The sequence below is a fragment of the Eleutherodactylus coqui genome, chromosome 1 (genome assembly GCF_035609145.1).
Source record: "Eleutherodactylus coqui strain aEleCoq1 chromosome 1, aEleCoq1.hap1, whole genome shotgun sequence".
Taxonomy (NCBI): domain Eukaryota; kingdom Metazoa; phylum Chordata; class Amphibia; order Anura; family Eleutherodactylidae; genus Eleutherodactylus; species Eleutherodactylus coqui.
In genome coordinates, this window is record NC_089837.1 from 290143104 (window position 1) to 290287282 (window position 144179).

At 44.8% G+C, this 144179-nt stretch overlaps 1 protein-coding gene across 1 annotated transcript; it reads left to right on the top strand.

Annotated features, from left to right (window-relative positions):
- Nucleotides 1-37706: 37706 nt before the first annotated feature.
- Nucleotides 37707-90752, top strand: SLC9A1 (solute carrier family 9 member A1). Its single transcript, XM_066572865.1, has 12 exons — nt 37707-38365; nt 60634-61094; nt 63122-63372; nt 63491-63708; nt 68755-68948; nt 69921-70010; nt 73068-73138; nt 74749-74922; nt 75107-75221; nt 75353-75454; nt 81829-81901; nt 89338-90752. The coding sequence occupies exons 1-12, from the start codon at nt 38047-38049 to the stop codon at nt 89613-89615; spliced, it is 2346 nt and encodes a 781-aa protein (XP_066428962.1). The 5' UTR covers nt 37707-38046; the 3' UTR covers nt 89616-90752.
- The last annotated feature ends 53427 nt before the right edge of the window (nt 90753-144179 follow it).

Here is a 144179-nt window from a genome sequence, read left to right on the forward strand (position 1 = left end):
TTTTAGGGATTCAATTTTTATTCTGTACAAATGAACAATGGGGCCTTGAATTTATTCAGTTCTGCCCTGAAATCCAACAGGTGTTCCCTGCATTACAGGCCTAACCATGTGTCCTATAAGTAGATTAGGGCCACAAGGGGTATGTTTTTGAACACGGGACAAAAGGGGGTATCCATTTTTGGGGTGAAGGTCTTCATTCCTATGTAAACTGTACAAAAAAAACAGTTTTTAAATTGACAAAATTGGCAAAAAAATGAAAAACATAATATTTTCCTTCTGCTTTGCTTAGATTTATTCAAAAACTGTGGGGTCAAAATACACAGTACACCCCTAGATACATTCATTAAGGGGTCTAGTTTTTAAAATGGTGTCATTTAAGGGGGTTCTTTATCGTTTTAGACGGTCAATGGCTCTACAAGTGGGCAATGGGGCCTGGAATTTATTCCGTTGTACCCTGAAATCCAACGGGTGCTCCTTCCATTATAGGCCTAGCCATGTGTCCTTTAAGTAGATTAGGGCCTCAAGGGGTATGGTTCTGAACACGGGACAAACAGGGGTATCCATTTTGGGGTGAAATTCTTCATTCCTATGTACACTGTACAAAAAAAACAGTTTTTAAATTGATACAAATGCCATGAAATGCCATGAAAATTGTAATTTTTTTCCTTCTGCTTTGCTTAGATTTATTCAAAAATTGTAGGGTAAAAATACACAGTACACCCCTAGATTAATTCGTTAAGGGGTCTAGTTTTTAAAATGGGGTCATTTGTTGGGGTTCTCTGTCGTTTTGGCCGCTGAGGGCTCTACAAGTGGGCAATGGGGCCTAAATCACCTTCATGCTAAATTTCTGTTCTGAAAGCCACCGACTACTTCTTTCATTTTGGGCCCCGTTGTGCATCCAGACAAAAGATTAGGGCCACAATGGGTATGTCTCTGAACACGGGACAAACAGGGGTATCCATTTCGGGGTGCAAGTCTTCATTCATATGTGTGCTGTACCAAAAAAGCAGTTTTTAAAACGACAGAATTGCCAAAAAAACGAAAATCACATTTTTTTCCTTTTGCTTTGCTTGAATTCATTCAAAAACTGTGGGGTCAAAATGGGCAGTACACCCCTAGATAAATTCGTTAAGGGGTCTAGTTTTCAAAATGGGGTCACTTGTGGGGGTTCTCTTTGGTTTTGGCCGCTCAAGAGCTCTACAAAAGTGCTATGGGGCCTAAAACGCCTTCAAGGAAAATTTATGTTCTGAAAGCCACCGACTACTCCTTTCATTTTGGGCCCCGTTGTGCATCCACACATAAGATTAGGGCCACAATGGGTATGTTTCTGAACATGGGAGAAACGGGGGTATCCATTTTGGGGTGTAAATCCTCATTTTCATGGGCACTATAGGAAAAAAATATGTCTTTAAAATGACATATTTGCAAAACTATGAAATTTTATTTTTTCTCCTCTAAATTGAATTAATTCCTGAAAAAAACTGGTAGGGTCAAAATACTCATGACACCCCTCAGTGAATACATTAAGGGGTGTAGTTTTTTAAATGGGGTCATTTGGGAGGGTATCTATTATTCTGACACTCATGAGCCTTTGCAAACTTGGCTTGGTGCAGGAAAACAAAGTGTTCCTCAAAATGCTGAAAAGTAATGTTAAATTTGTACGTCCTATAAATGGTTAAAAAAAACACAAAAGTTTTTCAAGTGTGCATTCAGAATAAAGTAAACAGATGGAAATATATATCTTATCAAAAATTTGTACAATATGTTTGGACATATTTGAGATATTACAGTTAAAAATTTGAAAAAATGACAATTTTTTAAAATTTTTTCCAATATTGGTACTTTTAATAAATATACACAAATTATATCGGTCTCTTTTTACAACCAAAATGAAGTACAACATGTGGCGAAAAAACAATGTCAGAACCACTTGGATATGTAAAGCCTTTACGGAGTTATGCTACGTTGAACGACGCATGTCAGATTTCCAAAATTTGGCTCCGTCACTAAGGCGCAAACAGGCTTTGTCACTAAGGGGTTAAAGCCAGTCTCTTTCTCTCTTTATTGAAGGAGGGACATTTGCATTTTTTGCAGCAAACTGCAGAATTAGTGATCTTTCAACAGTGGAAACCTTCCCAAATTTCAACAGTAACAGAATGGTTGAATACTTTCTTGGACATCTTTAGAATGCAGGCTCCCACTGAATTCTGGCTTCCAGCAGTATTACCTGGCACCTGATGGCGATATCCGCACGCTATGGTACGCAGCAAGTGCCATTGACCTCGGGGGACCGTGAACCACGAGAATCCAGGCCCTCTGGACGCTTTCTTGGGGCACAACTCCGGGAGAAAACTAGCTCTAGCGGGCTCCAAGATGGTGCCGCTGCTCACTGCAGGGGGAGGAGCTTCGGCGTCTCCACTCCTAGACCGGCTACGACGGCTCCTACATCTACCGCCCCACACCGGAAAATGAACCAGGGGGCACCAGACCTACAGGAAAACCGGAGCTCTCCACCGCTGCGCCAGAGAGGCTATAAGTAACGGAGAGGGCTCCCATGACAGGCCCCGCCCACTCCGGCCGACATGAAACCCGGGAAGAAGGCACCCGGCTCAGGCCCCTCTAAGGCAGTTTCACGCCTACCCCAGAAGGCTCACACCTCTGGAACAGCCTCACAAGAGGATCCCCTCTCTCCCCAACCCACTGAACCTCACCAAGAGTACACTAGGCACAAAACTCCAGTGAGTGACTCTAGCTGCCTCCAGATGGAGGAGAGGGGAAATAACATTGCCCATCCACAGCTAACCCACAGGAGGGGGGCCCACAATCAACCTTTACCCTCACAAGCAGTGAGAAGGATGAGCCACCATGTGGACCCCCAGACTCCCAGCATTATGGGGAACCGAGAGATCCGCCAGAGACCCCTCCTGCAACCCCTAGGCTACAGCTAGGCCCAGCAGCCCACACCTACACCAGGGTCGACTTAGCAGAGCCCATAGATGATGATGAAGGCAGGAATTGGAAGGCCCATTTAAGAAGCATGCCTACACGAAGTGAGATAGACGCCTTGCTAATGAAAGCTACAAACTCTCAAATGCAAGCAATAGAAGTGCTACAGACAGAAATCAAGCACATCGACCACAGAGCAGCTGACTCTAAAGAATCGCAAGCACAACTGCAGTCGCAGGTTAACGAACACCACCACATTTTACAAGACCACTCTCTGCAGATCTCAAATATACTGGCGCAGTTTGACAACATAGAAATTCGAAATAGAAGGAATAACATCCGAATCAGGGGCCTGAGCGAAGAGGTGGAACCAGTGCGGTTGGAGCATTGGGCAAAAAAATGCTTCTGAGACATCTTCAAAAGGCCAGTCGACAGTCCAATAGAAATAGACAGAATTCACAGATCCCTAGGGCATAAAAGTGCAGATCCTGCTTGACCCCGTGACATCATCTGCAGGATCCACTTTTTTAAAGATAAAGAGGAGAATCAGGGAAGAAAGCCCCATCACATATAAGGGTTCAGCCCTCCTTGTACTCCTAGATCTTTCAAGATGGACCCTCCAACTTCGTAGAGCTCTCAGACCCATACAAACTGCCCTGAAGGAAAAGAACAATCTGTATAATTGGGGATACCCCTTTCAGCTGCGGGTTGGACGAGACAGTAACACAGTGATATTCAGAGGACTTGGTGACCTCCCAAAATTTCTAGCAAAGTTTGAGCTCCCGATGATCTTGATCCCAGATTGGCCAAGAGTCAGGGCCCCGGACCCACAGCCACCAAGACAGGAGTGGCAGATGGCTTGACCAGCTGGAAGACACAGATCCCCAGATGATAGATTGTCCTTGGTGTCATCCCGCCCGATACTGGTCCTCTTGAACAGGCGTCGCAGTTGTTGCCTGTGCTGTTCGCGAATGTCCTGGGGTTTGCCTTTCATACGGACATACCCCTGCAAAGGTCCACCTACATGAGCCGAGATTTGGGGGGCCAGGCCCTTGTGGCTTGCCTCAACCCCTCCATTAACAAATGTTGTATACTTCTGTAGTGCTTTACGCTACACGACCCTTTTCTCCTTTCAGGTGGGCCTGTCTTGGCCCCTGCTCCGCTCCTATGACAAGGTGAAAAACATGTTTCTACTTTGTTTCTCTCTTTTTCTCTCTATTCCATTTTCTCCCCCCCCCCCCCCCCTTCCCACTCTCTTAGTCTCCCTCCTCCTCCCCTGGTTCTCTCCTCTCCTACTTACTTTGGTAGAAATTCAACGTGGCCGCTCCATGCAGTCTGGCTTCCTCTCCCAGAGGCGTCAATAGCAGTTTGCTCTTACAATGCCAGAGGTCTCAATAGCCCAGGGAAAAGGAACCAAATATTATATAGCCTTCACAAGAAGCGAGTCATGATGTTTTTTGTTTTTTTTTCAAGAAACTCACTTTATCGCCACTAACACCCCCAGTTGCCATAACTGATATTATCCTCATTGGTATCATGCTCCCCACCCTGACCGCAAAGGATGCTGGGTTTCTCTAGCTTTCCATAGATCATTGAATCCCCAGGTTCTGGCAATTGAGAGAGATGAAGGGGGGAGATACTTATTTTTAAAAATAAAATGGTCTGACGACATTTATACTTTAGCTAACTTTTATTTCCCCAACCAAGAGCAGGTTTCCTTTGGTTCCAGAGTTCTCCGGAGGCTAGCAGAGTTCTCAGAAAACATGACCATCATTGCTGAAGGCAACTTTAACATGGCACTGGACCCACTCCTGGACACCTCCTCTGGGCGCTCCTCCATTTCCCGCTCAGCCATTTGTAGGTTCAGAAGGATCCTGGTGAGTCTTCACCTCATTAATCTTTGGAGAACCCTCCACCCCTCAGCCAAAGACTACAGTTATCATTCACAGGTCCATAATTTATACAGCAGAATAGATTACATTTTTGTCTCACACAGACTCCTAGATGGTCACCCAAAATGCTCGCTCGGTAATTTTATATGGTCCGACCATGCCCCTGTGTACAGGGAGCTGAGGCCTAGAAAACAGGACTTTAGAGGGTATAATTGGAAACTAAATAATAATATGCTCAATGACCCAATTTGTATGACTGATTTATCTAGTACTATTGCTATCTTTCTTGAGTCTCATGAGTCTGACTCCACCCCTGCTCTGATTAAATGGGAAGCCCTGAAATGTGTTATGAGGGGGGTTTTCATATTACACGGCTCGAGACTCAAGAAGGAAAGGTCATTAAAGCTAAAGCAATTACTGCAGGCTTTGGAGTTGAAGGAGACTGCAAATAAGAAAAAGAGATCAGATGCATTGCTAATGGAAATTACTAATATTAGACACGAGGTTCTTTTTATCCTGGACCAAAATACCTTATACCTGAGGGACAGATTCCGGGCGGGATGTTATGAATATGGCAACAAAAGCAGGAGGTGGCCCGCAAAAGCTTTACATCCCCGGACGTCCCAGACAAATATTCTTTCCATAAACTCCCCAGCGGGGAATACAGTGCATGCCCCTGGAGAGATACTGGAGGCCTTCAGGACATACTATGCCAAGCTTTGAAACATCCCACGCCCAGAGGAATCAGGAACACCCATTCAGATAGATAATATTAAACAATATTTACAACAATATATCTCTAGAACCATCTCATCCGATGAGGTGGGAGCCCTTGAAGATGATCTCACTCCTGTAGAATTGGCTCAGGCTATGAAGGACCTGACAGTGTGGAAAAGCCCCAGACCCGACGGGTTTACCCCAGAGTTCTACAAAATGTGTGGCGGACAGGTAGCAGAGCTCATGCTGCTGGCATTCAATGTGGTCTCTCGGGGATGACCCTTTTCCCCCCAGGCACTGCAGGCCCATATCATGGTGATCCTGAAACCAGGAAAGGACCCTCTATCTTGCAATAGCTACAGACCCATCTCCTTAATTAATAATGACCTAAAGATTTTTTCCCAGATCCTAGCTAATAGATTGAATCCGTACATCCCCCACCTAATTCACAAGGACCAAGTGGGATTTGTTTTGGGCAGGGAAGCCTGGGACAACACAATAAAAACATCATCCCTGATCAATAAGGCCCATAGATCTGCTATACCTTTGTGTCTACTTGCTGTAGACGCAGAAAAGGGTGAATTGGGACTTCATGGAGGAGGTGCTGAGGGGGGTGGGGCTGGGCCCATATAAGAGTCAATGGACTGCTTTCAGAATCCTTCAAGATCAGGAACGCTAACAGGTAGGGCTGCCCCCTCTCTCCGATTCTATATATTATAGTCATGGAGCCCCTGGCTGAAGCCCTGCGAAGCAACCCCGATATACTGGGCATGAAGGACCGCGATAGGGACCATAAACTTTCCATTTTCGTGGACGACCTATTGCTTTATGTCACAAACTCTCGGATTAGCCTGACAGAAATACTCCTGGTATTGTCCAGATTTGGGAAACTCAGTAACTTCAAAATGAATATGCAAAAATCTGAAATTCTTAATATAAACCTACCATCCTCCGAAGCCAATGCGCTACGAGGAGCTTTTCCTTTCCAATGGAAAGAGATATCTCTAACATACCTGGGTATGCAAATCCCAGCCGACCCCTCTTGGACCTCTGAGCTGAATTATAGTTCTCTGCTGACAAATCTTGAATCGGAGCTAGAGGGGTGGTCTAAGTTGCAGCTTGGAAGACTTAATTCATTAAAAATGAACATTCTCCCTAGAGTCCTGTATATCTTCCAGACAGTTCCTTGGAACCTCCCTAGACAATTTTTTACCCACCTACAAAAATTCATGCTTAGGTTTGTCTGGAGGAATTCTTCCCCCAGAATAAGCTACAAGATCTTAACTCGACCTAAATCTATGAAGGGGGGGCAGGACGTCCGGACCTCGAATTATACCACAAGGCTGTGGTTGGTAGTTGCATTCTAGATATAATATACCGCACTACTGAGAAGACTTGGATGGCATTGGAGATAAATCAAAACCAGTTCGACCTGGGCGGCGCCTTCTGGATCCCGGGCAGGGTGGGCTGGAAGGGGGTGGTAGCCCGAGTTGGTTATGTACTTGATTATTTTATAACCTGTCTGGTTGTCTGTTGGTGACTAGTGGCTAGTGAAGATCCGTTCAATTTGTTATTTAAGTATGCAATATAACACACTGTATTACTTTTTCAGGTCTGCAATGCAAGTACATTATTCTACGTATGTTATGTTGAACATGGAAATTAATAAATATATTTTGAAAGAATGGAAGAGCTTATTGCCCAGGACCAGGACAGGGTTGAACTATTCCTCAAAGTACAGATGTGCATGCCAGAGGTGCATGCAGTGATTCAAAGATAGTCATTTGTGGTAATGTAACCGATGGTGAGGATAATGAAGATCCCTTTGATAAGGGGACTATTCCTAGATTACCCTTAGTAATCCACATCTGGTGTTATTAGGTTCCATTACAATAGTATTAGGCTCAAGGTTGGCTCCTGTTATAGAAGGTAAGTATGGTCTTTTAACACACAAATTATTCCTCTTATTCTTAAGGCTCGTTTACATGGGCATATTTAGGCTGCGTATTATGCAGTAAGTAGAACTCATTGATTTCAATGGATTCATTCACATATGTGTAATTTTCACGCGATTTTCACTTGTGTGAAAAGATTTGTGGCATGTCCTATTTTGGTACATATTACACACCGAAATAGGCCATCGAACTAAATGGCACAGCGTGAAATACTTAGGAAACCTGTAAAACTGTAGGTCCTTCTGTGTAATTTTTTTGGCACGAAAATAAGGTGATGAGGATTTCAATCGTGTAAATACGTAGCGTATTTACATGACTGAAATCCGCATACACCCAAGTGACGAGCCCTTAAAGGGGTTGTCCCGCGACAGCAAGTGGGGTTGTGCACTTCTGTATGGCCATATTAATGCACTTTGTAATATACATCGTGCATTAAATATGAGCCGTACAGAAGTTATTCACTTACCTGCTCGTTGCTAGCGTCCCCGTCGCCATGGTGGCGTCTAACTTCAGCGTCTAATCGCCCGATTAGACGCGCTTGCGCAGATGGGTCTTTTCCCTTCGGCTTGGCAGCAGCTGCGTTCTGGCTCCGCCCCCTTGTACGCGTCATCTCGTAGCTCCGCCCCGTCACATGTGCCAATTCCAGCCAATCAGGAGGCTGGAATCGGCACATGTGAAGGGGGCGGAGCTACGCGATGACGCGTACAAGGGGGCGGAGCCAGAACGCCGCTGCTGCCGAGCCGAGCCGAAGGGAGAAGACCCATCTGCGCAAGCGCGTCTAATCGGGCGATTAGACGCTGAAGTTAGACGGCACCATGGCGACGGGGACGCTAGCAATGGAGCAGGTAAGTGAATAACTTCTGTATGGCTCATATTTAATGCACGATGTATATTACAAAGTGCATTAATATGGCCATACAGAAGTGCATAACCCCACTTGCTGCAGCGGGACAACCCCTTTAATATTTCTTTTTGCACTCCCTATTGTACTAGATGTAATATTATCCACTTCAGAGATATCAGATTCTGAGATATCAGTATAATCATTAGTATAGGGGCCTTGCTGGGTCCTCCTCCCATATATTGAGCCTGTCCTAAAATCTTTTGCATCTCGTAAGTTTTTTCTATGCTTTTTATCCTCTAATGTCATGATTTAATTGCTCAAGTGTGAAGTCTGGATTCCAAACCTTTAAATTCTGCCTGGGATACAAATGCTTGTATGTCCTTTATTTCAGTCTCTAATTTAGTACTTGTCATTGTCAAGAAATTTCTTTTCAGATTCTAAAAGGTAGTGAATCATACGAAGAGAACTTTCAGTTAAAATATTCTCCCAGCCTTTTAGAAACTCAATATCCTCTTTGTGTAAAGTGGGCTTTATCTGGATGCTTAAACCTTCCCACTAGGACCTGATATATTGTCTATATGCTCTTTGCAAGCCTTTGAATGCTGTGCGACTATTTAGGGCTCCTGCACACTTGTGTTTTTTGCGCGTTTTTTTCACGCGATATCGCTGCATTTTTTTCACGCGATTGTCAATGGGACTTTCTAATGTTAAAAACGCATCACACAAAAATTGCAAAGCATCAACTTGCGATGTGTTTTTAACATTAGAAAGTCCCATTGACAATCGTGTGAAAAAAACGCACAAGAAAAACACAAGTGTGCAGGAGCCCTGAGTGTTATAACCACCTCAAAATATTTTCTCTATAAATTTCTATTCCTATATAGAATAGCATGGAGTCAACCACGACTTGGTCCCTTCTAGTTGCTGCAATTTATTTCTTTAGATTTCTAGGAAACTTAGTCCAAAACTAGACATGAATATATATTAAAATGCTGTGGAATGTGGCTATCAGATTTTGTATGTATGGAGCTTAAATGTTTGCTTGTTCTTTGGCAAGGTTCCTGGATAGGAAGTTCTAGATGTTTGGAGAGGGACAATCCTAAAGCCCCAACCATCTGATGATGCCACAGTAACAGCAAAACCTGTCAGGAGAACATTTTGGACAGTTTTAATAAGCAGCAAATGGGCCAGTTATATGACCAGTCTGTAGTAATGGTCAAGTACATGAAGGATAGATAGCTAGATCTAATATTTATAGTAAGAGTTAGGCGCAAGTTGTAACATTAAAGCAATTTCACAGGCAATTTTATTGATATTTATTAAAAGTTAAGTTTCAATAACAGGTGACTTAGAAAGGCCATTGGGTCAAATGGACGGAAAATATATAACTCTTGTTGGCTGGACACTTCTCCTTGATGGTCATAAATGTGAGCAATTTCCACTCTTGGTGGCAACATAACTTATTGGGTGTTCACATTAATACAATGAATAGGCACTTGCCCATTTTGGACTATTGCCAACATTCAGGCTACCAGGGATCCATCCCCCAATCAACTGGTCCCACTGGTTTAACCAGCACATCAACCTCCTCTAGTCATCTGTTCATTCCAATTGGTAAGGTAGTGATCATTTCCTGTCAGGGAGGTATATCGAGAGCCATTGTCATTGAAGCCTGAACATTTCCTACAGCTCTATATTCAAAATCACTTTTTTGTAGTACACATACCCATACCAATCTCTAAAAGACCTTCTGGGTTGACTGATGAGGAGGTCACCTGCTTCCAGTATCCAGGTCCTTTTTAGTAACAGGATTTGATACAATTCTCAAAGCACATTCATTCCCAGGATCACAGGAGTATCCTCTCTGAAGGTCTCCCTCACAATGATGACACCCTTCCTGCTGATATCTTGACCACAGAATCGTATTTTCATCCAGGCTATTTCCGACACAGGCAGATGGTTTGCTGCCGTTACCTTCATTAAGTCTCTTGGTCAGGTCAAAATAGTGTCTGTAAATGTTGCTTGAAGAAGGCCTGTTTCTTATTAAAAAAGTTGTATCCTTCAATGTCAGGTACAGGAGGGAGAGGGGATGATACCTATCGATCCCGCCTCTGTCCCCGATTACTCACAGATCGACCTATCTTCCACCCTAATGGAAGGGAGATGTTATATGAAGCAATGAGGTGCAACAAACAAAACCCATTACTATTCACTCCACAGGAGGGTATACTTTAACTTGAAAAGTTGTATTAAACAGACTGTACAGTCTTAGGGTTTAAAAACATGAACGTGATTTTGTCCCATTTTGTGGCTGTGAGAATCACAGTCGCGTGTTGATTGTCAGAGAAACCAAGTAATCTTGTAGATATGATACCTTTTAATGGCTAACAAAAATACATGGTGTTACAAGCTTTAGGGTAATTATTACCGTCCCTTCATCTGGCTGATTAAACTGGTTTGGATGGGGCACAATTATAACACAAGCCCCTCTTGAGTCTCCTTCACTCACCGTCTAGGTGCTCTCTCCGTGAGTAATCGGGGACAGACGCAGGTTCGATAGGTATCATACCCTCTCCTCTCCCTCCTGTACCTGACATTGAAGTATACAACTTTTTAATAAGAAACAGGCCTAATAATAGGGGAGGTGTTGCATTATATGTCAGGAAAACATACATCTCCACAGAGATTCAAGCTTCAGAGCATGGTAGTTCTATAGAAAGTGTTTGAGTAAGAATACAAGGAGAGAACAACAGAAAGGACACTATTGTAGGTATTTACTATAGGCCGCCTGGACAAGCAGAAGATATTGATGAACTCTTTCTACGTCAGATGTCCAAACTCTCAAAAAAGCATGGCATAGTGATCATGGGAGATTTTAACTATCTAGATATTTGCTGGGAATTTCTCTCAGGTAAAAGTAATGGATACAACAAATTCTTATTCGCTCTTGCTGACAACTTTATCTTCCAAAAGGTAGTAGAGAAAACAAGGGGATCTGCTATCTTGGACCTAATTCTTACCAAAAGGCAGGGAATGGGTGAGGATTGGAAGTAACAGTGGCTGGGACCTTAGGAGGCAGTGACCATGCTATCCTTGAATTTTGGATAAAAAGAGGAGGAAGACCTGAGAAGACGCAAACCTTCAGGTTGGATTTCAGAAAGGCAGATTTTAACCTCTTAGTGACCACCTTTATGCCTTCAATTGACGGCCTCCCTGTGTAATAAGGCCCCGGGGTTTGTGCGGGTGACAGCTCCCTGCTATCAGCTGCCGGAGGTAGCCTGGAGCTGTCATCAGGGGTCACGATTATCCAATGGATAACGGCGATTGCATGAAAGTGAAGAAAAAGTGAAATAAAGTTAAAGTTTCAGCTCCCCACGTGGATCAGATCAATGAAGAGAGCTGAAAGTATTCACCTCTGTCCTCCGCAATGTCCCACGGCATTCTGGTCCTTCCAGGACCTGACACAGTTTTTTGCGCATGCGTGCCAGATGGAGAATGTCGGGCACATGCACAGAAGGCCAGGAGCCTGGGAGATTTAAGATCTCCTTGCTCCAGGCTAGCACGAACAGCCGAGAGCAGGGCATGTCACTGGGGACCGCTGTATGTGGCTCCTGGTCACATAATTACCATTATCCAATGGATAATGACCATCATGTAAAGTGTAAAATTTAAAAAAAAAGAAAATTTCATCTCTCCTCATGTTTCATATCCATGAGGGGAGATGAAATTACATACCTAAGGCCCCCCGGTTTTATCCACAGACCTTACCCGGCTTCTGCGCACGCACCCGTTGCCGAGTTGGTGGATGCATGCGCAAAAGCTGCAGATTGCCGGGATATTTTAAAATCTCCCTGCTCCTGGCTACCAAATGTAGCCAAGAGCCTGGAGATTTCAAGAGGATTCGCGGTACACGGTCTGAGGTTACGTAATCTCCATTATCCAATGGCGATCATGTAAAGGTAAAAAAACTTTAAAGTTTCACCTCCCGTCATGGATCCGATCTATGAGGGGAGGTGAAATTACTAACCTAAGGCCTGCTTTGATGTCCCCCAACAAGATCTTTATTTGCGGACCTTTCCCCGGGTTTGGCGCATGCGCCCATTGGCAAAATGGTGGACACAAGCTCAGAAGCTGGAGGTGGCCTGGGAAATTCTAAATCTCCTTGCTCTTGGCTACCAAAGCTAGCCGAGACCCCGGAGCAGTGACCAGTGGCCTTGTGGAGTGGTACCTGGTCATGTGATAAAAAGGTAGCGATCGACAGAGAGGCTTGCAAGGGACATAGTGAAACCCGGCAGGTGAAACCCAAAGATCCCGCTACCACCAAGGGAAAGGCAGCAACAACCTCAACAACCCACATACCCTGGGGGGCCTCCAGCGCTTGCCTGCCTACACAGGGGACTCCCTATCCCCCCTGGCAAACAAAGTTCCAAGGGAGACGGCAAACAACCCACAGCAGACTGCCGGCGCCCATACACCACCGGACCCCTGCCGACTTACAGCCGCAAAAGTGTGGGCGCCAACCCCTTGCACAGCTACAACCCCCCACTCAACGCTTAAGCAGAGCTAGTCGTACAGGATGATGAATCCTTAGCCCCTGCTCCACCGGGCCACACGCATCATGCGGTAAGATCCTTAGCTCAAGACACAGCAGCATCCTTTGGTGTAACCTACCAACCAGCCAAAAAGCATGACCAAACCCAAAGGTAAATCGGCGAAAACCCCATCCAAAGGCAATATAATGAACATGTTCACATCTCAGCCGCATATGGACTCACCTACCCCTACCACATCCAGACCCCCCTCAGAAGCCGACGTAGAGGAAGACGCGATGGAGACCAGGCAAGATATCTCAGACCTCCCCAAGCTGCTAGAAAAAATGACAGAAAAAATGACAAACATCTTCAGAACAGAACTTTCTGCAGCAGTGAAAGACTTCACCGAGCAGATCCGAGATCTGGGGCAGAGGACCGACGAGCTAGAAAAGAAAACAGACGACATTATCGACGCTCTAGAAACGGACCGCAGTTACATAACCGACCTGGAGTCCAAATACGATCAGTTGGAGGCCAAATTCGAGGATCTCGAAAACAGATCCCGACGATCAAACATCAGAATAAGAGGCCTGCCAGAGTCAATTACAGCCCTGAAAGAGACCGCGATAAACCTCTTCTCGGCGCTTCTGCCCCAGATCGATCAGACGTCTCTTAGAATCGATCGAATTCATAGGGCGCTGGCCAAGCCCCCGAACCCTGAACTACCTAGAGATGTGGTGCTCAAGCTACATTATAGCGAGGTGAGAGACCAGCTCCTGACGGCAGCAAGAGACCTAACCCCGCTTCCAGGGATGTCGCCCTCTGTCCAACTTTATGCAGACATCGCCCCCTCAACATTGGCAAAACGGAGAGCCTTCCGGCCAATTACCCAAGCCCTAATTTCGGCTAAAATAAGATATAAATGGGCCTTCCCTTTTGCAATCATATTCCAAAACCAGGGAAGATCGTATACGGCGAGAACTTTGGACGAAGCATACGAGGCCCTGGAGAGAGCGCAGATTCCAGCCGAGAGAGCGCAGGAGGATGGAGGAGGGCGCCCATATCCCAGACGCTCTTGGCGGACTCTACACCCGAGACAGGAAAGGCCGAGGCCTCGAGACCGCGCTCCAAGAAGCAACGGCCCACACCAGCCCTAACTCGGGGGAGGGCGAAGTATAAAAGTTATTTGGGTCTCTCCCCATTGCCATTCCTGACTCCCGGTGGGGGGAACGCGGGACACAACCCCGAAAAAGCTTAAAGACAAACTTTAAAGATAAAAGACCCCAGGACCGAGGGATTCTCGGGGGGGGACCGGGAATGGCTTCGGGGAGAGTAAACAAGAGAGACCGCCCACACGGGATGGGGAAACGAAATCGAAAATCAATGTTTTGAGTTATATTGCCAGATATGTAATATGATGCATAGGCCCAACGGTGGGTTATTAGTTGTTGAGGTCCGCAGAGATGGACGAATCGCCAAAGGGCGAAATAAATCCATTCTCTGACCGAAAGGGTCCGAGGACCCTAAGTAACCATAAGTTGAGTTATACACCACTGACTCACCAAAGTCGTGGGGAAAAAGTTGCTTTGTTTAAGAGTTTGAATGTTAACGATATTGATTTCAGACTACAGGTCGTCACTCAGGAAATAGCTCGGACTGGAGGACTACAGAGACACAGAGGGAAAACCCCCGATGACAACACCATAGCGAGCCTAGACCAGGCCAACAAATGGTATGCATAATCACACACAATGTAAGGGGATTTAACTCCCCAGCCAAAAGGAGAAAGGCCCTCATTACATACGCTAAACATAGACCAGAAATAATATGCATACAAGAGACGCACTTCTCCCACAACTCGGCCCCTAGATATATTGACCGAAATTACACCAGAAGCTTCTCAGCAGCAGCTAGTAAAAAACACAGAGGGGTATTGACACTTTTACACAACTCGTTCCCCCTCCAGGAGATTCAATCGGAGAGTGATCAGGAGGGCAGATATTGTCTCACATGGGGACTACTACAAGAGCAACCTTTACTAATAGTCAACATGTATGCCCCGTCTGAGAACCCCTGGCCCACGATGAAAAGAGTAGCAAATTTATTAACACGATTTCCACATCACAAGGTATTGTGGGCGGGGGACTTTAACTTCCCTTTTCATGAGACACTAGACAGGTCAAGCAACAAGCCAGATAGATTTTCCACTAAACAGAGAAAAGAGTGGGAAAACAAACTAGAACAACACAGACTGGCGGACTCCTGGAGGGAGATACGAGGCAAGGATAGGGGGTACACCTATTACTCTGCGCCCAAACAGACATATTCAAGACTTGACTACGTCTTAACCTCAACAGCGCTTCTACCCCAACTCACGACCAGCAGACATCTCCCATGTGCTTGGTCGGACCACGACCTGGTAATGTGCGAGATAGATCTGGGGAAAATAACAAAAAACACCTACAGATGGAGACTAAATGAGACACTAGTGAAAGATCCAATAAGCTCAAATAAAATCACAAGCCAAATCGCGGAATTCTTTGACCTTAACAAGGGCCCAGAGGCCAAACCGCAGTGGGTATGGCTATCTCATAAGGCATACATGCGAGGCCAACTAATGCAACTTTCCTCCCGGAAAAGGAAAGAAAAATCAAAGGCTTTCCAAGCGCTGGAGAGAAGGTTATTCCTCTTGGAAGACCTCAACCAACGTAATCCATCGCGAGCTACCACAAAAGAAATAAGAGACATCAAACTACAACTAAATACCCTGCTATCAGAGAGAGTAGAGAGAGCACTACAATGGACTAAATACAAATATTACAAATTCGCCAATAAACCAGACAAATTACTCGCGGCAAAACTACGAGATACCCAGAGACTTAACTCCGTTTTTAAACTTTACACCCCACATAACAATACAACAACAAACCCGGAAAAAATTTACGATATATTTGCCAAATTCTACACCTCCCTTTACCAGGAGCATAAGGGAGGAAACGAAAGCCAAAGGAGCGAATTCCTGGAGACAACCCCAATCCCCACTATCTCTAACGAGCAGAGGGAGATACTAAACATCGCCATCTCTAGCGAAGAAATAGAGGAAGCCATAGATAACTTAAAACCGGGGAAAGCTCCAGGCCCTGACGGCCTCACGGCCATATACTATAAAAAATATAAAGACGCATTAAGCGGGCCCCTAAGAGAAATGCTCCAAACTATAATGGAAGGCCAAACCCCACCTAAAGAATTCCTGAACTCAAACCTCACAGTAATACCTAAAGCTAATAAAGACCCACTGTCCCCGAAAAATTATAGGCCAATATCCCTCCTAAACTTGGATTATAAAATTTTCACCAGTATATTAGCTAAACGATTAAATCAGTTCCTCCCAAAATTAGTACACAAGGACCAGGTAGGTTTCATCCCGCAGAGACAAGCCCCAGACAACATCCGAAAGGTCCTAAATATCATAGACCAAGCCCAGAGGAACAATAGCCAGCTTTCTCTTCTAGCGCTAGACATTGAGAAGGCTTTTGACTCCATATCATGGGACTACCTCTTTAAATTGCTAGAACGGATGGGCTTCACGGGAGAATTCTTACAAGCAATAAAATCTCTATACTCTCTACCAACGACCCTACTTAAATTACCATCTACTAAAGAAACACCAATCCCAATTAAGCGAGGCACCCGCCAGGGGTGCCCCCTGTCCCCGGCTCTTTTTGCACTCGCCATGGAGCCATTGGCAATCGCCATAAGAAAGAACCCTAACATAAGAGGAGTGGCCCTCGGAAGCAAGGAATACAAACTGAGCATGTTTGCAGATGACATGCTGCTTACAATCACTCAACCCCTAACATCACTACCCAACTTAATGCACCTACTGGATAAATGGGCAAGTCTGACGGGCTTAAAAGTGAATGCGGATAAGAGCGACATATCCCATATAAACACACCGACGCCACTAATTAAATTAATAGACTTAAACTTTGGCTTTAAACAGCAACTCCAATACATCCCATATCTGGGAATAAACCTGACACCTTCGCTTTCCACACTATACAAACGCAACTACCCCCCCCTAATTAAAAAACTAACCGCGGAGCTAGATAAATGGGATGATCCTATGCTTTCATGGGTGGGCAGGATACACGCGATAAAGATGAATACTTTGCCACGAATACTATACTTATTCCGAACCCTCCCTATCCCCATCCCGAATGAGGTACTAAACAATTTTCAAAAACGCATCTTCAAATTCATATGGGCCAACAAGCGACACAGAATAAAGAATAAAATCATGCACCGCCACAAGAGTCGGGGAGGACTCTCGGTCCCCAACTTAAAGAAATATTATACAGCGGCGAGACTAGCACAATGGATAGAAACCCTCGGGGGAGCAAAAGCTCCTCTCTGGGTCAACATGGAGGAAGCCAAACTACACCCACACACCCCTAGAGAGCTGACCTGGACCAAAGGCAATATGAGGGCTGATCTCTGGGAGTTGAGCCCCCTCTCATACCATTCTATACGGATCTGGAGAGAGACGAGACACAAGCATAAACTGTCAACTAGCCCATCCAGACTAACGCCAATAATAACAAACGAAAAATTCCCCCCCAGCAAAGATCTAGTGCACTTTCAATGGTGGAAAATAAATGAAGTTACGAATGTAAACCACCTGGTAGAAAATTCAAGGCTACTGACGATAAGCCAATTTAAAGCTAAATTCAATCCCCCCACAGCGGAAAACTTCAGAATTAATCAAGTCTACCACTTCTTGAACTCACTTAAACTCCCTCAAACCCTCCCAGATTTGACTACATTTGAGAGAATGTGTCTGAGAGACCCAATGAGAAAGGGCTCCCTGGCCTTGATCTATAATATACTGAACACACCAGAGGGGGAGGGAAAATTACCATACATGGAAAAATGGGAAAAGGATCTAAATATAGACATGGCGCCAGAAAGGTGGAGACAGTGCTGCGAGACAATTGCAAGGGGGAGCCAACAGGTGTCCCTGATGGAGACATCCATAAAGATCCTTCATCGAACCCACCTGGTACCGAGTAGATTACATCAAATCTACCAAACAGTCTCACCCCTTTGCTTCAGGGGATGCACGGAGGCGGGCACCCAAGTCCATGTGTGGTGGACATGCCCAATAGTGAAGAGGCTGTGGACTCAGGTCCACAGGCTCATACAGAGACTATTTATAGGCCCCCTGCACAAGTCCCCAGCAGTACTCCTCCTAGGCGACCGACAACCAGGTGTCAGATACCGGGCACATAAATTGATCCAGGTGGTCTGTATGGCTGCAAGAATTCACATCGCCTCCAGATGGAAGCAGAGAACTCTGTCCATCCAAGAGGTTATGGAAAGGGTCTCCCGGATTGCATTATATGAAAGACTACACGCAATAGGGACGGACACATTAGAAAAATACGGGGAGATTTGGGAACCATGGATAAACATGATAGATATACCAGGATTCCGATACACCCTCCAGTCGACCTAAGAACACCAACCGAGATTTGAAGCAGAAACGAGTGACGACCAAAACTGAATGTAGTCAAGGTTTATTGGTTTAAAAGATAAAACATATGAATAGACACAAATGACCAGTTAGTTAAGTTAAGTGCACTTAAAGAAGAAATAAGTACAATTTAGGGATAAGTATACCAGTTTAAGAAAAATGTTGAACAATCTGTAACAACCCCTGCGAGGGTAAATATTGGTGAAACAAACAGTAATGCTGTACTTAACCTGTTGGCTTCTTGAATAAAAGTTTTGAAACTAAAAAGGTAGCGATCTCCCTAAGGCCGGTCTCCCACGACTGGATAGTAATTGTGGATTCCGCATGCTACTGATCCGCAGTAATACGTGGATCAATCAAACACATTGGAAAAACACAATTCCACTCACATTAGCAGGTCGGAATTACGTAACCCACTTGCAGAAAACCTCGGATATCCACAACATAGAGCCCATTGTGCTCCATGGTCGTAGATATATACCTGCAGCCCATACGTACTTACATTGTGTATGGGCTGCAGGTACCCATGTCATTGCTAAGCGACGGCGCAGGAAATATAAACAAAAAAAAGGTGTACTGCGTATGGCCGCCTGTGTGAGTATGTAGTTATGCACAGTACATTACACGACCGTACGCAGGGCCACAGTTGGGCTCACAGCTGGGATCCACTGCGGGCCTCCACAAGCAGATTCCACATATGGCGGTGTGAGTACGGCATTATTCAGACCGCTACCTGTAATACGTAATTTACAAGAAGGCCCGGGAACGCTCGCCTTCCTGCAGTTCCAGGAGCAGCTTGTTGAACATCTTCTGTGTGAGAACACAGCACCTCAGCAAGCTTACGAAGACTCACAGAGCGCCACTTTTTACGGCCTATCCCTGCCACTGAGCTCAAGAAATAGCCCCCCATAAAATGTTGGGCTTGCAGCAAGTATGGGAGGAGGCGGGATACCCAGTTTTATTGCCCCATGTGACCATCCCGAACATGCCTTTGTAATTACTCCTGTTTTCAGACATACCAGTTTACATTATTACTTTTATCTAAGATTTAGGGAACGCGGAAAAGGAAGGGAAGATTATTTTTAGGTGTTCCCTCTATTACAAGTCTAGCCATGTGTCCAGTAAGCAATTTTTGGCTACAATGGCACAATGGCACAATTGCGAAAAAAATAAAAATCATAATTTTTTCCTTTTGCTTTGCTTCGATTCGTTCAAAAACTGTGGGGACAAAATAAGCAGTACACCCCTAGTTGAATTCGTTAAGGGGTCTAGTTTTGAAAATGGGGTAATTTGTGGGGGTTCTCCATTGCATAGGCCGCTCAAGGGCTCTACAAGTGTGCAGTGGGGTCTGAGACACCTTCAAGCAAAATTTCTGTTGTGAAAGTCACCGGCTGCTCCTTTTCGTTTGAGCTCCGTTGTGCATACAGACAGAAGATTAGAGCCAAAATGGGTATGTTTCTGAACACAGGACAAACAGGGGTATCCATTTTGGGGGGCAAATCCTCATTTTCATGTGCACTATAGAAAAAAAACTGTCTTTAAAATGACATATTTGCAAAAATATGAAATTTTACTTTTTTCCCCTCTAAATTGCATTAACTCCTGAAAAAAAACTGTGTGCTCAAAATACTCATGACAACCCTCAGTGAATTCATTAAGATGTATATTTCTTTAAATGGAGTCATTTGGGGGGGGGGTATCTATCATTCTGATACCTATGAGCCTTTGCAATCTTGGCTTGGTGTAGGAAAACAAAATATTCCTCAAAATGTTAATGTTACATTTTTTACGTCTCCTAAATGGTTAAAAAACTTAAAGTTTTTCCAATGTGCTTTCAGAATAAAGTAAACGGATGAAATATATCTACCATCAAAAATGTGTACAGTATGTTTGCACATATTTGACGTATTGCAGTTGAAAATGTGAAAAAATGACAATGTTTTCAAAATTTTCCCAATTTTGGCGCCTTTAATAAGTATACACAAATTCTGCCCTAGCCTGGTCATTAGGGAGCAAACAGGCTTGGTCACTAAGGGGTTAATGGACTCAGAAGGAGGGTAAGAAGAATGGGATGGCTGGATGTTCTTTAGGACAGAAATATCCAAGATTCTCATAGCACAATCCCTAAAAGAATGGTGTGCAGACAATGCCTATCGATACACAAGAGAAATCGCTGCATGCGCTATTTCTCTGCATAGGTACGCATCTTAGCGCCATACATTTGTATGAGCTGGATATGACACGCTGTCCATATGCTGCGTTTTCATACCCATTCCTGTTCTAAACAGAGCGGGGAGTTAATTTTTTTTTTATTAAAGATCACATTGCACATGTTCCTCAACCCCTGTCCCTGCCTGCTTGCCTCCACTCCTGGCTATTATATTCTCTATTTATGCAAAAATCCCAGGCTGAGACTCATTCCATTCTTGAGGGTATCAAGCATGGCCATACATTTATACTTCCAAATTCTTCTGTGACTCGAAGTTGCCCTTCAGTAGGATAACTCTCATCTCCTCTATGCTATGTCCGTGACCACAAAAATGTTTTGCCACAGGTAATTCCGTCTTTTCCTCTGTAATTGAGTGGTGATGAGATCTCATCCTGGCTCTCAGTTTTTGTCCTGTTTACCAGGTATAAAGCCCCCCAACAGGACACTAACTGCACAGGATCAGGTACACAATATCGGACATGGAACATGAGAATGTCCCAGGGATCTTATAGTCCTGCTGTGTGTTGGGGATCCGTATCCTGTCCGTGGTCAGTATATGTGAGTAGGCCTTGCAGCTCCTTACATTACAGGAATAGGTTCCTTTTTGTGTGTCCGAGGGTTGCCTGTAACATAGGAGGGGAGGGTACGGGAATATGGTTTTCAGACGGTCATCCTTGTGTAGGGTATGATGGAGTTTCTTTGCAGTCTTCCTTAGAACCTCTAGCTCTGAATTGTAGGTCACTACTAAAGGCACACGTCCATTTTTTTCATTTTTCCTTGTATTGGAGTAGTTGATTTCTGGGTATCCTGGTGGCTCTGGTGATTTGGTCATCAATTGAGGTGGGATGGTAGCCCTGACTTAAAAATATCTTTTTGAGATTGTGTAAATGTTTCTTTCTGTCTGTTGGGTTGGAGCAAATCCGGTTATATCTCATGGCCTGGCTGTAGACAATGGACTTTTTGATATGCTTAGCATGGGAACTGTCCCATCTAAGGTATGTGGGTCAATCAATTGGCTTGGGGTATAGGGATGTCTGTATTGAGTTGTTTGAATTTTTTATGGTGGTGTCCAAAAAGTTGATTTCTGTATACGAGTAACTTAATGTCAGGTTTATGATGGGGTAGAATGCATCGAATCTCTCATAGAAATTTTATCAGTTCTTGTTCAGTGTTGGTCCAAATGATTATGATGTCATCAATGTAGCCAATAGTAGGCCAATAGTTTGTTGGGGCAGGAAGCCAGAAAGTCACTCCCCAATTTTGCCATTTTACTGCCCGTGGCGGTTCTGATGAGTTGCAGGAATATGTCTTTGCCAAAGGAGAAATAATTGTGTGTGAGGATGAATCTTGTGAGTTGTAACAACGATTCAGAGGCGACCCCATTGGCCTCAAGGTGCGCCTGGCAGTCAGTCAGCCTATTTTCATGTGGGATGTTGGAGTATAAGGACTCCACATCCATGGTGGCCAGGATTGCGCCATCTAGGAGAGGACCTATGATTGACAGTTTGTTCAGTAGGTCGTGGTGTCCTGCAAGTATTAGGCCACCACAGCCTAATTATGAGGCCAATTATCTCAGGTGTGGGAAACCTCACTGAAAAAATCTCAGAATGTGTGGGAAAAAGTCCTCAAACCACTGGTGAGGACCACAACCAGCTACTTGCAGGACACCACAGTGTATAGAATGGGAAGCGCTGAGCGAGAAGTCAGTGATAGCCAGCCTGTTTAAACGTCCTGCACACAGCTAATTTCACACAAGCGACATCTGACGACTATATGTGCAAATGTGCACGCTGCAGTCCAACGTATATGTGCAGTAAACGACGTTGATGAGGTAGATTTGCATGTGTATTGGCGAATAGTACTGCACTTTTTGCGTACACAGGTCCTGTTCACATGCGTGCGCAAAACACCCCTGCTGTGATTCAAAAGGCTATTTAGCATAGTGAGATCCAGATGTGTTCTGTTTTTCACTGAATTGCACGGCGTATTGTGCTTTTGTGCACACATTTGCACACGACCAATAAACTTTTATTGGGGCCTTTGCTGCGCAATACACAGAAAGATAGAGCAGGTCCTTTTTTTTTTTTTCGTGCGCACCATGAGAACGAATATATTAACATCAATGGGTTCTATTCTCTGTGCATTGTGCACGTATATTTTCTGCACGCAAAGATGCACACAAATATGGTCATTTGAAGAAGCCCTTAGGATTCTCTACTGCAGATTACATAAAAAAGATTTCTAAAAAAAAATGTGCAGCACGCAGTGCCATTTTTTCTGATTAAAAAGGCAGAAACCTGTTGATTCACATTATACTTAATTGTGTCTGCTTCATTAACGGAAGTGGTAACAGTGGCTCACTCACGATGTGAACAAGGCCTTGGAAATATTAAGCACATTAGATTGCAACCTACGTACAATTAATCTATCTTTGCTAAGGAATGTAATCATAGTAAGGCATGGTGCCAGTTAATAAAATATGACTCTTTACCAGGGAATATCTGATAAGGAATTTCCAACAGAAATAATACTTGAATACAAATAGTTCCAGTAACACAAACCATCCATATTCAATGCGAATAGTTTACTGTAGTAGTTGCCTAGTAAATATAACAACAAAGATTATTGACACGTCTATTGTATGGCATTCATTCAACCCCACAATACCATATCTTAATATCTTTATTTGCTCAACTCCTAATACTAAATAGAAAAAAAGATAATCCTAGATAACAGTTGCAGGAATACTAGTAGTTTCATTCTGATCACACATGCACACCCAAACAAGTGCAGTTATATCCACCAGCAAATAGCAAAATCACAATATCGCGGGAGATCAGTATAATTTATTGAAGTAATTCAAGAAAAAAAGTGCAATGTTTTGGCAAAATAATCAGCTTTTTTGATAGTCAACTTTCTTTGCCCAGACAGGCTCTGGTTCACTTGTGCGGTAATAGACACCTTCAGGGGCATAACTATAGTGGGTGCAGGGGATGCGGTCGCACCCGGGCCCAGGAGCTTTAGGGGGCCCATAAGGCCTCTATTTTGCATATAGGGAGCCCAATACTATTATTAAAACATTATAGTTAGGGGCCCTGCTACACATTTTGCATTGGGGCCCAGGAGCTTCAAGTTACACCTCTGCACACCTTTCTGAAAGCAAATATTGTATTTGTTTTCATTCAATAAAATCAATATGAACCTGTGCATTGTAAATCAAGATTTTATAGTGATTAATGGGCTTCAAATTTCACACCCTTTCCAAAAACCCAACTACCATAAGGAAAAAAAAATCTGTGTATTTGTATTACAGAGGCCCATTCAGAGGTGTTTTCCTAGTACCTCCCTCTAATGCAAAGGAGATGTTATATGAAGCAATGAGGTGCAACAAACAAAACTCATTACTATTCACTCCATGGGAGGGTATATTTTAACTTAAAAAGTTGTATTAGACTGTACAGTCTAGGGGTTTAAAAACATGGGCATGATTTTGTCCCATTTTGTGGCCATGAGAATCACAGTCGTGTGTTGATTATGAGAGAAACCAAGTAATCTTATTATTGACCCTTCATCAGGCTATGAAACTGGTTTGGATGGGGCACAATTATAACACAAGCCCCTCTTGAGTCTCCTCACTCACTGTCTAGGTGCTCTCCCTAAGGAGAAAAGATTGCCTTTAGATGTAATGATTATTGTGCATTTGCGTTCATTTGAATGGATTTTGCGCCCATGTAAATGGCTCTTAAATCCCAGATTACTTCTTTGTGGGCCATTGAGCCTCAGAGTGCAAGCAGGTCTTCTTCAAGGAAAGATGTCAAGAGTCCTTACAGGCAGTAGTTAGACATTTATATCAGTCCTGTACACAGATGTTTTCAACAGTTCAGATGCCATAAAAAAAAATTTCACTTACCTTGCACTTCACTCAAACATTGGAGGGTGAAAGCAAACACTGTAACTAAACATGATAAACACTCATATAATACAAGGGTGGAGCAGCTAGAATAACCCTTGCCTTACTGGGCACTTTTAGAGCTCCTTCATAAGGCCATATGCATACACATTACAGCCCATACGCTCTTCCGGCAGAGTCCACATATGGGCTGTGTTTGGCACAACGCGTGCCCACAAATGACTCGATCACGGACATGCGCAGTGTGAATTTTTTTGTTTTTTCAATTCCTCGTTTTTTCTTCTGCTATTTGCAGCTGGATCTGTGATGGAACCTCCGGCCGTAGGTTCCGATGAAGATGTGAAACCAGCCTCATGAGTGTTTCACATCGACGGATCATTTTTAACATACCTGTAAATATATGTATATGTATATTGATATAACATACATTTATATAATAAGACTTTTCAATTCAAATAGCTAGATAGATATCATTAGAGAAATTAGAAATGAATAGAGTATGCAGGACAGCTCCCAGATGTCGTAGGCTATTCTGCATATCTATTGTCACGTCTGTGCGGCACAAGACTGCCCTAGCGCTAGAGCAGGTTGGAGACTTAAGATACTACCCTAATGAATAGCAAAGGGAAGAATTACATACTGGACTCACGGGCAGAAATAACATACGTACTGACGACCAAAACACGCACCAAGGATACCTGCACACATAGCCAGGAATAGCTATAAAAGTATGAGGTATTGGTTCATGAATTCACCAAGACACTCAAGCCCACAAGCCCACCGACAAGAGTCCTCATTGTCTTGTGGGTCCATACTCTCACAAGACAACTACCATGTGAAACTTGCCTGCATGTGAGACGATCGTTTGGAATGGGATGGTCCCACGCTGGAACCTAGGGACCTATCTGGACCTAGATGGCAAACGATCCACAGCAAGACAGGATGCAGCTCACACCATGCCAGGAATTTGAATCTAAGACAGAACAGGACTATTCATACACCTTGTCTGGCCACCTGCACAGACCCAATGAACATATCACTGGTCACACACAACACAGAACAAACATGCAAGCAAGAAAAAACCCTAGGGTGAAGGGGGAAACCCAGCATCCTCTAGTCAGAGTGGCTGGTATATATGAGCAGCAGACCAGGGGGATTGGCTGGCTGGAGAAATCCACACCCAGCCAGCTCAATTAACGCACACCTGTGAAACTGTGCTGCTAGAAACCCATATAGAACAACAGATCCCAACAGCACAGCCTAACATTTATATTACACAGGACAGGCTATCAATAAACAGAGGGATAGTGAGGAAACACTGAGCTAGCCTAAATGAATTCAAGTCTCCAGGTTCAAACGAATTACATCAGAAGATACTAAAGGAAGCAGCAGAGGTAATTGCTGAACCCCTCACTATAATCATTGAAAACTCCTAGAGTACAGGAAAAGTCACAGAAGATTAGAGAAGGGCAAATGTTGTCCCTATCTTCAGAAAAGGGAAGAAGGTGGACCCAGGAAACTACATGCCTGTGAGCCTGACTTCTATACCGGGAAAGTTTCTTTGAACAAATTATTAAACGGCATGTATGCAAGTACTTGGACGGGAATTGAGTTTTAACCCCTTAGTGACCCCCCCATAGTGTTTTTACATACTGATTTAGTGGGCTTTAATCCCAAGGTCCGTAAAAACACATTCACTCTGAGGATTAAAGCCATGTGGGCTGTGGACGTGACAGCTCCATGCTGTCAGCTGCCGCAGATAGTTGACAACCAGGAGCTATCATGGGGGGCCGCGGGAAGCATGAAAGTGTAAAAAAAAGTAAATAAAAGTAAAAGATTCAGCTCCTCTCATGGATCGGATCAATGAGGAGAACTGAAAGTACTCACCCCCATCTCCATGATGTCCCGCGATGTTCTGGTCCTTCCAGGACCTTACGTAGACTTCTGTGAATGCACGCCAGAGGTGTACAGAAAGGCTCGCAGCCCAGGAAATTTAAAATCTCTCTGGTTCCCGGCTACCATATGATGTGTAGCCGAGAGCAGTGCGATATCACCGATAGCCGCTGTATGTGGTTCCCGGTCACATGATCACTGTTATTCAATGGGTAAGGGCGATCATGTAATGTAAAAGAAAGTGTAAAAAAAGGAAAAAAAGTTTTAAAAGTTTTTAAGTGTCATCTACCTTCTCGGATCATATTCGTGAAGGGAGATGAAATTACGTACCTACGTACGGACACATGCGCAAAAGCCATGGATTGATAGGGTAATTTAAAATTTTTCTGCTCCTGGCTAGTAAACGCAGCCGAGAGCCTGAAGATCTCATGGGGGGGCCGCAATCACATAAAAGTAAAAACAAAAGTTAAAGTTTCACCTCCCGTCACAGATCCAAACCATGAGGAGAGGTGAAATTACTTACCTAAGGCCTCTGGCAATGTTCCCCAATGGAATCCTTATCCGTGGACCCTTCCCCAGCTTCGGCACATGCGCCAATCACCGAAATGGCGGACTTAAGTGCAGAAGCTGGGGAGGACCTGGTAAATTTAAAATCTCCTTGCTCTGGGCTGCTAAAGGTAGCTGAGACCCTGGAGCAGTGACCAAGGGCTGCAATGGATAATGACGATCACGTAAAAGTTTAAAAACAATTGAAGTTTAATGCTTCTTTCAGTTTGGGCCCTATTGTGCATACAGACATAAGATTAGGGCCACAATGGACAAATAGGAAGATGCATTTTGGGGTGAAACTCTTAATTCATATGTGTGCTGTACAAAGAAAAGTGTTTTTAAAATGACATAATTGCCAAAAAAATGAAAATTGTAATTTTTTTTCCTTCTGCTTAGATTCTTACAATATCTGTGGGGTCAAAATATGCAGTACACCCCTAGATAAATTCAAGGGGTCTAGTTTTCAAAATGGGGTCATTTGTGGGGGTTCTCTGTCATTTTAGCCGCTCAAAAGCTCTACAAGTATGCTATGGGGCCTAAATCACCTTCAAGCAAAATGTCTGTTCTGAAAGCCACCATCAGCTCCTATCGGTTTGGGCCCAGTTTTGTGCATACAGACATAAGATTAGTGCCACATCCGGTATGTTTCTAAACACAGGACAAACAGGGGTATTCATTTTCAGGTGCAAATCCTCATTTTCATGTGCACTATAGAAAAAAATCCTGTCTTTAAAATGACATACAGATAGTCCCCTACTTGCGAACATTCGACTTACGAATTTCGCAAGATACGAACTATCTGTCCTGCACAGTATGATGTAATGCTATGGCATTACATCATACTGTGCAGGGACGGGGCAGGCTTCTATCAAGCCTGATAGAAGCCTGTCTGGTCAGATCGCGGTTGCTAGGCAGCCGGGGGCCTTCTGAAAGGCCCTAGGGCTGTCTATGCAGAGCGCCTATCAAGCCGTGCGCTTGATGGGCAGTCTGCATAAGCAGCCCTGGGGCCTTTCAGGAGGTCCCCGGCTGCCTAGCAACCACACAGCGTCCCACGATCTCATCGTGGGACGCTGTACGGGCCCCCTGAATGTTGGGTGCAGGCTGTTTCTTACAGCGGGCACCCGGCGGCAGCAGTTCCGACGAGCCGCGCCGCTTGTCAGAACTGTTAACACTTTAAATACCGCTGTCAGAGCGGTATTTAAAGTGTTAACAGTTCCGACGAGCAGCGCCGCTCGTCGGAACTGCTGCCGCCGGGTGCCCGCTGTAAGAACAGCAGGCACCTGACGTTGTATGGAGCGGGATCCACCCACGATCCTGCTCCATACAAGCATTTGTTCGACTTGCGAACAAATCGACTTGCGAACAGGTTCCTGGAACGGAAGTTTTTCCAATATGCTTCCAGAATAAAGTAAACAGATAGAAATATATAGCTTATCAAAAATGTGTACAGTATGTTTGCACATGTTTGAGATATTGTAATTGAAAATGTAAAAAAATGAACATTTTTTCAAAATTTTTCCAATTTTGGTGCTTTTAATAAATATACACAAATTGTGTCCGTCTTTTTTTACCGCCTAAATGAACTACAATATGGGGCGAAAAAACAATGTTAGAATCACTTGGATATGCCAAAGTTTTACGGTGTTATTCTATGTTAAAGTGACACGTTGGGTTCCAAAATTTGGCCTGGTCATTAAGCGCAAACAGTCTTGGTCACTAAGGAGTTAATCAGAGCCAGCATGGGTTTGTAACAAACAAGTCATGCCGGACAAATCTAATTTCCTTCTATGACAGAATCACCAACTGGGTTGATCAGGGAAATACAACTTTATTAAAGCATTTGATCAAGTATCTCATACTATTCTTATTGAAAAAATGACCAAATATGGGATTGACAAGGCAACTGTTAGGTGGATTCACAACTGGCTGAGTGATCGCACTCAAAGAGTGGTCATAAATGGCTGCACATCCAAGTGGAAGAATGTATCAAGTGGGGTACCACAAGGCTCTGTCCTAGGCCCAGTGGTGTTCAAGATTTTTATAAATGATCTGGAGGAGGGAATTGAGGGGAAACTGATCAAGTTTGCCAACGACACAAAGACGGCTCTGCACTTCTTTCTGGATTAAACTGGTGACATTTAGTGAATGGTCTACTTTAGCACTCTGTATCTCATCTGACATTTCATTTTCCTCTGTGAATACACTGAAGAAATAACTGTTTAAGGCCTCATATCCACCGACATGCACGGATTCTGAGTGTGGACTCCCGCAGTGGATTCCACCCACTCCCGCAGACATAAGGCAAAAAAGACATTTACTAACCTGTCCAGACGTGGTGCCTTCTCCTCCGTTGCGGACGAATCTTCTTTCTTCTGTACGACGGATGCGCTCAGCACGCCAGCCGGCATGCCATGCACATACACTGTGCTTTTTACATTTTTTTAAATCTCCTGCTTTCCCGCCGATCGGACGGCTTCCATTGACTTCAATGGAAGCTGTCCCTGCAGGATCCATAGAAAAAATGGAGCATGCTATGTTTTCTTCCCGAATGTGCGATCCACACGCTGGGAAAAAAAGACACCTGCAGATATGATAGTCTATGGGCATATTGAACAGCGGTTCATCCGCGCAGGTGACCCACGGGTATTCCGCAATTTATTTATGCCCGTGGACATGAGGCCTAATAGATTTGCTTTCTCCTTATCACCCTCTACAATTTTTCTTATTTATTAAAAGGGCCAACACTTTTAATATAAAAATGGTCACTGCTTTCAGGACCATTTAAACTTATTGGTGCTCTATTCAAGGCTGGCCTGGGATTAAAAAGCTGTCCTGGCACACAAACCCCCCATCAGCCCACATTCAGTATCAACCGTTATATTGAGTTTCCTCATCCGTAGCCCTGACCTCTAACACTCCAAAGGAGCCATGGCCTTTTACACAAAATGCTTTACACCACAGACACCATTTCCACTGAGGTCTCTCCACAAGAAACAGTTAGAATACATGGCCCAAATTTACAGTGCAGCTCCCTCCATCAGGTGCCTTACTGCACTATTATATGTGTTATACACATCAAATTATATCATCATAAATTACACAATATTGTTTTATAACAATATAGCAACCAACTCAGCAAGGCCTTGCACTATGCACAGGCAGCCGGCTGCACATGACTGGGGCGGATTCTGGATGTGGGATCCCACAGCGGAATCCGGCCCTGTGCCCGACCAATGACCCCACATGGCTGTCTTCTTTATCTGTTCTGCGGATGGTCCGGACGACTCGCCATCGGACATGCGCAGTGCAGATTATCCCGCACCGTCGCTAGGCGATGACGCGGAATCTGCAACCTGTCTGCAATGTTCCATTGACTGCAATGGAAGCCCTACAGTAGAGCATGCTGCGATTTTTCCTCCGCAAGCGGAAAATCGTACTTAATTTAGACTCATGTGCAGGAAAAAGTGCCTTTCCATAGCATGCAATGGATGGTATTTGCTGCGGAACCCAAATTCTGCAATGCAAATATACCCATGTGCAGGCGGCCTATGGCGCCAGAGGTGTGACTAGCCATTCTGCTGCCTAGGGCAAATGGCAAAATAGTATCTCCCCCCCCCCAAAAAAAAATAGAACACTGTGATACTAGTAGAAGAATTGCACTACTTAACCCCTTAGTAATGAAGCCTGTTTGCACCTTAGTGATGGAGCCAAATTTTGGAAATCTGACACGTGTCACTTTAACATAGAATAAATCCGTAAAGGTTTTGCATATCCAAGTGATTCTGATATTGTTTTTTCGTCGCATATTGTGCTTCATTTATTTCATATATTTATTAAAAGCGCCGAAATTGGGAACATTTTGGAAGAAAATGTTATTTTTTCACATTTTCCACTGTAATATCTCAAATATGTACAAATACTGTACAAATTTTTGCTAAGATATCTATTTCCATCTGTTTACTTTATTCTGGATGCTCATTTGAAAAACTTTGCTTTTTTTAAACTATTTAGGTGACGTACAAATTTAACATTACTTATCAACATTTGTGAGGAACAAATTCTCCTCCAAAATGTTCCTACTCTGAGCTAAGATTCCAGAGGCTCATAGGTGTCAGAATGATATATACCCCTACAAATGACCCCATTTTAAAAACAACACCCCATAATATATTCACTGAGGGGTGTCAGGAGTATTTTGACCCCATAGTTTCTTTTCAGGAGTTAATGCAATTTAGAGGAAAAATAATAAAATTTCATGTTTTTGCAAATATGTCATTTTAAAGACAGTTTTTTTTTCTGTATTGCACAAGAAAATGAGGATTTGCACCTCAAAATGTATACCCTTGTTTGTCCTGTGTTTAGAAACATATCCGTTGTGGCCCTAATCTTATGTCAGTATGCACAACGGGGCCCAAACCGAAAGGAGCAGCCAATGGCTTTCAGAACAGGCATATTGCTTGAAGGTGTTTCAGCTCCCATTGGACACTTGTAGAGCCCTTGAGCAGCCAAAACAACAGAGAGCACACACAAATGACCCCATTTTGAAAATTAGACCCGTTAACAAATTCATCTAGGGGTGTACTGTGTATTTTGACTCCACAGTTTTTGAATGAATCTAAGCAAAGCAGGAGGAAAAAATTACGATTTTCATTTTTTTAGCAGTTGTATCATTTTTAAAACATTTTTTTTGTACAACGCAGATATCAATGAAGGCTTTCACCCCAAAATGGATACCCCTGTTTGTCCTGTGTTCAGAAACATAAGCATTGTGGCCCTAATCTTATGTCTTAATGCACAATGGGGCCCAAACTGAGCATCAAACTTTAATTGTCTTTTAACTTTTACGTGATCATCATTATTCATTGGATAATGGTGATCACGTGACTGGAGACCGCTCGCTGCAGCCCTTGGTCACTGCTCCATGCTTTCAGCTACCTTTAGTAGCCAGGAGCAAGGAGATTTAAAATTTCCCGGGCCCTCCCCAGCTTCTGTGCTTGCATCCGCCACTATGATGACAGGCACATGAATTGAAGCTGGGGAAAGGTCCGCGGATAAGGATCCCATCAGGCAACATTGCCGGAGGCCTTAAATAAGTAATTTTCTTTCATGGATTGGATCTGTGTTGGGAGGTGAAACTTTAACTTTTTTTAACTTTTACATGATCACCGTTATCCATTGGATAATAGTGATCACGTGAGCACGGACCGCGTACTGTGGCCTTCCGTGAATTCTCCAGCCTCTCAGCTACCTTTGGTAGCCAGGAGCAGGAAGATTTTAAATTACCCAAGCAATCCGCAGCTTTTGTGCATGCGTCCGCCATTTTTGCCTTAGGAATGTAATCTCATCTTCCCTCATGGATTTGAACCATGAGGGGAGATGGAACAAAGCTTTTAAAAAAAATTTCACACTTTTTCATGATCGCTGATATCCGTTGGATAACAGTGATCATGTGACCAAGAACCGCATACAGCGGTTCCTGGTGACAGCTCCCTGCTGTCAGCTACTCATACTACACATTTACATTTCCTGGGCCCCCCGGTCCTCTGCGCATGACGTAATGACGCCTGGCATGCATGCACAGATGCCAGCGTTAGGTCCTGGGGGACCAGAACGCCGCAGGACATCGCGGAGGACGGGGGTGAGTAATCTCAGCTCCTCTCACGGATCCGATCTGTGAGAGGAGCTGTAACTTTTCTTTAAATTTACAGTGACTTTAATGCGATCGTGGCCCCCATGACAGCTCTAGGTTGTCAGCTCCATATGAATCCATAGGTGCTTGTTAAACCATGGCTGCAACATACACAAAGAACCTTGCATTATTTAATGTGGCTAGTGTATTTATTATAGGTATGTATATTTCCGCAAATGTATTTTGCTGTTGCCACTTTTTGGTTTCTGCTTCTATTGTATGTTGCAGCCATGGTTTAACGTGCACCTATAGATTTCTATTGGAAAGTGCTGACCTATTTTATTATTTTTTTGTACTGCTGACCTCATCGAGAGGTAGAGCCACCTCTCTTCACAGCGCTTCCCTAATTGGTGCTACCTGTGCCTTTACAGGGGCCGGGATCCCCAGTTGCGTGGGCCATTGAGACATCAGGCAGCACCTGGTTGGGCAGATTGCCAGTGCGGATCTATGTAGGTACTGGTGTTTCTGGACCTGGTGTATAGCAGCATAATTTTAATGATTTACAAAAAAAACATAGTCTTTATAGATATTGGTTGTGCTGGACTTCCTTTTCCTATTGTCCATTAAGAAATTATCTTGTAAACCAAAGTGTCTACAGAAGATAACAAAGGCATTACTTACCCTCTTAGCCCCTATGGAAGCAGTAAGAGTTGCTTCTGGATTTTGGCTGTATATACACATATTTAACTCTTTCCAATCCAATTTGTTTCCTGGTTTTCCTAGGGGGCTTACTCTTTTTCTGCTCTTATACAACAGCGCTATCTGCTGGCTAAAGTCAGTACTGCATGAGGCGACACGTTGGATAGGCTCCGACAGCAGAGAGGCTGGCAATATACAGTAAGAGAATCCGGACGGACGTCTTCCAACATCGGAGCTGTACAGCCTTAAATCATAATGTCTTCAGAGGTCAGACAGTGGATTGGAAAGGATTAATCCTTAGGCTGCCTGCAGACGGGCGAGTCGGAACCGGCGGCGAGGATTCTCGCGCCGCGGGACCCGACCCGAGTGCCTGCAGGGACCAGCGCGTACTCACCCGTGCCCCGCAGCTCCGGCTCTTTCATGTGCCGGCTGCCGGGCAGCCGACACATGCGCAGACTGGAGCCGGTGCCTGGTGAGTGACGTTTCGCCCCGCACAGAAATCGGACATGCCGCGGTTTGTTTGCCGCGCGAGATTTCACGCGGCCGTCTGCATAGGATTGTGTTTGTTAACGCAATTCTATGCAGGCTTGCAGCGGCGGAAATTCTGCAGGAAATCCCGCCGCGGAATTTCAGCCCCCCCGTGCAGGGGGCCTTAATGTTGTATATTGTGTATTTCCCTTGTGTCAGGGCTCGAAGCTACGGCCTCCTGTATTCTGGTTAGTGGCTCTCCCCAGTGAGCTATCCAGCTTCTCTGCATAACCTTGTACTTGCTCCTAGCTCCTGCTCCTGGTTCCAAACTGGCCCCTCCCTGTTCTTTGATAGCACTTCCTATAAAAGCCTGGCCTTCCACTGCCTCAGTGTGTGATTATTCTGCTCCCCAGCATTGATTGATCAAGCTGCACTTCTGCCTGCTTCTCTGCTATTGTGACAAGACCTCCTGATACCAACTTCTGGCTTTCCATCTGACTATGTTAACCGCCTCGTTCATTTGTACTGCAAACCGAGACCTCCTGTTGCTGACTCCTGGCTCGTCCCTGATTACCCTCCAGACCTGCGGCTATTACACCTGAGACTCCAACCCATTGCCTGAACCGCTACACATTGTGTCATATGTTTTTATATCTCATTCATGTACAATTGTTAAGTAGCCAGCTTTTTTTGGTAAAATTTTAATAAAAATTGAAGTAAAATTAATTATCAATTCATATTTTGACATTTTACCTTGGCTTCCAACTCTGGCCATACAGCACTTGGACTGTAGCTACATTATTGCTTTGATTAACCAGTGCTGTGCACATGAGCAGCACTGACCAGTCACTGCAGCATATAGTGTCTTAGACCACCGAAGCATACTATATGCACAGTATGCATCACGTAGTCAGAGAAGTGGTTGGGCCATCTATGTTTCTCCAGGCCTGGAGGGTCGCTCTAAGCATTGACACACTATGCACTGTTCTAATTCAAGTCTTTCTGCAGTTTCAGATAAGAGCGTGGCTGTTCTGTAAGGCAGGTCAACCTGTTTTTCTTCTTTTATTTGAGCAGCATGCTTGTCTGTTAAAGATTATATGCCACACATCTTTATTGCACGAGTTTAAACTTGGTGACCACTAATAATAGATTTATATGTTGCAATTTTATTACACCACTGATTAGCAGGGTAAGACAGGCCCATCGGGTACCAGAGGATTGTAGTTCTGTTTGAAGCCATACATTTTCTCTGAGAGAATATTTGAAGCTTCTTCCAAAGAATCACATTTGTCCTGGACAACCACACCACCTCCTTTGTTGGCTGCTCTTATTATGTCGTTGTTATTGGCCATTAGGGCCTGTCTTGCATCTCTCTATAGATTTCTCCTGGTGGAGGAGGGTGTTTTTAGGCTACAGAATTCCTCATTTTCCAATGAGAAAAGTATCTCAATATGCGAAGCCCTGTGTTGGATAAGACAGTAAAGACTACAACTGCCTTTAACTCATGAAAACCCACTTATTTATTGTAAAGTGTCAACATGCCAGGGGGCGGGGCTTATCACGACGTATGATTTTTACCCCCGTCGTTCTTAAAAGGACAAGGCTGTTTCAAAATAGACAAGGTGCAGATTTTGACTGCTTTTGGATGCGGAAATGCTGTGGAATTTGCCACAGTAATTTCCGCTGAGGACATTCTACAGCATTTCCACTTCGTGTAAACATATCCCAGCAGTGATATTGACTCCCCCCCAGAGCGGCCCCAGCAGTAAGGGTGACCCCCCAAAGAAGCCCCAGTGCTAATAGTGACCCACCCCTGAGCGGCTTTAGTGGTTATAGTGACCCCGCACAGTGGCCCCAGCGCTAATAGTGACACCGCACCGTGGCCACAGTCGTAATAGTGACATCCCACAGTGGCCCCAGTAGTAATAGTGACATCCAACATCAGCCCAATAGTAATAGTGACATCCCACAGCAGCCAGTAGTAATAGTGACATCCCACAGTAGCCCCCAGTAGTAATAGCGACATCCCATAGTGGCCCCTGTAGTAATAGCGCCCCCTCTGAGACCCAAAATCCCCCCCCCCCCCCCCACCTCCTCTGCTTGGTGCTGTTGCTGCCACTGATCCAAGGAGCACAATGTGACGTGCTGCCGGACACCTCCTCCCCTCCCCTGCTCTCGCGGAACCAAGTAGGAGACGTCAGAGGAGGGGGAAAGAGGATCCCGGCTGCACACTAACATTACAGTGTGCGCGGGGATCAGCGCCTCTAGCAGCGCTGCTGAGTGTATACCAGCAGGGGAGCTGCGGCCCCCCTGCCGGTATTTACTAATATGGTGAGCGGCCGACGGCGGCGAGTGCCAGCTGGGAAGGCTCTGAGTGCCGCCTCTGGCATGCGTGCCATAGGTTCGCCACCACTGGCCTAGGAGGTAGAGCTGAATGCATGTAGGATGGCTGGAGGTAAGACTGTAAGCTGCACACAAGGTCCAGGTACTCTGAGTATCGCCCACAATTATGGGCCCCTTGGTGTAGTAGAAGCCTTGTGGGGTCCTTGGGTAAGCCAATCAGAAATGCAGAAGCTATATCAGACTTGTTGTCGGCTCTAACTCTACTCAAACAGGTAGCCATCATCAAAGTCCAGGCTCACACCAAAGAGACCAATCTAGAGGTGACAGGAAACAGGAGGGTGGATAAAACTGCTACGGCTGTAGCTCTGTTATCTCTAACCAAGGTAATGGTGGCTGCTTCAGCACCCCCTAAAAAAATAGCTATACAGGCTATTTGGGGGAAAACTGGTGAAGAATGCAGAATACAAGTCCTGTTAGAGCCAGAAATGGTGTTACTCCTCACACACACGGCAGCTTCTTTTTCTCCACAATATATTCAATGGGTAACTGAATGACTGAACAGAAAGGTTTTTGTTTGGTTCTGCTTTTTTAATCCATTTAACGGATCTGGTTTGCAATGCGCATGCACCGAAGGGAAGGAAGGCAAAAGAAGACAAAGCAAACCATTAAAAACAGATGAAATCAAATTGATATATTAAATTCATTTTTTTGTGTTTTTTTTTTACAGAACTGAAACCCGGATGCTATAGTTTCCATTTGGTACTGTTCAATGCCGTTTTGCTATCAATTTAATAATAATAATAATAATCTTTATTTGTATAGCGCCAATTTATTCTGCAGCACTTTCAGGCATGGGATAAATGAAAACAATACAATTACAATGTGAGGTACATTCAATTTGAAACAAATGGGGTGGGGGTGGTACAGGAGGTACAGGGGGGAGCAAGGCATGGGGAACACAGGAAGTAGGAAATTTCAAGTGGAAATCAGTTATTAGAAAGCAAACGGGGTGGGGTGGTAAGGAGGCGCAGGGGTAGAGGTGGTGTGTGATAGGCAGAGTGGAAGGTGTGGGGAGCCATAGGGAGGGGCAAGGGGACTAGGTCAGGAGATTTGGTATGCTTCCCTGAAGAGGTGCGTTTTTAAGGCACATCTAAAATTTCGTGCAACGGAAATTGTCCGGATACCTTGGGGTAGAGCGTTCCAGAGGATGGGTACTGCTCTGGGGAAGTCCTGTAGGCGAGCATGTGAGGCTCGTATTACAGGGGTGTTTAGTCTGAGTGTGTTAGCCGATCGGAGTGAGCAGGCTGGGTGGTGTACTGACAGGAGGGAGGCGATGTATGGTGGCGCAGCGCCATGCAGAGCTTTGTGAGTGAGGTAGAGGAGTTTAAATTTAGTTCTGCAGTTTCTGCAATTTCATTTAAAAACAAAAATGGACAGCAAAATGTTACTGCGAACATGCCGAAACGTTATCAGAAGGGGCATACACAATGGAAGGAAATCCACCTCCACCAAGTGGAAGACTTTACTACAGGACCTCCAATCCAGCAGAGGGCGCTCAGTATCTCGTCTCTGCCCTGATGTCTCAGCGGAGGCGCCCACTCTTCAGGGGTTTCCTATCAGTGGGGATAGACTAGGAGCTGCCGGCGCTGGCAGAGTGGAGGTTGAGGGTACCAGGGGTGTCAGGCTGGGGAAGGGCATGGATCCCATAGGCAGCACTCGGTAGAGCCGCCTTGTCCTTATCTGCCGCGCACAGATGCATCTCCAGCACGCAGAGATAAGCACTTCCTAGTGCGGCTCATGCACTCCTGTGGTATCCTGGTGTGACATCCAGTGCAGGGAGCGCCCGAGCGGCAGCCGGATACCGCGCCGTGTGCCCAGTACTCACGATGTGCCCTCCCGCTGCCAGTGTGTGCCCGTCCTCTCTATGAGGCTGCTGCACTCTGTGCAGGTCACACTGAGCAGGAGGACAATGCCGGCGTTGGCCGTGTGCCGCGGGGCTGTCATTGTGCTCCTCGTCCTGGTCCTGGTACCCGATCTCCCCGCCAGCTCTCCGGAGAAGGAGCTGCATGTGGCTCCCGAGCATCATGGGATCACCGCGTGTCCGCCCGTGGCTACCACGACTCCGGAGGTACATGTCAACAAAACCCGCAAGTTGTTCCCGGTGCTGGATATGGACTACAAATCCATCAGGGTGCCCTTCGAAATCTCCTTGTGGATCCTGCTGGCCTGTCTGATGAAGCTGGGTGAGTGTCCACCGCTGCCGGCTCTCCTACTCTCTAGCGCCGGGTGCCGGGGCGCCGCTCCCTTCCTCTGTAGCGCCGGGTGCAGGTGCCGGGGCGCCGCTCCCCTCCTCTGTAGCGCCGGGCCGCTGACATCTCACCGTGTAGCAGGGTCGGGCAGTGTTCACACTAGCGGTTCTTCATCTGAGCCACTTTTGTTTAAAAAAGAAATCAGGAAATGGAAGTGAGAAGGAAAAGCCCCGTAAGGCTTCCATGTACATCCCTTCAGCAGCGAAGGTGATGGTGCATCTTCAATGAATGTGGCTCAGTAGTTGGCACTGCTGCCTTGCTGTGCTGGAGCTTCAAGTCTGATCAATGGTGATGGTTGATGATGTCCTTGATGAGATTTGAACCTAAGACCCCCAACACTGCAAGGCAACAGAGCTAACCACTGAGCCACACTCATCAAGGGGCAGCACCACCACCACCATGCACTAAGTGGAGAAGACTGGAAAAGAATGGATTGTCTTTGTTTCATCCGCTTCAATTCATTTCTATGGGCTTGAAAATGGAAACCTTGGCTTTCCCTCTTGCTGTTCCTATGACGGATCAGCAAAACGCTACTTTGAAAAGGCTGTTTTTACAAGTTTCTTGTGAGTTCTGCCCAATTACAAAACGGACCGAACTTTCACATGAAAAGAACTCGTTATTTTCAATTGGTTAATATACCTAAGTTATTTTTAACCCCTTAAGGACCACCCATTTGTCGGCGACCGTTATGGGGCTTTAGTGTCCTCTTTTGATCAGGGGTGTAACTACAGGGGATGCAGTTGCACCCAGACCCAAGACCCTTGGGAAGCCCATAAGGGCTTTCTTTCCCATATAGGGAGCCCAGTACTATGAGTAAAGCATCATAGTTGGGGCCCTGTTACAGGTTTTACATTGGGGCCCAGAAGCTTCAAGTTACGCCTCTGTTTTTGATGGCACTACATCAGAAGCCTGGCTTGGGTCTCCTGTGCCAGTCAGATGAGAGCCTGGCAATTGCTCGTAACAGCGGGGGACTGAAGAAACCATGGATCTCGGCTGTTTAACTTTTTACATGCTGTGGTCCGTGCAACCGTAGCATGTAAAACGCTGATAGAGGGAGGGGGCTCCCTCTCACCCATCCAGCATATTAAAAAAAAAATGCAACATGTCCTATTTTTAGGTGATTCTTATTTAAGGAATTGCCCATTATTTCCTAATTTTTCAAAAAAAATAATACATTGGATTTTTACACCACCAGACCTACATGCAAGTGTGATGCATTCTATTTTAAGTATTTAAACTGTATGCAATTTTCTTTCTTTTTCTTTTTTTTTAATGCGTGAAAAATGCGTGTACGTTGATGCGAATGAAGTGCCTAACTCCTCATACATGCAAGAAAATCAAATAAAGAAAAGTGTAGTGTAGGTCAGACTTTCACTCACACACTCCCATGTAAATATGGCCTAAATGCTGTAGCGATCCTTTATAACAACACCCCACTGCAGATGTGGTGGCCTCATCTGTGACATTTTACACCCCCGCTCCGAGAGTAGGATCGCTGCGCTGAATTCTAGAAGAAATACTCTAGGGTTAAGTTCGGTACCGCACTACTTGCTTGCAGTGTACTATTGTGGTGGATTTTCCCCATTCAACCCTGTCTTAACTGATGAAGACCTCATATAACTGCCTGTATTTAAAGTGCCTCTGTCTTGTGACCTGGAGAAGTTGAACTTGTCTTCACAGCTGCATAGGAGGTTTACAATTTGAAGCATCTGTTTCAGTAAAAATCATACAAAATACGCCAAACTGAGTTAGTGGGTTCCATCGGGTGCCAGATCCGGCAGTTTTGCATAGCAAGTTATCTATACATAAAACAGAATCAGTCAAGGATTCTTGGCTTGTGAAGTTTCCAAATGTCACACCTCAGAGTTGTCAAATATCAACAAATGTTTGAATGTTACTGTCCTCGCCCCGTGACAGTAAACATGATGACAATTGTGTATTTGCATATAGGGAGAGGCTAGAAGGTTGCTGTCCAGCACACATTTTTTTTCCTTAAATCCGCTTTCTCTGCAGCACAGCATCATTTAAGAGCATTGAAACATAACTCTTTGTAATGAGTCTGTTGTTTAAAGATGATCTGCCCTCTTTGTCACTGATGGCCTACTCTCTGGATAGGCCATCAGTAGTTCATGGACGGTTGTCTGCCGAAGGGACCGTCAGCCATCAGCTGATCATCCAGCCCGCTGTCATCAGCGGTGAGCAAGGAAATGTGGGCAACAGCTTCACTTCAATGAAATCGGTGGGAGCGCCATGCTGCTCTGCCTCCTGCTTCTCTCCTGGTCAGGTCTTCACATCCAGTCCTGCCTAGGAGAGGAGAAGGAAGTGGAGCAGTAGTGCGGCGCTCCCATTGATTTCAATGGGAGTGAAACCAGTGGCTGCATTTCCTCCCCTGTCCACTGATGACATCCGGCCCACAGCAGTAAACAGCAATCAGCTGATGGGACTTGAGCAGCGGATTCCTGTCCACCTACTATCACCTATGCTGCATAGGTCATCAGTGGGAAAAGAGGGCAGACAAACCCCTTTAATGCAGCATGAAACGCGGGACGGGGTTCCTTTAAAGGGGTTGTCTGAGTTATTTTGTTGATGAGTTCCTCATCCTTCCCAAATTAACTTTTCAATGAACACACCGTGCCTCTGATGCAGTGTTTGGCCGGGTTGTCAGGGCATCATGTGACATCATGTAATTGCTCTTGTCCAGTGAAGTACCGTAAACAGGCATTGCAGTCTCAGCCCATGTACATGGGACATCACCGCTGACATCTCTCTTCAGGTTTTGCATCAGGGCGGCAAAGAAGCTGCTATGCGCACTCTGCGCCTGCGCCAATAGTTGGATATTCTGATAGGCTGTGAATCTTCTGTGTATCACATCCTGCTGGGGGTGCAGTGTGACTAAGGCCACTCTCACACTCGCGTTCAATTACACGCTGCTCAGTACCGCAGCATTTTACCATCATTTCAAGTTGCATTCTTGAATGCAGGTCACGGCATTTGACAGCACTTTTTAACGCACCCCATCATTGCGATGAGCAGCATTAGAAAACACAGAAAAATAAATCGGCACTCAAAAATCACGGCGTTACAAATGTCACGTTCGAGCGCAGGTCTGATAAGCCCCATTAAAATCAATGGGAGCGGTACATCGTGGTTAGCGTGCCACTCAGGACGCTGTGCTAATCGTAAAAAGTGCATGTCAGAGCGGCCTGATGGCAAATTTGCAGTGGGAAAATTTACAAATGCCATACATCAAATCTAGAAATATGGGTATGTACATATGTAATTTTTTCTTTTCCTCCCCCCCCCCCCCCCCCCCCCCATCCTTCCCCGTTCGTGGGCATTTGAGCTTCGCTTTCCATAGTTATCCTATGGAAAGCATTCACTGCGTTACCCATGTGGGATTTATCGCCACGGGAAACGCAGTGAAAAATTTCCCATCAACAGGAGGCCTTACATTGTCCCTACATATTAGTCTTGTAGACTAAGGGTGCCTACAAAACTATCATCAAACTAAATAAGCTTATTCCTTGCTGTCACTGCAAACTGCAGCAGTGTGTTTGCCACACATGGCCTTGCTGCCGGACTGGCACGAGAACTTGTGCTTCTGGTATGGACAAAATGTGCACATTTCACATCTGTTTGCCTGTGCTTTAGAAGTACCTGTTACAACACTTTCAATTTTCAAAATATCTTTGATACTTGCTGTAATATCCCTCCTCAAAGTGACAGTATTGAAATATTCCCGCAACCACGGCTCAGTGAGAGTATCTGTGAGAGTGATGTTTAGTGATCTAGAGTAGAGATGAGCGAGCATACTCGTTAAGGCGATTTACTCGAGGGAGCTTTGCCTTTTTCGAGTACCTGCTGACTCGTCCCAGAAGATTCGCAGGGGTGAGCGGCGGGGGGGGGGGGGGGGGGGGGGGAGGTTGCGGGGGGGGGGGGGGGTTGCGGAGGTGATTGGGAGCAAGAGAGAGATCTCTCTCACTCTCCACCCCGCTCCCCTCCGCTGCCCCCCGCAGCCCCCTGAATCTCCAGGGACGAGCCAGCAGGTACTCGAAAAAGGCAATGCGCTTTCGAGTAAATCGCCTTAATGAGTATGCTCGCTCATCTCTAATCTAGAGTTAAACGTGGAATAACAACTTGTCAGCTGTTAGTTGGCTCTGTATTTTATTTCACTGGTTTTAAACTGTTGTCACCAATTAAAAAGGACTGATGTCACTTATAAGGAATCTGTGGGGGGGTTATCAACAAATGGATCTATTGCATCTGGAAAAACAAATCCATAGCTGCAATCTTTTCTTTGATTTCTGTTGTGTATTATGTAACAGCCGAGAGAGAGCGCGGGGGTACTGTTGTATCTTGTCTCAACCGTGCAGAATGGGTGGAGACAAGGTTGACGCTCACAATTTGATTAGCTACAGCTGGTGATGGACGCTACTCCGGACCCTGTGCTCAGCTAAGCAGCGTTGGCACCTTGTTCTGCTTAGCTGCTGCTGGGTGATGATGAAAGGTGCTTCTGCTCACCCTGCTGGGCTGTCAACCGCTGGTGGCGACTTGCTGTGCTGCTGAAAACAGGCAGTACTACAGGAAGGTGCTCAGGTACAGTGGGTCGGCGCTTTGTACCGCTCTGCTGCCAAGTCGGCCAGAAAGCCTCTGAGGCCGCCGATGCCTTGCCACACTGTGCCTCTTTGTCCTTTATCCTTTTGAAAGCCGCTGTATTGAACCGCACACTGCCACTGCTCCCACGTACTGCCCGCTCTTCTGCGGCCCCCTTGCACGACTGCCTATTCCTGCCCGTCTTCGCTGCGGAGCACCAGCGCCTCGTACTGAAGGTGCTGCTCCTGTCCCATGCCCTCCACAGTGATGATGGGGTTTCCTGCAGAACACAGCCCCATCAGCAGCTGCAGCCAATCAAATTGTGGGCGTTTTTGTCTCCACCCATTCTTCATAGTGAGACTAGATACATCAGACGGATTGCGGGTATGTTTCAAGTGGGAGATTTACTGTGGAATATCCGCAGAGGAACAATCTGCAGGAAATCATCACCAAAGTCTAAGAGCTCCCTCACACAGGTGTTTTTGTATAGCGTTTTAGCGCTGCGTTTTCAGCCCTGTGCTAAACGCTGTACAAGGCTCCCATTCATCTCAATGGGGCTGCTCACACAGGGCTGCAAATGCAGTGTTTCCAACGCTGCGTTGTGAAAGTGTTGCATGTTCCATTCTTCGCCATTTTCAGCTGTGTGTCTCCCATTGAAATGAATGGCCTGCGATTGCAGCACTGCTGATAACGCGGTACAACTTTGTGCTGCGTTTTTATAGCGTTAAACACAGGTTGCTATGCCAGTTGGCTCAGTTCTGGCATTTCCAGCTACCTTGCTGTCAAAACGCATGCCAACGCTGCTGATAACGCAGTTAATGCAGTGTTTTTGCAAACGCCTATGTGAGGGAGGCCTAATGCTATTTTCATATAGCCAAGAAAATCGCACAAGATTTGTCCGTTGCGAGACATACAAATCTTGAACGAATATGAACCCCCATTCTGTTGAATGGGCTCACACACGAGTGCTTCATTAGAACGCGTCGCCTTCAATGGGGCTGGCACGTGAGTGCAAAGTGAGGTTTACCCATTGAAAAACAATGGGAATCGCTGCACGATCCTTCGCTACGGCTAAAAGCCGTGCGGAGGACCGCTACTTCCTTTAAGTGCTGCGAGGCGAATTAAACACAAAAACGCCTCTTATCCCCTGGGACATCGCACTCGCCAATGTGAAATTAGCCTATGTCTATATTTACCACATCATGTGGTTTCTTATGTGGACCTGCAGCAGATTTCACCCCTTCAGTTCAGTTGAAGGGGCGAACACTCCTGAAGAAATTCTGAAGCAAATCCATCATGTGGAAACATGCCCTGAAAGGGGGGAAGAGAGCACGAGGGGTGAGGAATCCGAGTATGTTCACTCAATGAAGTCGGATGCAGAATTTTCCGTGTAGATTCCACTTTAACAGACAAGTGGGTATTTTTTATTTTATAAGCTCGCAACATGCAATGCACAAATCCTGCTAATTTTCTTGGTAGAATTCTTGAGCAGGTCATAAGGGAAGGTATGCGGTCCATCATTCATAGTGTCAGTGCAACAACAATGCTAATAGCTGTAGTACTTGTTTTGCTTTCAGAGGTTGCTGTTGACTTGGATGGAACATGGGTATTTGCATTTTTCCATTGATAGCTGTGGGAAATTTGAGGCAGTAACACATTCCCAGCAGAGATCATGTAGCCCTATGAGGATAGTGCTGGAGATGTCTTTTATAATATAATAGTACAGACTATGAAAGGGTGTAGAAGCGGCAGCTCCAAGAATGCTACCAGAAAATCATTTTGCTCCTGAAATTTAAATGGTCATTCAGCTTTCAACAAGTTTTGTATAATCAATAGTACAGGCAAATATAAAAACCTTTATCTTATCAGAGAAGAATGCTTCTTTCTCCACTTATCAGTCTTTTGGGTTTGTTTGTTGTTGTTTTTTTAAACCTACAAACTTTCACTCGGTCTGAAAACCTTCTAAAATCCATGTTTGTAGATGAGAGAGACTAAAAACTGACAGGTCAAATTGCATGCTGCCCATAGAAGTCTATGGACAGTGGGAGGCGAATGAAGGAGAAGCAGGGAGATGCACACAGATGCTGCTGCAGCTAAGGCTGGTTTCACATCTGTGTTGGGACCTTCGCCAGAGGATCCGTCGTGGATCTGTCTGAAAATACTGGAAGAAAGTGCGTCTGCCCAGAACTGTTCGTTTCAGTCGAAAGATGCAACCATTTGGCCATGGGGATTCCTCTTTCCTGCTCCCCAAACTGAATAAGAAAGCGGAATCCCCAGCGCAGATGTGAAAGCACCATGATTTCACAGCGGCTGGAATAGTACATAATACTGCTGTAAGTCCTCTATGTTGCTGTTACTTAGGATCCTGCTCTCCTGTATGTACAGTCTAGTCTCCTCCCACCAGCTCATGAAAGACTGAGAAGTGGACATTGCAGGGGGAGAAACAGAAAACTGCTATATACAATTCATATAATGGTCAGAGATATTGCTGCTCTTCTCACACAGCAGCTTATTCTAAAAGTCACCTGATTGTACAGGTACGCTTTCATGCAGAATAGAAGTACTGAAACAGAAATGTCATGACCCAGGGAGGCCAGAGTACCCTTCTGCTGCAGCCATACCATATCCGGTAAATAGCACCAAACAACTTCTTTTTGAATAAAGTGGCCACAGCAGCCAAAATTATAAACATACTAAAAAGCAAACATTTTATAACATACGAGGTGGAGTCATTGGAGCCAAAAAATCTGGTGCTGAACATCTCCCAACCAGGAAGACTGCCCCGCCTTACCAACAGGGCTCAGGGGCACCACAAGCCGTCCTTGGGTGGCTACCACTACTATGACTTACGGTTACTGCTTCATGCGCCCTCCTTATCACCTTCAGCCAGCTCCTCCTCCAACCCTCTCATCCACAACTCTCACAGTGCCCATGCCTCTTCATACGCAATCCACGTGCCCTGTGCCAGCGAATCCAGAATTGTCTGTTCTGCCGCACGACCACATTCCAAAGCTGCGGCGGACACAGCAAGCCTTCAGTCTCAGCTTCAGGCACCAAAGCACGAAAACGATCCCACTGAAAATGAGAGAGCATCTGCTATACCATTGTCCACCCTGTAACATGCACCGCCACCACCCACACATTTAAAGACAAGCAGTCCAGAACCAAATGCCACAGCAAATACACAACTAGCGGGGAACGAGGCGTAACCCTGTTAATTGCCTGCACCATCCCCAAGTTATCACAATGCAAACACACTTTACTTTACATTTTACAATAGACGGAGCTCTGTAAGGGCTTATTTTTTGCGAGATGAGCTGTAGTTTTTATTGGTACCATTTTCGGGTACGTACGGCTTTTTTTGATCACTTACATTGCGTTTTTAGGGAGGCAAAGCGCTAAAAATTAGCATTTTTGCCTCAGTTTTTTTAGTGTTTTTTAACGTTTTTTTACGTGCGGAGTCAAAAGCATGTGCAACGTATTGTACGCATTGTTACGGACGCAACAATATCAAATATGTGGGATTTAAATTATTTTTTTACCTTTTTTATGCTATTATGACAAGCACAAAAAAGGGTTTTTTGAACTTTTTTTTTTTTTACTTTTTTCTTTTTTGTACATTTTTATTTATTTATTTATTTTTACACTGTTTGAGTCCCTCTGAGGGACTTGCAGCACAGCACTGATCGCTATGATAAGGGGACTTCTATCCTGCTATGCCTTATCACTTATTGCAGCGATCATTGGCAATGGCAATACAGGATGCTGGTATCTGGCGTCCTGTTGCCATAGCAACCAACCAGGCTCTCTGCGATTATATCGCCAGAGCCCGGCAACTTCACAGAGGGAGCGCGCTCCCTCTGTGAATCCTTCCCATGCTCGAGCTACATAGATCGCGGCAGGGAAGGAGTTAACAGCGGCGGGTGCATCTCCTATGCTCCCCCGCTGTTGCAGCAGGAGGCCGGCTATGACTGACAGCCGGCTCCCGCTGCGGGATAGTGCGAGATCACTTATGATCTCGCGCTATCCCCAGGACGTAAGTTTACGCCCTCTTGTGGGAAGTAACCCGCTGCCAGGACATAAACTTACGCCCTGGAGCGGGAAGGGGTTTACCAGGCAAAAACCGCTGCTCCAACTCCTTTGTAGCAGCCACAGCTTGTAATTGCAGATTGGGGTCCCACTGATTTCAATGACAGCTGCATCAGCAATTTTGAGCATCGGCCAATATATAGGTTGGAGCAGCGCTTCCACTCCGACTCCAGTGTATCCCGGCGGGCACTGCCTGGATAACCCCCTTTAGTGCCTAATGCACATCCGGCAGGCCGGATTTGTTCCGGGGCCTTGTGTTTGACGTGTGCTATAAAGCAATTCTCTGCAACTCAATAAGATGGCAGCACCTACAGTCATGTATAGAAACTACAATCAGGAAACAAATAAAAAAATGGAATCTCTGGTTTTAATTAGTAAAACAAACAGGTAATTTCCCTTAAAGGGGTTGTCTCGAGGAAGCAGTGAATTTTTTTTTTTGCCCAGTCCCCCCCATTAAGTACACATTACTAAGCCCCCCTGTAAATGACATTTCTACCTGGTTCGTACTTACCGTTCCAGCGTTTCAGCAACTTATAAAAGTTTCCCCAAGATGGCCGCCGGCTCTTTTCCCGTCGCTCGCTGCAGCCCGACGTGCGCGCTCCCGAGACGCTGCCAGCTGTGTCTCCATGGCAACCAGACGCCCCGCAGCCGCCGACCGGACCCACCGCAGCCGCCGACCAGTCACCCACCGCCAGGCAGCAGGTAAACGGCGCACCCCCCCCCCAACCCCCCCCCCATCACAGCGGCAGCCCCCCCCGGCGCAGCGACAGCCCCCCCCCCCGGCCCAGCGCTAGTTCCCCCGGCCCAGCGACAGCCCCCCCCCGGCCCAGCGACAGCCCCCCCCCGGCCCAGCGACAGCCCCCCCCCCCGGCCCAGCGACAGCCCCCCCCCGGCCCAGCGACAGCCCCCCCCCGGCCCAGCGACAGCCCCCCCCCGGCCCAGCGACAGCCCCCCCCCGGCCCAGCGACAGCCCCCCCCCGGCCCAGCGACAGCCCCCCCCCGGCCCAGCGACAGCCCCCCCCCGGCCCAGCGACAGCCCCCCCCCGGCCCAGCGACAGCCCCCCCCCGGCCCAGCGACAGCCCCCCCCCGGCCCAGCGACAGCCCCCCCCCGGCCCAGCGACAGCCCCCCCCCGGCCCAGCGACAGCCCCCCCCCGGCCCAGCGACAGCCCCCCCCCGGCCCAGCGACAGCCCCCCCCCGGCCCAGCGACAGCCCCCCCCCGGCCCAGCGACAGCCCCCCCCCGGCCCAGCGACAGCCCCCCCCCGGCCCAGCGACAGCCCCCCCCCGGCCCAGCGACAGCCCCCCCCCGGCCCAGCGACAGCCCCCCCCCGGCCCAGCGACAGCCCCCCCCGGCCCAGCGACAGCCCCCCCCCGGCCCAGCGACAGCCCCCCCCCGGCCCAGCGACAGCCCCCCCCCGGCCCAGCGACAGCCCCCCCCCGGCCCAGCGACAGCCCCCCCCCGGCCCAGCGACAGCCCCCCCCCGGCCCAGCGACAGCCCCCCCCCGGCCCAGCGACAGCCCCCCCCCGGCCCAGCGACAGCCCCCCCCCGGCCCAGCGACAGCCCCCCCCCGGCCCAGCGACAGCCCCCCCCCGGCCCAGCGACAGCCCCCCCCCGGCCCAGCGACAGCCCCCCCCCGGCCCAGCGACAGCCCCCCCCCGGCCCAGCGACAGCCCCCCCCCGGCCCAGCGACAGCCCCCCCCCGGCCCAGCGACAGCCCCCCCCCGGCCCAGCGACAGCCCCCCCCCGGCCCAGCGACAGCCCCCCCCCGGCCCAGCGACAGCCCCCCCCCGGCCCAGCGACAGCCCCCCCCCGGCCCAGCGCTAGTTCCCCCGGCCCAGCGCTAGTTCCCCCGGCCCAGCGCTAGTTCCCCCGGCCCAGCGCTAGTTCCCCCGGCCCAGCGCTAGTTCCCCCGGCCCAGCGCTAGTTCCCCCGGCCCAGCGCTAGTTCCCCCGGCCCAGCGCTAGTTCCCCCGGCCCAGCGCTAGTTCCCCCGGCCCAGCGCTAGTTCCCCCGGCCCAGCGACAGCCCCCCCCCCCCGGCCCAGCGCTAGTTCCCCCATCGCAGCGACAGCCCCCCCCCCCATCGCAGCGGCAGCCCGGCGCAGCGGCAGCCCCCCCCGGCCCATCACTTACCAGGACAGCTGGACGGCGGGACAGCTGGGCGGCTTCTCCGGACAGCTCGGCAGCTCTGCACCTTCCTCTAACAGAGGAAGGTACAGAATGGCCGCTCCAGCGCGCTCCCGAGCAGTGACAGCTCGTCTGCGCATGCGCAGAAGAGCTGTAGCGGGGAGCACACTGAAGCGGCTCGTGCTGAATGGAGAAGACCGGACTGCGCAAGCGCGTCTAAAAAAGCAAGCTGCCGGCGAATTTAGACGGAACCATGGAGACGAGGACGCTAGCAACGGAGCAGGTAAGTGGAATAACTTCTGTATGGCTCATATTTAACCCCTTGAGTGGCGGGTTTCCTACCACCCTGTCGTGCCCACCAGGGCAGGTTTTTTAAAATGGTCTAATCATTGAATTTCAACTAATTTTGCAGTTGCGTCTCAAGAGCCATAACTTTTTCATTTTTCCATTGACATGGCCATATAAGGGCTTGTTTTTTGCGGGACAAGTTGTGATTTTTTTAAACAGGAGGGAGGAAAAAAAGAAATGGGGAAAAAAGAAAAAAAGGGGCCATGTCATTAAGGGGTTAAATAATGTATTAACTTCCTTCTCTGGGTCATTACGACGCACGGATACCACATGTGTGATTGTAGTTTTGATTTTTTACAAAGTAAAGGGAGACAAGTGTTTTTATAATTTTTTTTTAAATAATTTTTTAACATTTTTTTTTTAACTTTTTTTTTTTTTTGTCCCTTTAGGGGACTTCCACAGGGACCCATCAGAACCCCCTGATCACATTCCGGGGGTCCGATGGTGACAGCCCTTTACATGCTGCAGTGACAGCCCTTTACATGCTGCAGTCACATAGACTGCAGCATGTAAAGGGTTAACACAGCAGAGATCGGAGGTTTTCTCTGATCTCTGCTGTTAGAGCTGGTACCTAGCTGTCCTTTGAAAGCCAAGCACCAGCTCTCCCTGTCACAGAGACCATGGGCTTGCTTCTGACAAGCCGATGGTCTCTATGGCAACCTGTAAACAAAGCAGGAGGTTGCCGATATGCCGGCAATATCTTCTGCTGGTTTTCCAAAGCCCTTGCTTTGTTCTCTGTGGGTCTGTGCAGGCAGAGCACACTGTCACAGCTTGTGGCATTGTGCTCTGCAGCTCCCATAGTGATACATAGCCCGGAAATCTTCCGGGCTATGTCACTATGAGCAGTGGAGCTCGTCACGGAAAATTTCCGGGCGTGCCACTCAAGGGGTTAATGCACGATGTATATTACAAAGTGCATTAATATGGCCATACGGAAGTGTATAACCCCACTTTGTTTCGCGAGACCACCCCTTTAAGCGGAGTCCTAAAACTTTCAATAATACATCTGATTTCAGAAAGCATCTGGCTGCTTCCGCAACACCTGACCAGCAGCACTGCGCTCACCAGAGGGTGCTGGGTAAAGGATGTGCAGATTTCGGAGGTGAGAGGAGGGAGCACAGTACCTTCTGAAACTGGCTGCAGAAGCAGAAATAATTTCAAGTCAAAATGTGCAGATTTGGACTGTCCTTTGCGGAAATGCTGGGGATTTTGCAGCAGAATTTTCCACTGTGGATAATAACCCCGAATGTGAACTTCAAATGTGTTAAATTGATCAATTATAATGGCCAGGAAGTTCACCCAACTTGAATATTGAAGCTATTGACTTATTTACCATTCATAGACATCTGAAAAAGAACACTATATAATTTAACTGAAATGTCTTTGTGAACAGGATGAATCTTCTAGCTGGTAGATATGACTAATGTGAATGTTTTTAGAACTGCAGCAGGCAGAAAAGTCTTGTGGAGCAGTGAGAATCTGCTGTACTGGAGCGATGCGTACTGAAGCTCGCCATAGATGGCATTGCTAACATCACAGAGACATCTGCCCACTTGTGGGACTTTTGCAGCCTTGCAGGTGGTTATAACAGGATTGTCATATGGTTAGCCATTCTCTACATGACCTGATTATAAAATATGGAATTGTGCTCTATAGGCCCTTCTTTGTCAAGGAGGTTCTGTTACCAATAGTAATGAGATTTCTTCTTTTTAGAAGAAGCAATAAATGATATGTAATGCTGGACTTGTCTGGCAGCTTTTGTGCAGAAGTGAACAATTAACTATTGTTAGCTATTAGAGATGAGCGAACGTACTCATTTAGGGCAATTTCGCAATTGAGCATCGCTTTTTTCGAGTAACTGAGTACTCGGGCCAAAAGATTCAGGGGGCGGCGTGGTGGAGCAGCGGGTAGCAGTGGGGAACAGGGGGAGTTCTCTCTCCCTCCCACCCCCACTCCCCTCTGCAACCCCCCGCTCACCCCCGGCGCCCCCAGAGTCTTTTTGCCCGAGTAGGCAGTTAGTCGAAAAAAAGCGATGCTCGATTGCGAAATTGCCCTAAACGAGTACGTTCGCTCATCTCTATTAACTATATATTATAGTTAACAATGAACTAACTAGATTGACAAGATGTTTGCAATGCGAACATAAAATGGGTTCATTCACATTAGTGATGTTTTCCTGCATGGCACAGTGTTGCGATGCTATGCAGTGTAAAAACAGCGTGTCCTTTCTTTTTGCTATATCACCCATTGGAGCCGGCGGCAGCAGCGCTTCCCAATTAAAGACAATGGGAGAACATTGCGATCCCCTGCCTATGACAGCCACTCCGGGGAATTCCTTCTGCCTCACAGGGATGAAAGGCTGTTTCCATAAGAAAACTATCTAAAAATCTAGTGGTTTCCACATGGATTGTGAAGGCGATATCAGCCTCATAATGTGACGGAGCCCTGACTCTCCCTAGCGGGGCCGTTGGCTGAAGCGCAAGCACGCCCGCTACACTTTACATAGGAACTGTGTCCTGGCCTGACGGGTCATTTAATGTATCAAACTCATTTGATGGCGGTGGTGAGGATGTCACCAATCCAATGACACCAAAATCATCCACCAAAGGAGGCTTTTTTTATATTAGATTTGTAAATTCAGTTGCTAGCAAATGTGTTTGGCTTTAAAAATAACAGCATAGCATATTGGCTTTCTCCACTAGATGGTTTCCCTTTCTAAAAAGGTTTTCTCGATGAGCAGTATGAACTCGGGAGAGGTATGTACATTGCCCCATGTCTGTTTTATTTTGAAACTGCAGTTTTTCAGATTAAACATACTTTGAGTTATGGAAGTGGGCCACGCTGGCTTCTCCCTACTTGTAGACTGACAGCCCCTCTCCCCTCTTGTGTATAGGAAGACGGCTGTCAGTCTACATGCTGCGGGCGGGGGAGAAGCCAGCGCTTCCTGCCTACAAGACTCAGAGCTCAAGTTAAACTTCAGAGTATGTATGTTCTGAAATGCTGCATCATTTCAGAATAAAACCTACATGGGCACTGTGCATACCTGACCCAGGTTTATACTACCAGTGGTGCGGGCAGCATGAACTTGGGCATAGGTCCCCTTTAACCACTTAACACAGGACATAGTTACATCCTGTGCATTCAGGGTTTGTGTGAAGGGAAATCAGGAGCTGATTGCAGCTGTTCACTCTTTAAATGTCGCTGTCAGATGGATCACAAGGTGCCATTTGGTTGCCGTAACAGTCTGGGGCCTTCTGAAGCCCCCAGAGCTGTCATGTCGCATTGCCTATCAGATCGCAGTATAATAGAATACAATATATTGAAAGAGAGGGGGCGCGGGAGCTCAGTTCCTGCTCCTGGCTCTTCCAGCCTCCCCCCCCCCCCCCTGCAGAGAGGGACGCCGTATATCGGCTGGGCGTGAAAACCCAGCCGATATACGGTCATCTGAGTGCACCCTGAGGTGCATTCACACGAACGTATATCGGCTCGGTTTTCACGCTGAGCCGATATACGTCGTCCTCATCTGCAGGGGGGGGGGGGGAGGATGGAAGAGCCAGGAGCAGGAACTGAGCTCCCGCGCCGCCTCTCTGCCTCCTCTCTGCCCCTCTGCACTATTTGCAATGAACGGAGGCGGGACGGGACGGGGCTAAGTTCCGCGAATTAGCCCCGCCCCCGTTTCGCCTCTCCTCATTGCAAATAGTGCAGAGGGGGCGGCAGCTCAGTTCATGTTCCTGGCTCTTCCATCCTCCCCCTCCCCCTGCAGATGAGGACGATGTATATCGACTCGGCGTGAAAACCGAGCCGATATACGTTCGTGTGAATGTACCCTAAGGCTGCTTTCATGCTGCAGAGAAAATCGCGTGATTTTTGAGCAATGCGAGAAAATGCTGAATTATCAAACCCGTGCTTTTCAATGCCTTCATTACCACCTGTGTTCTTTTTGTTTGTTTACTTGACCATAATTCGCTATGGAGCCTCCAATTTATCGCATTGCAACGATGTTTGTGCCATGCGGTTTAAACATTAGCAACACCTGTTGCCACCTATTGCGCGAGTATATCGTGGGCAGCAGTGATGAACAATGATTTTCCAGGAAAGAGCATCACGGACGCTCAGACATTGCATGAGCAAATATGCAATATTGCTGCGATTTTTCTCCTCTTGGCTATATTTCTCTCACCAGTGTGAGGAAGCCCTAAAAATACTCAGCATTTTTAGGAGTATTGTTAGGCGGTACATGGGCATACGTGGTGTTAAAAACTTGCTGTTTATGAAAGGAAACATTAATATAACTGCTTTTAACAATGTTTCCTTCATAAATAGAGAATTTCAAGAATTCTAAACCTACTTTCCTGCATACGCTGAACAGAAGGCCATGACGTCACGTAGTTTTTTTTAGAAAGACATGCAATGTCATAAGTTTCACTATTTCTGTAATTCTCATTGAAATGAATGGGACTTGTGGAAGCAGTAGCACAGTGAGCTTGTGTGCTTCTGTAACAATGGAGAGCTGTGGAAATGGCATTGCCTGCTGCGCTACACTGTTTCTGTAACTACTAGGTACAGCTGAGATGGGGTGGGGGAGCAGTTCAGGAGAATAGATGCATGTTGTGGAATCTGACTTTCAGACTGCTGCCATCTCCTGTCTGACATGGGATGTACTTTGTGTTTTGTAGCATGCTATACCCCTACACAGGGTATAGCATGCTGCTGCTGTGTTGTTGTAGTGAACGGATGTGAAGGGTCAGGTCACCATTTATCTCTGGTCCATTTCCTTGCAGGATAATACACTATGTTATCGGTGGCTGCTGTGCAGAGGTTCTGTGTCAGTTGTAGCAGCAGCCCGAACTCTCATACCGATCGGGTTGCACAGCTGAACTGTGTGAAATTTTAGCACCTGATCCTTTTATTCCCCAGAAGATGAACTGTTGGGCATCTAACCTCTCTGTACCATACACATGAGCCTTACTTGCCATTGGCCTCCCTCCTGTGCTGAAACTGTGCAGCGCAGATGGTTGCTGTGATCACCCTGAGGGCTTATTCAGATGACGATATATCGGCCACGTATTCATGCCGGCCGATATACGGCGTCCCTCTTTGCAGGGGGAGGAGGCTGGAAGAGCCAGGAGCAGTGCTCTGAGCTCCCGCCCACTCTCCGCCAACTCTCCACTCCCTCTCCGCTTTGAGCTCCCGCCCCCTCTCTGCCTCCTCTCCACTCCCCTGCACTATCCTCAATGAGGAGAGGCAGGACAGGGGCGGAGCTATTTCTCGACACTTAGCCCCGCCCCTGTTCCACCTCTCATTGCAAATAGTGCAGAGGGGGTGGAGAGGAGGCAGAGAGGGAGCGGGAACTCAGAGCACTGCTCCCGGCTCTTCCAGCCTCCTCCTCCTGCAGAGAAAAACGCCGTATATCGGCCTGGCGTGAAAACCCAGCCAATATACGGTTGTCTGAATGCGCCCTGAATATGACAAAAGGCTTTTTTTTTCTTTTTTTTAAAGTAGTAAAACAAAAAAATCTATGAGCCTAGTATGGCCATGAATGTTGCGAAAGCAAAGTCCCTTTAAAAATTGCACATTTTTAATCTTTTCCTTTTACCTCCACTTAGAAACATATTCCAGTACATTATGTGGGGCTTTAAATGACAATGTTGACAGAAAAATAAAAATTGCAGCTCTTGAACCACAAACATGAGAGATGAAAACCCGAATATTGACTGGTAGTTAATGGGTTAAATGAAACTTGCAGAGCCCTCATAAACAATTGCATTGTAGACTAAGATATTTAAAATGTTTGTTGGGCTGATTTCTGAAGTGATTCATAGCATTTGCCATGTTTTCCCAACCAGACCTGTTTTTCTGATAATTAACTTGTATGATATAACCTTATGAGGTTGCAGCGTTCATTTATGTAAGTATATAGCAAGACCCACAATTAGCCGTCTGTGCGCTGATGTAGCACTATGCAGGATATATGTCACTGCGTTTCACATTTGCCTTTCAGCACAGAGCTGTTACGTTTTCAGGCAGAAAAGCCTAACCTAGAGGTGACTTTGGGGCTGCAGCTGGATTGTGACATTGCACAGCCCAATTACATAAGGTGTGCCATACACTGGAAGTAATTGACTAATGCATTCTATTTTAAAGGGATTCGGTCATTAGATTCATGCTGTCCAAACCACAGGCAGCATGAACCCAAGACAGGGAAGCCCGTTGCCCTTGTTGGGTTCCTTATTCTTAAATGCTGCGGGTGTTTAAAAATAAATGCACTTTGAGGTTTGACTCGGAGCTCAGCTTCCACGTACGGCTGGCCTCTACCTGCTCACTGTGTGAAGACTGACTTTCCTCACCCTGGTCACATACAGGGAGATAAGCTATCATTACTTAGGCCTCATGTCCACTGGGAAAATAAAATTTAAAATCTGCAGCGGATCACCCGCATGCGTGATCCGCACCTAAAATTTCCCATTGGAATGCATTGACCACCCGCGGGTAGATAAATAGCCGCGGATGGTATTTTAAAGTGATTTAAAAATCTCATGCGCGTGAAAAAAAAATGCTACATGCTCCATTTAAGTGCGGATCACACGTGCGGAGCTCATAGAGCTTATAGCTCAATTGATCTCCCACATGAAAAAAAAAGGAATTTAAGCTCATCCGCACTGCATCCGCAGCAGAAATCCGCGATACATATCCGCAGCGGATCTGATTTTCCCTGTGGACATGAGGCCTTAAGCATTGGACGAGGATAGGCCGGGCAGTCTATCCCCGGGAGTTAGAACTTCGCTCAGAGTCAGGCCCAATGTCCGGGGCGGATCGGATTCCGCATGTGAGAGCACGCGGTGGAATCCGACCCTGCCTGCAGGCAAGGAGACTGCTTCCCCGTCCGGGCCTTCTGCTTCCCCGTCCAGGCGCGTTAATTCATAGCGTGTCAGAATGAGGGCAATAGGCTTCTCGGCTTCAGGTTTATGTTGCCCGCGGCTCAGGAATGAATCTGATGACATAATCCCTTTAAGCAAAACCTCTCCCTTAAGGACACTTTCACACGGCCGAGAAAATCACGCACAAATCTTGCACAAATATGAATCCCATTGTTTTGATTGGGGTCATACAAATAAGGCCTCATGTCCACGGGGAAAATCAGGCCCGCCGCGGATTCTTCATGGAGAATCCCGCAGCGGGTCTCTTCTTTCCTGGGGACATGAGGCTAAAAAGAATAATTTACTCACCTGCCCGGACGCTGCGGACCTGCCCTTCGTCGCGGCCGGATCTTCTTTCTTCGGCCCGGCCTCGGCACTCCATTTTTAAAAAATATATCCTGCTCTCCTGCGTGCGGGGTGCAGAAATTCAGGCGCAGGTGTACCGTGGATCCGGACGGCTTCCATAGGCTTCAATAGAAGCCTGCGGGACACCCGCACTAAAATGGAGCATGCCACGTTTTTTTTCCCGCACACGCAATCCGCGCCCCAAGGATAAAATGACATCCGCAGGTATTTAACTACCTGCGGGTGTCCAATGCATCCCTATGGGGCGCGGATCCGCGTGCGGGAAAAACGCTGCGGATTTTAAATAATCTTTTTACCATGGACATGAAGCCTAAGATTTTCTTTTGTATGGCTTTTAAAGGCCTCTCTAAAGGCCCCCCCTTCTGTGAACCCTTTACGTGCCGCGGTCTACATAGATCGTGGCAAAAAATGGGGCTAACAGCAGGGATCGCTGTCCGTATGCACCCCAGCTGTTGCAGCTGGAGGCTGGCTATCGGTAACTGCCGACTCCCACTGCCGAATGGCACGGGCTCCCTTTTGATCCTGCGCCATCCACATGACGTAAGGTTACGTCATGTGGCGTTAAGGGGTTAAATACACATTTTCCTTATGCCTTATAGGGGTTTTGTGAATAAAAAAATAAAACCCTGTTCCCCCCCAACTGGACCCTGCCTAAAATAAAAAAAATTTACGGTATTCCTTGGACATGTGCATGATCGGATTCCAACAAGTTACCCAATCAACACCATACCCAGGTCCCATTATATGTTGGAATGTGAAGCACATGTTGATTGGCTTGATTGTCTATGCAAACGTTGTGGGCTATAAACTGTGTACTGTACACCCTATGCACTGGGTACATTTTGTAATATGTCATTTACATGTTCTCTCATTTCATATTAAAAATCCAATAAAACACTTCTGGTTTAAAATATGAGGGTATGCCTACTGGGAGATTTGGCTGCAACGTCACCATCAGCATTCCTGGCATCAGCGCCCATATCCTGGGAGCCATGATGCCAGGACTTGGGAGATGTGACACTGTGCCCTCTGGCTGCAGCGGTCATGTGCTTCCGCCCAGCTGTCTACCCGGAAGTCAGCACTGATAGTGGCGCTGCACTCAGTACAGGCAGCGGGTGAGGACTCTGGAGGTGAGCATTGTATCTTCTGAAATTAGCTCCCGCTATGCAACCGATTTCGAGTCGAAATCTGCAATAATTGTGCAAATTTTGACTTTGTTTTAGATGTGGAAATGCTGCAAAAGTTGCAGCGGACATTCCTTAGAATTTCCACCATGTGTAAACCTACCCTAGGGTTTACCTACATATGGGTGAGCGCAATATCAGTCTGTGAAATGTGCCCTGATATCGCGCTCGCCACCATGCGTTTTCACGGCGATAGAAGCCTGTTTTATGGTAAAAACGCCTTCCATCACTTCAGTAAAGTAGCGATCCTCCGACACAGCTTTGGATTTTTTTGTCGATAGAAAACCCCGCGTCACTGTTTCACTGTCACATTGAAAAGATAGGGCATGCAGCGAATTGTGTGTTTTTGTTTTTTTTTGTTTTGTCTTTTTTTAAGCGCATCGCTCATGTATATAACCTCAAAAGAATGGGGTTCATATTTGTGCATCTTGCAACGCACAAATCTCACACAAATGTCTCGGCTGTGTGAACCCGGCCTAAGGTTTTTTGTTTTTGTTTTTTTTTGTTTTTTTGGTTTTTTTTAAAGCAAAATATTTTATAAGCAAAAAGTCTATCTATTGATCTGTGATCTATATATGGAGGTGTTGTCTTCATGTATGCATACTGTGTTTTGGTAGTCAAGTCTGCCATTTCAGGCACAATTTTCCTGTTATTGAATGCATCACACTTGTATTATAAGATAGCTGTGACTAAAGACGGCCAACCTGTTTGAAACACGTTGGTTAAGCTGAATCTTCTTTATCTGACTTACATGTGAAGTGAGTGCCAGAAATATTTCTACAAATTTCATTGGTATAAACATCAGTGGCATGAATGTGGGTTTAACCCTTTAAGAATCAAGCTCGGTAAATATATGGCGCTTGGCCCTGGGCTTTAATCCCGGCAGATAGCAAATGTATGGCATGGGATTAAAGCCTCAGCTGCTGCAATCAAGCAGTTCTCTGTTATACACAGCCGAGAACCCAGAAGATAAGAGAAGTGTTTTGTACTTGCTTCTGCCTTCTCCTTTTCTGGGTACATAGCACTCAATGAGCACCGTGTAAGTGACTGGGTACCCTCTGTCACAAGCAGAGCCCACAGGCTCCTAGTGTTTTTAACACCACAGTAATAGTGGTAGAATGCTCTGGTGGTATTGTATCTTGACACCACCGGAAGCTAGGGGTTTGACAAGAGGAACGCCCCTGTCACACCGCTTGCTCCCGATTGGCGGATTTCAGAAGACTGCTAGCAGCTGTCAGCAGGAATGTTTGCCTGACCTGGAGGGTTAGTATAGTTTTCTTATAAGGCTTAGATTATGTAAGCCTCACAGGAAAATAAACCCTCACCTTAACCCTCCAGGCCCGGTTAGTTGAAATGCCAAAATAAATGCGAAGGCTGACCTAAGTCGGAAGGAGTATTATCTCTTCTTGAGGAGAGCACATAGAAGGTGAGTGAGGAGACTTATAAAGCCGTGCATGCTCCTCTGGGTGATATGCAAATAAGGAAGATGGAACAATACCTCTGCAATGCCACCTATTGGATGGCAGCATTGCTTCAAATCAATGTACAACCTGACAACTAAGTCCCACCATTGATTGAACTTCAACCCTCCTCTGGATTTGTAAATAACAAAAGACGTGAGTTTATCCTCTAGTGGACAGGTAGGCCTTATAAAAATATTACAATAAAGAACTTGATGTGACTCTTGGGAAAAGTGTATTTCTGCTTTATTGAAAAAAGTGCCTTTTAAAACAGGAAACAGAGAACTCGTTTTGAACTATGCAGAGTTCTTGTTCACCTCCTCCCGTAATAGACCAAAATAGGACATGTGTGTTTATTTCCTCACAGGACCAAAAATGGTATGAAAAATATGCAGATGTGAATGAACCCATTGAACTCAATGGGTTCTATTCACTGCGTATTATATGCGGTAAAAAAAAATGCACACGAAATGCACAGCATGAATACACCTATGTGAGTCATGGAGGTGTAATCCACAAGTGTACTGGCGACTCTGTAGAGCTGCTACTTGTTTTCACCATCTTAAAATACTACTAGTCTGTCTTGGTCTCTTCCATAATATTTCTCTTCGGGAAGAAAATTTTGCAAGCTGTAGCCCTCCTCAAAGTTTGTTACTTGATAAATATCTGGCAAAATTTCCTGAAACATGTTAGCCCTTTTTTTATATACAACTGTTTGACAATGATATGCACAAGGAATTGTTTTGTTTTTTTAACCCACAATCTAAGGGCCTGTTTATATCAATGTCGGCGATTCTGTTTACAATCTCTGTTGCAGAATTCCTTTCCAATATGGGATAAATTAATGTAGCTTGCTGTGTTATTTCATCCTGTAAAATGCCGGATGGCTGGCTGAAACCTGTTCTAGTCAATGGGATCCATTTGGTGCCATTATAGGACTGTTCTTGTTCCCACAATGGAGCAGAAAAACAGAACCCATAGTGCTAGTGTGAACAAGCCCTAAGAAAGCAGACTGTGTAATAATGTGATCGCGCAATTACGTTGTATTTATCTGAAACAAAAACAAATATAATTTTCTTTTAATGGCTGACTTTTTTTTCTTGTTTTTGTTTTGCAGGATTCCATGTGATCCCTACTGTGTCCAACGTTGTCCCAGAGAGTTGTCTGCTGATTGTTGTTGGCCTTCTCGTAGGCGGCCTTATTAAGGCTGTTGGTGAAAATCCTCCAGTCTTGGAGTCAAAGGTCTTCTTTCTTTACCTTTTGCCACCTATTATCCTAGATGCTGGATATTTCCTGCCACTGCGTGCCTTTTCAGAAAATTTGGGAACCATTCTCATGTTTGCAGTGTTGGGAACACTCTGGAATGCTTTCTTTATAGGTTCTTTGTTGTATGGCGTGTGCCAGATCAGTGGAGCAGAACTAGTGAATGTAGGCCTCTTGGACAACTTACTGTTTGGTAGTATCATTTCGGCTGTCGATCCTGTTGCTGTCTTGGCTGTATTTGAAGAAATCCACATCAATGATTTGCTCCACATCTTGGTCTTTGGAGAGTCCTTACTTAATGATGCAGTTACTGTGGTAAGTGTTTCAGGACATGGAACATGCTAACTACTACTAGTAAAAAAAAATTATTTGCACAAAGTGAATTTTTCTTTTCCTCAATGGTCTCCATGACAGCACCACCAGAGATTGCCTCCTAATAGGAAAGAAAAAAACAGGTTTAAACCCCATTCCCACCCTACTTGGTGCTTTTTTTTTTTTTTTTGTCCTGTAAGTAGGAAGGTATGCAGAGAGGTGCTGGGAGCTCTTAGGCCTCATGTCCACAGGCATAATTAATTTAGCAAGTGCGTGCAATCTGCAGATCAATTTGCCCATAGGGAATCATTGGGCATCCGCAGGTAATTAAATACATGCGGATATCATTTTTTCCCCAGTGTGCGGACTGCACGCACAGTGGCGGGGAAGCGGTATGCTCCATTTTCTGCCGATTTCCGACGGACGGCTTCCATTAAAGTCAATGGAAGCCTACCTTGCCGCCAAAAAGCAGGAGCTTTTTTTTAAAAAGCGCAGCATGCCGCCAAATGCCCAGACACATCCGTAGTGCAGAAGAAGAAAAATCCGGATGCGACGGTGAAGACCCACACCGCCGCTGAACAGGTAAGAACATGTCTTTTTATGCTGCGGGCAAGGGTGGAAACTGCTGCGGTATTCCACACTTAGAAGCTGTGCATGCCCGGGGGCAAGAGGCCTTAGAGTTCCTGGTCAAGAAGATTACCATTTTTTATTTTGTGATCATAGGCAGCAGGCGCTGTTCCCTGGGACATTACAGGGGCAATTCTCCCCTTTTCACTGCGTCCGAGGGCGGTTTTAAGTGGAGGACCACAGCGGACATCACAGCTGAGCACCTGTCTGTTCATTTGGGTGCACACATTTTTCTCACTCCATCTACGAGATCATCCTACTGCAATGGATGCGTTGACACAGAACTGGGGCTGCAAGCTATATGCAGTTCCTCTAATTCCTCTGATTCCCGGATTACTCCAAAAATTTCTTCACAAAAAATGTCCTTTGATTTTTATAGTCCCATTTTGGCCCAGGAGAAGCTGGTTCTCTCTTCTGAAGAACTTGAGCATCCAGAAACCAGTACATCTTCCAACCCTTCTAGATTTATTGACACTGGGTCCATTAAACCTATCAAAATGCACCAAACCTTCATTTTTCAGCATGCATACTGAAAAATGTATACTTTTAGAGAAGGGCCTGTCAGAAAGGGTGATCCAAATCTTGCTGTCTTGTAGGAAAAATACGACCAACCAGATTTTCCTCAAAGTGTGGGGGGAAAAATGCATCATTGGTGTGGTGAAACAAGGTTCCAGTCCTCAACTCCAAATAATTCTTTAATTATTCATTGTCTTCAAGTTGGACTGGGCATTGGCCTTTTGTCTAGTACGTTAGGGGTCCAGATGGCAGCACTCAGTGCTTTTTACGATACTAAGCTCTCAGCAGTCGCATGGCTTTCTAGGTTTCAGATAGATTAAAACTTAGAATTAGGAATCAATTTCCATCTTCAAATATATTTTTCCTATCCTATCAGGAGGGGGCAAACTCAGGGGATGCTGTTGTGGAGACTTCCGGGAAACCGGACTACCAGTGAGTCTTAATTTATTATTTCAATGGTATATCTTTATATTTAGTGGAAAATCAAATATGTTGGATCTTTCCATCAATCTAGTAAAGTGTTTTGTTTTTTGGGGTTTTTTTATGTCCGTAAAGGTTTGAAATCATTTTAATTTGTCCTACACCATGCATGACTTCTTGTGTCCCTGAAGTGTTTACAAGGCCCACTACTTTATACAAACCACAGGGACATATAACAAAAAAAAACAAGAGAAAGAAACACCTTTTTGACAAGAATCTGTCCTCTTGGATGTGCAATAGTGTGTAAATATGCCCATTATTCCCATATCCTGAGTGATGCTCGTTATTTGATGCACTGGGCCTTGCAATGTCTTTTTGCTGTTTTATGTAATTTCATGTTTTTGGGTATTTTTTCATGTTGTAGACTCTGGGCGTCTTCCTCTAGTTAATAGATGTCTCTCCTTTAGGTTTTGTACCATCTGTTTGAAGAGTTTTCTATCTTGGATCAAGTGACATTCCGTGACATCTCTCTGGGATTCCTGAGTTTCTTCATTGTTGCCCTTGGAGGGGTGTTTGTAGGACTTGTATATGGCATAACCGCAGCCTTCACTTCTCGCTTCACATCCCACATCAGAGTTATTGAGCCACTCTTTGTTTTTCTGTATAGTTATATGGCATACATGTCTGCAGAACTCTTCCATCTTTCTGGCATTATGGCGTAAGTTGCCTCACTACTACTCATTATATTGTTTCCATTGCAAATTTTACCTGAACTTTTTTTTACTGCAGTGTTTTATATAGCATAAACTGACATGCTCTATTTTCTTCTATTGCAGTCTCATTGCCTCAGGGGTAGTAATGCGACCTTACGTTGAGGCTAATATTTCCCACAAGTCTCATACCACCATCAAATATTTCCTAAAGATGTGGAGCAGTGTCAGTGAGACTCTAATCTTCATCTTCTTGGGGGTCTCCACCGTGGCTGGACCCCATTCTTGGAATTGGACCTATGTCATCAGTACCCTTATATTCTGTCTGATAGCACGTGTACTAGGTACTGACTTTTTATTTTACTTTGCACAGAGTATATGGCCCTTGGGCTGCCTTATTGGAGGCATACAGATTCTTTGTGTATTGTCTGTAAAAGAGGACATTGTACTGGAGTGGTTAGAGTGTTCACATTTAACATTAAAATCCAGTAAAACTTCTTTTTTTTCTTCCTTTTTATGGCTCAACTTAGTTTATATGATACTCAACCATCATGAGTGGAGTGGGGATTTTGCTGATCACTCATCATACCCCTGCTTGTTCTCAGAATGTTAAATGGCACAGGAGTGGCTCCTGTAGTATATCATTAATTCTGAGCTCTCTGATATGCTTGGGTTCAAGCAAAGGTTTTGCTCATGGTGTAGCGATCCTTTTACACAGGCCGAATTCTCGGCACGATGTAACAAGCGCCGAACAACAAGCATATCGATTTGGTGCTGCTTCACTTTTCATTTATGTGGGCTGAGAATCTCTTATGGGGACGAATGATTGTGATTATGATTGCTTGTCCCCATAGGCCAGCTGTACATCTTCCCGTTCATACAAAAGTTCGCTCTTTTGACAGCTGACTATTGTCCATTTTCATTAGCCCATTAATAACGATACAAACGTTTAAATGAACATTTATGCTGGTGATCCGCATCACAATCCTTCAGTTTAAAAAAGTGTTTTTTTTCTTTTCTTAATTTAAATGCATTTTATGGCAGCATAGGGTATACTATGTAAACCGGAAAAAGACATGTGTCTATCCAGTTCAGCCTATTAACCTCCAATGTTGATCCAGAGGAAGGCAAAAAAAAAACAATGAGGTAGAAGCGAATTAAAATCCTTCCTGACTCCAATCTGGCAATTCAAATAATCCCTGGGTCAGCAACGTTTTTGAAGTTATTATTGATTATAACATATAATATATATTGTATCGCTCAAGAAAGGGGTCCAGGTCTCCATTGAACTCTTACTGAATTTGCCATCACTACGTCCCGAGGCAGAGAGTTCAATAGTCTCACTGCACTTACAGTAAAGAACCCCCTTCAATGTCTGTGTAGAATCCTTCATTCCTCTAGATCTAGAGGATGCCCCCTTGTTTCACAGTCCTGGGTTGGTATAAACAGATCATGGGAGAGATCTCTGTATTGCCCCCTGATATATTTAAACATGGTTGTTAGGTCGCCCCTCAGCCATCTTTTTTGTAAACTAAATCCCAATTTTGATAACCTCTGAGTATTGTCGTTCATCCATTCCATTTATTACTTTAGTTGCTCGCCTTTGTACCCGCTCCAGCTCTGATATGTCCTCCTTGAGTACCGGTGCTCAAAACTATACTAAATATCCCATGTGTGGTCTGACCAGTGACTTGTAGCCCCTAGACCTCTTTTGATGCACCCTATGACCTTATTTGCATTGGCAGTTGCTGCCTGACACTGGCTGCTCCAGTTAAGCTTACAGTTAACTAAAATCCCCAAGTCCTTTTCCATGTCAGTGTTTCCCAGTGGTTTCCCATTTAGTGTGCAATGGTGATATGTATTTCCACTGCCTATGTGCATAATTTTACATTTATCAGTGTTTCATTCTCATTTGCTGTTTTTCTGCCCAAGCCCTCAACTTATCCAGATCCTCTTGCAATCTCCTTCCGTCCTCTCTTGTGTTAATTACTTAACATAGTTTTGTGTCATCTGCAAATATTGGTATTTTACGGCACAATCCTTCTGCCATTAGTTAATAAATGTACTATAAAGAATAGTGCTCAAGACCGACCCCTGTGGTACCCCACTAGTATTAGTGATCCAATCAGAGTATGTACCATTAATAACCACTCCCTGCTTTCTATAACTGAAATAGTTACTTACACAAATTCTCACCCAGAACAAGCATTTTCATTTTATGTGGACAGTATCAAATGCTTTGGAAAAGTCCAGATGCACAAGATCCAATGACTCTCCCCGTTCCAGTCTAGAACTTACCTCCTCGTAGAAGTTGATCAGATTGGTTAGACAGGAGCGATCCCTCATAAACCCGCACTGATACAGAATTATACAGCCATTTTCCTTGTAGTACTCCAGGATAGCATCTATTAGAAAGCCTTCAAAGTGGGTACTGAATACAAACCTGGTTTCCAAATTCCTCCAGCACCCATAGTTTTTGAGAAATAACATTTATCCGTCATTTCAAAGATTTGTAGAGTTAATAAAACATTTTCTTGCAGACCACTATAATAGTCATGCAAAAGAACCCCACACTTCCTCACCGTTCATTTTCAGTGGGACTGCCAGAGATGGCCAGATATTGAGGCAGGTTTTTACTTCAAGACAATCCAATCCACACAAGGTAGGCATATGCACAAGACAGATCTCAACTTTAAGATTCTGAAGCAGCTTGCCTACTCATCTGATCTGCTATTTTAAGGCTTTTTTTTAAAAGCTTGCGTCATCAGGTGAGTAGTCTGATTGTATCAGAACCTCAAGGTGAAGATCTGCCGATTTTCTGATGCATATACCCACCTTGTGAGGATCGCCATGGTCTTTGAAGGAAAGAGATTTATTTTTAAAGTTTGCCTCCGACATTACTTCAGATCTTCAAAAACAAATTTCATTTACGAGAGCTACTGCAACTAAAGACTTCTGTAAGCAAACAGAAAAGGCAGTGTAGGATCTTGTGAGTGTCTTATTTTTTTGAGGCCATTCTCACACATGCGCTTTTTATTGTGATTACCTGACATTTTGAACGCTGCGGTATAATGCTCCCATTGATTTCAATGGGGCCTTGCAGACATGCGATCGATTGCAGCGTTTTCGAGCACTTTCTGCTCTATTTTACAGCGTTTTAGCGCACCTCATCACCCATGACAATGATTGGGTGCAGTAAAACACGCTTTTGGATCAAAATCGCAGCGTTTTGCTGACCACATGTGTGAGAGTGGTCTAAGTGTATGACTTGAGGTTAAGTGACTTTTTAGTTTCAGAACATTTAGAAAGAGTTACCTTACTTTTTGGACAATAAAATGCATCCAGGTTTAGGATAAAAAATACTTTATACTAAGTAAAACTTCCCTGGTGGACTTAAGAAGTGGAGGATTTAGTTTCAAGTGGGTTTGGATAACTGCAGCGACCCCCAATACTAATTGTGCCCCCTCTCAGTGGCCCTATAATAATTGTGCCCCTTCACAGTGTTCCCAGTAGTAATGGCCCCCAGTATTAATCATGGCCTCAGTAGTCTTAGTAGTAAGGGTGCCCCTATTGGCTCCCAGCTGTAACTGTGCCCCCAGTAGACCATTGGGGCAGCAACACCACCAAGAAGAACTTTACCTTTCCCATGCAGCTCCAGTCCCAGCGACCTCTGACACTTTCCAGTTGTGTCAGTGTTATGGCACTTCCTGTACACGCAGACGCTGGGACAAAGTATTGGAGGTCAACTCCTCTAAAAAAAAATCTAAATAATAAAACAAAAATACATATTTGGTATCGCTGCATCCGTAAAAGTCCGATCTATCAAAGTAATGCATTATTTACCGGTGAACGTCTTCCAAAAAAAAAAGACAGAAATTCGCTCTTTTGGTCACCCTGTTGCCAAGAAAAAATCTAATAATAAGCGATCAAAAAGTCTTGCGTATTCCAAAATGGTACCAATGGAAACGACAGGACGTACTGCACAAAATGAGCCCTAACACAACTATATCGATGGAAAAATAAAAAAAATTGTGCGCAGAAGATGGAGACAGAAAATAATTTTTAAAAATGTAATTTAAAGATAAATATAAGTAGTACAGCAAAAAAAACTATACAAGTTTGGTATCGTAGTAATTGTACTGACCCATAGAATAAAGTTATCATGTCATTTTTGTTGCAATTTGTGCGCCGTAGAAACGAGACTCACTCAAAGATGGCGGAATATCATTTTTTTTCCATTTCTCTCCACTTAAAAGTTTTTCAGTACATTATACAGTACATTAAATAGTACGATTAAAAAATACAACTCATCCTGCAAAAAACAAGCCCTCATACGGCTACGTCGATGGATAAATAAAGTTACAATTTTTTTCTGTGGCAAGAGGGTCAACGGGAAGAGGGAAGCAAGACACTATTGTTTTTATTGGGAACCACTGGGGTCCCTATTTTACTAATGAGGGCCACTGGGGACACCATTACCAAATGGGGACAAATAGGTGGCACTATTACTAAGAGGGAACACAGAGAGGGCACTTGAATAGAGGCACTATTACTATCGGAGGATACTGAGAAGGGAGTAGCAGCATAGTACGTTCACATGTAGCTGATTTTTCAGCTGTGGAAAATCTGTAGCAAAAAATCAGCGCTTTTGTACCAGAATCCACATGAAGTTCTTCAATATTTAGTGGTGATTTTGTAAATTATGTTGATTTGAATTTGCTGTTGAATTCTACACCTGTGAAATATGCACAGCAAATCAGCTACATGTGAATGCACCCTAGGTCATCTTATAGTGGAATGCCAGATTCAGATGTTTGACCGCTTGGATGCAGTGGTCGCTCTGTGACGCTATTGCCAAAGGCACAGCCCAGCGGATTGCCTGTCAGTTTACTACTGGTAGACAATATTGTTATAGAATGCTAAGTATTTCAAAGTGTTATAGAAGTAGTCAAAAAATTGCATGTGTGTAGTCCCCTTGAGAGGCAAAAAAATCATTTTTGTTGTTTTTTTTTTGTTGTTTGTTTTGGGGTTTTTTAAAATTTATTTATATATCTTTAATTCCACATGACTGATTCTTATAATTATTCATACAAAGAGTAAAAATGTACTTGACTATTAAATACCATGAAAAGTGCTCTTTGGCATGGCCTTTAATATACATTTGATAGAACACTTGTGCATTAACAGTCAGTTGATGACTCGTCAATTTGTTACCAGATGAAAGATCAGTGGGATTTTTACCGCCATAACTGAGCACAGCATCTGATCTTCGTCAATGTTGCTGATTTTCATTGCCTACCTAAAGAGCTTGTGTAAATAATATAATTGGCTTGCTTGGCATTCCAAAAGGCAAGACAGAAGCTAACTGTAATTTTGCGGTCTTCTTCCAGGTGTGGTGAGCTTGACTTGGTTTATTAACAAGTTCCGCATAGTCAAACTGACTACCAAAGACCAGTTTATTATCGCATATGGTGGCCTGCGTGGTGCTATTGCCTTCTCATTGGGGTATTTATTGCATAGTGAAAACAGGCAAATGTTCCTCACTGCGATAATAACCGTCATATTCTTCACAGTCTTCGTACAGGTAAGTAAAGAGTTCACATTTGAAAGTTACAGGAAGAGAAAACCACAATCTAAATACCCTATACTTGGTGGATATACCCTATTTTTCTGACTATAAAATCTTGCTGAAAAGCAGCAGTGCCTTATTGCCCAAAGGTAGGGCAGCCTGATAGATCCAGAAACCCCTGAGCACTACCTTAATAATCCGGCAGTGCACTGCTAGATCACCAGGAGTACTCTGCAGCCGTACATGCCGCGGCTGCACAGTCCTCCCTCTTCCTACCCGATCAGGGCAGGAGCAGTCCCCTCCAGCATTGGAGATTACTGGCATATCTCCCCCTACTCCATCATCCTGATGTGAAGGTCCTCCTCCTCTGTACACACAGGGACAGACAGTAGCAAAGCTCAAAGGTCTTGCAGTAGCAGCAGGACCCTAATGTCATAACCATGTGACCAGGAGCAGCTAGAGGGACTCGTGTACTACTACACTTGCATGTGGGGATTTAGTGGTAATAAAATCAGTAGCAGAGCTCTGTGTGCACACACGCATGTATATTGTGCATGCAGCAGTGCTATGTATAATGTGAACTTGTGTGCTTGCGCCATTGTTTGAATCTGCACACTAGGTTTAATAGGAGCTGATTGCTCACTGTAAACTCACTTTCCTATATTAGAACACCAAAGTTAATGACGGTAGCCCCTCCACTTTGCTAAACCCCCAGAGACCTTTAAATTGGTATTACATTTTTTTTCCTGCTTTCTCTGGTCTAAACCTGGGGTGCGTCTCATAGTCCAAAACATATGGTGTATATATTTTCATAGTACATGTTTGTTTTGACATTCCAATGGGAGGACGTTGTGTTGACCAATCATTTTAGCAGTCTGAAAATGGAAGTGCCTTGGTTATTTAGACTACTCTTCAATTAATACCTTATAGCATTTCTCAACATGCTGCTATGTTCTGTTGCTTATTTATCTTTCTGTTTTAATAAAGGGAATGACAATTCGACCTTTGGTGGAGCTTTTGGCTGTGAAAAAGAAGCAGGAGACTAAGCGTTCAATAAATGAAGAAATCCATACTCAGGTATGAGGAAAGCTTATGCCATTACAGCTGGTAATCGCATTAGGCTCAACATAAGAAGCTTGAATATGCTGCAACAACTACGGGGCAGTGTAGTATTATGTGCTATCTATGTAATATAGGGGAGAGTTAGATCTACCAGAGCTGCTCATCACTGTAGCTTAATAGAGGCCAGGTCCCAAATCTGAGAACCCACCCTCCATTGTTCATATGCTTAGAAAGGACATATGGAAATGTATTTGTCGTGATAACAGCTCTATTAAACTTGCCTAAGCTCTGTTTTAATAAGCAAACAAAGTTGGTTATGAAACAGACTTTGCATTAACTTAAAGGGGTTGTCCCGCGGCAGCAAGTGGGTCTATACACTTCTGTATGGCCATAATAATGCACTTTGTAATGTACATTGTGCATTAATTATGTTAATAATTATAAAAAGTTATAAAAAGTTTTATACTTACCTGCTCCGTTGCTAGCGTCCTCGTCTCCATGGAGCCGACTAATTTTTGGCCTCCGATGGCCAAATTAGCCGCGCTTGCGCAGTCCGGGTCTTCAGCAGTCTTCTATGGAGCCGCTCGTGCCAGAGAGCGGCTCCGTGTAGCTCCGCCCCGTCACGTGCCGATTCCAGCCAATCAGGAGGCTGGAATCGGCAGTGGACCGCACAGAAGAGCTGCGGTCCACGAAGGTAGAAGATCCCGGCGGCCATCTTCAGCAGGTGAGTATGAAGACGCCGGACCGCCGGGATTCAGGTAAGCGCTGTGCGGGTGGTTTTTTTAACCCCTGCATCGGGGTTGTCTCGCGCCGAACGGGGGGGGGGGTTAAAAAAAAAAAAAACCCGTTTCGGCGCGGGACATCTCCTTTAAGTGCATTGAATCATAAGGTCGGTTGTTGCACATTTCTTTGCTTCCCTTGTTAACATTATTTCCCCTTTCATACAGTGTTGTCTTGTGATCATGACATGCATTGCTTAGTTTTTGTGGTTCCTTAACATTGTGTAAGGTCCCTCTTTAGCTTTCATTTAGATATTTTCCAAGAATGTGCATCTGTTCACTTCAAGAACTCTAGGCACAGTGATTGCCATAGTCCATGGCTCTGTTTACCCTGGGTTTTGTTCTGTGCATTGGAGATATATATTGGGAGGATTTCCTGCTAATATACCCGTGATGTATGCCACTGTATACTGTGCGGCAAAATTTGCAGGATACTGGTATATGGAATTGCACAGCGGACTGCACTATTGAATGCTACAAAAACATACTGACCTATACCAGGTAAATAGGTGCCTTGTGGCAAATGGACATTGCAAACACATTGTGAAGTTCCCCACTATATTCAGTTCGTGGTCATCAATACATTACCTTTCTATAATGTTCTGAGGCTCGTTCATGCTGTAAGTTACAGCTGCTTCCTGCAGTCTGTGAGACAATCCTCTTGCCTGCCTGTTTCTGTACAAGCTGTTATGGAATATGAACAGGAACTCTATCGCTGTGAGAAGGAAGATGATTTCTGACTGTAAATATAGCTTTGTGTGGGTTATGCCACATACAGGACCAGAGGCCTCTGTATCGGTGACTTCCCTTATTCTTTAGTAGTTGGAATGCAGCAGGAGTCTTCGTACATTTATACAAGCTACAGAAACCTAATGTGATTCCATTTGTACACTTCATCATTCATTGGCAACATATGCAGCAGTCAATGACCATTCTCTCATCTTTTTAAATCAAGTGACGCCCCATTTAGACAGAGCGATTACCATTCAAAAAATTGCTAAAATGTACAAAACTGAACGATAATTGTTTAACTTGAATGTGGGTCAATGATTAGCGAGAATCGTCAGGTACTCGCTTGTCATTCAGTTTCAGCTTGCATAAAAACCATCGCCGACTCGGGCACTTATCGTGCCGTTTAAACACTGCTGGTTCAATATTTCACGTCGGAATATGAAACACTGAACAATAAGTTCCTGAAGACTGCAAGATGGTCAACGAGAATCCTGCAGTCTAAATAGACTGCCCGCGTGCGAACGAGCTGGTGATGACGTCACCGGCTTGTTCCATCGGCAAATGAGAATCGCAAGATTCGTGGCTCGTGTAAAAGGGCCATTGGAGGAGAAAGATTCGCTAAGGAAATATTAATGTTTCACTTCCCTTGTGCCATGAATCCATCCTGCCCTTGATATAAAGCAGCGTGAAGGGGAAAAGAAGAGGGACTATGGCCATGTGCGCACGTAGCAGACCTTTTCTGTGCAGTAGCCTGAAATCCGTAGCATAATCCACATGTTATATGTAAGTTGGCTTTTTTTGCTTGCTTTCAAAGCTGCACTGAATTTTTTTTTTTCCCCCTTCAGTTCATGTATGGGGCCTTATTTAGCCCCCTTCATGTGCAGTGGTGGGATATTTTCAGCATGCATTCCTCACTGAAAATCAACACCTTGAACATATCTATTGTGTCCAGGTGGCCTCGTATTTTTTTTTTGTTGTTGTTTTTGGTCTGCAATTCATTATCCTACATTGATGCCTGGCTTGTCATCGCTGCCATCTTGCACACTGCTATTGTAAATCATTGCTTAGTGCCCTTGGTAATGTGGTTTGGCTGTAATGATGGTAGCTTTGCAGTGGTGTTGTGTTTTACATGGCATAGAAATGTCTAGACGGAAGCTTTTATCAGCAGTAGAAGCAGCTGCCTTTCACAATTATGACAGATTCTGTTTAATTTCTGTTAGTGAAGCAGATTGAAATTAATCTCAAATGATTGAGAACAAGTGGGAGTATGAGGGAAAAAACTCCAGTTACTTCAAATGCATATCAATGGGCTTTTTTTCTTTTTTCTTCCTAACATTTGCTGCATGACAAAAATGATGCAATTGGACCATATAACTTTTTAAATCTGGTAATTTAGTTTGGTCATGAAACTATCCACACGCCACACCATCTTTTTGCCTATCAACTGTGTTGAAGAAAGTATAGCTATTTATCTGAAGTTTTTAAACATAAACTTGATTGAAAGTGAACATGTGTACTTTTAAGACATTCATGCTTCCAGCTTTATTATTTTTTTTTTTAGTTCCTTGATCATCTTCTCACTGGAATTGAAGACATATGTGGTCATTATGGCCATCACCACTGGAAGGACAAGTAAGTCCCATTGTGTCTCTCTCTCTGTTCAGTATTAAAGCTACTTAAAGGGAGTCTGTCACTTTCTTTTAGGCCTATAAGTGAAGCATATAGTCTGAAAGCAGGTGATACATGGTGTCCGGAATTTAAGTTTTACACTTGCCTTCCTTGTCTGTTCCTGGTGTGCGCGCTGAAAGACGCTGCTCAATGCATTCAGCAGCAGATCCCAGCGCTGACACTGGGGGAACAATGGGGAAGAGAAGTATATAACTTGCATCCCCGGACACAATAGTCACCTACTTTCAGCCTATAAGCGAAGCTAAAAGTAGATGACATACTCCTTTTAATAGTGCTGTACTGAATGTGAATGGTGTCCCTGCAGTATTCGGCTTTCTGCGCATTTCTAAGATATAGAGGGGATCAGAAAATGCTCACACATGGCAGATTACTTGGAAACCTTAAAAAACGATAACAGAAAAACCACATCTAGTCTTCCCTTTAAATATTTCCTTTTAGGATAGATCGATGCTTATTCCAGGCATGTGTAAATTCATTCTTTTTTTTTTCCAATGACGTCTGCTGGAAGTTTGCGCCAAGCATTTATTATTTTGTCATGGGATATCTACTCTTGGTTTAACAGAATCTGAAGGGTAGTAATACACTGCCAACTCTTAAAGACTTCTCTCTCTATTTATTTACTGGTAATTTTATTCAAAGGGGATAAAGTGTGAGCAGTGGACCCCCACTGATCTGATATTTCATTAATACTGGAATTCCAAAAAGAAAAAACTTTTTATGAGCCGCGTGTGAATCTGGGTACAATAAGCTGCTCTGAATATGACAGGTTACATTGCCTACTGCATACCTTTTTCTGGCTACACTATAAATAGATACTTACAAGGCTCGTAAAGTTTCACAAGACCATGGGTAATCTTGAAACTTTTTATAAGTCTAAGTATCTATGTATAGTTAGCCTGATGAAGGCATCTTTCCTATACTGAAATGCATGGCTAGCTTGCCTGTTTACCACAAATTTATTTCAAGCTCCCGGTTCTCTGATCAGTATCACGACGATCCTCTTGTTTCCCTGTGCATATTCTCTATGGAGGCTTTTCACTGCTTGTTCGTCCGGAGGAGGCTGCTGCTATGAGCTTATTTGCTGGTTGTGTCGCTTACACAACCCATTCGTGTGAGAGCCTCATGTAATTACATCCTGTTGGTCCTACACAAGGATCGTTATTTTTCTTTCTCAATAAAGTCAGAAGTGAGCGCAATAGGAGACTACCAAAACATGGAATGGCCATGCAGGTCATGTCTGTAGTGAACCACTTCTGATTATTATTATTTTATTTTTTTTCCTCTGGGGAGGTGGTAAAAATAAAGCCTACACCCCTTGCCACCCATCATGTATGGCATAAACTTGACTACAGGCTTGTTGTTTGTCAAGTGACCGATGGGGCTCACATTGAACACTCATGATGAGAAAAAACCTTTTCAACTTGTTTTAATTGATGTTAAATTTATCTATCGGAGCGCCATTCTACGTGAGTTGTGAGTATTTCAAATCAGGAAGATAACCCTGTATAGAATTTCGGTTTTAAAGGCCTAACAAAATCTGTCTCCCAATGCAGATTGAACCGCTTCAATAAAACGTATGTGAAGAAGTGCCTTATCGCAGGGGAGAGGTCTACAGAGCCACAGCTCATTGCCTTTTATCACAAAATGGAGATGAAACAGGCAATAGAATTGGTAGAGAGTGGTGGCATTGGAAAGATCCCATCTGCTGTATCTACTGTGTCCATGCAGTAAGTGCAGATTCATAAGAATGTATTGACTATATAGAAGATCTGAGAGACTGTTCTAGTTGAATTTGCGTATGCATGTGTGCTAACCATGTATAAATTTGCCTTTACTGTGATATGATGCAAATCAAACCAATGTTTAGGAAGCTTTGTGTATGGAATAATATTTACAGAAATTTCTCTGCAGGAATATCCAACCAAAGCCTAAGCCTTTAGACAGAGTAATTCCAACACTATCTAAAGTCAAAGAGGAGGAGATCCGCAAGATTCTCCGCAACAATTTACAAAAGACACGGCAAAGGGTGAGATCCTTTGGAGGACCCATGCTCCTTCATTAACCCTATAGTATAAGTACTCGTTTGTTTTTAGTAATTTTTTTTTGTTGCCCCTCATTTTCATGCACTAAAAAGCTATTTTGCTTGTCCACAAATAGCTTCGCTCTTACAACCGGCACACACTGGTTGCTGATCCATACGAAGAAGCCTGGAACCAGATGTTACTCAGAAGACAAAAAATGCATCACATAGAACAGCGGGTAAGTTTGCAATGAATTAGGCTTAAATGTAAAAGACATACACTTTGAATTCACTAGCCTTCCTGTGCCGTCACACCCTACTCTTTATTCTTCGTTTTTTTCGTTCCTTTTTTTATATGTGGTAATTTGACAACTACAATGTTGCTTTGCCTTACCATTCATGAGTAGTGGTGCAGAATACAAGAGATCCGTGCATTGCAAAGTGTTGTTGTTTGTGTTTAAAACATCGACTGAGTGGATCATTCCTCTCAGATTCAATCTAAAGCAGTCTGTCAACGGGCGTTGTGAAATCCCGTGGCGGATCTCCGCCACCCCGCAGCAGGAGCCAGCAGACGGATCTCCGTGGTGAGCCTATCTGACAGATAGGCTCACCGGGGAGAATCGCAGCAATTTGCAGCATGCTACGATTTGCCGGCCGCAAGCAGAGAATCGCTATGATTCTCCGCTCGTGGACAGGGGGCTGCGCTTTCCATAGCAAAGCTATGGAAAGCGTGCACTGAGTTCCCCGCGACCGGATTATCGCCACGGGGACTGCAATGAAAAAGCGCCCGTGCATTTACATGTAGCCTATTTGCTGCTGGTTTTGGTGCAGATCTGTAATACATTTCATCCTTTCAATTTGAGTTCAACTGAGAGGGTGAAAACTGTTGTAGATCCACACCAAAATCTGCCACAAAATCCGCAGCAAATCAGCTACGTGTGACTCCACTCTAATGGTAATTTACAGCTCCAAGATTCTGCGTAAAACCTAATAAATGCGTAAATGCATTGGAAGTATCTAAAAGCTTTCCAATTATGGTCATTGTGATAAGTTTGGATTATTGCACAATGAGAGGACAAGGGAACAACACTAATACACTTTGAGAGTTAAGGGCCATTTACACGGGATGATTATTGCACCAAATTCGTTCGAAGTCTAAATACCAAGCAATAAAGTTAACTTCATTTATTTTTAGTTTTTTGCTCATTTTCAACCAGCATAAAAATCATTGCTGGATCACTCGCTTTTCATTGCATCTTAAATCTCCCCATTAAGCAAGAAGTCAGCGATGATCTCCCTGTCTGAACGCTCAGCACGAGCGCTAACTAGTGGTGATGTCACCCACTCATTCAGATCATCTAATGCCCCATTTACACAGTATGACTGTCAGCCAAAGTATGCTGGACAGAAACTTGCCACACAGGAAATAAACAGCCCGTGGAATGGAATATCATAGTTGGGCCGAAAAGAGACATGTGTTCATCCAGTTTGGCCTATTAACCCCCAATGTTGATTCAGAGGAAGGCAAACAAAGTAGATAGAAGCCAATTTTCCCCATTTAAGGGAAAAAAGAAAAATTCTTTCCTGACTCCAATCTGGCAATCAGAATAATCCCTGGATCAACAACCCTTTTTGAAGTTATTAATGGTTATAACTAGAGATCAGCGAACCTACTCGTTTCGAGTAATTACTCGATCGAGCACCGCGATTTTCGAGTACTTCCGTACTCGGGTGAAAAGATCCCCCCCACACACTCCCCGCTGCAACCCCCTACTCACCCACGGCACCCCTGAATCTTTTCGCCCGAGTACAGAAGTACTCGAGAATCGCGATGCTCGGGCGAAAAAGGGGCGTGGCCGAGTACGCTCGCTCATCTCTAGTTATAACCTATAATATAGTATGCTCAAAGACATCCAGGTCCCTCTTGAACGTTTATTGAATTTGCCATCACCACATCCTCAGGCAAAGAGTTCCATAGTCTCACTGCTTTTTCAGTAAAGAACCCCCTTTTGTGTTGGTGATGAATAGAGATTAGCGAGCGTACTCGGAAAAGCACTACTCGCTCGAGTAATTTGCTTTATCCGAGTATCGCTGTGCTCATCGCTGAAGATTCGGGTGCCGGCACGGAACGGGGAGCTTCAGGGGAGAGCGGGGAGGAACGGAGGGGAGATCTTTCTCCCTGTCAGCCGCAGCGGCAGACGAATCTTCAGGGGCAAGCACAGCGATACTCGGATAAAGCAAATTACTCGAGCGAGTAGTGCTTTTCCGAGTACGCTCGCTCATCTCTAGTGATGAAACCTTCTTTCCTCTAGATGTAGAGGAAACAGTCACAGTCCTGGGTATAAACAGATCATGGAAGAGATCTCTGTATTGCCCCCTGATATATTTATACATAGTTATCAGGTTGCCCTTCAGCCGTCTTTTTTTTTGTTTTTTGTTTTTTTCTCTAAACTAAATCTCAATTGTGATAACCTCTCTAGCTATTGTAGTCCACCCATTCCATTTATTACTTTAGTTGGCCGCCTTTGTACCCACTCAAGCTTTGATGTGTCCTTCCTGAGTGTCGTTGCACAAAACTGTCCACAATATTCCATGTGTGGTCTGACCAGTGATTTCAAAGAGGAAGAACAATGTTCTTGTCATGTGCTCCTTTACCTCTTTTCATGTACCCCATGATCCTATTTGCCTTGGCAGCGGCTGCCGGACGTTGGGGAAATAGAGGTCATAGGACAGAACATCTTCAACTCCGACCTGCTCTTACCCTCAGATCTAAACCTACAGCCACCCGAATCCACCCAGGATCTGAATCTCTCTGAGGGCCTGAAAGAGATCCAGACCTGCCATGTATTGTAAAACTCCACATGGGCTTCGTTCTCACTCGCCCTTAGTTCGTCAAAGCGCATAAGATCGTTGAGCTCCTCTACCCACATCATTCTTGAGGAAGGAGTAGAGGACTTCCAGAGTCTAGGGATGATTTTCCTGGCTGCAAAATAAAGAATCTCAGAAGACCCCTTTTAGCTTTTTTTTTTTTTTTTAAATCAAGTTTTATTGCCCTTTTAGCTTTTTTGATAGGTCCCGGAAGGACTCGGAGCAGTGCAGTTTCTATTGTCAATTTCACATGTGTCCTGCAGATACAATTGTAACCCTCCATCACCTCCTTCCAAAGGGTGGCTACATCAGGACAGCTCCACCAAATGTGGGTCATGTTTCCTCTATTATTGTTACATCTCCAACAGATGGGTGAGGTCTGGGGAAAGATTTTATGTACTTGGTCTGGAGTACTTTACCACCGGGAGAAGTTTAGATCCTGCGCTTTGCAGGTGGGGAGGGAGTTGGGGCGGAGACTTCCTCCCGTGGAAGTCTCTGCCCCAACTCCCTCTCCCATACCTCTACGTAAGGTGGCATCTGGATCTCCGACTCCTGATTCAGCAATAATTTGTATAGAATGGAAATTGTGTATCTCTGTGAGGACGAGGACATTCAAATCTTCTCAAATGGAGTGAGGGGGGGTCTGTAAGATTCACCCCGGGGGCCAGGGAACCCACAAAGCCCCTTAAGTAGAAATATTGTAACCATGAACCAGACCCAGACCCCACCCCACCCGTGATCTCCACTAGGGGCTTCAGACCCGCTCCTGACACCACATCCTGTACATGAGGTAGTAGGGAGAGCGGCAGCTGCAGAATAGGGGACCCTTGCATGGAGGCCCTGAATTGCGGGTTGGAGACCAGGGGTGTGAGGGGCTCCGGAACAGACACCAGCCCATCATCCGGCGCGAACTCTGACCAAAACTTAAGTAATTGACCCAAGAATGTTGAGATATTGGGGATCAAACTAATATATTCCGGTGGAATCCAGGCCGCCCTCCACAAAGACCCTGGCATCAGGGCGTGTTCTGATGCCACAGTTTTGAACTCTCTCGTTTAAGCAAGTCAATTATACAGTTGGCAAAACTAGGCTTATAATAAAGGGTAAAGTTGGGCAGTCCCGGGCCTCCCCTTTCCTTACTTCTCGTAAGGAGTGAGAAGCGCATCTGTGGCTTCCTTCAGCTCCACACGAACGCTGTAATGAGGGATCAAATATGTTTTAAATAAGGATTTGACAGTTTCACTGGGACAGTCTAACATAGATAAAGGAACTTGGGCAAAGAATCCATTTTACTAACGTTAACCCTCCCACTCCAGGAAAGGAATGGAGACTTCCACTTGCTCAGATCTCTTTCCAGACTCTTAAGGAAGGGTTTGTAGTTTAGTTTAAATGCCTGAGAGACCCCTGCAGGGAGGTGAGTTCCAAGATATTTTATCAAGGAGAGTTTCCACTGGAAAGGGAACTGACCCTCCAGTTGAGACACTTAGGTCTGCGGCAACAACACGTTCAGTACCTCCGACTTTTGAGTGTCTACTTTGTAATTGCTTACTCTGCCGAAGCGCTGGCACTCTTGTAGGAGACCGATGTGAGGGTTGGACAAATAACGCAAGAGATCACCTGAAAAAAGTGCTATTTTGTGTTTTATGTCACCTATGCAAAGACCCCTAATAAAACTGTTTTGGCGAATTGCGTTCGCCAGTGCTTCCATTTTTAGGACATAAAGGAACAGGGATAAAGGGCACCCCTGTCTAGTTCCATTCTTGATTTGAAAGGCGTCCGACAGGGCCCCGAATCTTGGCAAAGGGGTTTTGGTACAAGGACATGATTCTATCCTTCATTCTTGGGCCAACGCCTATTTTATCTAGAGTGGCGGAGAGGAAACTCCCAACTGACCCTTTCGAACGCCTTCTCTGCATTAACTACAAGCAAGCAGAGGGGACTACCTGTATGCTTGGCTCTAGCAATCAAGGACAGGGATTTAAGTGTTATCCCTGGCTTCTTTGCCTGGGACAAAAAAGACAACCTGTTCCTTATGGATTAGGCGTGGGCTAGTGACCTAGAGGCGGGTGGTGATCAGCTTTGCAAATAATTTTATGTGCATGTTGAGAGAGATTGGATTGTAGTTGCGCATAACGAGGCATCCCTCCAAGGTTTAGGGATGACCGTGATGTGGGCCATCAAAGCCTGAGTCGGGAAGGGGCACCCCCAACCCACGGCATTAAAGGACCTGAGAACCAGTGGTGAGACCTCCTCCTAAAACGTCTTATAGAACCTGGCTGTAAAGCCATCCGGACCTGGGCTCCTCCCCACTTGTAGGTTTTTAGTCAACTCTCAAAGTTCTGGGGAGGAGAAATCAGCCTCTAGATCCTCTACCTTCTCACTTGTCATACGGTTGGCGGCGTTAAGGGCAAGATAGGCCTCTATCTTCCCAAATTCTGGGCACCCAGCTGTATGGGCCTTTCAGTATTGTAAAGTTTGGAGTAGTGACTACTAAATTCTTCCAGAATTTCTGAGGTGCCATGAACCACGCCACCCGGACAAATTGAAATTTAGAGATATGGTAAGGGGATGATCTTGGGTGAAGCACTCTAGCTAACAAACTCCCACATTTATTTCCGTATTCAAAGGCCCCTCTGCGCAATCTGTCTCTATAGGATAAGGATCGCTGGTCTAGAATTGCCGATATCTGTTGCCGCAAGCTCGAGATCTCTTCTTTGTGGGAGTCTGTTTTAGATCATTTGTTAGATGTCTCTTTTGCCTGCAAGTTTAAGATAAGATTGTGCAACTTCTATGCTCTCTTTTTTGAGCCTAGCTCCGTGGTCTATTAATATACCCCTGATGATGCATTTTAAAGCTTCCCACTGGGTGGGAGCCTCCTTAGAGTCTGATTGGTGGACTCTGATCTCCTTTTTAACATCTATTATGCATAGGGAGTCTTTAAGTAAACTCTCATTGAGTCTCCAGGAGAATCCCTCCGAGGGGCCCCTACACCCAGTGAACTAGCCAAAAACTGGTGCATAGTCAGACCAAATAGGTCACCCAGCGAGCATCTTGGGAATCCAGTAGACTCTGCGATACTAGGAGTAGATTTATTCTAGTGCATGAGTTGTGCCCCGAGTAGTGAAATATGTAGTCCCTGACCCCTGGGTGAAGGACTTTCCACAAGTCAACCAGTTGTAGGGTGTTTAACCCCTTAAGGACCAGGTTGTTTTGTACCTTAAGGACCAGCCCCTTTCAGGGATTTAACCCACGTGGCGGTTTTACTGCTCTATTTTTTTTCTTTAGCTACCAAAATTATTTTTGCCTTTTTTTTTTTTCTGTGACATATAGGACTATTTTTTTATATCCTTTTCACTGACTTTTTCCCCCCATTTTTTTAGTTTTTTTGTTCTGTCTCGGGGAGGACACTGGCATCGCCTAACCGGGCTGTATACGGGCAGCCAAATAGAAACGGTCAACTCCCCCTCCCACTTTATTATCCTGACTGGAGGCCTAAAACTCAACTGTGACCAGACAATGGGGCAGTGGGCATAAATCCTACAAAAGTTGAACACTCCAATAGGATCTTGCAAAAACGCAGTGGCTATAATGACGCACAATATGATGCATTATTACTGACACAATAAATGTAATCAATGTACAGTAAATTGGGAGAATAAAAAGTTGTAGGTGAAGATAAAAGTAATGCTAAATTAGGAACAGAGTTTAAATGAATAAGTTAATAGTTTACCTGCATTTGTTTCAGGCCGCTAATTATCTAACTGTTCCTGCGCACAAGCTGGATTCACCTACTCTATCCAGAGCACGTGTTGGTTCAGGTGAGTTTTAGAAATGACATCAAAAATAGATTGTGTATCTTTATACTGTATACTATACATGTGAGCTGAGTAATGGCACTTAAACCTCTTAAGGACCAGGCTGTTTTGTACCTTAAGGACCAGACACTTTTTAGAGATTTTACCCATGTGGTGGTTTAACTGCCCTATTTTTTTCCTTCAGCTACGAAAATTATTTTTGCTGCGTTTTTTTTCTCTCGTGGCATATAGGGCTATTTTTTAAATATCTTTTTCACTCACTTTTTTTTCCAGTTTTATTAAGGTAAAAGGCTAAACACAATTATTTTTTACTAGCTTACCCATCGCGCGTTGCTGCGAAGACAGACAGACATACATACATTCGGGTTTATATAGATAGATAGATAGATAGATAGATAGATAACAACTAGAGATGAGCGAACGTACTCGTGACACCGAGTACGCACCCGAGTACCGCCATTTTCGAGTACAGCAGTACTCGCGCGTAAAGATTCGGGGGGCGCCGTGGCGGCACGGGGGGTAGCAGTGGGGAGTGGGGGGGAGAGGGAGAGAGAGAGGGCTCCCCCCTGTTCCCCGCTGCTCCCCCCCCGCACCGCCGCGCCTCTCCCCGCCCCCCGGCGCCCCCCGAATCTTTACGCCCGAGTACTGAAGTACTCGAAAATGGCGGTACTCGGGTGCGTAAGTACTCATTACGAGTACGTTCGCTCATCTCTAATAACAACCAATCACAGCGCAGCTTTCATGTTACCTCAGCAGTAAGAGAAATAACACCCAATCACAGCGCAACTTTTATTCTACCTCAGTAATATAAAAAAAAAATAGCAACCAATCACAGCGCAGCATTCATTTTACCTCTGCGGTATAATATATAGCAACCAATCACAGCACAGCTTTCATGTAACCTCAGTAGTATAATATATAGCAACCAATCACAGCACAGCTTTCATTTTACCTCAGCATTCTCAATATGCAGCTATTGTCTTGCGAAACGTTCTGTGGATGCATCATTTTGTAGTTGAACACGCTTGCTCGTAATGCCTTTTGCTTTTGTGCTTGAAATGGAAATCAAACGATCTTTGTCTGGGAGGCATAACTGGCGACGATAATCGCACACGTGCCACCTATCATAGGATAGTTGTACTATGCCAGTAATCTTCCCAGGAGTGTAGTCAACAACTTCCCAAAGTTTCATGGCGATTGGATGAATGGTGTAGTAATGCATAAAGGACAGACAGACAGTCATTCATTTATATATATATATATATATATATAGATGACAACAGGAAGTGAGAGAATTAGATTCCGTACGTAAAATTTGGATGCTAATTCTTTTGCGCTTTGAATTGAATAATCGAGTTGGGACCCATTAGCTTTTCCTATTTTTGACATCAATGCTCGTGCCAAATTTCAAGTTTATATGACATTGGGAAGTGAGAAAATTGGATTCCGTACGTAAAATTTGGACGCTAATTCTTTGGCGCTTAGAATTGAATAATTGAGTGAGGACCCATTAACTTTTCCTATTTGTGATATAATCAATGCTCATGCCAAATTACATCGGGAAGTGAGAGAATTAGATTCTGTACATAAAATTTTGATAATTCTTTTGCACTTAGAATTAAATAATCGAGTTGGGACCCATTAACGTTTCCTATTTATGACATAATCAATGCTCATGCCAAATTTCATATTTCTACGACATCGAGAAGTGAGAGAATTAGTGGCAATGAAGAAAATCGAACGATCTATGTGGGGGGGTCGTAACTGTCGACGACGCAAACACGCGCGCCATTTATCGTAGCATAAATGTACTATGCCTATAATCTTCCCAGGAGTGTGCTCAACAACTTCCCAAAGTTTCATGGCGATCGTATGTTTACACTAAAATAAAGTATGGGAACGGGTTCCTCATTTTGTTTCGGATGTTTTGATATATAATATAGTTTTGGATTACAGGCTGTATACAGCAACTGTTTTGGTTGGCGTCTGCTTTGGGTTATTTTCTTTATGTATATATTTTTATTTTATTCTGTAATTTTGTTTTACTTATTTATGTAATTATTTTTTTTTTACCATTTTCCCCATGATGTCATAAAATGACCTCCGCATACAAAGTAGTTGTCAGCAGCACAATCCTTAAATCCCAGACTGATCAGACAGGGAACCTGCAAACGCCCTCCTTCAGTCTAGATCCAACACAGACCGTCAATGCATACTCCAAGAAAAAATGATGAAGGCAGCAGTTGATGCAGTGAATAGATACTTGACAAAGACTCAGCAACTGAAGAGTCGAAACGTCGTCTTTTCTGTGTGGGAGGAATAAACCTCTTCATTCACTGCATCAACTGCTGCCTTTATCTTTTTTTTTCTTAAAATGACCTCTGCGGGATATTCGTATGTTTTGGGTTTTTTGTTTCTTTTTTACTCACTTTTCCACTGTAGCTGGGGCATCCATAGGAGCCCCAGTTACAGGGAAAGCATCCCCTGTAGTGACAATAGTCACTGGGAGAGCTGTCAGGGTCTGCTAAGACCCTGTGGCTCTGTTGTGCCAGGGGATCCCGGTGGTCATCTTGCATAGTGGAAGAAACACTTCCACTTTCACCTCTTAGTACATAGCGCTCATTGAGAGTTATGTACCAGGGAAAGGAGAAGGCAAAAGTGGTTAAAAACCACTTTTCCGTTCTCTCTTCCGTGACTAACAGCTGACAACCCAACCTGCTCCTGCTTGATTGCAGAAGCAGCGGCTTTAATCCCACACCATATTTTTACTATCGGCCAAGATTAAAGCACAGGAGCAAGCGCTGTATATTTACCGCGCTTGGTCCTTAAGGGGTTAATAGTTTATATCATTCAGAGCAGTTTTTTTTTAAAAACAAATGTAAGTGGCCAGACAGCCCCTTGAAAATGCCTTTAATCTGAAATTTAAATGATTCAGGAAAAAACTTCAATTACTAACAGGCAGTCTTCCAATTAGCTTGTTGTTGAGGGAATCCTTTTTATCTAGGGAGCGTTCACAGAGTATTACCGTACTCTCTGTGCGATACGCTTGGGGTGGGGGGTGGGCTCATGACAGTTGCTGAAAGCAGCACTGTGACTGAATCCCCAAACACTTCTAGTGTAAAGCGGACATCTTTGTTCATTTATATATATATATATATATATATATATATATATATATATATATATATATATATATATATATATATATATATATATATATATATATATATATATATATATATATATATATATATATATATAGTGTGTATATGTATATATTTTTATTTATTTTTTTTCTCTCAAAATATAAATAGTCTATGTTGTGTACAGTCATTAGATCTAAGGTGGCATGTGTTTTTTTTGTTTTGTTTTTTCCTTGTGAATAGGAGAGAATGCTATTCCAGTAAACAATATCAATGCCAGGCAGAACTTTTTCACATGATCACTTTTAGAACGGCAAAAAAATCTATTTTACTGCATAGCCAATAAAGGTTAAGCTTTAAAGGGAAGAAAATAATAGAATAAATATAAGATGAGAATAGCGCTCCAGGAAGTATACAATTCCAAAGACTTTATAGATAATTATATGACCCTTCACAGATATAGATAAAATGTAATGACTTTTATTAATAAATTCTAAAATTGTGGACTCACATATAACACTTACAAACGATACACAAAGAGACAAGTAACACAGATAGATTAAGGAGATCAGTACCGCTCATATGTATAAGTGAAAGATCCTGTATGTCACAAAATCTTTTTGTGTCCAAGTCTAAAAAATAGAACTTTAGAATACTGGTGCGGTACGAAAATTGATACCCCCTTGAAACACGATCTTGTTTCGCATATTAGAGATGCTAAGACAATTTTCTATGATTACCCCGTTGTAGCACAGTGTTGTTTTACACAAGGAAGTGCTAAATACATGGGCTCATTGCACGTCAATGATGCTGAACAAGAAAAAAGGGGACTTTGAGAATATTATATAGATTTCCATACCACTGTGATTTCGTATAGATAATTATATGGAATTAAACTCACCCCGTGTGTGTGCTGTAGAGCCCTATGCAGGGTCTCTACTAGCACACAAAATCCTGTATGGCCTTTAAATAAATCCACAGATTTTTCTGCGATCCTGCTGGGCTAAGAAGCAGGAGAGCTAAGTGTATGCTCTATTTCCCTCTCGGGAACTAGATCAAAGATTGCTGAATAGAGTGAAGAAAAAAGCACCCGCGCTCCTTTTTAAGGAGCGCTGGTGCTTTTTTCTTCACTCTATTCAGCAAGCTTTAAAGTGAATCTGTCACGTCCCACAGCACCATAAACTAAGTTATGGTGCTGTAAGGGGATATAACTAAGGAGCAGGGTGTTGTATTTTTTATATGCTCCCCCAATCCAGCGCTGTCACCTAGAAGAGTCGGTACAGGGCACGAAAATCTGCCTTTTCAAGCTCCTGTGTGCACGCTCTCCCATAGATTTGTATGGGAGAATGTGCGCACGGGAATCTGAAGAGTCAGATATTCGTGTACCGCGCGATCTGCGATCCAACGCTGTTACTCAGTGAAGGAGCATATAAAAAATACATCACCCTCCTCCTTGTCACATCCCTTAGGGGCACCACTTAGTTTATGGTGCTGTGGGGACATGACTGATTTCCCTTAAGTTTCACAGTGGAACTGTGTGTGTGTTTGTATATGTGTGTATACAGAGGAGACTTTTTTTGTCGGCCATTGTAAACTGCGCGATTTTGAACCCTGCTCAGGTTTTTCAAAGTGGAAAGGGGTTAAGCCTGTGTATCTCTTGCCTCATAGTGTGTGTATATGTATTTTTCCCAGTGGACTAAATAGCCAATCAGCCCCTGGTGTCGCTGCAGCCATGACAGGAATCGATGATAGATAGATAGATACACATATACATAGTTATGGTGTGTGTCATTCATCGATTCCCGCCATGGTTGCAGCGACACCAGTGTCTGATTGGCCATTCAGTCCACTGGGAAAAATCCAGGTTGGCCAGTCACGGTATCCTGCAGCACATCGGTCCACATTTGCTGTAACTGAGCTTCTAGTTGACGCAAACTGGTAAGCTGTTGGTGTCCAAGATTGTCCCATACATGTTCTAATGGTGATAAATCTGGCGACGGGGCAGCCACAGTAGTGTGTGAATGTTGTGGAGATATTCCTGTGACCCCCTTGTGTGTGCGGCTGGAAAATGCCTTCTGGAAGCCGCTATGAGAGGCAAAACATATGGCCGCAGGGTATCCAGAACATATCACTAAACTATCATTGTCCCTTGTACCACCACTAGGGGTGACTGACTGTCGTATGCGATGCCCCCCCCCAGACCAGCAGGGGGCAGCGTGCCGCTTCACAGCAAAGGCAGGATTGAGGCGCTCACCACTAGGTCTCCAGACATGAACACGGCTGTTATCAATACCCAAACTAAACCTGGATTCAATGCTGAAGACAACCTTGTTTCACTCCAAAGTAGGCGACAGTGGATTTTAAAGGCAGTACACGTAATGGGCGCCGTAAAATCAAATTTCCTTCAGCCAAGCGCATGGAAATGGTTCCGACATACACAGGGGTAGTGTAGTGTTGGTGCCACCTATCTCTGGATAGCAGTCCTCAAAATATTTGGAGCTACTTGTGCTTTTAGGACAATCAGATGATCCTTCCTAGTGGTGGTCTGTCGTGGATGTCCTGAGCCCTGTTACCTTGTGTGCCCTCACACATCCACTGGTTCCAACACAGCTTAACAGTTTAGTCCGAACGACCCAGGTGGTGAGCAATTTGTCGATACAAACATCCAACTTCTCGCATTCCGATAATGTGCGCCTCTCAAACTCTTAACTGGACAAAATCTCTTCAATTGCGTCGTAGAGACGTCTAGTGGTCAACCATCTGTACGCGAGTAGAAAAAGATGTCCACTACACACAAGTAGCCTCTGAAAGCCTTTTTATAGTCCAAGGGTTGAACCACTTTTATGCTGCGTTCACACAGGGCAGATTTGTGGCAAATCTGCCTGCAGCCGCTAATCCTGAGATTAGCCAGCCATGTGGACGAGATTTGTCAAAAATTTCGTCCATGTGGGACGGCCAATCCGCGGCAGCGTGGATTCCCCGGCCGCAGCATGTCATTTTATTTTTTTTTTTCCCCCGTTGCGGCCATGCTCTCTCTCCTCTATGGGAGTGCCAGCCACAACGGAAAAGCGTGTGGCCAATCCACTCCAAAACCCACGGCTAAGTCCTGCAGGGAGTTTGAAGTTGCACTTTCCCGGCGTAAATCTCGCGTTTTTTCCCTGCGGCCAAACCGCGAGATTTCCGCCGGGATACCGCCGTGTGAGAACCTAGCCTTAGAGTCTCAGCTGCAAAGACCGTTCATCTAATAACGCCACACCTCCTATAATCATTTGCATATCTGCCAGCGAAAGACAGAAGAAGTTGTGTGCTTGACTTTATTTTATTTATTTTTTGTTTTATATATAGTGATAGCACATATCAGTTGACATTTGCTGCCACTGGTGACGCAGATTATGGTAACAACTGACCTGCCTATGATGTGAACAAACCCTTGGACGAGGCCACTTTACAAAAGCATATTGGCAGTCAGAAATGTATTAGAGGGCTTTTCCTAGCTCAGCCATACAGACAGTATATCACAGTGAGATTTACTGTATTTGCAATTTACATAAACTGCGTAGGTCTCTGTGCTGCACGGTTCCCCTAACTGCTATTCACCAGTGCTGCTGTCTATGTAGTCTCTGCCACCAGTGGCCACAATGTAAATGATCATATCATTGAGGGGCACAGCTTGAAGACTACTGCCACTAAGAGGACACAAAGCAGAAAAAGGTGTTAGCTCCTCGCTAGACACCCCTACCCCCTGCAGGCACCAAGCTAATCCGTTTTAGCTTGGTGTCTGTAGGAGGCAGACCTGTTTCTCTTCAGTCTTCCTGTTACTCCCCAAATGCAAACAGTGCTTGGAGGCAAAACTCTCCTGGTAACCCCACCAGTTAGGGCAAGCACAATGGAATTAACCATTCTATTCGCCCCACCTATAAAAACAAGGAGGCTCGTTCAAACGTTGGCAGTTTCCCGCCAGCCATAGTGTCCTATTCCGGTTAAAAACAGTGACCCTTTAGGATGACTATCTTGCCACGGATATTTTGTGCCACATATGTAGATTCTGTGTCTAACACTGTCAACTTACTCTAATCTATTTTTTTTCCTGAGAGTATTAAAGATGTATGCTATTTTATTTTTTTTGCATCATGAGTTTCACTATAGTTATGAGAGGTTGATGTGTATAAACTGTAATTTTAAGTGAAGGAATAATTTACAGCTCTACTGATTTGATTAGTAGGTCTTGTGCTAAAGTGGCAATTTGCTTGGGGCTCGCATTAGTTTTAGCTTAAATGTTTTACTTTTGCTTTTCAGATCCTATTGCTTATGAGCCAAAGTCAGATTCTGAGAATCTGCCAGTAATCACCATTGACCCAGCTTCCCCCGAGTCCGTGGATCTTATTGATGAGACTCAAGAGGAAGGCGATGATGATGGTGGGATAACCATGGTAGCCCAAGAGCCCCCTTCACCTGGAGTAGATGATGTGTTTGATCCCAGTGAAAGCCCTAACACCCAACGCTTGCAAAGATGTTTGAGTGATCCTGGACCCCAGCCTGAAGAAAACCAGCCTTTCCTGCCTAAAACTAAGTGATCTGTATATAACTGGACTGAAACAAACGAGTCACAGGCAATAGTCATTCTACACTCATGCCTTCCCTCCCAATCCACATTCTCATTCATTCTTTAATTCCAGGCTTTATCTCCTTTTGTTTTGTTTTTTTGTTTGTTTTTCATTGCGCGTGTTCTCATATGTGCCGTCATTGCCATATTTTTTATATTTCTAACCAAAGAAATTTGAATTGCTTTATATTTGGTGTCCTATATATTTTATTGTTCTTTTATATACTTGGTGATGGGTCTTATGCTCTCATTGTACCAATAATCATGTTTAAAAACAGATCCAAGTATGTTTTACTTCAGCACTGAGGAATAGGAAAAATACCTATGGCTATGAGTCCTGCTATGTCTTTTGCACAGATAACGTTCACTACATTCAGTATATCTTCACAAGAGAAGTTTAAGCTTGCTTTCCAGCTGACAGTTATGTTCATGTGAATGTATGATAGAATTATCAATGCACCCACACTAATGTAACCCTTAGAACCCCACACACCAGCAGTAAATATGTAAACATCAAGGTACTCCCGCTTCATGGCCAGTGTTTAAAATGCTTACCTTATCTACCCCTTACTTGGGGTACAAGCCACATACTAAAGTGGCTCATTTTATTTATCTTTTGGGTGTATCGGATACATGTGCTTGGCATTCTGTCATTGTCAATAGATGTGTATTTATAAGCTAAGTGGACCAGATTCCAGACATTTTAACATGGGTCGCATGTTGGGCCACTGGAACATTTCTCCCATAAAAATGCCAGTTAGTGTGCAGTCACATCTAGGGAACACGTACCTCTTAACGCTGAAGACAAATGATTGTGCAATAATAGTGCTACGTTTTGTGAATGCTAATGTGAAGGAGATACAAGCGCGTCATGATGTGCCTTTGCTCTGCACATAGAAGAATGTGTCAAACTTGAGCGGGGGAGAAGTGTGTACATTCACCGGTGTGCAGAGTTGCCTTTGCATGCACAGTTCTCCCACACATAGTGGTTCTTTGCAATTTACTGTATAAAGATGAATAGCTTTCTGGTGTCTGCATATGGACTATGGAAGACTTTTTTTTTTTTAAATTTAGGAAGAGGTAAATAAATGTGTAATTTTTAAAGTTGGCTCCTTAATTCCATGTTTTTCTCGTCGCATAATTTGCCTAGTGACAGACATGTAAAGAATGTTTTGCATTTAAAGGCTACAGGCACCTTCACTGACCTTTTTTTTAAGTAAATTTATTTTTACATTAATTTTTTTTCAGTGGTTATTAAAAATGCTTACGTTTATTTTCTATGTTTCAAAGTGTACAACACACTGCAGTTTTAATGGACTGAGATTTTTGCAGAATCTGTCAATCGGGCAGACAGATGTGTTGTGTCCTAGTTATAGCAGGGGGGGGGGGAGATGTAGTAGGCTATATTTGACAAATTAGAATGCTATGATTCAACCTGATCACAAAGTGCGGGCTGCTAACTGCTTGTCCTTGGTGTGCTGGATTACCTGCCTCTATACTGACACACAATTCATTTCCTATCACTGTTCTCTATGCTGCTGCCTGTATAGTTAGGCTTCTTTCCCCCTCGGACCTCCTTCACATGATCATTCCGTTTTCACGCAAAATGGACCGCGTGAAAGAATTGCGGCAGCGCAGCATTGCCGTGATCTAATTCTTTTCCAAATTAGCTGTTCTCGTCCATTCCCATAAGCGCATTACATGAATGGACTCTGCAGCAGCGGTCAGCAGAATGGCTTCTAATTAGAAGCCAAACTGTCCTCTGCAACGAGCGCCAGAGAAGGTAAACTCCCTCCCCCTCGCTTTTTTTTTTCTTAGCTCCCATAGCAATTTATGGGAGCTCCCTATGATTTGTCAAAAGACAGGACATGCCCATATTTTGATGCTGCAAGAGAAAAAAATTGCCCATGCAAATGAATGCATTGGAGTCCAATGCTTTACATGGTAGCAATTTTCAGGCTGAATAAGGCCTCGGTCTGCAACCATTAGCCACAAGAGCAGTGAGAGGAAATGAATTGTGTAAGAATGGTAATTCAGCACAGTAAGGAGCCAACATCCTCTTTTCTTGCAAGCAGCACTAGGGAGCCTGGACTTCGTAGTTGAATAGAGTAAGAAAAGTCTAATTAGCTATATAATGTGTCCCACTACATCTCCTCCATTCCCCCTCCTGTAATTACCGTGTTTCCCCGAAAATAAGACAAATATGCGCTACGTCTTATTTTCAGAGGGTGTCTTATTTTTCACACACTGTCTGGAGACTGTAACGCTCACCCCCTAAGGCTGGGTTCACACAGGGCGGATTTGCCGCAAATCGGTCTGTGGCCACTAATCCCTCAATTGGCCAGCTTTGTGGACGAAATTTCTCTGAAATCTCGTCCACATGGGACAGCAAAGCTGGGAGAAGCCGGTGTTGTGGTGCGGATTCACCGGCCACAGAAACTGAAAAGTGTGCGGCCAGGTCGCTTCAAAACAAGCGGCTAAGTGCCGTGGGTTTTGAAGCAGTGATTTCCCGGCGGAAATCTCGCTGTTTATCGCTGTGGCCAAACCGCGAGATTTCCACTGGAAATATGCTCTGTGAGAACCCAGCCTTAAGAATCACACACAGGTTGCCTGACTCACACACAGAGCCATAAAAAAAAAATAAGGGCTGTAAAGTAACGTACCTGTCTGCAGACAGAAGTTCCTGTACCACTTGTAAGCAGGGATAGTATTGCAGCTTCCAGCCACCAGGGGGAGCTCATCACAGCAGAAGTGTACAGCAGGAACAGAATGTACAGTATGGACTTTTCCAGCCAGCAAGGGGAGCTCACAACAGCACACTCGTACAGCACAGCAGGGACAGGATAACAGCAGACTGTCTGCAGATCTACCTATACATCTGGAGGTAGGAGACAACGGGGATGGCAGCAGGGGACAGGCCTCTTGACTTGCCTGCACATTTTACTATGCCTTACTATTGGGGGGGTGCCTTATATTTGGAACTTCTGCAAATGTCTTACTTTGTCTTACTTTCAGGGGGTGCCCTATTTTCAGGGAAACACTGTAGGACTTAACTTTTTCCCCTTCACCTGCTATAAGCCTTGTAACACATCAAAACCATCACCACTGCACAGTCTTACAACAGTGCAGTGTATTGGAGCATGTTGTAAGCTGGTAGTCATTTTTGCATGTAATTTTTTTGGGGGGAAATACACAGATTAGCAAAAAAATCAGCGATGGTGTCTAAAGGCTTTAAACGGTTCTCGTGCCTTATAGCTTATGCCATCTGCCGTGATCCATTTGACTACACTATGCACTCACCATACATGAATTATTTCATTTACGGACACAAACTTTCGAAAAGCCAAGTGAGTAACCAACATCGCATAACGCCCCTTATTTTATTTTGCTTCAGTCTAATTTGAACTGGGTCGCCATCCACCTCTTGCTTATGATATAAAAAAAGTACCTGCAGCAGAGCAAGTTAACAGTGGTGTCTGATGTTCAGTAGCCTCTTTGTCATGACTAGAATACAGTGGCTGAAAAGTGTGTTTCTCTCTTCAAAGTACCTTCCTGTCCTGCTTTACGCAGACAATCAATTCATTTGAATAGGACTGTTCAATGCTTAATTTACCCTGCTATGGTACCGCAGGGAAATTGGACACTGAGGCCTCATGTTAACGGGCAAAATAATTATTAAAATCCACAGCGGATCACCCGCACACGGATCCGCACCCCATAGAGATGCATTGACCACCCGCGGGTAGATAAATAACCGCGGATGGTCAATAAAAGTGATTTAAAAAAAATATGGAGCATGAAAAAAAATGGACATGCTCCATTTGGTGCGGGTCTCCTGCGGGCATGGCTCCCGCAGGCTTCTATTGAAGCCTATGGAAGCTATCCGTGCACATCCGCCGGGCCGAAGAAAGAAGATCCGGCCGCGACGGAGAGAAGATCAAGTCGCGAAGAAGGTAAGATCTGGAGCGTGCGAGAGGTGAGTAATTGCTATTTTCAGCCATCATGTCCGCGGGGCAGGAGGGACCCGCTACGGATTCTTCATGGAGAATCTGTAGCGGGCCTGATTTTCCCTGTGGACATGAGGCCTGAAGGTACACATAAACTGAACCTGTCACATTGATCATAGTGTCCACACTGCAGGTATGATGATACAGGTGATGAAAATACGGTATAAGGGCTTATTCACACAGGCGTATATCGGCCAGGTTTTTACGCCCGGCTGATAGACACTGCCCCTCTGATGCATTGGCTTTCAGTTCACAGGGGCGTAATTCTGGGCCGTGAAATCGCCTGACTGCATCCCAGCTGCATAGATTCCTATGGGAGGCTATGCTAGCTGCTGGAGAAGGGAGGTGGGAGGGAGTTTACCAGCGTGACTGCTAAACTCCCTCCCTCTTCTCCTCTTCGCCCCTTGTCGCTGTTTGCAATCCCTCAGCCAAGTTTCGCCACCTCCCATTGCTGGCTGCAGGGAGGGGCGGGAGCTTGGACCCGCCCCCATCCTTCTCGCTCCCATTGCAAACAGCCGGAGGGGAATGAGCAGAGGTGAGCGGGAATGTCTCCCCAGGCCACACGGCATTGCGGCCTCTGTGTATATGCCCTGGGCACTTTGCCGTTCAGGTGCTTTTACGTCGCCGACAGGCGCACATACAACGCCTATGGTCGTGTAAATAGGCCCTAAGGCTGGCTTAACAGAGTCGTAAGAATATTTGCGCTACGTATTTCCACAATGGGTATTGCGTTCTTTGTATGCATGTAGTTTACTGTATATCTTGTGCAGACCTCCCCTGCATATTTGCGCATGCAAAAAAAATTTAAAAAAAAAACATGCATACATACTCCAACTGATTTCAATGGGCAATTAAGTTTAATTAGTTTCTGTGCTATTTTCGTTCGCAATATGCACAAAAATAGAACATGCAGTGTTTTATTTGTGTGGCGGCAATGCACAAGCAAACAACTCAAATGTGACTGCACCCACTCAAATTAATGGGTTTTAGTACTAACAGTAGTGTAAAAATATAGTTTTTAGAATGCCGTTTAAAAAATTAAAATAAAATTACATGTCAGAATTGCTATTTTTCACTCACCTGCCTTCCAATAAAAACCAAAGTCACATGACTCTAAAGTAGTACCAATGGAAATTGTGCCTTGTGATAGCACAGCTCATTTGACAAAATAAAAGTGTGAGGCTGGAAAAAAGAGGTCGATCCAGTTAAGGGTAGTTTCACAAGGGTGACTGCGATATCGCCATGAGAAAATCGCAGCACTCACAATTTTGTTCATGAGAGGTCTCACAAAAAAAACTGCTGATGCTTGCGACTTTTTTTTTTCTTCTCACGAGAAAGACAATAGGACTTTCTAATGTTAAAACCGCATCGCACGAACATCGCAACTTCGTGCTTTGCGATGTGATAAAAAGCCGGCTACATAGGGGAACATGAGACATTAAAAAAAAAAAATTTAAAAAACCACGAAGATAGGGCATGCCACAATATTTTTTTTCTTGCAACATCAGATGAGTGAAAACATCACAAATGTTAAGAAAAGCATAGGTTTAAAATTTTTGCATTTTCACACGCTATCGCATTGCGCGATTTTAGGCTTAAGCCTATTACCTCCAATGTTGACCCAGAGGAAGGCAAACACCTCATGCAGTAGAAGCCAATTTTTATCATTTTAGGAGTAAAATCCCTGGATCAACAATCCTTCTGAAGTAATCTTGTGACTATAACATGTTACATCACCACATCCTCAGGCACAGAGTTCCATAGTCTCGCTGCTTTTACAGTAAAGAACCCCCTTCTATGTCGGTGTAGAAACCTTTTCCAGATGTAGAAGATGCCCTTTTGTTACATCCTTGATATAAATCGTGGGAGAGATCTGTATGGACCCCTGATATATTTATACATAGTTACTAGGTCGCCCCTCAGCCATCTTTTTCTAAACTAACGCCAAATTTGATAACTTCTCTGGGTATTGTAGTCCACCCATTCTATTTAGTTGCCTGCCTTTGAACCTTGTGTGATCTGACCAGTGACTTGTTAAGAACAACAATGTGTGCCCCTAGAACTCTTTTGATGCACCCCATGATTTTATTTGCCTTGGCAGCAGCTGCCTGACACTGGTTGATCCAGTTAAACTTACAGTTAAAGGGGTTGTCTCACGGCGAAAGCGAATTTTTTTTTTTTTAAATGGACCCCTGCATTATGCCCTGTGAAAAAGAAAGCATTTGTTAGTTTTTAAAAAGCACATTGCGCTTACCTGCATCAGCGTTCTGCAGCTTCTTCATTTCTTCTTTTAAAGATGGTGCCGCTGGTCTTCTCCCACGGTGCACCGTGGATTTGCTTCTCCTTCCTTGCGTTCCATTGCCGATTCCAGCCTCCTGATTGGCTGGAATCGGCACACGTGACGGGGCGGAGCTACGATGACGACGCGGTGACCAGCTCTCCGGCACGAGCGGCCCCATTCACCAGGCAGAAGACCGCACAGCGCAAGCGCGTCTAAAAATGCCAGAAGACAGCGAAATTAGACGGAGACGTGGACGCCAGCACCGGAGGAGGTAAGTGAATAACTTCTGTATGGCTCATATTTAATGCACGATGTACATTACAAAGTGCATTAATATGGCCATACAGAAGTGTATAACCCCACTTGCTGCCGCGAGACAACCTCTTTAACTAAAATCCCCAAGTCATTTTCCATGTACGTGTTTCCCTACTGATTTCCCATTTAGTTTGTAATGGCAACATGCATTTTCCCTGTTCATGTGCATAAACTTATATTTATCAGTGTTAAACCTCACTTGCCACTTTTCTGCCTAAGCCCCCAACTTATCAGATCCTCTTGCAATCTCCTTGCATCCTTTCTTGTGTTAATTACTTTACATAGTTTTGTATGATCTGCAAATATAAATATTTAACTTCTACCAGGTCATTAATAAATATATTGAAAACAATAGGGCCCAATATAGACCCCAGTGGTACTCCACTAGTAAAGGTGACCCAATCAGAGTGTATACCATTAATAATCGGACTCTAAGGAAAAAAACATATATAAATTAGGTGTCACAGTAATCAAAAAAAGTTAATAGATCATTTTTGCTGCAGTGAGTACATCGCAAAAACAACCCTAGACAATGGCCCAACTATTTTTCCCATTTCATCCCACTTAAAAAAAAATTCATTTTTCAGTACATCCTGCAAAAAAGCCCTAATGTTGGTATGTTACTGGAAAGATAAGTTAGGATTTTTTGAAAGCGGAAAGAAGAAACCAATGAATGTAATGGTAATATGCATTTCCTCTGCCCATGTGCATAAGTTTATATTTATCAGTGTTAAATCTGATGTGCCACTTTTCTGTCCAAGCCCACAAGTATGCAGATCAATTTGCAACCCTATACTGCCCTCTTGTCTTTTATTACATAGTTTTGTATCATCTGCAGATATTGATATTGTGTTCAATCCTTCCACAACCTCTTTAATATATTACAAAGAATAGGGCCCAGTATCAACCCACTCGTAACAGTGACCCAGTGAGAGTATGTACCATTTATAACCACCCTCTGCTTTCTATCACTGAGCCAGTTACTTACCCACTTACACACATTCTCACCCATTTTATATACCAACCCGTGACCGTATCAAATGCTTTAGAAAACTCCAGATACACAAGATCCAATGGCTCTCCACGTCCCGTCCAGAACTTACCTCCTCGTAGGAGCTGATCAGGTTGGTTTGACAGGAGCGGTCTCTCATAAACCCACGCTGATACGGAGTTATACACCTATTTTCCTTGAGGTCCTCCAGGATAGCATCCCTTAGAACTGCTTGCTGACTTCTCTGCTCATCTTGTCTCGTATTTTGTTTTAAGTGCAAATTAGTCTCCCTAGGTCTGTGCCTTTGCATATGTGTACATTTGTACAGATCTGTTTCATAATGCCTGAGGAAGGATCCTGAGCGGTCCGAAAACTCGCAGTAACATCGTGTATTTTTTGTTAGCCATTAAAAGGTGTCAAACTACTAACGACCACTTGTTCGTTAGTATGTAAGTGATTCTCATGCTCTGCCCCCTGGCACCGTCATAGCTGGTCCTAACACACTGAGAATAAAACTAAGCAGTTATGTCCAGCACAACTCAGCGGCCCTGACAGGAGGCACTGACCTACCGCTACCACAGAGATCTGGCGGTCTGAAGGACCTGTGGTGATGTCACTGCTGTGGGAGGAGCCATTCTGGAGTTTGGTAGTACTGTATAATGGATAAGCCATCATTACCAGGATCTGTAATGATGTCACTGCCATGTGATCACCTGTGTGGATGGAGTCAGGGATCACATGACATGGATCACATGACATGGGGCTCATCACTGTATCCAGGAGCTGTGTGTGTGTCATGTGCAGTCAGCCTAAAGGTAGTAGAGCTGTGAATGGCTGTTTGTCTAATGTGCTGTGCGTGTAATGTGTATAGTCAGCATGGATGTATGTCATGTAGCAGAGCTGTGTTTGTAACATGTGCATGTCATGTAGCACAGCTGTGTTTGTGATGTGCATGTCATGTAGCACAGCTATGTTTGTACCATGCTCATGTCATGTAGCACAGCTGTGTGTCACGTGTATATAATGTAGCAGAGCTGTGTTTGTACCATGCGCATGTCATGTCTGTCAGGCGCATGCCATGTGCCAAAGCTGTGTCTATGACACGCATGTCATGTAGCAGAGCTGAGTTTGTAATGTGCATGTACTGTGGCACAGCAGTGTCTGTCACGGGCATATAATGTAACAGAGCTGTGTTTGTACCATGTGCATGTCATGTCTGTCAGGTGCATGTCATGTACCAAAGCTGTTTCTGTGCTGCATATGCCATGTAGCACAGCTGTGTGTGTCTGTCAGACGCATGACATGTAGCACAGCTGTGTGTGTCTGTCACACGCTTATGTACCACAGCTGTATGTGTGTGCGTGATGTGCACGTAGCAGAGCCGCGTGGTGCATTGCACCACCAGAAACACTGGTACTATAATTTCCTAATAAATACTAGTCATATCTAAAAGATTACTTTTTTTCGCTCCCTAAGAACAATCACATTTAAAAACCCTTCAAACATTTTAGCCAGAATAGAAGTTAGAATTACCAGCTTGTCATTTCCAGGTTCACTTTGTTGAATATTGGCACTATATTTGCTATAAGCCAATCCAGTGGAACAGACCCAGTCACTATAGAGTCCTTTAAAATCCAGTAGTTTGTCTACTTAGCACTATTACACACTATTAACACAGCTCATGTAATAGCACCCTGATGCTGACTGCTTTTACTGTCATATTTAGCATCTATACTGACTGCTATTAGAAACCCACTTAAGCAGCCTATAGATATTACTTTTCATGATCGTTACATTATTTAGCTCAAATTGGCTAGTCTGGACCACCAAGTCATTGGCAGATAATTCAGTGTATGGGCACGTCCACATGTGGTGGAATTTGCTGCGAAATGTACGCCACAGCGCAAAATCCGTTCCTGTGGCGTTTTTAATGTGCATGTTAAGGGCACATCAAAAACCCTGCTCAAAATTACATGTGATTGACACGACATGGTTTTGCATTGTGGTTTTAAGCTAATCGGTAGAGATGAGCGAACGTACTCGGATAGGCACTACTCGTCCGAGTAATGTGCCTTATCCGAGTACCGCTGTGTTCGTGCTGAAAGATTCGGGGCGCTCCGCTGCTGACAGGTGAGTCGCAGCGGGGAGCGGGGCAGAGCGGCCGGGAGAGAAGGAGAGAAAGATCTCCCCTCCGTTCCTCCCCGCTCTCCCCTGCAGCTCCCCGCTCCGCAGCGCGTCCCGAATCTTACAGCACGAGTACAGCGGTACTCGGATAAGGCACATTACTCGGACGAGTAGTGCCTATCCGAGTACGTTTGCTCATCTCTACTAATCGGCTTTTACAGGAGGAGCACAGCGAAGTCGTGTGCTTCACCTGTGAAGCCAGGGGGCTGAAAACTGCAAAGCAAACTGCGGTGCTGTACTGTACTGTAAATGCACATCAAAAACGCTGCTGAAAACTGCATGCAATTAACAAGCACATTAGGAAAGCAATGTGGGAAAGCAAGCTGACACTCCCTGCTTGGTCTAATGTAATTGTGGTTAGACAGGTAAAAACTTGACTCTCATTAAAGTAATCCTCTCTAACTGACTGAAGATGTTGGTGGGGTAATCTCTATTACAGAGGGATGTTATTTTTGGCAGCACACGATCCTTCATATTAGTGCCACTTCCTGTGTGATTGGCAAAAGGGTCTTCTCAAGACTTATCCAATTTTCTAATGCATTCCTTAGGCCTCCTTCACTTGGCCGTAGGATTTTTTTGCGTGCGCCATAAAAACGCGTGAACGGGCGCACAAATCTAATGTTTGTGCGCCCGTTCAGATGGTACAGGCCTCAGCGCATATACGCCGAGGCCGCAATGCCATTGCCTCCCCTTCCCGCCCCTTGGCGGCTTACCTCCTCTCTCTTTCCCTCCAGCTGTTTGCAATGGGAGTGGACGGGGCTAAGCACCCTCACCCTCCTTCCTCCTTGTCCGCAGCCAGCAATGGGCGGGGGTGGAGCTTAGCAAACTCTATTGCAAACAGCCAGTGGGAAGGAGAGAAGAGGGGGAGGGAGTTTAGCAGTCGAATTGCTAAACTCCCTCCCACCTCCCTTGTCCAGCCACTGTCATTGGCTGCCATAGGAGCCCATGCAGCGGCCGACAAGATAGTTCCAGAACTATCTTTTCGGCCTAGCATGAAAGCTCCTGCCGCTATATTGGCCAGCCGGGTGCTTTTACGCCGCGGGAATACGGCCATGTGATCTGATACATTGGAATCCAGTGCATCAGTTCATAGCATATATCGCCCGGCTGTGAAAACGGCTGCCGATATACGCTCGTGTGAAAGAGCCCTTACATTGTAAGATATAGCAGCTACTGATTTCAACTCCTTAAGGATACGGCCCTTTTTTTCAGTTTTCATTTTTTCCTCCCCCTTAAAAAAAAAGTGTTATGATTTTTTTATTTTTTTATTTATCCATCGATGAAGCTGTATGTGGGCTTGTTTTTTGTGGGATGAGTTGTACTTTTCAATGGTACTTTTTAATGTATCATATAATGTACTGAAAAACTTTTTTTTTTAAATTCTAACTGGAGTGAAATGGGGGGAAAAAAAATGTCACCATCTTTCCACCATACCGAACTCGAACTAGTTTTATTTTTTTTTCAAAGATATTAAATATTTTTAAATTATTTTCTGACAGCTATAGCTTATTTTTATTTTTTTTTGTCCACCTAGTTATGCGAGGGCTCATTTTTTGTGGGACATCCTGTAGTTTCCATTCTCCATTCTGGAATACATACAACTTTTTGATCCTTTTTTATTCCATTTTCTTTTGGAGTCAGGGGTGACAAAAAAAAAGTGCCATACTCACATTCTTTATTTTATTTTTTCTGACTACGATCACCGTGCGGGGTAAATAACGCATTATTTTGATAGATCGGACTTTTAAAGACTCAGCAATTTGTGTTTTTGTCTTAATTTTTAGATCTTTTATTATAAATATGGCAAGAGTTTTGGTTTTCCTTTACTTTGTTACCTTTTTTGAAAATGCGATGCTTTGATTGCTCTTGCAGTATGATGTAATGCCATAGCATTTCATTATACCACGATCTGACAGGCATTCTGCTAACACTGACCTGGGGCTGTTCAGCAGGCCCCCGGCTACTATGACACCCGCACAGCAACCTGCGATCTTATCACTGGGGGGCCATATAGGGTCCTGGCACATTGGTCTGGGAATTTAAATGTTGCTGTCAGAATGTAAGGAGAGTTTAAAATCTCCATATGGCTTATAAAGTTAAAGCTGCAAAACTCCAACAAAAAAATTCCACTGTATTTCTGCCATGTGTTAAGACTGCTTTAGGTGTGGATTTTGTCGCTGCGCATTTACTACGTATTGTGATTGTCTGGCTTGTGGTGGTGTGGTTACCGTCGGTATTATTGTATCTTGTCACCACCGGAAGCTAGGGGTTTGACAGGGCTTGGATGGAGGAATGCCCCTGTCACACCCCTAGTTTCTGATTGGGTGACTTCTGTAAGGTACTAGCAGGAGTGTCTGTATAGATTGTTGCCTGCGCTGCATGGTTAGGGTTCGTGTTCATGTTAGGCTTACATTATTAGCTGTAAATACTTCCATGTTACAGGGGTAACATGGAAGCATTTACAGTTAATCTAAACCTAACATGAAAACTCATCCTAATGGTGCAGCCCAGGCAACAATCTATACAGACGCTCCTGCTAGGAGTTTCCCCGGAGCAGCCATTCCCCTTGCATGTCCCCTGTAGCCGACACCTCTGCGCTGCAGCAATCCCCCTGCACTGAGGCAGTGGCTCTGCTTCCTTTAGTGTTCCGGCTGTGCTTGCACCACTGCACTACCAGTGCCACAGCTTCTGGTTCTGGCTCTGTATCTCCTGCCCACGCGGCCACCTCTTGCAACCTTGTTGCTCTTCTCCCCTGGCGGCGCAGTCTTTGCATCCTCGTGATCTCCTGCCTCCGCTGCCCCCCCCCCCCCCCCCACTCGTCCTGGCACCGCTCCTAGCTTTGTCGCTATCCTTCTCTGCACGCTGCCTCTGGAACTTTAGTGCCCTGCCAGGACCAGCATGCCAGCCTGCTCTGCAGCCAATCAGCTACAGGGGGCGTCACCTGCCTCTCACTCTTGTCTTCACCAGTACTTCCTGGTGGTGACAAGATACAATAATACCGTTATCGTCATTCGCTTCATTCTTCCATGAGAAATGTATGCATTTTATAAAAGTCCTAATAAAGCTATGCATTTTATAAAAATCCTAACAAATGCTTTCTAGAAGCACAGGGACATTATTGCTTTGTAATGTGCACTATTTTGGAGATTACAATGGGGGAGCACAATGGGGAGCACTATTGTGTGGGGGGGGGGACACCAAGAAGAGCACTATCACAGTTTTGAGATGGAAAAGATGACAGTATTACTACATGCCACATTAATAACTTCTGCAGCACTATTAATCTAGTACCATTGTTTTCAGGGTTGGCTGCAGCACTCTTTGTAGGTGATAACTATATTTATGTCACTCTAGGCAGTTGGAGGAATCATGTCATAGCAGATACAGTAATAAAGTCAAATATGGTAGTAACAGGTTCAGGAGAGTAGTAGCCAGCTACGGAGTTTGTTTAAGTTTGTAAAAGGTTTTAGGGGTGGTAGAAAACCATGGAACAAAAGAAAGCTGTTGCAGACATAAACTCATAGCTGGAAGAAGCTTCCATGGTGGTCTGGGCCAGATGGAAAATACTAGAAAAGTGAACAAAACAATTGAAAGAGGACAACACCTGTGAATCTCTAAATATAACTACTGCATTCATATATACAGCATGCAGAACATCTGTAGAGAGTTGGAATGTACCACTATATTGTCACTGTTGGCGGTAATATTGGTCTTTGTCCAGTTTTTTTTTCTTCTAGTAACCACATGGTAATATGCAATCACTAGGTGGTGGTCATGGTGGGCTGGTATTTGGGCCTTGTATAGTCTGTTTTGTTCAGTAACTATGTAAATATCTGTCTACTGTTAATGCAAATAAATCTTTGTTATACGATATGCTTCTCGGGTCCAAGTTGGTTAAAAGTCTATACAGGACTATAAATAACTTGTTAAACCACACAAAGTTATCTGTTTATTGATTGACAGGCAGCAGTTTTTATAGAGACACATACTTTGATTACAACAATTCAAATCTATTATAATTTATTTATTACCATTGGTTGATGAGACCCAAATACAGTATGAATATGCAAGATAAGGAAAAATGCCAGGTAAACGCAATGTAGGTGCGGAAGAATCATATGTGATTAAGGCCGCCTGAAGACGGGCGGGTCAGATCCGGCGGCGAGAATTCTCGCCGCGGGACCCGACCCGAGCACCTGCAGGGACCAGCGCGTACTCACCTGTGCCCAGCGTCCCCGTATCTTTCATGTGCCGACTGCTGGGCAGCCGGCGCACGCGCAGACCGGAGCCGGCGGCCGGGTGAGTGACGTTTCTGTGCGAGGCTCTGCGAGCCCCGCACAGAAATAGGACATGCCGCGGTTTGTTTGCCGCACTACATTTCGCGTGGCCAAACCGCGGCCGTCTGCATAGGAGTGCGTATTGCAATGCATTCTAATGCAGGCTTTCAGTGGCGGAAGTCCCACGGGAAATCCCGCCGCGAGATTTCCGCCCGTGTGCAGGCGGCCTAACTTCTTAAAATGCAAAAGTACAGTAATTCTAAGCAATAAGTTGTTTAGAGAGAATATTTTGTAACATATGTGAACAGCTAGGAACATGTTATGTTGACCCGCAAAACAGTCTGAATGCTACATAGCTATCTGAGGTAGCTTGTGCCTCGGCTCTTCACTCAAGGCTTTTTGCATAACTATTTAATATCTATATGTATGTGGTGTTTATACCTGCTCTCTTGTATCAGTATATCAGAAAGTATATGGCTGCTTTCTGTGAATGTTTTTTGTCTGATAAAATAGTGGAATTAATTGTTTAGCATACCAACTATTTATTGCAGAGCACCCCACCTCTATTTGACTAAGGACCCCCATAAATGTCCCAGAAAAAAATTGGAGAATCATTGTTAATTGGTTTAGTAAAAACTATTCTCCATTTGCTCATACTGGTCTACCAGTCCAGTACTTGCAGCAGTTATACCCCTAAATCGTTTTAAAATGCTAATGCATTTCTTCCATTTTAGTGTTGATTCCCAAGTTCCTCCAAGAGATGACCCTGCCTATAATCAATTAAATAAATGGAGGCCTCCTAACCTTCCTGCTAAAAGAATCCTATTGAAATTTATATACCCTTGAGAAACATCTGTCAGTTTATGAGTCCCCAACGTCAACGGCTGGCTATCCTTCCGGCAGTTCATTCCATCTATATGCGCCAACTATGGCATTAAATTGCAAAAGCACAAGAGGCTATACATGCAATTTTTTTTTTTATATATGAAGGCAGGGACTGCCTCATTAATCATGCAGATTGTCCAGACAATATTGGCATCAATAAAAAAAATTGTTTGGTAGCTAATGGTGCCATTCTTGCACAAGGGTACCATGTATATATCGACAACTACTGGGCTCTCCTTCTAATCCCTCTATGCTACAAATACATGCCTGTGGGACAGTAAGCAAAAATAGAGCGGGATTCCAACATTCCCTGCTGTCCAGGTGTGTGGAAAAGGGGGAGTCACACACGCCTGCAAGTGACCCCAGTGTAAAAATAAAAACAATTAAGTTTTACTAATTATTAAAAAAAAAAATAATAAAAGTTTAAAACAACACCCCTTTTGCCATATTTGCAATATAAGAATCTAAATAATAAAGCAAAAATACATATTTGGTATCGCTGTGTCCATAAAAGTCCGATCTACCAAAGTAATGCATTATTTACCCCGCACAGTAAACGTCGTCCGAAAAAAAAATTAAGAACACCAGAAATGCGCTTTTTTTGGTCACCCTCTCTCCAAGAAAGAATGCAATAAAAAGTGATCAAAAAGTCCAAAATGATACCAACGCAAACTACAGGACACTGAAAAAAATGATCTCCAAAAGCTGTTTTTGTTTTACCGTATTTTCCGGACTATAAGGCGCACATAAAATGCTGAGAATTTCTCAGAAATAGAAAGTGCGCCTTATAATCCGGTGCGCCTTATATATGAACCCGACAGTCCAGGTGCTCCCTGACTTGCGAACAGGTTCCGTTCCGGGAGCCCGTTCGCAAGTCCGTTTTGTTCGCAAGTCAAACAAGTAGTAGTATGGAGCGGGATCGCGGGTGGATCCTGCTCCATACAACGTCGGGTGCCGGCTGTTCTTACAGCGGGCACCCGGCGGCAGCAGTTCCGACGAGCCGCGCCGCTTGTCAGAACTGTTAACACTTTAAATACCGCTCTGACAGCGGTATTTAAAGTGTTAACAGTTCTGACGAGCGGCGCGGCTCGTCGGAACTGCTGCCGCCGGGTGCCTGCTGTAAGAACAGCCTGCAACCGATGTTCAGGGGGCCCGTACAGCGTCCCACGATGAGATCGCGGGACGCTGTGTGGTTGCTAGGCAGCCGGGGACCTCCTGAAAGGCCCCAGGGCTGTCTATGCAGAGTGCCCATCTAGCGCACGACTTGCTAGGCGCTCTGCATAGACAGCCCTAGGGCCTTTCAGAAGGCCCCTGGCTGCCTAGCAACCGCGATCTGACCGGACAGGCTTCTATCAGGCTTGATAGAAGCCTCTCCGGCCCCTGCACAGCACTAATGTGCTGCGCCTTATAATCCAGTGCGCCTTATATATGAAACAAGATTGCTTATAATGCGCTCATAGAAAGTGCGCCTTATAATCCGGTGCGCCTTATAGTCCGGAAAATACGGTAATTATATTTTTGAATACAAACAATGGTACCAATCAAAAACGACAGGACGTTCCGCACAAAATAAGCTGTCATACAACTATGGCAACGGAAAAATAAAAACGTTATTGTGTGCAGAAAATGGAGACAGAAAATAATTTTTTAAAATTAAATCTTTAAAAAATGTGCAAGTAGGATAGCAAAAAAATAAATAAATAAAAACCACATAAGCTTGGTATCATAGTAATCGTACTGACCCGTAGAATAAAGTTATCATGTAATTTTTGTTGCAGTTTGTGTGCCGTAGAAGCAGAACAACCCGAAAGATGGTGGAATGTCGCTTTTTTTTTCATTTCTCTGTTTTTCAGTACATTATGGTACAATAAATAGTACCAGTAAAAAATACAACTCGTACAGTGACGATGGATAAATAAAGGAATTACGATTTTTTAAAAGGGAGAAGGAAAATACGAAAATGGAAGAAAGCAAAAAAGCTTTCACCAAGGGGTTAAAGTTGTCTTTATTGTGCAAATTTTTTTTTACTTGCATGGCCTTGCCGGAGTTGTATGAGGGCTTGTTCCTTTTTGTGGATTGAGCAGCAGCTTTTATTGGTACTATTTTTTTTAGTACGTATGGCTTTTTGATCACTTTTTAAGGTTCTTTAAGGCATATGAACTGAAGGAAAAAAAAAAAAAAGATCGCCTCATGTCCTATCTTTTGACGGTCCCTCGGAAGACCTTGCCTAGTGTTTAAGGGACCTTCAAAGACATCACATGCACTTGATTTCAATGGGAAACACCTGTGATCCTCTAGTGCAGGTGAAACATGCACCTGAGGAGCACAATTTCACAGAAGTTATAGGCGGCGTTTTTGATTGAAAAAATGCTCCGCATCTGTGTGTAAAACACACATTAGCAAACGCGATATTGGGCCGAGTTTCTCAGCCTGATATTGAGCTTGCCCATGTGAATGTAGCCCAAGACACTACACCTGCTTTGATTGACCAGTGCTGCCTATGTGAGCAGCATAGTCTACTGACACATACTGTAGATAATCCATACAAGTGGTTTGGACATCTTTGTTTGTCCAGGACTGGAGGGTCACTTTAACCCTTTCCAATCCACTGTCTGACCTCTGAAGACATTATGATTTAAGGCTGTACAGCTCCGATGTTGGAAGACATCCATCGGGGTTCTCTTACCGTATATTGCCAGCCTCTCTGCTGTTGGAGCCTATCCAACATGTCACCACATGCAGTACTGGCTTTAGCCAGAATATAGCGCCGTTGTATAACGGCAGAAAAAGAGTAAGCCCCCTAGGAAAACCAGGATACAAATTGGATTGGAAAGGGTTAAACAGCTAGGAGCATAGATTCTCCAATCCTGGCCATGAGACCCGGAGTACGGCTGTCATTAGACAAGAGAGCACCCGCTCGTTGTTTTACGGGATGCCTGTGCAGTCCTTAGACGATGCTAACGTAGAAAAGCAGCTGTTTAACCTAAAGACCCTTAGTTACAAAACATACTGGTGGTCACTAAGTAGTTAAAGGAGTTATCTAGGTTATTTAAGATGAGACCTGGTAGCATCCTGTAAGCCTGTTGTAGTGTCCCAGAACACCATCCTGGTCCCCTCCATAAATGTCATACATGTATAATCTTATGTGGATGCACTGTGCAAATCTGTCAGGTCAATTTTCTGTATGTATGTTACACAGCTGTGGCGTCTGAAGGGTTAACTCCCCTAAAATCATTGCCGGTCAGCTCTGCTGCTGAATGTATCTTTCCCACTCTGTCATGTGGTACAAGTGAGGTGATAAAAAGTGAGTGTGAGAGTGGAAAGGGGTCCATCTTCAGGAGAAGAGTGCTAAAACAGAGCCGCATGGAAGCACCATCAGCTTCCCTGTTGGTGAAGATGGAGGAAGAACGACATCCTGTAGCATCTGGAGTATGGATGATATAGGAGTTAGTCCCTTCCAGATAGAGAGCGCAACAAAACCACTAAAACATATCCGTTCACAATACAGGCCTTATTTTTCCTGTGTGGCCGTCCGCAATTAGGATCACCACACAGAACTACACAATTATGACACCCACGTGGATTATGTGCGGGGTGTATTTAGGCTAAGCCTTTTCTTCAGTAATTGCCTGCTAGAGTGTATGTGGAGAGACCCCTACCTTTTACCTCCTCCGGAGTATACCTAGTGTCCAGGACTGGTGACATATAGTAACGTGGACTATAGGGCCGTATCGTTCCTGTATTTTTTCCTCCCAACCTCTGAGCTTTTGCCTGTAAATGCTGCTGTGAATGATACCTGTAACTAACTGTTTATTCAAGTTTACCTAAGTAAAGTTTACTGGGTCTCAACCGTTCCTGAGGTCCTGAGGTGCGATACACAAGTCTCTGTGTTTATTACTCCACCATATAGAATAACGGTGTGGGAACGGTGGCATCACAACGGGATATACACTTTTACAAATATTCCCCCTCGTGTTACCATTAGGCTACACCATGACAAGGACTAGACAATACCCACAGTAAGTGGAATTGTAGCATACGCAAGCCTCAGTGTTCATTTCACCGTGACATTACAACCTTTGGCGTCCCACATATATATATATATATATATATATATATATATATATACATACACACACACTATATCTGCTGCATCATTCCCCCTCTCCCTGCCTGTTGCACTGTCACATGGGCTTCTAGTGTAGAAGCCCCCAGCAGTTTTACAGGACATCATCAGGGACGTACCTGTTTGGTCTTCCATTGGCTGCAGCAGTCATGATAAACAACTAGTGACCGCAGCAGTGCTTGTAAACAGAAGACTGGAGCGTATGCAGCAGGAGGGAAGAATAAATTTTTTTAAATTTTTTTTTAATATATACTCCATACCTCTGCTGCTATCACGGCCCGATATTGCGCTTGCCAACATGCAATTTTTCTACAGATGCAAGCCGCTTTTATCCCAAATTCACCTCGCATCATTCCCGGGAAGTAGCGATCCTCCAGCAGCTGACATACAAAAAAAATCGCAATATATTAGTGGCTACTAGTAAGGCTGTGATGAAATATCGCTAGCGATATTCCACCATGGGGGAGGAGGGAGGAGCACTGTAAGGACTCCACGATGAGCCTATCTAATTGATAGGCTCACCTCAGAAAATTGCGGCATGCCACGATTTTAATCACGCGAGCTGAGAATCGCTATGATTCTCCGCTCATGGATGTCGGGCTGCGCTTTCCATAGTAATCCTATGGAAAGGATGTCATGCAAGCTCCGCGGGTGATTTATCGCTGTGGATCTCGCTATGACATGTCGACCGTGGACAGGCAGCCTAATTAGCTTCCATCACATTTATGAAAATAGTGACAAAATAGCCAACCCCTTAAAATATTTAAATCACACCATCAACGCCAGAAGGAAAAGAATAGTGGAACGTAAAAACACCTTGCCATATAGTCAAGGGCAAGTATCAATAATACCGAAAAACACTAAGCATATAGTGATCAAATAGCTACATAGTGTTGCTGAATAAAATGCACTATACAAGGCCCAAATAATACAGCCACACCATGATCGCATATTACCACTACATATAGTGACTGAAATAATAGCATAGTTACTTTAAAAAAAAAACACCATACAAAGACCAATATTACCACCATGCAGGGACCATATGGTGGTAGATACCAGTTTTATATGAGTGCTGTAGGCCATATAGATGATTACAGTAAAGTTATATTTAATGACGTACAGGTGATGTCCTTTTAGACTGGAAGCATTACTGTACCTTCTGTGTGGCATACTGTACTTCATAAATAATTACCCCAGAAAACAACTACTACTAGTGACCCATATTTAAGTTAATACTGTGCCAGACCGTAATAGTGCCATCTTCTTTTGTATTCCAAACCATAATAACATTCTTCTTGGTGCCCCATACAACAACACCACTATTGAATAGCTCGCTGAATGGTAACTGCTGAATCATCCTGCAATAAAGCAAATCTCCACTAGAAGTTATACTGAGTTTACTACAAACTGACCACTAGATGGCACCATGACACCACTGCATAATTGATCCTCAGAAAAGCAAACACTGAAGATCCCATCTTACAAGTAAATATACATGCATATATACATTAATGAAGGAGAAGAGGAGCCCTATTATATCGGCTTTTGATGCATTACATTTGTGTCGCGCCAACATATTCTGCAGCACTGTACGAGTCGATGGATATATGTACAAAGACATACAGTAACAAACTAACCAGCAATTCAAAACAGTAAGGCGACATTCACACGGGCAAATGTGATATCGGGCAGAGTTTCTCAGCCCAATATCGCACTTGCCAACGTGCATTTTTCATTTAAAAACACCTTGCATCACCTGTGAATTGTCAGACACATGTTTCACGCATGTCAGAGGATCGCAAGTGCTTCCCAATGATTTCCATGCAATGTCTTTTAAGGTCCCATTGAAAACAATGGGCGAGGTGTTCCACGGGAACGCCCAAAGATAGATTGCACTGTGATCTTTTTTTTTCTTCTTTTTTTTTTAACCTCGCAGCAACGCTTTTAGGGGAAATAAAAAATTGCTCATGAAATAACTCCATTTGAAAAGAATGGAGTTCATATTCCTGCAAGTTTGTGCGTTTCGCAGCGAGCCTGTGAGGAGGAGGGAAAAACAGCATAGCAGAGCTAAACTGCCTTTCCCCGCCCAACAGCATCGCGGCCTCAGCATATAAGCGATGGGTCTGTGCCCTCTGAAAGGGGGCACAAACGTTAGATTTGAGTGCCTGTTCACGCGTTTTTATGGCGCCAGCGGGCACTCGTTTAAACGCATATGACCATGTGAATCCAGTCTTAGGGCCCATGTGCACGGCCGTAGGCTGCATTCAAACCAGAGGGCAGATATTATTGAAGGGGAGACGGATTACTATAAGGTTACAGACTCAAGTGAATTACGGTAAGGACTTGTTCACACGAGCGTGTCCCACGCGCATTAGCGACGCTTGAAAAGATAGTCTCTAAATAGAATCAATGGTTTGTTGTAAAAGTGTTCACAGAAAGGAATTTTAGATGCGCAAAACGCTCACACCAAAGATAGGACAGGCAAGTGCAAGCGCATGTCAGCTACAAGGTGTGCGCAAAGAAATGTCCTGTCTTTGCTGGGTGCTTTCCATAGACTTCTATGGGAGCCTTAAAAGCACGCAGCACGCACCTCAGATCATGTGAGCGGGCTACTTCAAGTAGCGTTTTTTGTTGTTTTTTTTTTACAGCAGTATGGCCACGATCTTTTCACATGTTGCTAATGCGCTCAGGATAATCTCGTGTGAACGAGTACTAAAGGTGACAATGAATCAGGACTTTTTTTTTATATTAAAAAAAAACACCTCTTCTGCTATGCAGTCAGGTGAAGACTGGATTGAGGAATCCATCTTGGCCTAGCTGCATAACAGGCATAAAAGTAAAGTGCGCTGAATCCAGATATGTCTGCACTAGAGATGAGCAAACGTACTCGGTAAGGGTGATTTCGCAATCGAGCACCGCGATTTTCAAGTACTTCACTACTCGGGTGAAAAGTACTCGGGGGCGCTGTGGGGCGGGGGGTTGCAGAGGGGAGTGGGAGGTAGCAGCGCGGAACAGGTGGGAGCTCTCTCTCTCCCTCTCCCCCCCCCTCCCCCCCACTCCCCTCTGCACCCCCCCGCTCACCCACAGCGCCCCCGAGTACTTTTCACCCGAGTAGTGAAGTACTCGAAAATCACGGTGCTCGATTGCGAAATCGCCCTTACCGAGTACGTTCGCTCATCTCTAGTCTGCACCGCTTCTCTATAGAACAGATTCAGACACAAGTGTTGTCGTGTATAGCATTGTATGAAGAAGACTATTATATAAACTTTATTTTCTCTCAATCACAAACCTCTTCCTGCACCCCATGGGTATCCCCCACGCATGTTAACTTTTTCTTCCCCACTTCTGCCCTAATCGGCAGTTCCAGCAAGCTGATTGGTGAATCAGCCAACCCAAACAACCAATCTGGTTGCTGGAAGTGCTCATTAGGACAGAAGTGGGGAAGAAAAAGTTAATATGCACCCTCCACATTTGATCGGAGGGGGGGGGGGTGCCAATGGGCTAGCATGGTAGCCTAGAGCCTACTGAAGGCTCCAGGCTGCCACGCACAGATGCCTACCAAGCTCAGGGCTTGAAAGGCTACATCAAAAATTACTATATACTGCAACACTGAAGCATTGAAGTATATAGTACAAGTGATCAAATGATCACAAATTTAAGTCCCTTGTTGGGACCAAAAGAAAAAGTGTAAAAAAAAAATTTTATATTTCATATTAAAAACATAAAAAGGTTCAAAGAAGACCGCTTTTCCCATAAAACAAGAAACCATAAAAAACACATTGTATTTGGTATCACCCTGAACATAAGAGTCCAAACTCTCAAAGGATCACAGCATTCATCCCACGCGTGAAACGCTGTAAAAAGACAGAATGCCAGAATTGCAATTTTTTTATTTATTTTTTGGTATCCCGGCTGCCAAAAATTTGAATAAGAGGGATTAAAAGATGTACGTTTTCTAAAATAGTAATAAAAACTACAGCTCACCCCAACAAAAAAAGATGAGCCCTCACACAGCCCAATCAACTACAAAATTTAAAAGTTCCAAGTCTCAGAATAGGGAAGGCAATTTTCATTTAATTAAAAAAAAAAATCTTATTTACCTTTTTAAAGCTAGAAAAAAACATTTTAAAAAACTATATAAATTTGGTATGCCATAATTGTACTGACCCATAGAAGAAAGTTCATATGTAATTTTTACTGCACTGTGAAATGTGAAATTGCATTGTTTTTTAAATCTCCCCACTTTTTAAAAGTTTGCCTGTATATTATATGGCACATTAAAAAATACAACTCATCCTGCAAAAAACACAAACCATCATACAGCTATGTCAATTGGAAAATTTAAAAAGTTATAACTCTTGAAAGGCGGAGACAATATAAAAAAAAAAAATCTGTGGCCCTAAAGTGGTTAAAGTGTCCTTGCACTTTCACTTTCAGAGAGCTTTTGCTCCATCAGCTGTTTTCGGCTGCTTCCGGAAGCTGAAGACAGACCAATATAGTTCTTATATAGCAGTGATAGACAGATTGCATACTGAGTAAGGCTTCTTTCACATGAGCACATGAAAACTTTCACATGAGGCGGCCGTGAAAACTGATATGCGCTGTGATCTGATTGGATTCCAATGCATCAGATCACATGAGCGTATTTCTGAGACGTAAAAATGCCCGGTCAAGCCAATATAGCGCCAGGCATTTTTACGTCGGGCCTAAGATAGTCCTGGAACTATTTTTTGGCCCAGAATATGTCGGCTGCTGCATGGGCTCCTATGGCAGCCCATGGCAGCGGCAGTAGGTGGGTGGGAGTTAAGCAGCATAGCTGCTAAACTCTCTCCCTTTGTTCTCCTTCCCCCATGCAGGCTCACCTCTCTTTCCTCCCCGCTCGTTCTGTGCAATGGGAGGGGACAGTCTCACCTCTCGTTCCTCCCTGCTTGTTCTGTGCAATGGGGGCAGAGCTAAGCACCAGCCCACCCCGCCTCCTCCCATTGATGGCTATGGACAAGCAGCAGGACATGGGTGGAGCTAAGCACCCACCCTCTCCCCGCCCACTGTCCATAGCCATCAATGGGAGGAGGCAGGGCGGACCGCTGCTTAGCTCCACCCCCATTGCCTAGAACAAGCAGGGAGGAACGAGAGGTGAGCCTGTGATGGGAAGGGATGGGAAAATCTGCGATGGTCTGGGGAGCTCGGCGTATTTGCGCTGGCCTCACCAGGCCATATGAACGGGCGCACAAACGTTTGATGTGTGCGCCCATTCACCAGATTTTTACTCCAAATGTAGCATATATCGTCCGGCTGTGAAAACGGACAGCCGATATACGCTCATGTGAAAGAAACCTAAGAGTTGGTGGTCTACAGTGTTAAAGACTTAGAAGAATCAAGAGAAAGTAATTGCCATTAGATTTAACCATCAGATGATCATTTAAAACTTTAGTAAAGGAGGCCACTCCGCTGTCGGAGCCTCTCTGGCGCACACACACTGGCTTTAGCCAGCAGATGGCACCATTGTATAACAGCAAAAAGAAAAGGCCTTTTAGGAAACCCTGAATCCAAAGTTGAATTGGAAAGGGTTAAAAGAGGAGGAAAATTATCAGAAGAAAGAGAGCGATTAAATATTTGTTAGATGAGTAGTGACAGCTGGAAAGTGATGTTGGATGAGTAGCAGGGCTGAAAGAAGAGGAGTCTGGAGATTACTACATTTTTGGGGTCAAATGATCAGTGAGCTAGAGGAGATGCCAGAACGAAGGGAATATTTGATATTTGGAGACTATTTTCTTCCAGGTGTTTTCAATTTAATCTTTGAAATAAGTGGCCGACTCTTCAGCAATGAAATCTGTGATTCGTGCCTTCACTGTAAGGCTAAGAAAAGACTTCTTGGATTATTGGATAGTGAGGAAATTAGAGTAGTGAATTAGGCTTGGAAAGGTCAAGGGCAGAGTTGTAGATTTTTAGCATAAACCTGTGATGGCAGGAATCTGCTGTCTTGTAGGTTTTTCTCCATAGACATTTGGGATGCTAGAGCACTGCTGAATATAATGTGTTTTGAGGTGTGTACTAAGTTTGAAGCTGATAGCACAATATTCGCTAGTTGGTATGTTTTCAGGTGGCCAAATTCAAAAAATTAAATGTTCCAAAGAAGTATCCATAATCTTTTCTAGTTAAACCCATGTAGGGTGGCCCCATTCCGTCCCTAAGGAAGCTCTATTCTAACTTTGGGTCTGAAAGTAGGAGACTCATGTGTTCTAAACGTTAGTGCAAATATTTGCTAGATGGTATGTGTTCAGCTGGCCAAATTTGTTAGAGTTAATGCTCGAGCTTGAGGAAGCTCAGAAATCACACAAAGCATTGAATTCTCATATATTAGTTAATCAGCAGAAGTATTTATACAAAACATTTGAAACAAGGCTAGAAGATGCCCGATTTCTGAATATGCTTTATTATAATTCATTTATCATCATTAGTTATTAAAAACTCAACAAGTACAGTGAAGTCTCTCTAAAGGCAGGACTTCTCTCAGGCCAATTGAAACGGTTTCTCATGGGACCTCAGTAAATGACCTTTAAAAATTGCCTTGTGCTCCTGTGAATGTTTCATAATATCTGAATATGTGCTAAGAAAAGACAGAGAAATGGAGAAGAGCATGTTACAAGACGAAATGGAGGATAGAAAATATTATGGTTTCTTTCACAAATCTGTGTTGGAAGGTCCAGATTGTAGTTTGGTTTTTTTTTTGTTCCAGGGCACTTTCAGGAGTTTTATTATCATGTTTGACAGTCATATTGGGACAAGAGGTTGAAGAAATTTGCAGTTTAAAAAGACAGAAGTGATACACTGACAATGTCTTTTGAATACTGCCAGCCTCATTGTTTATTTATTTAACCCCTTAATGCCACAGGGCGTAAGTGTATGTCCTGACTGCAGAGTACCTAATGCAACAGGGCATACAGTTACGTCCTGTGGATAGCACGGGGGTCCATCGGGACAGTGACCCCTGCTATTAACCCCTTCCCGGCTACCCTCTATGTAGATTGCAGCATGAAAAGGGTTCAGAGGGAGTGCGCTCCCTCTGACATCATCGGACCCCCAGCAATATACTCATGGAAGGCTGATGGGTTGCCATGGCAACAGGACGCCAGATACAGGCGTCCTGCTTTGCAATTGTCTATGATCGCTATTAGAAACAATAAGGCATTGCAGGACTGTTGTCCTGCAATGCTTTATCATAGCGACCATAGGTGTTATGGTACAAGTCCCCTACAGGGACATAAATAGTTTAATCATAGTTTTTTGTTGTACTTTTGAACCACAATTAAGAAAAACACATACAAAACTGCATGCACTATTCAAAGACCACATATATTTTTAAGAAACTGCATAAACTATTAAAAAAATGCATGTGTTTTTGATGAGTTTCTTAATTGTGTGTAAAGTGTGCAATTATATGCAGTACATTACAGGAAGATGTATAACATAGCAGAGATAGATAGATACCCTGAACCACTTCTCTGTGTGAGGGGAGCAGCAGGGCACGTAGACGTGGCCGCCGTACACTGTTTCAGCAGGAGCAACAAGATGATGACATCATCATTCTGCTTCACTCCATGCCATACATCTGCCTCCCTCCTCCTTCTTGCTCTGCTTTGTCTTCCTCTCTGGCCGGCCACATGTTTGGCACGGTGCTGCCAACAGTGCACTGAAAATGCATTTGTCTATGGTGGACGGCAGCCTCTGGACCCCCACAACGCAGGGGCCTAGTCACTATTGCGACCTTTGATGGTACGCCTATGTATGGAGCTATCTGGGACACCAACTTCCACAGCCTACAACTTTGTACGAGCTACAGGCAGCAAATGTCGAACGACATGTTGCAGGATACTATACAGAACCTGTATGCCTCAATGCCCACCTGTATCACTTCTTGTATCCAAGCTAGAGGCGGTACCAAAGGGTTTTAGAGCCTCCATGCCCCCCATATCACATCTTGTATCCAAGCTAGAGGTGGTACAACAGGGAACTAGAGCCTCCATTCCCGCCGGTATCACTTCTTCTAGAGGTGGTCCAACAGTGTACTAGGGCCTCCATGCCTGCTCGTATCACATCTTGTATCCAAGCTAGAGGCAGTACAACAGGGTACTAGAGCCACCAGCCCCCCCCCCCCCTATCACATCTTGTATCCAAACTAGAGGTGGTACAACAGGGTACCAGAGCCTCCATGCCGGTCCGGATCATATCTTGTATCCAAGCTAGAGGTGGTACAACAGGGTACTACAGCCTCCATGCCTGCCCATATCACATCTTGTATCCAAGCTACAGGCAGTGCAACAGTTTACTAGGGCCTCCATGCCTGCTCATATCACATTTTGTATCCAAGCTGGAAGCGGTATAGCAGGGTACTAGAGCCTCCATGCCCACATATCACATCTTATATTCGAGCTAGAAGTGGTATAACAGGGTACTAGAGCCTCCATGCCGCCAGTGTCACATCTTGTATCCAAGCTAGAGGTGGTACAGCAGGGTACTAGAGCCTCCATGCTCACCTGTTTCACATCTTGTATCCAAGCTAGAGACAGTACAACAGTGTACAAGGGCCTCCACGCCTGCTTGTATCACATCTTGTATCCAAACTAGAAGCAGTATAACAGGGTTCTAGAGCCTCCATGCCCGCCTGTATAATATCTTGTATCGAAGCTAGAGATGGTACAGTAGGGTACTATAGCCTCCATGCCCCCATATCACATCTTGTATCCAAGCTAGAGGCGGTACAACATGGTACTAGAGACTCCATGCCTCCTGTATCACAAGCTAGAGGGGGTACAACAGGATACTAAAGCGTTCATGCCTGCTCGTATTACATCTTATATCCAAGCTAAAGGGAGTGCAACGGGGTACTAGAGCCTTTATTCCCCCATATCACATCTTATATCCAAGCTAGAGGTGGTGCAACAGGATACTAAAGCCTACATGCGCACCCGAATGACATCTTATATCCAAGCTAGAGGTGGTACAACAGTGTACTGGGCCCACCATGTCTGCTCATATCACATCTTGCGTCCAAGCTAGAGGTGGTACAACAAGGTAATAGAGCCTCTATGCCTGCTCGTATCACATCTTGTATCCACACTAGAGGCGGTACAACAGGGTACTTAAGTCTCCATGCCCCCCCCAATCACATCTTGTATCCAAGCTAGAGTCAGTACAACAGGGTACTAGAGCCCCCATGCCCCCATATCATATCTTGTATCCAAACTAGAGGTGGTACAACAGGGTTCTAGAGCCTCCATGCCCATAAGTATCATATCTTGTATCCAAGCTAGAGGCTGTACAACAGGGTACTAGAGCCTCCATGCCCATCAGTATCATATCTTGTATCCAAGCTAGAGGTGGTACAACAGGGTACTAGAGCCTCTATGCCGCCAGTATCACATCTTGTATCCAAGCTAGAGGTGGTACAACAGGGTACTAGAGCCTCCATGCGTGCCCGTATCACTTCATGTATCCAAGCTACAGGTGGTACAACAGTGTACAAGGGCCTCCACGCCTGCTCGTATCACATCTTGTATCCAAGCAAGAAGCGGTACAACAGGGTACTAGAGCCTCTATGCCCACTCGTATCACATCTTGTATCCAAGCTAGAGGCGGTACAACAGGGTACTAGAGCCTCCATGCCCACTCATATCAGAGCTTGTATCCAAGCTAGAAGCGGTATAACAGGTGTGACAACACGGGGGTTACATATCACGCCAAACAGTCACTTCTCTTCTTTACTTGCACTTTATTCACACAATCTTTAACAGCAACATAAATGACTGGGTCTCCAGATAAATAATAAATGATTGCAACAACAAAAGTCTCTGTTCAAGTTTTACCCCTTTACAGTCCGTAGGGCAAGCAGGTAAATCCTCAGCTGAGGAGACCATATAAGTCCATAGAGTCTCACAGACCTGTGAATGTCCAGAGTGCAGCTGGTCCTCAGTCTGTTGTGCCTTCAGACCCTTAGTCCCAGGGCAGGCATACTTCAGGGGTCCTGTTACCTCTCGCAGCGCCTTGTCCACAGTGCCTCTCCGCTCACAACAGGAATCACCGCAGCCTGGATCTCCCAACAACACACCTCTCCTAGGTGTGGAGGTGAGGGGCGTCTCCCTCTCCACCTCTGGCCTTCTTAGTCACACACTGGGCCTAGCAGCCCCAGCTTCACTGAGCTGTCACACAGTCTCTGGTGTTGAGGTGAGGGGCGTCTCCCTGTCCACCTCTGGCCTTCTTATCCACACACAGGGCCTGGCAGCCTTACAGCTCCACTGAGCTGGCACTCTGGTCCTGGCAGCCCTGTCACTCTGGTCCTGGCAGCCCTGCACTCTCTTGCTGCAGTGGGAACAACCCTTTTTTGTAGCACTGACCACACCTGTGGGTGTTTTCCTTCTTACTTTAGGCATCAGACTTATTGTTTGTTGCCGCCTATAGGCCATCTTCTGTAGCGCACCCCTACACAGGGCACTATAGTCTCCATGCCCACCTGTTTCACGTCTTGTATCCAAGCCAGAGACAGTACAACAGGGTACTAGAGCCTTCATGCCCATCCGTATCACATCTTGTATCCAAGCTAGAGGTGGTACAACAGGGTACTAGAGCCTCCATGCCCCCCTGTATCACATTTTGTATCCAAGCTAGAGGTGGTATAACAGGGTACTATAGTCTCCATGCCCACCTGTTTCACGTCTTCTATCCAAGCTAGAGACAGTACAGCAGGGTACTAGAGCCTCCATGCCCACCCGTATCACATCTTGTATCCAAGCTAGAGGTGGAACAACAGGGTACTAGAGCCTCCATGCCCCCGTATCACATCTCGTATCCAAACTAGAGGCGGTACAGCAGAGTACTAGAGTCTCCATGCTCAACGTATCACATCTTGTATCCAAGCTAGAGACTTAGCAACCAATCACAGCGCAGCTATCGTTTCCTATACTGCTGAGGTAAAATGAGAGCTGTGCTGTGATTGGTTGCTATGGGCAACAGAGACATATTTTCTTTTAGATAGATTTCATAACAGATTAGTGCCGAGCTATTTTACAGTGATCCACTGTCTTTACATGCACAGGACAAGCCATAATATGTATATTTATACTACAAAAACATATCTTTTCTGCTGCAAAGATATAACACTCACACAGCTCTGCTACATCCAGCACGGGAGAGTCCTGCAGATATGGATCTATCCCAGGTCATGTGATCTCTTACTCCTCCCACACTGGTGACATCACAGGTCCTGGAAGCTGCTGGGGGCTCTGCAGGTGGAGATCTGTGTGTCCCATCTTAACCCTCCACTACCTGTGTGAGACGCCACTGCTGTGAGGTGACTGATAACAGCGGCTGTCCCCCTATCTCCAAGATGACCCTGGGTAGGATGATGGGGGTTATCTTCTGTCGGCATCCCTTCCTCTTCTCCTCCCCTCCCCTCCCGCAACAGCTACACACTGACGCGTGATTGGTGACCAGTCAGCAATGCACTCAGCATGCAATCTGTATATGTTGGGGGTCACTGGGCCCCCTCACTGCAGGGTGCGGGTCACATTTGCGACCCTTAGCGGTATGCCAATGGTAAATAAAGGGAACATTAGATGATAATTGGATGAATAGGCAGGCAGTGCTGGCATTGTGCTAATTAAGTCATCTTTAATTAATAAGGAAACATAAATGTATTAATGTAGATGATTGCACTTGTAGAATCCATCAGTCAGCATGTCTGGTATCAATATGTGTACTGTGCTGCATACTATATTGTCACTGTACAATACATGTTTTTATATGTAAAATGTATATATGCATCCATTGATGAGGTTCTGGTGCATCTTGTCTCCACCAGAAATATGGCTGGAGACCTGCACACTGACAAGTATCGTCTACTGCATGCCCCCCAAAGCTTCAGATTAGCTGACTTCCTGGTGGAGGGCAGACAGGATCCAGGATCCTGAGCTTCCCTGCGGTTTAATTTTTGTAGGCCAGTGCTTCTGCACCAGCCAATGCTACCTCTCTGAAGAGCAGTTCGAGGCACTTGCAGCCCTTAAGCAGCTGGCGGAGCAGCTTCAACGAGCTTTACAGCCAGGGCCGCAGTAGGACACCCATGACGGGATCGTGGTTAATGCTGTGGTGACCTGCATATGTCAGGTCACAGCGCGCCCGGCTTCACATTTTGTCAAAGGACTAGAGCAGAGAGGGCGGCGAGGACAGTGTCAGCGGCGGAGCAGGGACCCAAAAAGGCTATGGGGACCTACATATGTCAGGTGACAGCGTGCCCGCCTTCAAAGTTCATCAGAGGACTGGAGCAAAGACGGCAGCCAGCAGATAGAGTGTCAGTGGTGGAGCCGGGACCAGATAAGGCTGAACGGGGGAATGCGTGACAGGAGGCAAGAGGGAGAAATTATGATAGAGCCGTTAAAAAAGCTACAGCAGAGTCTGGAGCGCAAGTAACAGGCCACCGGTAGGACACTCACAGCGGGAACAGAAGCTGAGATGCCAGTCCCCCGGGGTTACACAATTGCTGCGGCCCTAGGAGTGCAGATGGGAGGGTGCCTAGGAGCGTACAGCAACCAATCTTCAGTTGTGGGCGAGACCTGGCCCTCCCCTACAACCGTAGTCGACCAGCCCATGTCTCCACCCATTTTTCTGGTAGAAAAAAGATGCACCAGAACCAGTTTAGATACAGTATATCTCTATATAATGGAGTCACCAAATAACAGTCAGATATCAGCTCTGTACAGTGACAGGAATTACAGTGCAGTTATCTTCAGTGATCACAGGTGATGTCTCCTCTGATTGGAGTTATCTTTTTTTTTTCTTCTCTATCCATGCCCAGACCACCATGAAGATGGCTTTTAGCCATGATTCATCTTTGCACACTTTCCCGGTCACAATTGTGACTCTTATGACCACTATTCCTATGCTAGTAATCAATGTAGAAATCCAGGAAACTCCAAAGGGTTCACACACTTTTTCTCATATCTGTATTTTAGACTTGGTCCATATCTTGTTTTTATTCTGAGATTTCAATATTAAATTTTACTTGCAAAATTAAGGGCATGCAGCAACTCGAAGGAAAAAAAATCTGTTCTAAAAATTGCTTCAAATGGAAATGGAGCCACTGGGCGTCCTACTGACAATATGAATGACCATCAGTGAGCAGGTCACTTAAGTATTACTAACAACTAGGAAATGGGCCAGTGAACATTTCACTACCAGAGATCACTAACCTCACCAGCCATACCCACTGACAATATGCTTTCCACCCCACACTACTAGACTTCAGTTCAGAGACATCTTGAGGTAACCTTCACTGTGTCGGATATAATACAGACGAATATCATAAGGCTTTATTAGGGTGATCACCCACTACATTTTTTTTTTACTGCGAAATTTGCTGCGTTTTTTTTCTGCAGGGGTCTATGGGACTTGTAATGTTAAATTCGTGATCGCGCAAAATTGCAATTTACCGCAAAATCATGATCTTGTGCGATCGCGATTTTAACATTACAAGTCCCATAGACCCCTGCAGAAAAAAAAAACACTGCGAATTTCGCAGTGAAAAAAAAACTGTAGTGGGTGATCACCCTTAGGGCTCAGTCAGACGGGCGTTTTTTCGCGCGATTTGCGCATGCGTCTGGCGATTTTATAAAACCATTGCTTTGCAATGGTATCGGACACATGAGCGCTTTTTATGCGCTCGTCCGATAAATTATAGAACAGAAATTGCAGATCGCACCTATCTGCGATCTGCGATTCCTGTTCTCTTCTCTATATGCGCTCAATGGGGCCGGCGGCAGCAGCGCCGACCCCATTGAGAACATATAGAAGACAAATCATTCTCCTCTGCCACAGCTGTAACAGCTGTGGCAGAGAAGAATGATGTTTGCCCATTGAATTTAATGGAGCCGGCAATACAGCCGGCTCCATTGAAAGCAATGGGCTGCCGGCGAGCGCGGGATGAATTTTCGGGAAGGGCTTAAAAATATAAGCCTTTCCCTGCAATTTATCCAGAAATGTGTAAAAACAAAAAATATATATATACTCACCTGGTCCCGGCAGACGGAGTTCAGCTGCGGCCGGCGGCAGTTCTCCTGAACTGCTCTGAGTAGTATTCAGCAGCCGGGGATTTAAAATCCCCGCCTGCTGAATGAGCTGCCTCTGATTGGTCACAGCCTCACCAATCAGAGGCAGCTCTCACTTACCCATTCATGAATTCAGCTGAATGACAGCTGAGAGCTGCCCCTGATTGGTCCCTGCGCTGAGCCAATCAGAGGCAGCACTCACTCACCCATTCATGAATTAATGAATGGGTAAGTGAGAGCTGCCTCTGATTGGTGAGGCTGTGACCAATCAGAGGCAGCTCATTCAGCAGGCGGGGATTTTAAATCCCCGGCTGCTAAATACTACTCAGAGCAGTTCAGGAGAACTGCCGCCAGCCGCGGCTAAACTCCGTCTGCCGGGACCAGGTGAGTATATATATTTTTTTTCCATTTTTACACATTTCTGGATGAATTGCACGGAAGGGCTTATATATTTAAGCCCTTCCCGAAAATTCATCGTGAGATTGCCCGCAGCGCATTGCTTTCAATGGAGCCGGCTGTATTGCCGGCCCCATTGAATTCAATGCGCTGGACAGCGCTGCACTGCTCCGGCCCGTTTCTATTGAAACGCGGCTAGGAGCAGTTTTTCGGGTGATTTTTCAGCCCCGGTCACGCGATTTGCGGATGCGCATCCGTCATGCGATCCGCAAATCGCGGGAAAAAACGCCCGTGTGACTTAGGCCTTATGGCTAACCATATGACAGTGTGGACAGCCCCTACTGACACATGAAAGTGGTATTCGAGGAAAGCCCCTTTTACACGGTTTGATAATTGCTCAGTGTAAATGCATGCCTCGAATCAACGACAAATCAGAATTTGTTGGCTTCTTGTTTGTCGTTCAGTTTCTGCATGCAGAAAACTGAAGGATGGATCGGCCCGTGTAAAGCAGCAGGCGTTCACTATTTGCTGTGAATGGAGGTGGCCTGCTCCATCTGGCTTCAGTGAGCCATACTCGTTCCTGTGAAAAAGCATAGCATGGATATCGCTGGCACGATCTGTTGGGCATCTGCACCCAACAGGTCATCCCACGTAAAACATCCCTAAGTGCTCCAAAAAGTTCTACAATAGTTTTGTAGGGGTTGTACAGGTTTAGAGAAACATGGTTGCTCTTTGTCCATGGGCTATGCCTGTTACTGTCGCTCAAATGCATTGAAATGAAGGCTGAGCTGCCATACTACACCGATCTACAGACAAGTGTGATGCTGTTTTCCTAATTCTGTACAACCTTCTTAATATATTTTCTTAAATATTCTATTATATTTAATACCCTAATATACTTTCTTAAAGCACCCCAACTGTAACTACCACAACCCCCGGAGCTACTTCAAAGTAACTGCATGGAGGCACCGATGTTATATGAGAAGGTGAACCTACCATGGCAGAGCCATTCCTTTAATTCTGCTAGACTGACACCATCCATGGACACTTAGTGATAAATATGGACCATCCAAAAAATGAATTTGTGAACATGTAAGGTGAGATGATAAGAGTGCAGCTTCTCTTTACATTATCTGTGGTCTGAACCATCATGGCACATGCCACCAGCAGCAGTCAATAGAATCGCAGGATATGGATTCAAGCCACAAAGGAAAACGTCAGTTGGTGCCAGTCAGCGATTGCTCTTAATAGAGAATAGACCGACAGCTCTTTACTCTCACAGCGATTTACAAAACTTCTATTTTCAAGTGAGACGCGGATCATCATCAGCAAGAAGGAGGATTTACCGCCAATCGACAGCCGAGAAAGGTAAGATGCCAAAATGTGACAAATGTTATTACTGCTTATGTATTTCTAGGTAGTGAGAGATTGTCAACCTGTATTAGTGGGAAACTGTAAAGCCCCCTGTCCATGGCAGTGATTTCGCCGGTGGTAAATCGCCGGCGAAACACGCCGGCTGAAGCTTTTCATAGTGCTGCTATGGAAAGCGCCGGCCCTGCGTCCACGATCAGAGAATCATTGTGATTCTCCGCTTGCGGCCGACAATTCGCAGCATGCTGCGAATTGCCCCGATTCTCCGTGGTCAGCCTATCTGTCAGGTAGGCTGACCTGCGGAGAACCTTCTGCCGGCTCCTGCTCCCGGGCGGCAGCTCCTGCGGCTAAGATTCGCCGCGGGATACCGCAACACCTGTGGACAGGGGGCCTAAATGATCCATATGCTTAACTAAAACGTATAAATATGGACAGTTTTAGGTGATTAGAAATAATAATAGAGTTTTTTGGCTGAATGATAAATATGAAAATATTTAGGTAATGAATAAATATAGAGGTTTTTATATAGTTATGAATCAATATGAAGATATTTGTATGAATATAGCTATGACGTTTATTATGGTGGTCAGTTATTATACAGGGAGGGACAGGACATTTACTAATGCAATGACAGGGCCTATAGGGATCCACACTTTAGTTATAGTGGATGTGTAGGGGCAGATTGATGAAACTGTCTAAAAGAAAGGGCGTCTTAGTTTCCGCTAGCAACCAATCACAGAGCAGCTTTCATTTTGCATTCTGATTCACAGGAGCAGGTAGTCTATAGTATTTACAATTATGCCCTTCACAGTTATAGACTAAAATAATAATTTTTATTAAGATCCCTATTAAAAAGACATATATGGGCTATAAAGACTCACAAAACATACATACAAAGGGATGTAACAATATCCCTTCCACACAACAATTCTTATAGTCTTTTAGTCAAGAGGTCCCAATGGTTATGGATAATGGGAATACCCCGTGATTTTGACAGATAGTGCGTATGATCAGTAAGTATGATCAAAAAATGGATAGACCCATCCGGTTATACTCAGATCCTTTTTGATATAATCTGTAAAATACAAATGAGTCTATCAGTAGGGGTAGTATTTGGACAGTGACACAAGTTTTGTTATTTTAGCTGTTTACAAAAACATGTTCAGAAATACAATTATATATATAATATGGGCTGAAAGTGCACACTCCCAGCTGCAATATGAGAGTTTCCACATCCAAATCGGAGAAAGGGTTTAGGAATCATAGCTCTCTAATGCATAGCCTCCTCTTTTTCAAGGGACCAAAAGTAATTGGACAATGGACTCTAAGGGCTGCAATTAACTCAGAAGGCGTCTCCCTCGTTAACCTGTAATCAATTAAGTAGTTAAAAGGTCTGGGGTTGATTCCAGGTGTGTGGTTTTGGATTTGGAAGCTGTTGCTGTGACCAGACAACATGCGGTCAAAGGAACTCTCAATTGAGGTGAAGCAGAACATCCTGAGGCTGAAAAAAAAGAAAACATCCATCAGAGAGATAGCAGACATGCTTGGAGTAGCAAAATCAACAGTCGGGTACATTCTGAGAAAAAAGGAATTCACTGGTGAGCTTGGGAACTCAAAAAGGCCTGGGCGTCCACGGAAGACAACGGTGGTGGATGATCGCCGCATACTTTCTTTGGTGAAGGAGAACCCATTCACAACATCAACTGAAGTCCAGAACACTCTCAGGGAAGTAGGTGTATCTGTCTCTAAGTCAACAGTAAAGAGAAGACTCCATGAAAGTAAATACAAAGGGTTCACATCTAGATGCAAACCATTCATCAATTCCAAAAATAGACAGGCCACAGTTAAATTTGCCGAAAAACACCTCAAGAAGCCAGCCCAGTTCTGGAAAAGTATTCTATGGACAGATGAGACAAAGATCAACCTGTACCAGAATGATGGGAAGAAAAAAGTTTGGAGAAGAAAGGGAACGGCACATGACCCAAGGCACACCACATCCTCTGTAAAACATGGTGGAGGCAACGTGATGGCATGGGCATGCATGGCTTTCAATGGCACTGGGTAACTTGTGTTTATTGATGATATAACAGCAGACAAGAGTAGCCGGATGAATTCTGAAGTGTACCGGGATATACTTTCAGCCCAGATTCAGCCAAATGCTGCAAAGTTGATTGGACGGCGCTTCACAGTACAGATGGACAATGACCCCAAGCATACAGCCAAAGCTACCCAGGAGTTCATGAGTGCAAAAAAGTGGAACATTCTGCAATGGCCAAGTCAATCACCAGATCTTAACCCAATTGAGCATGCATTTCACTTGCTCAAATCCAGACTTCAGACGGAAAGACCCACAAACAAGCAAGACCTGAAGGCTGCGGCTGTAAAGGCCTGGCAAAGCATTAAGAAGGAGGAAACCCAGCGTTTGGTGATGTCCATGGGTTCCAGACTTAAGGCAGTGATTGCCTCCAAAGGATTCGCAACAAAATATTGAAAAAAAAATATTTTGTTTGGGTTATGTTTATTTGTCCAATTACTTTTGAGCTCCTAAAATGTGGAGTGTTTGTAAAGAAATGTGTACAATTCCTACATTTTCTATCAGATATTTTTGTTCAACCCTTTAAATTAAACGTTACAATCTGCACTTGAATTCTGTTGTAGAGGCTTCATTTCAAATCCAATGCGGTGGCATGCAGAGCCCAACTCGCGAAAATTGTGTTACTGTCCAAATATTTCTGGCCCTAACTGTATATTCAATTAGGTCCATTTGTTGGTTCTTTCATAAAATTGATCCGTTCAGACAGTGAATTCCATTTTCCCGTAATATTGATATTTGTCCTGTTTTCCTAGAGGATAAAAACATCCGGACATTTCTTGCCACAGACAGCTATATGAAGATTTCCGACAAGGTAATATGAGTGTGTGTATGTTTGTTTTCTGTCAGTTCACATTCCTGTTTTATGGTTTGCCCCTGTCCTTTCCTGCATCTGCGTGCATTTCTGTCTACTGCCAGTCCTGCATTCAATACCCCATAGACCTGAGGTTCCAATGCAGGGCTGACCTTATCAGGGCAATCGCCTTGCTTGTAGGTAGGGGTCTTCCCATTCCCTTTGTAACCAAGGGTCAGACTGTCATTTGCTGGTAGCAGTCGCTCTTACTGCAGGAGCCAGCTGCCAACCACACCAGGACAGGTCTAGGCCAGGCTGGTTGGTTGGTCCAATAGGTCCACACTCTTAATCAGTAACACATTTATGGAGGTAGACAGGATACAGAAAGGCTCTTCAATATGAAAAACAGGTGGCACTAAAAAGTTCTAACTGTCCTTCTCATCCCACTAGTATCTCCTGGCGATGGTTTTTGTTTACTTCAGGAGGGCCAGACTGCAGACTGAGGAATATCAAATGAATTTCTTCCCAGCTCTGTGAGTTTCTCTTATAACAGTTATGTATATACACTACCGTTCAAAAGTTTGGGGTCACCCAAACAATTTTGTGCTTTCCATGAAAAGTCACACTTATTCACCACCATGCGTTGTGTATTGAATAGAAAATAGAGTCAAGACGTTGACAAGGTTAGAAATAATGATTTGTATTTGAAATAACATTGTTTTTACATCAAACTTTGCTTTCGTCAAAGAATCCTCCTTTTGCAGCAATTACAGCATTGCACACCTTTGACATTCTAGCTGTTAATTTGTTGAGGTAAGCTTGAGAAATTGCACCCCACGCTTCTAGAAGCATCTCCCACAAGTTGGATGGGCACTTCTGGCGTACCATACGGTCAAGCTGCTCCCACAACAGCTCAATGGGGTTCAGATCTGGTGACTGCGCTGGCCACTCCATTACCGATAGAATACCAGCTGCCTGCTTCTGCTTTAAATAGTTCTTGCACAATTTGGAGGTGTGTTTAGGGTCATTGTCCTGTTGTAGGATGAAATTGGTTCCAATCAAGCGCTGTCCACTGGGTATGGCATGGCGTTGCAAAATGGAGTGATAGCCTTCCTTATTCAGAATCCCTTTTACCCTGTACAAATCTCCCACCTTACCAGCACCAAAGCAACCCCAGACCATCACATTACCTCCACCATGCTTAACAGATGGCGTCAGGCATTCTTCCAGCATCTTTTCATTTGTTCTGCGTCTCACAAACGTTCTTCTTTGTGATCCAAACACCTCAAACTTGGATTCATCCGTCCACAACACTTTTTTCCAGTCTTCCTCTGTCCAATGTCTGTGTTCTTTTGCCCATCTTAATCTTTTTCTTTTATTGGCCAGTCTCAGATATGGCTTTTTCTTTGCCACTCTGCCCTGAAGCCCAAAATCCCGCAGCCGCCTCTTCACTGTAGATGTTGACACTGGTGTTTTGCGGGTACTATTTAATGAAGATGCCAGTTGGGTACCTGTGAGGCGTCTGTTTATCAAACTAGAGACTCTAATGTGCTTATCTTCTTGCTTAGTTGTGCAACGCGGCCTCCCACTTCTTTTTCTACTCTGGTTAGAGCCTGTTTGTGCTGTCCTCTGAAGGGAGTAGTACACACCGTTGTAGGAAATCTTCAATTTCTTAGCAATTTCTCGCATGGAATAGCCTTCATTTCTAAGAACAAGAATAGACTGTCGAGTTTCAGATGAAAGTTCTCTTTTTCTGGCCATTTTGAGCGTTTAATTGACCCCACAAATGTGATGCTCCAGAAACTCAATCTGCTCACAGGAAGGTCAGTTTTGTAGCTTCTGTAACGAGCTAGAATGTTTTCAGATGTGTGAACATGATTGCACAAGGGTTTTCTAATCATCAATTAGCCTTCTGAGCCAATGAGCAAACACATTGTACCATTAGAACACTGGAGTGATAGTTGCTGGAAATGGGCCTCTATACACCTTTGTAGATATTGCACAAAAAAACAGACATTTGCAGCTAGAATAGTCATTTACCACATTAGCAATGTATAGAGTGCATTTGTTTAAAGTTAGGACTAGTTTAAAGTTATCTTCATTGAAAAGTACAGTGCTTTTCCTTCAAAAATAAGGACATTTCAATGTGACCCCAAACTTTTGAACGGTAGTGTACATGCTGAGGAAAAGATACAAAATGACTACTGAAAGAAGTAGTAGTTTGTCATTTTGCTTAACTTTTTTTCTACTAGATTCTTAGCCAACCAGATGAAAGAGGAAGTCGGCTTTCGGCGCGATCTACCGATAGGCCTTGGGGTACACCTGGATGCAGAAGAGAGAACAATTCCACCACGAATGCAAGCTGTTGCTCCTCCGGATTGGATTCAGAGCTTTGGTGTACCGCGACACCTGTGAGCAGGTTAGTAAAAATGATACAAATCACGTCAGTCTGTGATGAAGGGTCTGCGGTGATAATAATGTTATCCATGCATTATTTGATTCTAGATTATGGCAGTAGATCCTCTACACTGGGCATGCAGAAGAGGAAGGCCTATTTATAACAGCCGCGCTTTTCCCATGTTCAGGAGGAATGTTCAGCAGGTCACAATCTACGGCCCATGGTTTTACCTGTCCTGCGTGTTGCTTTACCCTCTTGGTGAGTGATGGGAGGTAAAAACCAAAATATATTTATAATAAATTTCATATTATTAAACTTACTATACTTGTCGGAGTCATTTTTATTGTATCTGTGTGAAAGTAAAATGTCATTTTCTGTGTAATAGAGACTGGTGTTAGTCACATGTGTGACTGCATTCCCATGCTGGGAAGTGGTCAAGGGGCTAGTAGTGAATGGTGAGGGCTAGGAATATCAATGCCCAGAGTCAGGTGGGTCCGAGTGAAATATAGAGCTCAGAATGGTTCAAGCTCCAAGGTCTGTGCAGCACCTGCTGCACAGGTGAAGTAGGAAAACCAGCCGCAGAGTCCACACTGTGGTAAGTAAGGGATGGGCGCTGATGAGCAGATGGTGCAAAACACCAGCGTATGGGAGTAAGGGAGTCCTCACCATGACCAGATGTGATAATGGCGGCAGACCACGCCAAGTTCAGAGGCTGTTCAAGTAATTGCGCTGCTACTTAGGTGGAGGTGGAACAGTGAGTCAAAACTGAAGACTGGTGAGAGGCCACTTGAAGAGAACATCACCGCTTTATCAGAGAGGTCCACTTTGGGACTAGGGACAGCGAAAGTGACTGTATCTTGCTGGGCGACAAGCCCACATATTTTAAGAGACTTTTTCAGTGGTGGGCGCTAGGCCCATTTGTTAATGTGTGTATATTGTTCGGGACTGTGCTTATAATGTTCATATTAAAAGTGCCCTCGTATGGAGAGAAACATATAAATGTGGGAAAAGTAAAAGTTTTTTTTTTTTTATGCACTCATATTACCCTTGTATGGTTACTGCTACACCATTCACAACATTTCCATGTGCACTTTTGTAGTTATATGTACAGAAGAAACCCAGCGCCCACAACAGGGCAAAATAAACTGCACATGCGCCAATCCTCAGCAATGTTGCGCCAGAGCATAATGTCAAGCAGCACGAGGCATCAGGTTTCCTCTATGCATGAATTCAGCTATAGCCCTCATTGCCTGAATATGATCCCTAGGTGGTAGTGAGATACTTTGCATATGGCATAGAAGTTACATAAACTACTTCACCAAACTTATGTGATACTATTTAGCTGGAATAGATATAAATTTGAAAATGTTTTAAAGATGGAAAACATGGTGGGAATGGTGTGGCACGGGGAAACTTGGTGAGAGATTTAGGGCTTTTGCCCACTGGTAATAGGTTTTCTAGCGTTCCGAGAGTCAGTGAAAACGCATTATTATGAAACCAATGATTTTCAATGGTTTCCTTCTCATTTGAGATATGTACACTCACGCCTCGCTGCTATACAAAAAAGCTGTGATATCGCCCCCTCTCTTTGCTAGAGAAGAGTCATGATGAGAATCTCGCTAGCCCCTTCCCTTCTAGCCTCACCCCGCTCTCAGGGAAACCCTGGGAAAGCCCTTTAGCCATGCCCCCTATCTCTCCAAATATAGGGAGATATGTAACATAGTATGTAAGGCCAAATGAAAACAATGTCCATATAGTTCAGCCTGTTTATCTTCCTATGTTGTTGATCCAGAGGAAGGCAAAAAACCCAAAGAGGCAGGAGCCAATAAGCCCATTTGGGGGAAAACGCTTCCTTTTTTCCATTTATTACTTGTTGAGCCACAATGGTTTCCTTTTACTTGAAGTTCTTTTATTTTTAAAGGGAATTAACTGCTCACATGAGGTGATTAGGATCCTTTTAAACTTTTCCCATTTGTCCTCTGTACTGATATTTTTGAGGATGTTGTCCCAATTAATGTTACCGATAGTAGTTTTAAGCTAATCAAATTTTGCTTTACTAAAGTTTAGTTTGTTTGTCGCTCCCTGATAAGGCTTCTTATTGAATGACAGCTGGAAGTTGATTATATTGTGGTCACTGTTCCCCAAGTGCCCCTCAACCTGTACCCCCATTTTTCGGTCTGGTTTGTCAGTTAATACTAAGTCCAGAGTAGCCCTCGCTCTAGTTGGCTCCTGCACAAGTTGGATAAGGTAGTTATCTTTAATTGTTCTCAAGAATTTATCACCCCTGTGAGATTTGCAGGTCTCATTTTCCCATATTATGTCTGGATAATTAAAGTACCCCATGATAATTACTTCATTGCGGATTGACACCTCTTCTATCTGCCTTAATAGTAAGATTTCAGTTTCTTCTGTTGCTTTTGGTGGTCTATAGAAAACCCCTATCAGGATTTTGTTATTATTTTCTCCCTGTATTTCTACCCACAGAGATTCCACGGGTTCATCTCCTGCACCTATATCTTCTTGTAGCCTCGGCAATAAGTACGACTTAATGTACAGACATACCGCTCCTCCTTTCTGTTTTCCACGGTCTCTTCTGAAGAGGTTGTAACCCTGTAAATTCACAGCCCAATTGCACTTATCATCAAGCCATGTTTCCGTTATTCTGACTATATCATAACTTTCATCAGTCATTCTCGCTTCAAGCTCACCCACTTTACCGATCAGAATTCTTACATTCGGGGTCATACAATTTATCCAGTTTTTTTGTTCTTTAAATTCATTTTGTTACTAATGGTACTATTGGCTGATCTGACAGTTCTAACTGTACTAACCCCTCCTCCTGCTTGACCCCCATTGCCATTGCTTAGACCCAGGTCGCTAGCTACGCTGACTACCCCCTTATTTCTCTTTTTGCCCTCCCCCCAGTCCCTAGCTTAAACACTCCTCCAGCCTTCTAGCCATCTTCTCACCCAGCACAGTTGCACCCTCCCCATTAAGATGCAGCCCGTCCCTACGGTAGAGCCTGTATCTGACAGCAAAGTCAGCCCAGTTCTCCAAGAACCCAAATCCCTTCTTACACCAACTCTGAAGCCACTTGTTTACCTCCCTAATGTAGGAGATCCCCTGTAGCTCTGATGGTGCAGATTTTGACTGGAAAAAAAGCCACGTATCTTCAGCTGATTTCATACAATGCAGCACTCCCTCTCACCTCCTCCGAAGGCTTCCCACGGTCAGCGCTTCCCAGCTTCCAGTTCCCTATGACCTGTAGTGGACCTACCTGCCCAGCAGTGCTGGGACCTGGAAGCGTTAGAGCGCTGACAGATGCAGCCTATGGAGGAGGTGTGGGGGAGTGCCATATAGCTTGAAATCAGCTGCAGGTACGCAGTTGATTTCAAGTCAAAATGGTTTTTGGATGCGGAAATGTTGCGGAATTTGCAGACATTCCACAACATTTCTGCCACATGCAAATATAAGTCAGCTTGAGGTATGCTGCCATGTGCAGATTGGCCTCTGTAGTAATAGTGACCCCTATATTGACCCCAATATCAATAGTGACCCTCATGGTGTCCTCTGTAGTAATAGTGACCACCACAGTAGCCTCTGTAGTAATAATGACCCCCCCACAGTGGTCTCTGTAGTAATAGTGACCCCCATAGTGTCCTCTGTAGTAATAGTATCCCCCAGAGTTGCCTCAGTAGTAATAGTGACCCCCACAGTAGCTCTAGTAGTAATAGTGACCCCCCCAGTAGCCTCTGTAGAAATAGTTACTCCCCAGTAGCCTCTATAGTAATAGTGACTCCCCACAGTGGCCTCTGTAGTAATAGTGACCCCAACTGTTTCCTCAGTAATATTAGTCACCCTCACAGTGGCCTCGGGAGTAATAGTGACCCCCACAGTGGCCTCAGGAGTAATAGTGACCTCCATAGTAGTTCCAGAAGTAATAGTGACCTCGATAGTAGCTCCAGTAGTAATAGTGACCCCCACAGTGGTCCAGGTAATAATAGTGACTCTCACAGTGGCCACAGTAGTCATAGTGTCCCCCATAGTAGCCTCATTAGTAATAGCGACCCCTATATTGGCCCCAGTAGTAATAGTGACCACTATATTGGACCTAGTACTAATAGTGTCCTCTATATTGGCCCCAGTAGTATTAGTGACCCATATATTAGCCCCAGTAGTAATAGTGTCCTCCACATTTGCCTCAGTAGTAATATTGACCCCTACAATAGCTTCAGTAGTAATAGTGACCCCCACAGTAGCCCCAGTAGTAATAGTGACCCTCACAGTTGTCTCTGTAGTAATAGTGACCCCCCACAGTAGCTTCAGTAGTAATATATTGACCCCCACATGGGCCCCTGTAGTAATAGTGACTCCTACAGTAGTTACAGTAGTAATACTGTTACTACTGGGCTGAAATAGGGGAGATTATTACTAATAGTGTCTTGCAGAGGCAGTTGGAAGTTGTGATAGCCAGTTATTTATGGATGTGCATGGTATTTACAGATAAGCCTGGTAGTTTGATTTTTAGTATGTTGTTTCAATGTCAATGCTAGGTCGGCCGGAGGGGATGTGTAGAAAATGGTCTGGTAAGGAATTTAGGGTTGTTGGTGCGTTGCGCCGCCGTGGGGTTTCAGCTTTCGGGACAAATTACGAAAAAAAAAGAGTACCCAGGGAGGCTCAAATCATTAATAAGGGGGAGTTTCGGTTGCACCATTTGGTAATAAAATGGCTGCTATGGCCAAATTATCCCCAAAATTTGGTATATGTCATTAATGTATTTAAGGGAAAAAGGTGGTAAGACTGCCGCTGGGAGTGACTCAGTTATACCTGGGTCATGATAAATAACAACTACAAATAGGCACAACATCACCAGTGATATTATGAAAACGCCAGAGGTTTGTATATGATGTATGACTATACATAAATAGCGCGTTTAATTCTGTAAAACAAATCATAATTAGAGCGGTTTCAGACAGACATATCTGGAACTACACTCGCCACCATGGAGTATAGTTGCTCTCGGGCTTTTCAAACTCTGTGCTATAGCGTGGGAGTTTGAAAAAAAAAAAACGTGTAGATAGGTGCTGTCCGATCTTTCCCACATGTGGTATTAACTATGTGCAGGGAAGATAGGGCAGGTCCTATCTTTTCTCGGTCGTACGATTAACAAGTGAGAATCCCAATAGTAAAAACAAAACCGTTAAAATCAGTGGTTTCGTTTTGATTTTAATGAGTACATTCTCATAAGTACGATTTACGCATGCATTCTGTCGCGCGCACAAAATTAGGACCTGGTTTTTTTCTGCGTTTTGCGCAGCAATGGCCCCATAGAAGTCTAAGGCAGAGGCACAAATACACAAAGGGAGAAGGGTGAAATACTGCGCAAAATGCAGAAAAAGAAGACAGATTGACCTTATTCAGCTTTAATAGCCAATCAATTCCATGGAAAGAAAGTATCACGCGGTCATGTTAAATGGCCCTGCCCACGCAAAAAGTATAGTAATATGCGCTGACGTGCACAAAAAGGCTGATTACATGGCTCTTTAAATATCGTTCATGTGCAAATATGCTGCGAGCATAATTGCGTAAACAATCATCTGAAGTAGCTCTGACGGAGTGTATTTTCCGCATGTGTCTGCGCACCATACTGTGTGTATTTGCACAGGCACCATTAGTTCACATGGGCAAGGAAATCAACTTACCCTGAATTAAATGGCTGCTAAGCCAAATGAGATGCTGGTGTTCACAGGTATGCGCAGGGTTTTGCGCGTACCAGCTCATACATATGTGCGCATTTGTGCACCTCCCATAGACCTCTATGGGGCTCTTTGGTGCGCAAAAAAAGCAGGTCCTATTTGAGAAGTGTGCACACAAAAAAGTGACATGAGAATGAACCCATTGAAATCAATGAGTTCTGTTCTCCACAGAAAAACTATAAAATATGCTCGTCTAAAGGAGCCTGTGGGGCCAAAATAGAAAAAAATCCCAATAAACCCGACTTAGGCCTCCTTCACACGAGCGTTGTTTTGATGCTAAATAGGCACGTCAAAAAATCTTGTCTAAAACATGGTTGGCTAACAGAGACAGGATCGCCGCCGCAGACCCACACTTCACTCACCATGGGGAAAAAGAAGATCGTCGGCACCCCAGGGCAGCAGCGGAGCAGCGGAAAGCCAATACGTCTGGACTGGGTGGTTTATTTGCCCTCCCGAGGGACAGCTGGCTTCGGGCGAGGAAACCAAGATGGCGCCGAACGAAGCAGCAGGAAGAAGTACCGAAGTAGAGGTGATCACTGAGCCGCGGCCTCTGTGCCGATGCCGCTGAGCCCGGAGGCGGAAATGAATGAAGTAGAGAGGCAGCAGGAGAAAGCGGCTGAAAGCAGGAAGTCAGGCTCTCCAGAGGCCATGCTACCTACAGCGGGAGGCCATAGCATTCCGGTGAGTGTGGGGAACGAAAGAAACTGCCGCAGGGACTGAGGGGACAGCTGGCACCCCCCCCCCCCAAATGCAGCTCTGCATACCACCGGTCGGGCGGGTTTCCTGGAGCAGCCTTCACTAGAGGCCCTACAGGCAATAGGCAAAGCCCCTAAGCAGGGGTCACTGGGACACAGTAGAGCCCCCCAAACTGCCCAGAAGCAGAAGAGGACGGGAGAAGATTCAATTACAGAGCAGAAAAGACGCTGGAAAGGTGGAGAGCTGGAAGTCCCAGAAGAGCAACGCCTGCCACAGAAGCGCGCCAGGGGGCCCACACTGTCACATACCAGATCCCCTCCCCAGTAAAATGAGGGAGATGACACGCTATAATGGGAGAGATAGCAGCAGCAGACCACAGCCAAGGAGCAGTGGAAGCCCCGGTACCCCCCCTCCCCCCTCCACCTCATGCGCAGTTCCAGAACGGAGTCATAGAACCCTTGGGACTGAGGGACCCTCTGGGCAAGACGACGACTGGAATTGGAGGGCACATCTAAGAGCCATTCCCACGAAGCAAGAAATGGACACTCTCCTCCAAAAATTGGATAGGGCCCATAAGGAAGACATTGCCATTCTACAAGGGGACATAAGACACATGGGCAAAAGGGTGGTGGAAGAGGAGGAGATCCAAGACAAGTTCCAAAACACTTTAAAAGAGCACGCCCAGGTCTTAGAGATGCAAGCCAACCAGATTGCAGACCTGAACAGTCACCTAAATGATTTGGAGAACCATCACAGACGGAATAACTTACGTATTAGAGGCCTATCAGAAGAGGTCTGAGGCAGCCAACTCAAGGAGTGGGCCGTAAAATTCTTCAATCACTTACTAGTAAGACCTCCCTCCACCACTGTGGAAATTGACAGAATCCGTCGTGCTTTGGGCCCGAAGCCAACAGATCCCTCCAAACTCAGAGATGTATGTCGCATATATTTCTAAAAATAACAAATTCTACAAAAGACTCGGGAGGCTGGTGAACTGGAGTTTCGTGGGTCATCCATGGCTGTATATCCGGACTTTCCCAGGCAAACACTTCAGCTTAGACCGGCCCTAAAACCACTCCTAAATGTCCTTAAAGAAAGAGATATCCCGTACCAATGGGGATTCCCTCTACAACTCCAAGCAAGAAAAGGAGGGAAGTCAACAATTTTCAGGAACCTGGGAGACCTTCCCAAATTTCTGGGGACTTTAGAACTACCCCAAGTCGAGACCCTGACCGGCCCAGAATAGGGAAGTTCCCAATTCCTTCGCCTAGAATAAAGTGGCAGATGGTAGAAAAGAAGGGACATAGAGGACGGAACAATCCTCAAGCAGAACATGGTGACGGCTGAGCTAGAGACTTTATGGATCCTGGGAAGTACAAGTTCATGAGATTATCGTGGTCAAGATGACTTTCTTCCCTGGGAGGAATAGAGAAGGGTCAATCTCCGAGTAGTACCATATTCTGCCATAGCCAGACTTAGGAGACTTGGGTCCTGGCTTGCATTTCTTGAGTCCCCTCCAACTCCCCCACAGCTGTTGTCTGTGATATGGGTCCTGCGGCGGACATCGACTTTTGTCTCAAGCAGAGCAACCTTTTCCATATTATTTAGATTTTACTATTTTGTTTAGTCCCTTTGTCCACATTCCACCCCTTTCCCCTACCTTTTGTTTTCTTCTCTCTCCCCTTTCTTTTTTATTTGGGTAGCTTTTTTTGGCGGCGACAATGGTTGTGGAGGGTCCTAGTTGTTAGCCTCCTCTTTCTCCCACATTGGATAGGCAGCCCCCAGCTGCAAAAAGTTGATAGCATAAGGCGAAATCACGGTGCTTAGCTTTGCCCGTGAAAGTTGGATAAAATTTACTTTCATTGTTCCCCCTCCCTGTCTTCATTCCTCCTCTTTCCTACCCCTCGCCTCCCCTGCCCCCTCCCTTCCCGGGCCTTCGCTTGCTACTTATTCAAGATATCTATAGCATACATCCCTATGGCTAGCTTATCTGTATGTACATACAACACTAAGGGGCTGAACGTTCCATCTAAAAGGGATCAGATTCTATACCACATGCATAAGAAGGGGATGAAGGTGCTTCTATTTCAAGAAACACACTTCAAGACAGGAGAGAATCCTAAATGCTCCTCCAAATTCTATACTACTTGGACCCTTTCAGGAAAGCCAGGGGGTGGGGGGTCTCTATTGCCTTCCATAGATCCCTACTAGTTCAGCCCCTTGGCGAGTTAAGCTACCCAGGAGGTAGATTCCTGTTTATAAAGGGGGAAGTGCTAGGTAGAGTAATTGTTTTTCCCAGTCCCAAACCTTTATTTCTCAAACCAGGGGCAGACATCCTTTGGACTCTTCACTCTGAGGGATTTGGCGAAGTTTGCAGACAGTGCAGCCATCCTGCTCGGGGGGGGGGACTTCAACCTGACAATGGATCCAGAGCAGGATTCGTCTTCTGGTATATCCTCTGTCTCGCGGGCAGCAACTTGTACCCTAAGAAGGGCATTATGGGAATTACACTTGGTGGACCTGTGGCGGGTACTTCATCTGGGTACCAGGGATTATACTTTCCATTCACTAGCACACAATAGCTACGGTAAACTAGATTACATTTGGGTCTCGCACTGCCTCCTTGACTACCGGTCTTGCAGTTCTTTGGGCCCTTTTTATGGTCAGATCATAACCCGGTTTACGCAGCGTTAAATGGTCTAGAAGAGGATGTACGATCTAAATCTTGGAGGCTTAATGATAGCATTCTAATAGACCCTACATGTGTGCAGAACATTAAAAAGACAATAGAGAATTTTATTGAGGACCACCAAAATGATGACACTAAGGCGGCGTTGAAGTGAGAGGCCCTGAAATGTGTCTTGAGGGGCACCATGATCTCGCATGGAGCTAAGCTAAAAAAGGAACGCACTTAGGAGTTTGGAGGCCTACTGTCAACCTTACAAATTCAAGAGATAGTGAATAAAAGGGCCCCAAATGACATTCTCAGAATAGAATTATCCTCCACACGACAGCAAATATTATCAATTTTTGATCAGAGATTGCTGGCATTCAGAGACAGAGTCCGCAGGGAAACTTATGAGACGGGAAACAAGTGTGGCCCTTGGCTGGCCCGGACTCTACACCCAAGGACACCTCAGACGAACGTCCCTAAAATCCATATAGCTCAAGGGGAATAGGTCCGAGCCACTCAGGACATATTAGAAGAATTCCGCTTGTATTATGATAAATTATACAATATTGAAGAGGTTCCTCTGGGGGGGGGGTGGCGACAATGGAGGGGGGATGACATCCTACCTTGAAGAGTTTGGCCCAGGTCTATTGGGGTTGGAGGAGTCTGAGGCCCTAGAGAGAGACTTTGAGCAGGGGGAGATCTTTGAGATTATTAAAGGACTAAAGACTGGCAAACGTCCAGGACCAGATGGGTTCTCGGTTCTGTTCTATAAATTATTCAAGGAGGAACTCTCTCCACTCCTAGGGCAATTATTCAACAAGGTCTCTTAGGGGAGTCCTTACCCTCCCCAGGCCCTCCAGCACATATAGTCATGATCCCGAAAACAGGGAAGGGCCCTTCCTCTTGTGCAAATTACAGACCCATCTCCTTGATTAACATCGATGTTAAGATGTTCGCAAAACTCATTTCTAATAGGTTGAGCTAGTATATCCCAGACCTGATACACATAGAGCAGGTGGGGTTTGTCCCTGGGAGAGAGGCCAGAGACAACACTATTAAAGCTATTTCTCTGATGTCTCGGGCTAGGGCAAGCGGCAGGCCATTATGTTTGCTTACAGTCGACGCGGAAAAGGCCTTCAACAGGGTCAGGTGGAGTTTTCTCGAGGGGACCCTTCGAAGGGTGGTGTTGGGGCAGAGGATGAGGGAGAAGATCATGGCCCTATATAACGGCCCTTCGGCCAGAATTAGGGTACATGGAGCTTTGTTGGACCCCATCCGTATCCATAATGAGACCCGCTAAGGGCGCCCTCTCTTTCCTCTGCTTTATGTCCTATCAATGGAATCCCTAGCTAATGCCATCAGAATGAATGGATCAGTGAAGGGCATGGTGGTGGGATCCTCTGAACACAAAATGCCTATGTTTGATGATGACCTCCTCCTGTTCCTGTTGAATCCACGGGTGGGAGTGCAGGTTCTGTTGAAGGAATTTGAGAGATACGCATGAGAGAGTAACTTTAAGGTCAATTTACAAAAAACAGAGATGTTAAATGTGACACTTCCTCAAGGGGAGGTGGAAGAATTGTCGAGGGCCTTCCCCTTCAGGTTGAAATCTTCCTCAATTAAGCACCTGGGGGTACAGCTTCCTATGGATCCAACCTAGATCTTTGAAAATAATTTCCAGCACTATTTGTTCAGCCTCAGGGAGGATTTGGGAAGGTGGAACCCACTCTTTATACCATGGAGGGGTAGATGCAATGCAATCAAAATGGACTCCCTCCCGAAGTTTTTATACCTATGTCAGACTCTCCCGGTCCACCTCAGTCGACAATATCTTCTCAACATCTGAGCCCTGATTAGTAATTTTGTGTGGATGGGTCGCAGACCTCATTTAAAATATAAACTTCTCACCCACCTTAAGGTAAGGTTGTGACATCGAAAACCGATATATCGAAATATCGATATATCGCTAATGCTTTGGCGATACTTTTCATCAATATTGTTATGTCTGATATATCGGTAACATCGATAGTTTAAGGCGATATAATATCGATTTTTGTAAAGAAGAAACATGTCTTGTGGTCTGGTGACCAAATTTTCTTTCTGTAAATCCTGCCCTTTCCTTTGTGTTGGGACAGAATGTAGTTTTGCTCGAGGCACTAATGAACTTATAAACAAGTTCTAGAAACTTTTGGAAAGTGTGAGGTGACTCTTTGTCACCAATAAGGTTTGCTCCAAGCAAAACAACTCTCAGAAAAAGTGGGGTCTTAGGCCCCTTTTCCACTTGCGTTTGTTCATCGCGTTAGACGCTGGCTCTGAACGCTTGCGTCTAACGCGATGGCTGTGTGTATAACACGATGGCTTGTGTATAACACGATGCTGCCTTCTGCATTTTGAAGGGAGAGCATGCAAGCAAATTAATATTTCTTGGCTCATTAGATAACAATTATTGAGGCCAATGATAACAAACTTCTTTTCATATACCTAATTTTAATTATATGTTTCACTTTTTTTTATTTTCATTTGTAACTTTAATATATTTTCATGATGTTATTAATAATTATAAATTATTAATAAATTCAACAGTTTAAAGTTAAAAAAAATGTTGATTGTTGCTTTATTAACCCTAGATCTGTTTTATTTTTATACAGCATTTTAAAAAGTCAATATATCAAAATATCGATAGTTTTCCACCAATATTTTACAATAATCAATAGTTTTTTCAGCGATAGTCGATACTATCGACTATTGATATTTTTGTGTCGATGTCCCAACTTTACCTTAAGGTAGAAGGAGGACTGGGGCTCGCTGATTTCTTATTGTACTATAGGGCCTGTCTGGCTAGTTTCATTCTCTCCCTGTTAAAAAGTAGGTTTTCTAAACTTTGGTTGGAAATGGAGCATGAGACAGATACAAGGTTAGCTCAGGGGGCCACCTGGATTTTAAGGCAGTTCCTGCGAGGACTTTCAGCCATTTCACCTTTTGTTCTGGATGCACTTGGGGAGTGTTCGCCACAAGATTGGGTTTGGTGTCCTCTCCCGGGCCTCTCACTCCGATAGTGGCCAACCCGCAGTTCCCAGCCACAGTTCATAACAACACAATCCTGGTGCTCCCAAGATTTCTGATTCCTCGACTCAGGGATGTAGCTACCCTTTTGGGGGTGAAACCACTGGGAGACATTTTGGGGGAATCGGTGTCCCCATCAGGGGCATGGCTGAGTTATTTCCAAGTGAGGGGCTTTGTGGGATCCCTGGTACCCGCAGGCTGCGCGTGCCTACTGCTCACGCGATTCGAAGGTCTGTGTAGAACATGGGGTCTTAGTGATTTATGGGTTGCTGCTCACCAGCGGGACAGGGGACACCCTTCCGGGCTACACTGGGGCTTGGGAGAAGGAGCTAGGAAGTAGCCTATCCAGGCTCGAATGGCAAAAGGCCTTTCTCCTGTGCCACAAGAGCACTGCGTTTGGAAAACTCCAGGAGCAGAACTTTAAAGTGCTCTCCCACTGGTATAGGACACCGTTGAGGATGCATCAAATGGACGCCAAGATCTCCCCCTTGTGTTGGAGATGCCAGGGCAGCCCAGGAACTATGCTGCATATATAGTGGGAGTGTTCCCTTATAAGGGACCTCTGGCGGAGCGTGCAACAACTCTACAACACCAAGACTGGGGCGGTGGTGTCCCTCACAGCAGAGATGGCTCTCCTCCTGGTGCTCCCCGGCTCTGTAACCAAGGTTAGGTCTGAGCTGTTAAGGCTCTTTATTCTTGCGGTGAGAATGACTGTCCCCAGCCTTTGGCGATCTACTTCTCTCCCTTCAAGGATTACCTGGGTGGAAAAACTTAACAAGTTAATGAGGTTCAAGGAGGAGGGAGCGTTAGGCAATAAGACAGAGCATGACAAGATATATGATATCTGGAGGCCGTGAATATACATGAGGGAATCCGATCCCTTTAAGAGATGGCTGGGGACGGAATGCTGAGCACTTAACTCAATAGAACGTTAGCTCGGGGGAGACTCTCTCTGGGAAGTCCCCATCAGGGAGATATAGTTACGCTGTCTGCCTCAGGGTATCTTTGGTGTGCGATCATTGAAGGGTGCGGGGCCCATTCTCCCTCCTCCCCCTTCTTCCCCTTTATTTTTATAATTTGTACCCCCACTTAGGACTTACACTATCTTTTGACTGCACAACACTATGGCTCCATAGACTCCTATGGGAGACTATGCGAGCTGGCCAGCAGCAAGAGAGGGATTTTAACACTGTGGGGATGAAGGGCTTCCCCGTGGGGATTCCCTTCACTGTTCTGGCAGCCGAGGAATTTTGAGTGCACTGCAACGCGCTGCAGGCAGCCTAGTTAACTCACTATTCTTCGTTCACACGATTTAATGTTCAGATCGCCGTACATCCTTAGTAGAAGGATGTAGAAAAGTGTGAAGCAGCTGAGTGTATGGCAGGAGCGTACCTAAAGGCTCAGGTGCAAAAGTTCAGCTCCTCCCCCACTCAATACCCATACCTTAATCGTGCTGCATGCATCTACAAAACTAATTTCTAGTCCCTTGGTGCAATTTTTCAAAGCATGACTCATTTACTGCACTATATAAAAATTTGTTTGTAGCCCCTTAGGCCGCTCTCACCCACCAGTTTTTACTGCTATTAGCACAGCATCCTGAGCGCTGTGCTAACCACAATACATCACTGCCATTAGTTTTAATGGGGTAACTCAGACCTGAGCTCGACATTGTGATTTTTGAAAGCTGTCTGTTCTATTTTTGCATTTTCGCATTTTAGTGCACTTCCTCACCCATCGCAATGATGGGATGCATTAAATAGCGCTGTCAAAGGCTGTACCATGCGTTCAAAAACTCCACTCGAAATTGCAGGAAAATGGCCATGATTTTGAGCTGCTTCTTCTGAGCCCATGTGAGAGTATACGTAGGGTTTGTTAATTTTTTTTGTTGTACTTTTGAATCACAATTAAGAAAAACACTTACAAAAAACTGCATGCAGTATTCAAAGACCACATGTTTTTAAGAAACTACATAAACTATAAAAAAAAACACGTGTTTTTGATGCGTTTCTTAATTGTGTGTAAAGTGTGCAATTATATACAGTATATACAGGGAGATGTATAACTTATACCAGAGGTAGATAGATAGATACCCCGGACCACTTCTCTGTGTGAGGGGAGCAGCAGGGCACGCAGA

Bases quoted from the DNA above. Each gene is read 5' to 3' on its own strand.
- SLC9A1 (XM_066572865.1), top strand. From the start codon at position 38,047: ATGAGGCTGCTGCACTCTGTGCAGGTCACACTGAGCAGGAGGACAATG. The intron at 61,095-63,121 runs GTAAGTGTTTCA...TCTCTCCTTTAG, and splicing joins TTAATGATGCAGTTACTGTG to GTTTTGTACCATCTGTTTGA. The intron at 68,949-69,920 runs GTAAGTAAAGAG...GTTTTAATAAAG, and splicing joins TCTTCACAGTCTTCGTACAG to GGAATGACAATTCGACCTTT.